The sequence below is a fragment of the Athene noctua genome, chromosome 31 (assembly GCF_965140245.1).
Source record: "Athene noctua chromosome 31, bAthNoc1.hap1.1, whole genome shotgun sequence".
Taxonomy (NCBI): domain Eukaryota; kingdom Metazoa; phylum Chordata; class Aves; order Strigiformes; family Strigidae; genus Athene; species Athene noctua.
Genome location: NC_134067.1, coordinates 12,753 through 147,030, shown reverse-complemented (window position 1 = coordinate 147,030; position 134,278 = coordinate 12,753). Strand labels below are relative to the sequence as shown.

The 134,278-nt window shown below is 58.5% G+C and overlaps 10 protein-coding genes and 1 long non-coding RNA gene across 18 annotated transcripts in view; 7 read left to right on the top strand and 4 right to left on the bottom strand.

The window, feature by feature from the left end:
- Positions 1-5,985, top strand: part of TRIM28 (tripartite motif containing 28) — an 8,151-nt gene extending 2,166 nt beyond the window's left edge. For both annotated transcript variants that reach the window (XM_074929986.1, XM_074929987.1), the window contains exons 5-18: positions 492-608; positions 721-835; positions 913-1,059; positions 1,746-1,860; positions 1,932-2,032; positions 2,132-2,396; positions 2,489-2,531; positions 2,904-2,960; positions 3,394-3,595; positions 3,662-3,903; positions 5,079-5,187; positions 5,271-5,345; positions 5,427-5,561; positions 5,637-5,985. In XM_074929986.1, coding sequence (XP_074786087.1) covers positions 492-608; positions 721-835; positions 913-1,059; positions 1,746-1,860; positions 1,932-2,032; positions 2,132-2,396; positions 2,489-2,531; positions 2,904-2,960; positions 3,394-3,595; positions 3,662-3,903; positions 5,079-5,187; positions 5,271-5,345; positions 5,427-5,561; positions 5,637-5,807 — 1,894 coding nt within the window. In that variant the 3' untranslated portion in view covers positions 5,808-5,985. The remainder of the gene's footprint in view (positions 1-491; positions 609-720; positions 836-912; positions 1,060-1,745; positions 1,861-1,931; positions 2,033-2,131; positions 2,397-2,488; positions 2,532-2,903; positions 2,961-3,393; positions 3,596-3,661; positions 3,904-5,078; positions 5,188-5,270; positions 5,346-5,426; positions 5,562-5,636) is intronic.
- Positions 1-24,092, bottom strand: part of MZF1 (myeloid zinc finger 1) — a 31,176-nt gene extending 7,084 nt beyond the window's left edge. The window contains exons 1-4 of the mRNA XM_074930001.1: positions 23,986-24,092; positions 22,603-23,155; positions 22,200-22,389; positions 20,634-21,305 (exon numbers count right to left, since the gene is read on the bottom strand). Coding sequence (XP_074786102.1) covers positions 20,634-21,305; positions 22,200-22,389; positions 22,603-23,100 — 1,360 coding nt within the window. The 5' untranslated portion in view covers positions 23,101-23,155; positions 23,986-24,092. The remainder of the gene's footprint in view (positions 1-20,633; positions 21,306-22,199; positions 22,390-22,602; positions 23,156-23,985) is intronic.
- Positions 6,436-10,555, top strand: UBE2M (ubiquitin conjugating enzyme E2 M). The gene is made up of 6 exons (XM_074930067.1): positions 6,436-7,048; positions 7,561-7,655; positions 8,057-8,095; positions 8,883-8,986; positions 9,184-9,247; positions 10,233-10,555. Exons 1-6 carry the CDS (start codon positions 6,940-6,942, stop codon positions 10,371-10,373), a joined length of 552 nt encoding a protein of 183 aa, XP_074786168.1. The 5' UTR covers positions 6,436-6,939; the 3' UTR covers positions 10,374-10,555.
- Positions 11,328-15,360, top strand: CHMP2A (charged multivesicular body protein 2A). The gene is made up of 6 exons (XM_074930052.1): positions 11,328-11,432; positions 12,438-12,619; positions 13,190-13,369; positions 13,930-14,060; positions 14,175-14,236; positions 14,632-15,360. Exons 1-6 carry the CDS (start codon positions 11,342-11,344, stop codon positions 14,751-14,753), a joined length of 768 nt encoding a protein of 255 aa, XP_074786153.1. The 5' UTR covers positions 11,328-11,341; the 3' UTR covers positions 14,754-15,360.
- Positions 15,449-20,436, top strand: LOC141972188 (natterin-3-like). 3 transcript variants are annotated; one of them, XM_074930030.1, is made up of 4 exons: positions 15,449-16,038; positions 16,245-16,701; positions 16,998-17,109; positions 17,472-20,436. In XM_074930030.1, the coding sequence occupies exons 2-4, from the start codon at positions 16,687-16,689 to the stop codon at positions 18,479-18,481; spliced, it is 1,137 nt and encodes a 378-aa protein (XP_074786131.1). In that variant the 5' UTR covers positions 15,449-16,038; positions 16,245-16,686; the 3' UTR covers positions 18,482-20,436. The 3 variants fall into 3 exon arrangements, with proteins under 3 accessions (XP_074786131.1, XP_074786132.1, XP_074786130.1); XM_074930031.1 differs by having other exon boundaries at positions 15,449-16,387; positions 16,666-16,701; XM_074930029.1 differs by having other exon boundaries at positions 15,449-16,701.
- Positions 24,093-36,247: 12,155 nt separating the features above from the next.
- LOC141972180 (scavenger receptor cysteine-rich domain-containing group B protein-like) lies at positions 36,248-42,734 on the bottom strand. The gene is made up of 7 exons (XM_074930018.1): positions 42,633-42,734; positions 41,090-41,116; positions 39,685-40,014; positions 38,944-39,273; positions 38,265-38,594; positions 37,388-37,717; positions 36,248-36,548 (listed from the first exon to the last, which is right to left on the bottom strand). Exons 1-7 carry the CDS (start codon positions 42,661-42,663, stop codon positions 36,514-36,516), a joined length of 1,413 nt encoding a protein of 470 aa, XP_074786119.1. The 5' UTR covers positions 42,664-42,734; the 3' UTR covers positions 36,248-36,513.
- Positions 42,735-49,008: 6,274 nt separating this feature from the next.
- LOC141972152 (uncharacterized) lies at positions 49,009-99,742 on the top strand. The gene is made up of 4 exons (XM_074929971.1): positions 49,009-49,166; positions 50,297-50,356; positions 51,419-53,098; positions 94,926-99,742. Exons 3-4 carry the CDS (start codon positions 51,427-51,429, stop codon positions 99,326-99,328), a joined length of 6,075 nt encoding a protein of 2,024 aa, XP_074786072.1. The 5' UTR covers positions 49,009-49,166; positions 50,297-50,356; positions 51,419-51,426; the 3' UTR covers positions 99,329-99,742.
- On the bottom strand, positions 56,295-82,272 carry LOC141972269 (scavenger receptor cysteine-rich type 1 protein M160-like). The gene is given in 22 exon segments (XM_074930162.1): positions 56,295-56,723; positions 56,826-56,942; positions 57,542-57,871; positions 58,108-58,484; positions 58,951-59,272; positions 59,836-60,165; positions 60,352-60,681; positions 61,709-62,038; positions 62,945-63,274; positions 63,900-64,238; positions 65,313-65,642; positions 65,882-66,211; positions 66,746-67,069; positions 67,415-67,744; positions 69,173-69,502; positions 69,610-69,942; positions 76,463-76,792; positions 77,397-77,711; positions 78,288-78,626; positions 79,361-79,666; positions 80,703-81,056; positions 82,140-82,272. Coding segments are annotated over 22 exon segments (6,696 nt in total). The 3' UTR covers positions 56,295-56,586.
- Positions 89,108-94,236, bottom strand: LOC141972217 (uncharacterized). Of its 4 annotated transcripts, none has more exons than XR_012635353.1 (7): positions 94,130-94,236; positions 93,310-93,395; positions 92,682-92,777; positions 91,272-92,533; positions 90,521-90,804; positions 90,231-90,336; positions 89,108-89,520 (listed from the first exon to the last, which is right to left on the bottom strand). It is a non-coding gene; the product is annotated as an uncharacterized LOC141972217 (long non-coding RNA). The 4 variants fall into 4 exon arrangements; XR_012635354.1 differs by lacking the exon at positions 94,130-94,236 and adding an exon at positions 94,079-94,118; XR_012635352.1 differs by lacking the exon at positions 94,130-94,236 and having other exon boundaries at positions 93,310-93,618.
- Positions 99,743-102,254: 2,512 nt separating the features above from the next.
- LOC141972052 (uncharacterized) lies at positions 102,255-111,198 on the top strand. Its single transcript, XM_074929816.1, has 12 exons — positions 102,255-102,326; positions 102,765-103,454; positions 103,486-104,077; positions 104,471-104,626; positions 104,899-106,710; positions 107,071-108,399; positions 108,628-108,842; positions 109,197-109,341; positions 109,803-109,832; positions 110,187-110,501; positions 110,585-110,910; positions 111,000-111,198. Exons 1-12 carry the CDS (start codon positions 102,255-102,257, stop codon positions 111,006-111,008), a joined length of 5,691 nt encoding a protein of 1,896 aa, XP_074785917.1. The 3' UTR covers positions 111,009-111,198.
- A 3,203-nt stretch (positions 111,199-114,401) lies between these two features.
- LOC141972268 (putative serine/threonine-protein kinase SBK3) lies at positions 114,402-122,403 on the top strand. Of its 2 annotated transcripts, XM_074930161.1 has the most exons (4): positions 114,402-114,454; positions 116,402-116,578; positions 116,786-116,988; positions 117,687-122,403. In XM_074930161.1, exons 1-4 carry the CDS (start codon positions 114,421-114,423, stop codon positions 118,371-118,373), a joined length of 1,101 nt encoding a protein of 366 aa, XP_074786262.1. In that variant the 5' UTR covers positions 114,402-114,420; the 3' UTR covers positions 118,374-122,403. The 2 variants fall into 2 exon arrangements, 1 of the variants encoding a protein (XP_074786262.1); XR_012635358.1 differs by lacking the exons at positions 114,402-114,454; positions 116,786-116,988 and adding an exon at positions 115,213-115,343 and having other exon boundaries at positions 119,773-122,403.
- The last annotated feature ends 11,875 nt before the right edge of the window (positions 122,404-134,278 follow it).

Here is a 134,278-nt window from a genome sequence, read left to right as displayed (position 1 = left end):
AGAATCAATTATGTTCACAGTTACTTCAGTTAGCTTCGTTTGTTTTTCTTATCTTTAACTGTTGGGTTTTTTTAAGTAGACTGGTTTTGCTCTCAGGCTGCATAGTTCCTGGTTAGATCAATAACTAATTTGATTTGTTATCGAAGTCAGGATCTAGTTAGATACTTGCCTGATTAGTTACATTAAAAGCATTTTTCATGCATAAGACCTAATTTATTTAGCTACTTTAACTCGAAGTTTTGTGGCGGATGAGTTTGTTAGCTGAGGCAGGTCTTTAACCCAAATTAGTTGGACTGTTAATGGCTAACGGGTTAATGAGTGTTGAACGAGTTAACTCGTTCGAGCTGGCTCCCCCTTCCAGTAGCTCCAGGAGTTGCGGGGTCTCTGTGGGGGCTGTTTTGGGGCCCCCCACGGGTCCCCGGTGTGGGGGCCTGCGCAGGTCGGGGCGTTCTGCGGCTCTCGCCCCACTGTGACCCCCCCTTCCCCCGCAGGTACCAGTTCCTGGAGGACGCGGTCAGGAACCAGCGCAAGATGCTGGCGACGCTGGTGAAGCGCCTGGGCGACAAACACGCCAGCCTGCAGCGCTCCACCAAGGAAGTGCGCAGCTTGTAGGTGCCCCGCTGGCCCCCTCTCGGGGGGGGGGGGGGGGGGGGGGAGTTATTTACCCCCGGGGGTCTATCCAGGAGTGATTTACCCCCGGCCCCTCCCGCTGTGCCGCAGCATCCGGCAGGTGACGGACGTGCAGAAGCGGGTGCAGGTGGATGTGAAGATGGCCATCCTGCAGATCATGAAGGAGCTCAACAAGCGCGGGAAGGTGCTGGTGAGCGACGCCCAGGTGAGTGGGGGGCCATGGCAGCGCCGGCGCCTCTCCCCGCGCTGTCCCCCGCCCTGAGGTGCTGCCGTGCCCCGCAGCGGGTGACCGAGGGGCAGCAGGAGAAGCTGGAGCGGCAGCACTGGGCCATGACCAAGCTGCAGCGGCACCAGGAGCACATCCTCCGCTTCGCCTCCTGGGCCCTGGAGAGCGACAACAGCACCGCTCTGCTGCTCTCCAAGAAGCTGGTGAGCTGCCGTGGGGACCGAAGCCCCTCGCGGACCCCCCTGAGCTCATCGCTTAGGGCGGGGACCCCCCCCCCGGGACGGGCAGTTGGGGGCCGTCGGTTCCCCAGTCACCGTGACTCCGCGCTCAGCCGGGCGGAGCGAAGCCGGGGCGGGGCGGTGTTGGCTCTTGGCGTGGGTTCTGCTCTCCCCGTTCTGGGGGGTGTGGGGTCGGGGGACGGTCTCCTGAGGGGCGGTTTGTTCTCAGGTGCCCCTCAGCCTCCCCAGGGTGCCCCATGTCCCCTGCTGCCTCCCCGCCCGTGTCCCCAGGGCGCTGCAGCGGGGTCCCTGGACAGCCTGAGTCCTCTGAGGGTCCCCTGAGGGCCCCTGTGACGCGGCGGGAGCCACCAGGGTGCTGTTGTGTGTCCCTTGGGGTCACTATGATGTGGTGGGTGTCGCTGGGGCACTGTCACCTGCCCCCTTGAGGTCCCTGCGTTGTGACAGCTGCCCCTGGGGCACTGCCACGTGTGTCCTCTGGGTCCCTGGAATGTGACCGGTGTCCCCAGGGGTTCCCTGCAATGTGATGGGTGTCCCTGGGATGCTGCCACGTGTCCCCTTGGGCTCCCCACATTGTGGCACCCCTGGGGTGCTGTCACACACGTCCCCCACATTGTGAGCCCCCCCCCGCCCTGCCATGCCCCCCCCCCAAGATCTACTTCCAGCTCCACCGCGCCCTCAAGATGATTGTGGACCCCGTGGAGCCACAGGGTGACATGAAGTTCCAGTGGGACCTCAATGCCTGGACCAAGAGCGCCGAGAGCTTTGGTGAGCCTCCGGGGAGGGGACACCCCTGGGGACACCAGAGTCCCCATCAACACCCTTCACCCCCCTCGCAGGCACTATCGTCTCAGAGCGGAGCCTCCCCCCACCATCCCTCAGCCCCCAGCCGCTGGCCACCAGCCCCCGTGGCCCCAGCCCCACTGTGGGTGTCTCACAGGTACCTCCGGGGGAGCACAGGGATTGTGTTTTTGGGGAGTCCTGCACCCATGGGTGGCCCCTGGTAATGCCCCCCGCCGCCCCAATCTTTCTTCTCCAGGGCCCCCTGCAAGCCATGGTGGTCAGCAAAGGGCAATACGCTCCCAGCCCTCTTCTGCAGTCCCCCCCGGGACCCCAGATGGGGGCTGAGGAGGGGCTGGGCACCCCCGGTGTCCCACAGAGCGGAGGGGGGGGGCTGGAGATGCCTGTCCTGCCTCAGTTTCCCCTGGGGGCCGAGGGGCTGGACTGCCCCGACCTGTCCCCCTCCCGCCTTTACCCACAGACGGCCGAGAGCCCCAGGGACGCGGCGGCAGGCGCCGAGCTGGGTGAGTGGGGGGGGCGATGTGGGAGGGGGGAGCTGGGGGGATGGAGGAGCATGAGCAGGGGGAGGAAGGTTCCTGATGTGCATTTTTCTCAGCAGCCAACGGCCCCCACGAAGCCGTTGTCACCGGAGTGAAGAGGTGAGTGTGGGGGAACCCCCTGGCCCTTGTCACCCTGTGCCTCAGGGGGTGGCTTTGGACCCCCCAACATGTAGCTGTCCCCAGGGGTGGCTTAGACAACACTGTCCCTTGTCACCCTGTGTCCAGGGGGTGGCAGGGACACCCTCTCACCCCGTACTTGGGGTTCCCCTCACCCTTGTCACCTCATACCCGGAGGTGGCCGCGTTCCCCCATGTCCCCAGGGACAGGGCACAGAGCCACCGTGTCCCTGTCATCCTCCCTAGGGAGTGGGGCTCCATCCCAGGAGCTCTCACAGCTGGGGGGAGCCTGATTTTGGGGCTTGGGGGGGCTGCCTGGGACCCCCCAGCATGCCCTGATGACCTCGTTATACAGGAGGAAAGATGTTAATCCTGCTGGGGAGAAGTTGGTTAAGAAGCTGCTCGTTAAGCGGTAATGAAGGCTCGGGGGGCGGGGGGTGTTAAGGCACCTCCATTCTGACAGTGAGTTGAGGGGGGAGAAGGTGGAGCCCCCGGGCTTGGGAACAATGGGGACCCCCCTGTCCCTCGTCACCCTGTACCCAGCGCTCCCCTGGCCCTTGTCACCTCTGTCCTGGGGCAACCCCATCCCCTCCTCTGTCCCCCGCTCCCTCAGTCTCCTGTGCCTGGGGTGTCCCTGTCCCCTCTCACTCTGTTTCTGGGGGGTGCTGGGGAGCACCCGGGGTCCCCCTTGTCCCCTTTGTGCTGCGGGGTGGGTGGGACTGTCCCCATTGGCACTCCCCTCCTGAGGGCACCGGGGCTGCCAGCACCCCAAAACCCGAGGAAATAGACCCAGGAGGGCTGAGGGGGGGTTCCCTAAACTCCTGACCCCACCGTGTGCCCCCCAGGAGCCACCCCCCCGGGGGTCCCGTGGGCCCCCTCCTCCGCAAGGTGCCGCGGGTCAGCCTGGAGCGGCTGGACCTGGACCTGTCTGGGGCGGCGCAGCCCCCCGTCTTCCGCGTCTTCCCTGGCTCCTCGGCCGCGGACTTCAGCCTCATCGTCATCGAGCGGGGGGTGCAGCCACGGCGCCCTGCCCCCCCCGCCGTCAAGGTGTGTGTCCCTCTGTCTGTCCCCGCTGCACTCCCCGCCCCTCCGTCTCACCCCCCTTGCCCGCAGGAGGAGCAGCAGGAGGCCGCCATTGGGGACGCCCAGGACACCAAGCCCGTGGGGCTCCTTCCCGAGCACCCCGGGGTGCTGAAACCCCCCGGGTCCTTCATGGGGCTGGGATCGGCCCCCCCTGGCCCCGGGGTCTCCTGTTGCCGCGTCTGCTGCCAGGCGGGTGCCGTGGTGATGTGCGACCGCTGCGAGCACTGCTATCACCTGGACTGTCACCTCCCTGCGCTCCAGGAGGTCCCCAGGTACACCCGGTCCCTGCAGCCCTTTCTCGCCTCCCCGGGCCCCCCCATATCCTCAGGATCTGCTGATCTCTGGTCCCCGAGGGTTGCTGCCCCCCACCCCGTTCCCTTGGGGCTCCGTGGGCGCTGCTTTGATCCCTGGGATCCCCTTGTGGGGGCTTACCGCCCCTCAGCGTCATGGGCATGGGGAAGATCCTTGGGATCTGCTGCTCCCTGGATCTTCAGGGACCTCCCGGAGCCACCAGATCTTCAGGGCCTGCTGATCTCCCGCAGGATCTGCTCATTTCCCACAGGACCTGCTGCTCCCTCGCCCCAGGACAGGGCTGGAGCTGCTGCCCCCCCGCCTGATTCCTTGGCGGGGATCCTCTGGTGATACCAGATTCCGCGGGTGATCACTGGCCTCTGAGATCTCCCCCCCCCCCCTCCACCCCGACCCAGTTCTTCCCCCACCCAGAGGTCCTTGGTGGAGCTGTGGGAGCGCATGTCTCTCCCTTGGGATCTGCTGGTGGGATCCACTGATCCCTCCTCTGATGAGTTCCAGCCACCCAGGGTTGCTGGTCGTGGATCCCCAGGACTGGCTGTTCGGGTGATTTTCCCCGGGATTTCCTTCCCCGTGGATCAGGCCAGCTCTGAGATCCACGCAGGGACGCGCTCCCTGGAGATCCAGTCTCGATCCTGTGGGGTCCTGCTGGTGGCTGCAGAGCCCTGGGGATCTGCTTTCTGCCACCTGTGGAGGGACCCAGCTCTCGGGCCCAGGTCCTCTGGGATCTGGCCTTTGTCTGCACTGGGATCTCCCAAATCCTGGGGGACCCGTGGTGTTGGTGCCCCGTGGGCTCTGCTGCTCCATCCCTCACCCTCCTGGATCCCTCGTCCGTCCTCAGGCCTCCGTGGGCACCTCCACAGCGACCCGATCACCGGGATCTGCCCCCCTGGGCCATGGGAGGAGCCACACGTTGGCCTCGGATCTCTGATTCCTCCATGGTGGACCCCTGGCCCTGATCCCTGCGGGAATCCCCCCGCCATCTAAAACCTCGCGGGATCCCCTGGCCCTGGGGCTGCCCCTCCCCTCGATCCCAGACACCCGGGGAGCTCCGGGCCTGATCCTGGGGGCTCTGCCATGGCGCGGGGACCAGGCTGGGAGGGGACCCTCAGCCCGGCCCCTCGCCCTGGTCCCACAGCCCCGAGTGGAGGTGTCTGCTGTGCCAGGACCTGCCCCCCCCCAGCGAGGACCCGGCCCCCGGCTTCGAGGAGCGGCCGCCCAACAAACTCTGCCCCTTGGACCAGCAGGTGCGTGTGGGGCAGGGGGAAGGGGGCGATGGGGGGTCCGGTGGGGCAAGGAAGGACGGAGGGATCCCTCTCGATCCCTGCAGAAATGTGAGTACGTGCTGCTGGAGCTGCTCTGCCACGAGCCCTGCCGGCCCCTCCACCGCCTCTCCAGCTCCCTGGTGAGTCCTGCGCCTCCGGGCAGGGGGGGCCGGGCCGGGGGTCCCCTCGCTCCACGGGGATCCCTCATCCCTGCTCCCCAGGAGGGCCACGACGCCATCGACCTGACCCTGATCCGCGCCAAGCTGCAGGAGAAGCTCACCCCCCACTACCGCTGCCCCGAGGAGTTTGCCCGCGACGTCTGGAGGATGATCCGGCAGTTCAACCGCCTCACCGAGGTGCGGCAGCCCCTGGGGGGTTCTGGGGAGCCCGGGGGCGCCCGGTGCCCCCCTCAACGCTGTGTTTTTCCCCAGGACAAGGCAGATGTTCAGTCCATCCTGGGCCTGCAGCGGTTCTTTGAGGCCCGGCTCAGCGCAGCCTTCGGCGACCGCAAGTTCTCCTCCGCTCTGTTCCTTGAGCCCGTCATCCCCCTGGACGAGACCGAAGGCTCCCCGGCCCCCCCTGCTGGCCCCCTGGCGCCCTGAAGCCCTCCCTGGCAGGGTGGGGGGTGGAGAGCGGGGCTGGATCCTGCCCCCGGCACCCCAAGGACCCCGAGGAGGGACGTGAGGGGTGTCCCTGTGTCCCTTCGCCCGCTGCGGCGCCTCTCCCCACCCCCCACGGGGGTATCCTCATCTCAGAGAAATAAATTCATCGTCTTGACCCTCCTCCCTTGTCTCGGGGCTGGATCCAGCCCCTGGGTCCCCCCATTCCACTATCCGCTGCCTCCCGCTTCCATCCTCGCCCCGTGAGCTGGGGAGGGGCTGAACTGGTCCTGGACTGGGAGCTACAGGGCTGGTGCTGGCCAGCACTGAGAGGGGGAGGACTGGGCCCAGTATGGCCTCTCTGGAGGTTCTGGGAGGGGCAACTGGGCCCAGTAAGGCCGCCCCGAGGCGTGAGAGTGGAGCAACGCCTCCAGCCAAGATGGCGGCGCCCTTGAGAAAGATGGCGGCGCCCGCTGGGGGGAGGGGCAGGGCCCTCGTAGCGCGCGGCTGCGCCGCTGCTGTAAGCTCCTCCCCCTGCGCCGGGTTGGCTGGAAAGAGCCGAGTGGGAGGGGTGTTGTGCGGGGACACTTCCGGGAAAGGCCGACGCGTTCCGGTGAGACGGAGGGAGTGGGGAGGGGAGTGCGCTCGCGGAAAGAGCCGAAGCTTTTCCGGAGGCCGCCGAGGCCCGCCCCCCGCCGTGCGGTCGCAGGGACCCGGCGCTGCCCGGACAGACCCGGGGCGGGCCGGCCCGCAGCGGTCCCGCCGCCTGTCCGGAAGAACCCGAAGGGTCTTCCGGAAAGAGCCGAAGCGGCGCGGGAAGACCCCGGAACGAGTCGTTTTTCTTCCGGAAAAAGCCGAAGCGCGTTCGGCGCCCGCCCGAGCCCGCTCCGGAAAGCCCCGAAGGGCTCCGAAGGCCCCCCCGCCTCTTCCCGGCAGCCCCGAAGCGTTTCCGGAAGCTGCCGAGCGGCGCCGGCCCCCGCCGCTCCCCGCCGCAGCTCCCCGCTCCGGCCCCCGCTGCCGCCTGCGCCGCCGCCCGCCCCCTCCTCCCCTTCGGGGGGGGCCCCGCCCGGCTCCCGCCGCCGCCGGGCCCGGCCCGGCCCCCGCCCCCCGGCCCCGCGCGGTGCGGCCCGGCAGGATGATCAAGCTCTTCTCGCTGAAGCAGCAGAAGAAGGAGGAGGAATCGGCGGGCGGGACCAAGGGCACCAGCAAAAAGGCCTCGGCCGCCCAACTCCGCATCCAGAAAGGTGACCGGTCCCCGGGGCCCGGCGCCTCCCGCCCCGCTCCGCCTTCCCCGGGACCCGCCGGGACCGGACCGGCCGTGGGGGGCGGCGGCTGCGCTTAGTGAGGCCCAACGGGGGGGAACGGGCCTGGGGGGGCCCGGCGGGGGGACGCGCTAGTCCCGGTAAGGCCACGGTGGGGGGGAACGCGCTGATCCCAGTATGCCCTGGTGGGGGTACAGGCTGGTCCCAGTAAGGCCCCGGGGGGGAGGTGCCGTGCTGGTCCTAGCAAGACCCCAGCGGGGGGGACTGGCTGGTCCCAGTAAGGCCCGGATGGGAACATACTGGTCCCAGTGCGACTGCGCTGGGGGGCGCGTGGGGTGAAGGTCAAGCGCCAGAGCGGCTCCGTGGGGTCAGGGGGTTACTGGTCCCAGCAGGGCCCCACTGGGCCCGGGATGTCCCAGCCTGGGGGGTGGCCACGTTGCCCGTGTCCCCGTGTGTCACCGCGACCCCCGCGTGTGTGTGTGTCCCCCCCGCAGACATCAACGAGCTGAACCTGCCCAAGACGTGCGAGATCGACTTCTCCGACCAGGACGATCTCCTGCACTTCCGCCTCCTCATCTGCCCCGACGAGGTGGGGCCCCCCCGGCACCCCCCATCCCCTTGTCACTCTCTTAGGTCTCCCCGTCCTGCCCCCAGGGCCCAATGTCCCACCCTGGAGTCCCCTTTGTCCCCTCCTGTCCCCGTGTGTCCCCATGGTTTTCCCCACCTGCCCCCTTCCCGCCACTTTTGGGGTCCTCATCCCGGCCGTGTCCTCGTGTCCCCCCCTGGGGACCTTCTGTCCCCTCTTTGTTCCCTCAGAAGACCGTCGTGTCCCTTGGGGCTCCCCTGTGCCCCCCCCCCCCTTTCCCTCTGGGTCTTGCCCATTTCCCTGGCCCCCTCCACCCCACCTTTGTCCGTGCGTGTCACCTGGGGTCCCCCTCCTGTGTGTGTCCCCCCCATCCCCACCTCCGGTGACGTCTGTCTTTCCCGCAGGGCTTTTACAAGGGAGGGAAATTCGTCTTCAGTTTTAAGGTCAGTCCTGCACCAGGGGGAAATCCCGGGGCCACCAACACCCATCCCAGGGCCACCAAGATGGGACCAATGGCCACAGGGCTGCTCCAGGGGCTGGGGGTGGCAGCAGTGGGGTGGTGGCCACTAAGGTGGGACCTGTGGCCACCAGGGTGGGACCCATAGTCATGAGCTTTCTTACGGGTGTGAGCAGGAGGTAGGTGGCCGCTAAAACCTGACCTTCGGCAACCAGAAGATGATCAACCATAGCTTGTGGCCACCATATGGGTTGGGACAGGGACCCGGGGTTCGTGGCCACCGAAGTGTGAGTAGTAGCCAAGCATCTACCCTGTGGGTTAAGGTAGGGGCTGGTGGCCACCAAGACATCGTCAATGGCCATGTGTGTGCTCTGTATATTGGAGGTGGGGCAGGGGGGATTTGGTGGCCACCAAGACGTGACCGGGCCGCGTGTCCATCTCTGCGGGTTAACGGTGGGACCTGGGGATTGGTGGCTGCTAAGACGTGATTGTTGGCTATGTCTGCTTTGTGTTTTGGGGTAGGGACAAGAAACTGGTGGCCACCAAGGTGTGACTAGTGGCCACCAAGAGATGACAAACAGTCCCATGTCCCTACTGCACGATAGGGGCAGGGTCCAGGGGGCTGGGGGCCACCCCTGTGAGACCAGTGGCCACTATGACTAGGAATCAGATGTCCACACTGTGGCGTGGGATAGGGGCTGGTGGCCACCAAGACGTGGCCAGTGGCCATGGAGGGGGCCGAGCCATGACACTACGCCCGTTCCCGCCCCCAGGTTGGCCAGGGCTACCCCCACGACCCACCGAAGGTGAAGTGTGAGACGATGGTTTATCACCCCAACATCGACCTGGAGGGCAACGTCTGCCTCAACATCCTCAGGTGGGCCACTGCCCCACCCCGGGTGGCCACAGCTGGATCTGGGTCCCCATCGGACCCAGCAGGGTGGGACAAAGAGGCAAACGGTTGCCCCGTGCACCTTGAGTGTGGGCACAGGGTGGCCACAGTCACCCCGAGGTGGCCACGGCCACCCCCATGGTGGGCCCCGTGTCCCTGCTGACACCCGGCTCTGTCCGCAGAGAGGACTGGAAGCCCGTCCTGACGATAAACTCCATCATCTACGGCCTGCAGTACCTCTTCCTGGTGAGTCCCGCTGGGGCGTGCACGCGCCTGGGGGTGGGGGCCCCATCGGGGCACTGGGGTGGCCCTTGGGTGGCACCTGGTGGCCCTGGGACACCTTCTGTGGTTACCTGGCGATGCCGAGTCACCCCAGAGGGGCTCCTGGTGACACCCCTAGGTGGCCGCTGGTGGCCCTGGGATGCCCCCTGAGGACATTCGGTCACTTCATGGGGACATCGGGGGGTTCTGGGCCATCCCCGGGTGTCCCCACCCCACACCCCTCCCCAGTGCCCCCCCTTGACACCCCAATGGGGGATAAGGGGGCAGTTCCCTGCCCTGGGTGGTTTGGGGGGTATCAAAGGGTATATGGGGGGGGGTCGGGGGGGGTGTCAGGGGTATTGGGGGGACACCGAGGGCAGTTACTGGGGGATTAGTTAGTGGCGGTGGGTATTGGGGTGCTCGGGGGGGCATTAAGAAGCACCAGGGGGTACCAGGGGGCTGTTGGGGAGACCCTGGGGCAGGTAAGGAGGAGCCCCGCCCCCCCCCCCCCCCCCAAACTGGGAGGGGCGTTGGGAGTCCCTGTGAGCGCTGGGGGGGTACTGGGGGGGCATCGAGGGGTATGGGGGGGAAATAGGGGGTTCTGGAGGGGGGGCATTGAGGGATATGGCGGCCCACTGAGGAGTCCCAAAGGTTTTGGGGGGCATTAAGGTATTGGGGGGGCATTAGGAGTCCGAGGGGCTAATGGGGGGGCATTGAGGAGTTGGGGGAGCACGAAGGATTCCCAGGAATTTTTTGGGGGGCCCCAAGTATTGGGGGAGGGGGGCATTAGGGACACAACGACACACACCCCCCCCCCTTCCCCATCCCATGGTGGTCCCCGCCACTTCCCAGTCTGCAGGGGGTGGGGGTAACAGATAACGGGGTGCTTGAAGGGTTAAGGGGGGGTCGAAGGCATCATGACACCCCCCCAGTAATAAATCGGGGCGTCGTCCCCCCCTTTCTTTCCCAGGAGCCGAACCCTGAGGACCCCCTGAACAAGGAGGCGGCCGAGGTGCTGCAGAGCAACCGGCGCCTCTTCGAGCAGAACGTGCAGCGCTCCCTGCGCGGGGGCTACGTGGGGGCCACCTACTTTGAGCGCTGCCTCAAGTAGCCCCCCCTGCTCCCCCCCCCCAGCCCCCCAACACCCGCCAACACCCCTGCCCCGCCCCCTCCCCGCCCCCCCCTATTTATTGCCCCCCCGGGGGCGGGGGGGGCTCCCCCCCTTCTCTTTTCTCTGCCCCCCCCCCCCCCCCCGCGCTGCTCTCGTGGGTGATTAAAGGGCGACGGTCCTGAGCGGTGGAGGGACCCCCCCCTCGTTGCTGCTTATTGGGGGGTCTTACCGGTTAAACTGGGATGGGGGAGGAGGGGTCAGTTGGGCCCAGTTATGACCAGTTCCCTGTCGCAGAACTCCTGGTATAGCCAGTTCCCAATCCCAGTGTGTCCAGTATGCCCAGTTCCCTGCTGCAGGGCTCCTAGTATACTTGTTTCCCTGTCCCACAGCTCCCAGTGTGCCCAGTATATGCACTTTCTGATCTGAGGGCTCCCAGTACGCACAGTTCCCTCTGTCCCAGTGCCCCCTGGTGCATCCCAGTTGGCCCAGTCTCCCCTGACCCAGTGTCTCCCAGTGCTCCCAGTCTGCTCCAGTTTTCCCCCAGCACATCCAGTGCTTCCCAGTAAAGCCCCGCCTTCTCATCCCAGTGCCTTCCAGTATGTTCTCTGGCTCCCTGACACTTCCTCGTCCCAGTGGCCCCAGTATGTTCCAGTTGGGGTGTTGTGCAGCAGTTCCTCCTCCCCATATGACCCAGTTTACCCCAGTTTTCCCCAGTGCCCTAGTTCCCCCCGCAGTATTTTCTGATGGCCTTCCCAGTTTATGCGAGTCACTCCCAGTATGCTCTTGTGTCCGGTCCGGCATGTCCCAGTATATCCCAGTCTGCCCCAGTACATCCAGGCCGCCAGGGGCCGCCCTCACTCCGGGGGGCGCCGGTCTGGCCGCGCCCCCTCGATGCCTCCGCCCCGCAACGGAAGTGGCCGCTCCGGCCATTTCTTCTCGCTGGTTTACGCCAAGGGGGCGGGGCTGTGATGTCAGTCGCTCGTCACGTGATTGGCTCCGGTGGCGTCACGAAGTTTGCGGAAGTGCGCGGGAGAGACCGGGAGGCGCGGAAGGATCGGGGTGAGGGGCCGGGACAGGCCGCCGGGGGTCACAGAGAGCGGGCGGGGGGATAGAGGGGCCCCGCACCGGCGGTCATAGAGTCGGGGGAGCCGGCTTAGAGGGGCCTGGAGCCGGGGGGTGGGGGCTGAGGGGCTCGGTACCGGGGATCATAGAGCTGAGGCGGGTGGGGTAGAGCGGCCCGGGACGGGACGGGGGAGGCGGCAGAGTGGCCCAATACCGGTATTACCGCAGAGAGGAGCGGGCTAGAGCTGCCGGTACCGGAGTGACATGGGGGAGTGAGCGAGGTCCGGGACCATAGAGAGGCCTCCGGACCTCCAGGGTAGCTAGAAGGGACTCTCGGGGAGGGGCCGCCGTCCACTGGGGGAGACCATAGGGTCATGGGTCCTCCGAGGTGGGAGGGGCCTCCGAGACCGTAGTCAGCGGGTTGGGCAGTGCGGAAGGCCCGGGAGGCCGCTCTAGGCCTGCACCATAGAGTCGGGAGGACTCAGAGGAGACAAACCCCGGCGAGGAAGGGGGCGGGGCTGGGCGCATCTTCCTCGCGTGGCGATTGGCTGAGCTTTCTGTTGCCATGGCGAGGGGGCGGGGCCTGGGGTAAATCAGCCCCCAGGGGTGTCGGTGGGTTGGGGGTGACGGGTGCGCGGGGACAGACCCCGCATGGTGCCGTGATGCGTCCCCCGCCCCCCCCATGCCTGTCCCCCTCTCCGTGTCCCCCCACGGCTCCATTTACCCCCCCGTGTCCCCCCATTTCCTCCTGTGCCCTCTGTCCCCTGTCCTCCGTGTCCCCCATCCGTGTCCCCCCGCGTCCCCACCCCCCCCATGTTCATGGTCCCTTTGTCCTTGTGTCTCCTTCGTGCCCACGTTTCCCATGACCATGCCCCCCCCGTGTCCCTCCGTGTCCCCAATGTCTGCGTACCCCAACATTCACATCCCCCCCACGTCTGGGCCTTCCCCCCTACGCCGCATCCGTGTCCCCGATGTCTGTGTCCCCCCCGTCCCTGCCCCCAGGTGCCGCTGCCACCATGGACTTGCTGTTTGGGCGCCGGAAGACGCCGGAGGAGCTGCTGCGGCAGAACCAGCGGGCGCTGGCCCGCGCCATGAGGGAACTCGACCGCGAGCGCCAGAAGCTCGAGGCGCAGGAGAAGAAGATCATCGTCGACATCAAGAAGATGGCAAAGCAGGGCCAGATGGTGAGGGGACACCAACGGGGACACCAGGAGAATACAGGGGGGACCAGAGTATGCGGAGGGGATCAGGGGATGCAGAGTGCTCCAGGGGACTGTGGTGGGGACTGAGGCGCTTGGGGGGGACCATGGTGGGGGCAGGAGAACGTAGAGGGGACGTGGTGGGGACAGTGGGACGTGAAGGGGACCAGGGGACACGGGGGGGATCCAGGTTTCTTGGAAGGAACCATGGTGGGGACGTGGAGGGGTTTGAGACACTTGGGGGACCGGGGGACATAGAGGGGTCCTGGGGGACAGTGGGGGGACAGGGGGAGCACAGTGGTGTTCAGGAGACTGCGGAGGGGACTTGAATGCTGGGGGCAGCCCGGGGTCCATGATGGGACTGGGGGACGTGGTAGGGACATCAGTGGTTGGAGAGGATCAGGGGACACAGTGAGGAGTGGAGGGGGACCGTGGCAGTCCCCAGGTGACCACAGGGATCATGGTGGGCCTTAGGGGACACAGAGGGGTCCCTGGAGATCCCCCAGACCTCTTGGGGGACCTCACGGCCACTCGATGTCCCTCCCCGGCCTTCAGGACGCGGTGAAGATCATGGCGAAGGACCTGGTGCGGACGCGGCGCTATGTGAAGAAGTTCATCACCATGAGGGCCAACGTCCAGGCCGTGTCCCTCAAGATCCAGACCCTCAAGTCCAACAACTCCATGGCCCAGGCCATGAAGGGCGTTACCAAGGCCATGGCCACCATGAACCGGCAGGTGGGTGCCCGTGGGGATGTCCCTAAGGCTGTGGCCGCTCTGAGATGCTCGTGGGGACGTTTCCAAGGTCGTGGTTGCTGTGAGGTGCCCTGGGGTGGCCATGAGGATGCCCTTGAGAATGTGGCCACTGTGACCTGCCTTGCAGCGAGGACACCCCAAGGACTGTGGCCACCACAAGCTGCCCCGGGGGTCACCCTCAAGGTTGTGGCCACCACAGGTTGCCCTGGGCTGCCCATGAAGATGTCCCCAAGACTGTGGCTACCACCAGCTGCTGCAGGGGGACATCCCTGTGCCCATGGCCACCACCAGCTGCTGGGGGTGGCCATGAGGATGGCCGTGAGACTGTGGTAACCTTGAGCTGCATCAGGGGATGTGCCCAAGGCCATGGCCACCAGAAGCCACTCAAGGTGGCCATGGGGACGTCCCCAAGACCGCAGCCACCACAAGCCACCTGAGATGGCCACGGGGATCCACCCAAGGCTGCAGCTGCCCAGTGTGGCCACGGGGACATCCCCACGTCCCTGTGTGCCACGTGCCGTGTCCCCGTGTCCCCTGTGCAGCTGAAGTTGCCCCAGATCCAGAAAATTATGATGGAGTTTGAGAAGCAGGCGGAGATCATGGACATGAAAGAGGAGCTGATGAATGATGCCATCGACGACGCCATGGGGGATGAGGACGATGAGGAGGAGAGGTGGGGGACACAGCGGGGGGGCATTGGGGAGCGGGGACATGGAGGGGACGTGGGGACGTTCCGGGTGGGCTGGGGGGGTCCCGGCGTCACCCCTGACCCCCTTGTCCCCTGCAGCGACGCGGTGGTGTCACAGGTGCTGGATGAGCTGGGGCTGAACCTCACCGACGAGCTGGCCAGTGAGTGGGGAGCTGGGGCTGGGGGGGAACCCTGGGGGTGACTGAACACTGGGGGGGTATTTTGGGGGGATCTGAGGGGCACTGGGGAGCCGGGGGGGGGCATTTTTGCGATAGGGGGTGTTTGAGGGGTCTGGGAGGGGGTGGCGGGGGGGAAATGGGTGACATACAAGTCTGGAGGGAACTTGGCGGGGGGGGTGGTTAAGGGGCTGGGAGGCGTTTTGGGGGGATTTAAGTGCCCCGGGGGGGCGTTAGGGAACTGGGGGGGCATCGTGTGGGGCACAGGGGCATTTGGGGGCTGGGGGTGTCTGGGAGGATACTTGGGGCGTTGCGGAGTGTTTCAGGGGCCTGGAGGGGTGAAGGGTGGCGACACCCTGACCTCTGCCCTTTGCCCCCAGCCCTGCCCCCGCCGGGGGGGTCGCTGGCAGCGGGGGAGGGGCGGGCGCCCGAGGCTGCGGCTGCACTGGCCGACGCCGACGCCGACCTGGAGGAGCGGCTCAAGAACCTGCGCCGGGACTGACCCCCTGCGACCTGCGGTGACCTCTGACCCCCTGCGACCTGCAGTGACCTCTGACCCCCTGCGACCTGCGGTCATCGCGCCGACTCCCGCAGTGACCTTGACTTTGGCCGGCAGTGACCGGCCGCCCCTTCCCTACGCGGTCTCTTGGTGACTCTGGCCCTTAGGGCTGACCCTTGACCTCTGGCCTTGACCTCTGGTGACCTAGGACCTCTCTGGGGCTGACCCCTGTGACCTTTCATGCTGCCCCACCCTCCCTGGGCCGGGGGGGCATCGCAGACACACTACAGGACCTGGGCTCCCCCTGGGGGTATTTCCCCCACCCCCGGCATTATTTGCCCCTTTTCTCTGGGTTCTTGACTCTTTCTTGGGGCATTTGCGCCCCCCCCCGGGAGGTCTTTGTCCCCCCCGGGAGGTCTTTGCCTCCATCTTCCCGTGATTTGCCCCCTCTTGGGGTATTTGCACTCCCCCCCCGGGGTATTTGCCCCTTTGGGGGGGTTTTCCCCCCCAGGGCGGTTGATCCGGGGCAATAAAGGCCGCATGTTGGTACCTGCTCCTCCCCCCGGCTGCTTCCTGGGGGGTGTCCAGTGCCATCCGGTAGGGGGCTGGGAGCACTGGGGAGGGGTTGGTGGACAGGGGGGTGTTGCTGTGGCTGCTGTGGGGTGGGGGAGGGGGGGCCTGGACGCCCGGGTCCTTTTGGGGTGAAGGGGGGGGTGGGGGTGTCAGTTTGAGACCCCGGACACCCAGGTCCTTCTGGGGTGGGGTCCCAGACACCTGGGCTCCTCCCCAGTTTGGGGACTGGTTTGGGGTTCTGGATACTGGGGGGGTTGGTTTAGGGCCCCAGACCCCCGGGTGCCTCCCAACTGCCTCTCCCCCCCCACCCCGAGCCTTTGTTTGACGCCAGACCACGGGACATCCCATTTCTGCGCTAAAAAATGGCATTTTGGGGCAGGTGAGAAAACGCTGCTTGCGCATGGCAGCCACCCCCCGTTTGGGGGAAACCTCCCCAAACCGCTGCGTCCTCACTGCAGAAATTTCCCTTTTTGGGGCAAAGTCCCCAAATGTAGCACCCGTGTGGATTTTGGGTCTGTTCGCTGTTTTTTTTTTTCGTGCCCTGGAGTTGTGTGGGTGATCTGAGTTGGCTCTAATTTGCTTTGATTTGCAGGTTTGAAGCAGAAAATGTAGATTTATTTTTTTTTTTTAGCACAGGGAAAAATAGGGATTTATGTGATTTTTCCAGAAATATGGATTTCTGAGCAGCGTTCTGGGGCGAGAGGAACCGCTATGGGTAGGTGAAACCTCCCGGCTGCCTGGCGATGGATGCTTTTTGAGTATCAGTAACGCGTTTTTTTTGGTGTTAAAAACCCAAACAACGCCACAACGCTAAATTTCTGCAAAAAGCAGAACCATTCAAAATTTCTAGTAGTCAGCATCTTTGGGGTTTTCTTCCTGTTTTTTTTCTCGCATTTATTCACACTTCTCTTTTCCGTTCAGACTTTGGCATTTCCCAGGGTTCGTGTGTCCCCGGGTGAGCTCAAGAAGCACTCAAAAACCCCGCTCTGGTCTAGCAGTGACCCAAAAAGGACCAGAAACACCCCAAAAAAAGGGATTTGCATCAGAGTGGGAGCAAAGGCGAGGTAGGGAGCGCGGTGTGAGCCAGCAGACTCCGGGTGAGCGCCGGCTGGGTTTGCACTGAGCCCACGGCTCGCAGGCAAGACATCCAGCGGGACCCAAAACGGTTGGTTTTAGCCCCAAAATGCGGAGCTGGGCATTCGGGAGCCGCCCAGGAGCGAGCACCTGTCCCCTGCGGCGAGGGGGCCATCGGGGCTGGTTTGCCGGATCAGGAGGAGGGTGTGGCTGTGGGGCTGCTGAAATGAATACGTTTCTGTATTAAAAATTGCTATTTAAATTTCAGCCTCCGGAGGTGGCCACTGGAATGCCAGCACGTGAGGTAAGGCGCTTTGCGGGGTTTTGGGTTATTTAGGGGATTTTTAACCTCTTCAGGGTAAAAAAGGGATGCTTCCTAACGCCTAGGAAATAATTAGTTAAAACAATAAATGAATAAAATGTTAAAAATTTCCCAGCCTCTCCCCTTTCCCAGCCTTCCCCCCTGCACTGGTTAAAAATCAAAGCCAGGCGGGATTTCACCCCAAAAATCAGACGGACAACGGGACGTGGGAATCGACCCGGCCCCTGGCCAGGACTCTCCATGGCGGGAGGGTGACACGTCCCTGGTCTTCCCCACAGCTCTTCCTCGCCGCCGCCCTCCTCTTCCTCGTCGGAGCAGGCAGCGGGGCTGATGGAGCAGCTGCAGGCCAGACGGTGGGAGCGAGGGGAGGGGCACGTCCGCCCCCCCTGGGTGAGTCCTTGACCTCGGCTGCTGGAACGGGGAGAAAATCAGACAAAAAAAGCTCCTGGGTTGAGGTAGAGTCAGGGAGATCATGTCCGGGCTCATCCCTCCCTCTGCCCTCCAGTCTGTGAAGGTCTCTGCTCGTCTGATTTTTAGCAGGATTTACCCCCATTTTGTGCCCCCAAATTTATTAAGGGTGGGTTGAGACTCCCTTGGCCATCCGTGCTGGGGTGAGCGTGGGCCGTCACGTGGAAGCCACCAGCGTCCCCAACGGGGGTGGGTCTCTGCCTGACATCCCTCCAGCCCTTTGAGCTGGTGGGGCAGGATAGAGCCATCTCATTTCACCAAAATCCCCCGTTCCCGCCCCGCAGCCGCCAGCTGGAGCCCTCCCCGGAGGAAGCGAGAGGAGGAGCCACCTTCGTACCTGAAGTGGGTGACTTTTGAAGGCGAGCTGCCCGCCGACGCCGTCTCCAGCTGGAACAACTACACCGAGAGGATGGAGTATGTCTGCTCAACGGAGAAGCTCGACTGCAACCCCGGTGCCTACATCCCCGAGCGCGGCCCCTTCTGCTTCTTCCCGTACGGAGAACGGGAGCGGAATAGCCACAGCTTCAAGGTGCTGGTCAACGTGGGAGGCTTTGAGGCATTGGACTGGGTGGATGACTCCTTCGGCAGCGTGCCTGAAAACGCCGTGGAGGGCTGCCCGTCACAGGACATCTACATTGGGAGGAACTACTACGGCCTGGGCAAGATCTCCAAAGTGCAGAGGACTGCCTTCATGATGGTGGATGGTCAGGAGGTTTGGTACAAGTGGTACCAAGTCCTGGTGGTCAAGAAGGGCCCGGCAGATGTCACCATCTCCGATGTCCACTACAACATGAGCGGGGCAGTGGAGCGCGGGGAGGACGTCGCCCTGACGAGGACCACGGTGAGGAACGAGGGCTGCCGAGCGCTGGGCAGAGCGGCCACCTTGGAGGAGGTCACTGAGGTGGAGAACGACTGGGAGGTGGACCAGAAGGTCTTCGCCGCCATCCACGGAGTGTTGCGAGCTGCCCTCCTGACCTTCACTGGGACGGGCTGGGAGGTCACTGACGTCACCAGCGTCCCCTGGGTGGGGTCGGCCAGCACCAGCAAGTACGTTGTCCAGACCCACGTGGCTGAGGAGGAGGTGCGGCCCCGGACGGCGTGCGTGGTGGCCCTGGAGGGCCACCGGTCGGCCATCCGCGTCCCCTTCTCCGCTCAGCTGACCCGTGACTTTGGCGGTGGCCACCGGCACCACGTGGCTGTGACGGGGTGGGCTCGCGGCCGGGCTGTGGGGGGTGTCCGGGCCAGCGTCAAGCAGTGCTGGCCCATTGTTGGGGCCCTGCCGTGCCAGGCGTAGGGGACGCCGAGGCCTTTCGGTGCCTCCGGCACCTTCCACGTGACACGGAGAACGCAATGCCACGTGGCTTTTCGCAGTCTGCTTTCTCCTGTTCTTCTTTTTTCCCCTCCCCAAATAACCACCGTCTCACCCCAAATTAGGATAGCAGAAACTTGGAATGCAGAAAAATGCCTTTTTTTTTTTTTTTTTTTTTTTTTTGGGGCCTTCCTTATTTTTCATATTTTTCGTTTTCATGGCATGACCTTCATCCCTCTCTGAAATGACATGGAATGCTGAAAAATACAGATTTTTCATCTTTATTTTTTATTTCCCCCAAAATAATCTCCATCTCCCCTCAAAAAGACACAGCAGGCGTGGAATACTGAAAAACGCTACTTTTACAGTCTGGATTTTCAGGTTTTTTTCCTCAGTAATCTTCATCTCTCCCAGAAACAGGATGGCACCAGCACAGAATGCAGAAAAATACATTTAGGGTCTCTGGTTTTCCTCTTTTTCTGCCGTAACTTCCATCAGGCGCCTCTCTCCGGCCCAGCAGAGCAGCTGCCCGTGCTGCATGGACACGCATTCCTGCCGCGCCGCCTGCGTGGCCTTTTCCTCGCGTTTCATGAAAAACGCTGCAGAGCAGACAGATCCAGGTGTGTGGTTCCTTAGAACACTCCCCCAAAAGTAATTTTAGATGCAGAAGTGTGAGGAAAAAGGAAAAATAAAAAGCCAAAATAAGGGATGCGAAGGCAAGGACGTGTCGCAGGGTGATGGGGGGGGGAAGCAGCTTCCTGGAGGGTTGGGGGGGGTCCAGGAGAACTTGGGGGGGGGGGGGGCTGGGAAGGGCAGAGATTTGGGGAGCCCCCAGATTGCGGGGGGTGTGTGTGCACCGCACCGCGCCCCCGTGCACTTGCTGCAAGCGCTGCAGCGCGCAGGATGCGTCGGGTTGCACAGCGCCCGCGCAAACCCTGCGCAGCATTTTGCGTGACACACTGCCAGCACGGGGCTGCGGGGAAGGGGGGGCGCAGAGTGCGGAGCGTTGCAGCGCAACGCAAACGCGGCACAGACGCTCCCCGCAACCGCAGCATGAACATCCCGGTGTGGGGTGCGGCCGCAGGTGCAACCCCCCCCCCCCCCCCCCCCGCGGCGCACAGCCGGCCCGCGTCCCAGCCGCAACCTCGCGTAAACGCTTTCACCGCCCGCAAGAAAAAACCCACAAAGCAGCGCAGAGATGGGGCTAAAACCATCGTTACGGCAAAGGGGGGGCAAAAATTCCGGGGTTGCACTGGCCGGGGGAGGGAAGCAGAGCCACGAAGTGCTGCCCGGGCTGCCCCGGCACCCGCGTCCGGCCCCGGGCACCCCAGCCAGCGGCCGGTGAGGTAGGTCGGTCTCTGGAGTTTAAGGCCCGGCACACAGGGCGGGAGGGGACGGCGCTCACTGCGATGAATAAATAACAAAAAGGGAAAAAAGGCGAGTTGCAACTGGAGGTGCCTGATGGGAGGGGAGGATGGGGCATCCCAGCGGCGGGGTTGGGGTGAGGGCAGGTGGATGTGCCCAGAGGAGACGGGTGAAGGACCAGGGAGCCCCCAGGCTCTTGGGGGACACCAGCCATCGGTTCATCTTCATCCCCGTCCATGTTGCTCCTCTGGGAGCAGGCGGCCACGTCCTGGCGCCACCAGGCTCGTGGGGACATCAACCATCAGCTCTTCTTCATCCCCAGCTGTGTTACACCTCTGGGACACAGCGTCCTGGAGCCCCCAGGCTCGTGGGGGCCATCAGTCATCAGCTCATCTTCATCCCCATCCACGTCGCCTCCCCGGCACCAGTGAGCCACGTCCTGGAGCCACTGGGCACGTGGGGGACATCAAGCACCAACTCATCGCCATGTTCCATCTCCTCTGGGCAAACCAGCCCACCCGCAGCAGCCGCGTGGCGCCGGCTGGCAAGGAAACCACCACCGGCCACCCAAGGGGTCCCCCACCTCCACCCCACCCGCCCAGCCTCAACCATCCCCCCGCGGTGGCCACCCTTCACTGCCTCCTCATCCTCCCCGTCACCAAACCCCATCACTTGTCCCTGGCGGCCGCCCGGGCGTGGATGCGCGTGTGCCGGGCCAGGGAGGACTTGTTGCTGAAACTCTTCCCGCAGTGGGGACAGGGAAAAGGTCTCTCGCCTGTGTGCGAGCGCTCGTGCACCGTCAGGTCCGCCAAGTACTTGAAGCTCTTGCCGCAGGCGCCGCAGGGGTAGGGCCGCTCCTCGGTGTGGCTCCGCTGGTGCATGGTGAGGTTGGATTGTTGGCTGAAGCGTTTGCCACAGGCAGCGCAGGGGTAGGGCCGCTCGCCCGTGTGCGACCGTTGGTGCTTGTTGAGGTCCGAGGGGTTGGTGAAGGTCTTGCCGCAGGAGCCGCAGGCGTAGGGACGCTCGCCTGTGTGGAGCCGCTGGTGGGTCGTGAGGGTGGAGAGGTGGCCGAAGCTCTTGCCGCAAGCCCCGCAGGCGTAGGGCTTCACGCCCGTGTGGGTTCGCTGGTGGGTCTTCAGGTGGGTCAACCGGCCAAAGCTCTTGCCGCACTCGCCACAGGGGTACGGACGGTCCTTCCCCTGCGCCGACAGCTCCCGCTTCACCCAGGGCTTCTCCGGGCTCCTGGCGTCCTCCGCCAGTCCGGGTGGGCTTTGGGTGAGGGGCTGTGGGAAGGTGGTGGGATCCTGTGGGGTCTGTTGCCGGTGGGTCCCTCTCCGGGCAGGGGTCCCGGCTGTTGGGACACCCTGGAGGGTGCTGGGTGGGTGTGGGGGGTCTTGCCGTTGTAAAACGGACACCTCTAGGTCTCTGCTCGCTGTGGTGGGACCTGCCGAGGGGAAGAAGATGCTTCATGGGTTGGTTCTCAACGGAGGACACGACCCTTCTCCTCTGACCCCACTGCCCTTGATCTCCAGCACTGGTGGAGATGGTCAAGCTCTCACCGTTGAGCAAAACCCCAAATCCGTCCCTGGGTGGCCATCGGGCCACGCCAGGAGAGGGAATAAGTTGAAGCCACCCCAGCGGAGGAGCCCAGCCAGCCCAAGGAGCAAGGATGGCTGCAGGAAGACTCAGAGAGGAGCCCCCCACCCTCCAACACCTTCAAGCAGCGCTTCCAGCAGCACTGGGAAGGAGAAGATGATGGTGGAGGAAGGGAACAAGATTTTGGGGCTCATGGTTTCCAGAGGACAAACAGGGAGAAGAAGAGCTCTCTACAGACACTCCTGATCTTCAAGATCTCCACCCTTCAACCTCTCTGCAACTCAGGACACGACCATCTTCCAGCTTCCACACTGGTGCGGACATCTCTGACAGGTCTCCCAGCCCTTCTCGCTTCCGTTTGGCCTTTGAGCCCACGGAGACCTTTCTTCTCCCACCGCAACAGGGCTCGAGATCACAGGTGGCGGCACCACTGCAGGAGTCTCCATCTGGATCCTTCGTGGGGTCACATCCTTCTCCTTCCTCAACACCCCAAGAGTTTTCCCAGCACCAGGACCTCATTTCAGACCCTTCTCCCCCTTCGCTCTCACACGTCCTCCACCAAGAGCAACACAACCACCCCAAAAAAGCACAATGACACCATGGGAACGTCTGCGGGGAGGCCCAGACCAGACCAAGCCCTTTGCAGGAGGCACGGCACCACCCCCGAGCCCCCCTGCCTCCCACAGCAGCTTCTTCGACCCTTTTTTTTGGTGGGGGGTCAAAGGGTCTGCTACCCATTTACCTGCTTCCTGCAGGTGCCGCTCCTCTTCCTCAGGGACAAACTTGACCTTGCCCTGAGCCGCCTCCTCCCGCCAGCTGTCCCCGGAGGGGAGCTGGGGTGACTCTGATGGGGGGCTTGGTGGGTCCCCACCCACTTCGGGGTCCTCCACGTCCCCTGGGGCCACCTCCTCTACCTTCACGCGCACCGTCACCTGCGGGACCCAAGGAGCACCCAGGGGCTGCGGAGGGGAGTTGGGTGCCCAGGACCCCCCCCTGCCTCTCCAGGGTCAGTTTTGGGGTGTCCCTTGGGAATGAGCTTGGAAGCGGTGCTGGGAGAGGGGGGCTGCACCCGGTTTTGGGGTGGCAGGAGGGCGGCAGCCCACTGTAAACCCCGGCCCGGGGCAGGATTCGGCCGCCGCTCTCACCTGCTGCTCCCAAACCCCGTCGGGATCCCCCTGTCCCAGCTGGAAGCTCTCGGCCAAGGCCACGGCTTGGGCGCAGGATTCGGGGTGTCGCACCCAGACCCAGCTCTGGATTTCCTCGGGGAGGATGCTGAGGAACTGCTCCAGTACCAGCAGCTCCATGATCTGCTCCTTGCTCCGCACCTCGGGCCGTAGCCAGCCCTGCGACAGCTCCCGCAGCCGCCGCCACACGTCCCGCGGCCCCGCCGCCTCCTGGTACCGGAACTGCCGGAACCGCAGGCGGCGCATCTCGGTGCCGGCGCCGCCGCCGTGCAGCGCCGGGACCCGCCGCCGCGCCCACTCTCCCCGCGGCCAGCGGCGCCTCTCGGACACCCGCTCCGAGGCGGCCGCGGCCCCCCCCGCGTCCTCCGGGCACGGCGAGGGGGAGCGAGGGGCCGCGGGGCGCCGGCGCCCTCCCTCCGGTTGCAGCCGCCAACGGGGTCGATTCGTCGGGGTCTCCATGTTGCTCCCTCGGTGCTGTCTGTGCCACCCCAAATCTCGGGGAGGTGGGTGGGCTCTGCGGGGGGGGGGGCAGGGCTTGGCAAAGACACCGCCGCCCCCCCCGAGGACGATATAAGGTGCCCTCCCCCCCCACCAGCTTGCAAGAGCTGTGCCCCAGCCCCCCCCCTTTGCAAATCCCCCCCCCAAATATCCAACATTCCTACACCCCCCCCCCGCTTTCAAAGCCCCCGGGTATTGCAACGTGTGTGTCGTCCCCCCCCCCCGAGGTGACTCCAAGTCTTGCAAAACTCCCACAATCTTGTAATGCCACGTCCCCCCCGCGCCCCTCCAGTTTATTCCCCTCCCTCCCGGACCATGAAATACCCACACACCCCCCCCCAGCTCCCCGCAATATGCCCCCCCCCGGCCCAGACCCCCCAGCTTTGCAAACTGCCCCCAGCACCACATAACACGGCCTCCCCCCCGGCCTTTGGAAAGGCCCCCAGGCCTTGCAATATGCCCCCTCCCCTTTGCAAAGCCCCGGGAAGCTCACAAAGACCCCCCCACCCTTGCACCCCCCCCCAATCCATGAAACACGCCCCCCCCCCATCACCCAGTTTACAAAGCACCCAGACTCTTGCAATCCGCGCCCCCCCCCCCGCCCCAAACCTCGCAAACCCCCTCCCTCCAGCCTTGCAAAAGCTCCGGGGACCCAGCACCCCCCCCTCCGCGGCCTTACCCCGCCCCCCCCGGCTCGTGCAAAGCCCCCCCGGGCCTTGCCACGTGCCCCCCCCCGCCACCCCTTCCCCTTTGCAGAAGCTCCGGGAGCTTTGCACTCCCCCACCCCCATGCAAAGCGCCCCCCGGTTTGCAACCCCCCCTCCCCGGCCCCGCAGCCCCCCCGGACCTGGGGTCCCGGCGCCGCAGCCGCGCCGCTCCCCGCTCGCCGACACAAAGGGCCGGAGCGGCCGGGCCCGGCCCCGCCGCCCCCCCCCGGCCCCCCCCTTCCCCGTCCCCCCGCCCCCCCCGCGGTGGCCGTCGCCGCCGTCACTCAGCGCCGGGACCGGCCTTAACCCTCCGCATCCCGGCGGCAGCGGGGAAGGGGTTAACGCGGGGGGAGCGGGCGGGGGGGCTGCGCAGCTCTGCGCACTCCGAGACCCCCAAACCCCCCCGTGCGCCCGCTGCACCCCCAAACCGCGCCCCCCCCTCACCGCCTCCCCCTCGCCAACGCCCCCCCGCCCTGCGCAGCCCATGGACACCCCCCCGGCACCCCCCACCCCCTGCAGCCCCCCGCACCCCCTCCCGCGGCTGCCGTACGGGGGGGGGGGGGGGGGGGGCAGCGAGGGAAACACCTGCTCGGCGCTCCATTGGGCGAACCTGCTGTCAATCACGGACAGACCCGCCCCTCCCCTGCGGCAGGGGGCGGGAGTGACAGCGCGGGGGACAAATGGGCGGGCGGAAAAGGGGAGAATGGGCGGGACCGGGGCGAAGAGGAGCCGCCTCTTGTGAGCGCTGGTGGGAGGGGTCCTGGGTGCGGCGGGGGGGTCCCGGGGGGATCACGGGGGGATCCCTCCCCTCCCCTCCCCTCCCCTGGGTGCTGCACTCGGGGGGGTTAAGCCGTGGGGGGTGCACGGCGCTGCACGGGGGGTCACGCCAAGGGCGCCCCAACGGGGGGAGCCCCGAGAGCTGCGTGGGGCCGGGGCTCCCCTCCCTCCCTTCCTCCCTCCCTTCCTCCCTCCCTCCTTTCCTTCCTCCCTTCCTTCCTCCCTTCCTTCCTCCCTTCCTTCCTCCCTTCCTTCCTCCCTTCCTCCCTCCCTTCCTCCCTCCCTCCTTTCCTTCCTCCCTTCCTTCCTCCCTTCCTTCCTCCCTTCCTTCCTCCCTTCCTTCCTCCCTTCCTTCCTCCCTTCCTCCCTCCCTTCCTCCCTTCCTCCTTCCCCCATCATTCCCCAGAGGCTGCACCATCTCCCTTGTAGACCCCAAGTGCCCTCCCCACCCTTTTCCTCCTCACCACTGCTCCCCTCCAGGACCTGCTGCTTCAGCCCCTCCAGCTCCAGGCCGCCCGGCCCCGAGATCCCACCGGGTGTGGTGGGAGTTCCCAATTCTCCATTTCTGGGGGCGCACGAGGGTCCTGGTGTACGCGGCGGACACCTTCACGCTGACTGTCCTCTCCAACCCTGTGAACTACAGCGTTTCCGACCTGAGGGTCGCTGTGGAGATCTCCCTGCACGAAGTCCACCTTGGCAACTTGGAGGACTTGTACCCCGGGGTGCGTAATAGTGACCCCGCCAGCGCTGACCAGGGCACCGTGTTCCACCGAATTACTCTGCTGGCGGCGTGTGAGGAAAGGCAGGAAAGGAGGAGGAGGGTGGGGGCCAATCTCGCCATCCGAGGCGCAGAGCAGGAGATGACACCTCCTGCCTTCATCTTGGAGGTGCATGCGGGAAGCGAGGGGACTCAGAGGAGCCAAACCTTGGCAACAGAAAAGCCACAGCCGGGACGTCTGCCCAGAGGTCACCTTAGCACCCTTCACCACAAATCCAAACCAGAAGTGGGAAGAGCAAGGGGAGACTCTAGACCGATCTGGAGCCCCAAGGAGCATCACTCCGAGCAGGCCCAGTGCATGCAAGGCCTCAGCAAACGCCCCGGGTGCTGGTGTGGGGCAGGGAGGTCTCCAGGCACGACAAATCCTGCCGAGATGTTCCTCACCAGCAGAGAAGCCCGAGGGGGGGGGCCGTGTGAGAGATACAGCCGCCGTCACCCGCCCTGCAGCCACGCAGGGTGTCCGCAGCGGCGTGGGGATGGAGGCGCACGGATGTGGGTGCTGGTACTGCAGAGCCTCACGGGCTGCGCTGAAAACGCCCTCCGAAGCGGGCTGGGGAGGTGCTGCCCGTCTTCATCGCCACCCACCCAGAACATGCCGGCGGGGCACGGCCACGCAAAGTGTTGCCCCAGTGTCCACCCCCAGCCCTTGGCTCGCCCCCACCTCCTTTTGGCCCCTGGCTTGGAGATTTGCAGCTGCTGCTGTGTTCAAGTCTGCTTCAAGAGCAGCTCTACCCAGCAGAGCGTCATGGGGACATGCGGCTCTCGGAAGAGGCGGGTGGGTTGATGTTGGGGAGCGGGAGGGAAATCTCATTTCTAAATATAAGAGCCGCTACTGCGCGCAGGAAGCAGAGGTCTGGGCAAGCAGGAGTGTGGTCAACTTCTGAGCATGCAGAGCGTGCAGGAGGTGACTACCTCGCTACTGAGAGCGGGCGTGGGGAAGGGAGGGATTTTTTTAGAGCAAGGTCACTCGAGGCCCAGCAGCTGCAGCAAGGAGCAGTGGCTGAGCTGAGCCGAGCTGCTGCTGAGCCCAGCTGAGCCCATCCTGTGCAGTGGGATCCACCGTCCTCTAGGGAAATCCCGAGAAGCTGGGCTCCTGAAGACCCCTTGGAAAGCCGTGAGCATCCCCCTGCACTCACGTTTCTGCCAGTCATTTCCTCTCCGGCCCCCCCTCATTTGGAAGAGGGCTCCCAAGCTCCCATCCCTCTCCTCCTAGGCAGACATGTCTGCCCATGTGCAATGCGCAGGTTAGAGCTGGTACGTCACGGGCACCTGTGGTGGGTTTACAGATTGTCTCCACTCCGCCAGCATTGCTGCTGCTCATCTCCAGAGCCCAGGAGCCCCATGCCAGCGGGCAGATCCTCTGTGCAGACAGACAGGCTGCCGCCAGAGTCCTGCACTGCCTCTTGACTTGGCCATCACTCTGGCTCTCCAACAACTCCACTTGCAAAAACCCTCTTGGAGATGCTGCTTCTCCACTGCTGCCCTAGTTCCCATGCTCTTAAGACAGAAAGTTGGGCCTTCCCAGAATGAGGAGCGCACCCAAAGTGCAGGGTCAGAGGTGTAGTGCTGGGCAGGAGAGGACCCGTGGGGAAGCTGGGTCGATGGGTGATCCCTGACGTGGCTCTGGCCAAGGAACAGAGGGCAGGAGAGGCTGCTTGCTGTGAGCCACACAGACCCCTGGCAAAAGCAGACATCGGGGCACAGAGCCACCCTGCAGCAGGGGAACCAGCCGGGGCAGGCCCCGAGAAAAGCCCGAGAGGATGAACAGGGTCATCCCAGGATCACCAACAGACTTTCAGGCTCCTCTTTGTGGGAAGGTGCCTCCAGCCACACGCGGGTCATTCCCAGGAGCAGCAAACCCCGGAGCAGAAGCCTCTCCTGCCGCTCCCCAGCTGCTCAGGGAGCAGAGCCCGACAGCCCCAGCTGGCCGGGGGGGAAGGTGCTGCAGGGTCTGGCAGCTTGGGTGACCATGCCGGGTCTACCCACCGCCCCAGTGCTGCTGGGTGAGTCGCAGAGGGACACGTCTGCGGCTGCCAGACCTCGGGGCACGGGGACTGGTTTTGGGGAGGGCTGGGGAACAATAAGTCAGACAGATTCCAGTCAGATGCGTTGCATCCCATTCCAGGAAGGTCTGGGCATGGGCTGCCTAACCTTCCTTTGCACGCCCAGAGTCTGAGTAGAAAACACCTTGCGAGGTCAATAACCAGCTTGTGCTCACCACCAGCTCCATGTTCTCTTTCAGCAGACCCAAACCCTGTGTCACATCCCTACATTACAATGGCAGAAGCGGGGTGTACAGCTGCTTTCTTTCGGTTTGATTTTTCCTGCGTTACTGCTCCTGCTCTCTACTGAGCACCCAGAGAAATGTCTGGTGGGACACGTGTGGGGAGAGATTTGTTGGAGCTGAGTGGTTCCCCATGAGTCCAGTGAAGCGAGACATGAGCTGGGGGGGGGTGTGGGGGGGGGTGTGTCTGCTCGGTGTCTGGGGTGGTCCCAGCACAGGACAGTGACCCCGACAAGGTCTGCATTTCTTTCTCACACAAGACAGTGCTCCCAACTTGGGAGAGTGATTGCTCGTGAGCCCTTCCCAGCATCTCCTTCCTCCGGCAACTGACATGTCCACGCTGTGACCCTCCTCTCTTCTAGGGCCAGCCTTGCCCCTCTGGGTCTGGATCCTGTGCTCTGCCCTGGCCCTGCTCCTCCTGGCATCCAACCTCCTCATCACCCTCATCCTGGAGAGATGGAGCCGCTGTGCCGGCGGGGCTGGACAGCCTGGAGACATCCCTGTCCCCTTCGCCCTCTGATGTGCTTGGTGCCCTGGGCCCCCCACTACCCCACTGCAGCCTCAGACAGCCATGCTCAGGCTTGGAAAGGGCTGAGCTGAGGGTGGCTGAGCCCATTGGCCCCTGGCCAGGTCCAAGGGGGAGCTGTGCCTGGCCCCTGCACCCCCACACCCCCGTCTGTGGGGCAGGGACTCGGCCGAAAACCTCACCCAGCAGACGCGGGGGGGGTGCCCGGCTGTGGGAGAGCTGGGGATGGTGTCTGGGCATCAGCACCCCCAACATGCACCCCAGGCTCAACCTTCCCCCCGCGGAGCCTCAAACCTCCCACACTGACGCCTCCCATCACTGTCCTGGGACCCGAAGCCTTCTGGGAGAGGTTGACGTTGTTTGCTGCCCCATGGGGAGCTGGGGATGCCCAGCTGCCAGGCTCAGCCCAGGGCACGAGCGGCCGCGACAGCTCCGGCCCCGACGGTGCAAGGCCGGGTGGGGGACAGGGGCAGGAGGGCCCTGCAGGGAGGATGCTCCCCCGAGGGACAGGCAGACACGGTGCGTGCTCCGGTGTCTGAGCGTACGGAAATAGAAGTGGGGGCTCTGCAGCTGCAGCGTCCACTGCGGGGGCTGAGGCAGGGCCCCCCTCGTCACAGCCTCTCGTTGTGGGAAAGGCTCTGCTGGCCACAGAAACGCAGCAGGACCCGTCCCAGGCGTTGCAAGCCACAGGCCAGGCAGCTCCTGAAGCGCCGTCCCCAGCTCAGAGCAAAGCACTGCTTCAAGGACGGGGTGTTCCCGCAGCCCCCAGAAATGCTGGGGCAGGTGGGCTGTGCCAGGTCGCATCCTTCTGGCCCTGCCTTCCTCCTGCTGCTGCTGCTCGGTGAGTTGGGGATTTCTGTGCCTTGGGGCTCAGGACTGGAGGGCTGCGGAGCGGGGCAGGACAGGGCCCGTCGTGGGCACAGGTGAGAATGGAGTCAGGGCGTGTGGAGCAGCTGGGCAGCAGTGAGGGGCAGAGCTGTTTCCATGAGGGTGGGAAGGTGATTGCCTCCTCCAGCTACGGCACAGCTCTGAGCAAAGGGCACGTTTTTTCAGCACCTCTAAGGGAGGTCAGGTCAATGAGACTTGGTAGATGCTGGAGTGCTTTAGGGAGCCACGGGCATCCACCTGGAACCACAAACCCACCCAAAATGGGCTTGGGGTGGTGCCAAGCCAGGAGACGAAGGAGATGCAGGATGGAGCCACACGGGCAGGAAGGTGTTTGCCCAGCAAAGGACTAGGCAGCGGGGATCTGGGCAGGGGCACGTCGGTGTGCGGGTCTCTGCCCCTCTAAACAATCCTCTCTGCCCCACGGTGCAGGTGCCACCATGACCACCCAGGACCCCTGCAGCTCCCCAGGTGATGTGAGCACAGTGAAGGGGCAGGCAAGGGAGGTGTGCGGGGGTTGATGTGGGATGAGAGAGAGGGGCTTTGTTCCCCACGTGTGGATGCTGGAGAGGGGACTCTTCCCTCCCACATCCAGGGGCATTTTGCAGCCCCAGCAACATTAACGCTGCTCGGGGCATCCCTGTGCCACGTCCCCAGGTGACCTCCCGGCTCCTGAGCTCACCCTGAGCACCTTTGATGCTCAGGAGGGAGAACGGGTTTTCTTTCACTGCTCCACTGGCCTGCCGTCTCCTGCTACCCGAATCATTTTCTGCAAGGATGGGGTGGAGCAGCACAGCCTGAAAGCCACTCAGGGGCAGACGAGCTACATCCTGATACTGAAGGTCACCCTGGGGAGCGCAGGGACATACACGTGTGGGTACCAGCAGAGGAACGAGAGCAGCTGGGTGAGGAGGTCTGCCCTCAGCGCTCCCCAGCACCTGGCTGTCAGAGGTGAGGTGTGGGCTGGGGCGCCAGCGGGCACCACTCCGGGGCTCCACAGAACCCAGAGGAGTTTGGGGACTCTGCCGTGCCCCGTGGCGTGTCCCCAGGCAGTTGGGATGCTGGAGGCCAGCGTGCAGTTGAGCCCGGCCTTTGCCACCGGGGCAACTCCTGCCAGGCACGGGAGGGCTTCCTGCTCCTCTGCTGCCCCAGCACCACGGGGAGGGGAGCGTGGTGCTGCCAGACCTAATCCAGAGCCGGAGCAGTGCAACGCCTGGATTTATTCACCACAACGCTTCACAGATGGTGGCCTGGGGGGTCCCAGCAGTTGCTCGGTTGTGCAGCACCTGGGAGACATGGAGCCTCACCCTGTCCCTTTCTCCTCCCAGGCAGCGGGTCCAGCTCCCAGGCAGGGCCATCGACCACGGGTGAGTGATGAGCGATTCCCTCCCTGCACACCCAGTGACCCCAGTGTCGGGCTGAGGGACGCTGGGCTGCTGGTATTCATCACACAGGATCTATCTTATCTCTAAGGGCATGTCCTTCTCTCTGCTTGTGCTTCCCTGACATCTCTCCCAACACCTTCTGTCCCCCCCAACTCCCCATCCTGAACTCCTTCACACCTTCACCCCAGGCATCATGTGGGGAGTGGCTGTCGTCTCCCTCCTCCTCCTGGCTGCAGTCAGCTACTGTGTCGTGAAAAAAGGTGAGGGATTTGGGGAAATCGGGGGTTAAACTCAAGGCCAAAATTGCACCCTGATGCAGGGCTGCTGCTCTCTGACCCTTGCTTGTTTTGGATGGTCTGCCCGTACCCCCTGTTTCACTGGAAGCCGTGGCTCTCCGGCCTTCCCTTTATCACCTGGGGGGTGAAAAGATGCTGAGATTGACAGGGCCTTTCCTCAGTGGTGATTGTGCTTGGATGCCAGAGTGGGGAGGCAGAGCCCAAATACTTCCCTGCCCCAGGCAGACATTTGCTCCCAGCCCTCTGGGATGAGGGGGGAGCCTCCGAGCTGGCCTGAGCAGAGCAAGCACGGCTCCTCGATGCTTGGGCTGCCCACAGCTGCTGAGAGCTTGGGAGAAGCCACTCGGGGAAGCAAGATGCACAGATGCGTAGGCTGGGCTGGGAAAGTCCCTCCCTGAGTGAGGTGTGGAGGTCCAGTCCATCATCTTCATCGTCCAGCCCAGCGCCTGCAATGCCGGGGCTGTGCAGTAACTGCCCCCCCACCTCTCCCTTTCTTTCCCTTGCAGCGGCCTGCAGAGAGAGATGCCAGAGGTGAGCAGCAATCCCGGACAGCTCTGGGGGCATCCCAGGCACCCTGGGGTGGCCTCAGCCAGGGGCAGCACGGTCTGTGTCTGTGGGTGTCTTCCCCCAGCTGGAGGGAGGGGGGAGCAGGGCTTGCCCTGAGCTTGATTCCAACCAAGGACCTGATGCATCCTCCATGGGGTGACCCAGCTGGCCCCATCACAGCCTGGGCACGGACCCCAAAACCCTTTCCCCCTCCTCTCCAGGCAGCAGCAACTTCCCAACCAAGAGCAGGAAGCGACCAACGACACGGAGATACAGTGTGAGTAGCACCTCTCCCCTCCGCGTGAGCCACGGGCTCCTCTGTCCGCAGGGACCCCCTGCGCCCCCGCCGGCTGCCCTCCCGCAACCCTGCGCCCATCCACCGGCCCTGCCGCCCTCTCCGCAGCTGCAGAGTCCCAGGGAAACGCCCCAAACCCCCCTTCCCACTCTCCGTCCCCTTCCCTCATTGCAGGAGCTTTCCCAAATCCATGTGCAGTCCCAGTAACTAATGTCCCACCGGGATATGCAAAACAACTGCCCGTTGATCAAGGGCAGATTTCTCCTGGCTGTGCTGTGCCCTGCTTCTTCCTTGCATGCACAGACCAGCTTCTCCTGCAGAAGGAAGGTGACAGCAGCCCAAACCCACCTCCTGGGAAGGTCCTTCCCTGCACTCCGACCCCGGGCTGCAGTACAGCCCCCCCGGGATTGGTGCTTTTCCTTCTCTACGTTTTCACTTTGCCATGATTTCCGCCTCAAAGCAGGGTCAGCAGCTGAGGATGTGGGTCCGTTTGTGGGCGACGGCAGAACATCCCCTTGCTAACTCTGCACACCCAGGCTGCAGGACACGGGCGTGCTGTGGGTGGGGAAGGGGGATTGCTCCCCACCATCCGTCTCCGTCGGTCTATTTGTGGGGTGACTTTGGTTTTCCACGCAGGCACCAAGCAGCAGATAAGGGTCTGCTGGTTGGGCAAAGAGGGAAAATGCCACGGGCTGGGGGAAATACAGCCAAACCCCAGTGTTCCTGCATCCACAGCTGGAAGGGCAGCTTGCTCTGCTGCCAAGAGTGGGGTGAAATTAGGGGGAAACAGGACAGAGGATTCAGTCCTGACCCCAAGGGTTCTGCTCTTCAAAGGCAGGGTGGGTCTCATCCCTCCCCAGAACGGGAAGCAAGGGCTAACAGTGTGGTTTTGCCCCCCACCAGACTCCACCATCGCCCACGCTGGATGTAAGAGGGTGAGTCGTGGCACAGCTCTGGTGCCAAACCAGGGAGTGGGGCCCCCAGGGATGGGGTGGACAGGGCGGAGTCCGCACCGGTGGCTTGGGCGGGGTAGTCCCACGGGCTGTTCCCACCAAGAACTCAAGGGATGCACTCAGAGAAAAACTCTTTTATATCTGTGTCCACCTGCCCATGTCTCGCCTCACCTGATGGCCCTTTCCGCTTAAAGAGAGCGACACTCCTCCAACAAGAAGATACTTTTCCCATCAAGTACATTTTTATTTTCTCTCAATATCTTCTGCAAACATTTTCCCTGGAAGAATGATTCATGGCTAAATGCCTGGTGTAAAATTTGGGGGCTTGTCAAGTGGGGAAAAAAACCAAAACCCTAATCTGTGGGAAAGCAACACCGAAGAAGAAACAAGGGACCACTGAGAAACACGGTACTCCCCCAAATCTGCTGTTAGTTTTGTTACCCTGTTAACCCAGCCTGGCGAGCCACAGCACACAGCTCCCTTCAGCACTCCTGCAGCCCAGGGCCAGAGGCTAGCGCAGGGCCTGTAGCCAGCAAATGAAATAACATGGTTTAATTTTCCCTCAAAAGCCTCGTGTGCAACAGCCGAGCGTCACCACAACGTACGCCACAGTGAACCACGCACGCAGACAGCCCAGGTAGGGCTCCAGCGCAGCAGGTGCACAGTGACAATTGTCCGCGCTGGCCTTTTCTCTCTGGCAGAGAGCTCCTGCGCTGGTAAAGTGGAGCTGCTGTGTCCTCGCTGGGCTTGCTCGGGGTTTGCTGTGCCGGGGGCCCTGGGGATGCTCCCCCAGCTCCTCAGCAGACCACATTCGCCGCCTTTCCCCTCCCGATCCCGTTTGCACCCACCAGGCAGATCGCGTTGTCCAGGCACCCTCACAGGCTTCCGTCACCAGGACCCTGCCATGTGCCACCCCCCTCGCTCGTCTTCACCAGTTCTTGCTGGGGAACTCCCAGTGCTTGGCTTGGGAGGGCAACACCCACCCACAAGCCCTGTCCGTGCCAACAGGGCCCTGCCCTGCCCTTCCACCATGCCCAGCCCTTTCCACACACAGCAGACCTGTATCCTGGATGATTTGAACCAAAAGTGTGTTTATGACTTTGTCCTGGTTCAGCTAGGATAAGGTTAAGTTTTCCCCAGCAGAGAGGGGGGAGGGATCTCCAGTCGGGTTATTCATACCATGCTGAGGTCAGGTCCGGGCGTGGGAGCGCGGGAACTTTTCCACTGTGGCTTTGGTCGCGGGGAGCACGCAAGTGAGCTGTCTATAACCATTGCGGTATTTCTCTGTATATCTTTTGTCTTGTTCACTTTTATTGCTGTTTACTGTTGTTATCATTGCTACCGTTGTATTAAATTTCTTCTATTTTAACCCGGGGTTTGTGCCTCACTTCCAGCCTGACCGGCTGAGGGTGGGGAGGGACAACGGGAACGTGGTCTCCGGTCCTGTCAGGGCCTAAGTCACCACAGCCTTACACATGTGTTTACAATTTATGGTCTACAAAGACATACAAAACATATTAAGTTTTGTAAATGTATATGTGAACACCCAGTGAAGACGTCTCCATCCCACTGTGTAAAACAAACTGCGTGGCACAAGCAGGGGTGTGCTCTGACATGAGGCTCATATGGACACACGGGTACACCCCTACAGAGGCGCTGATGTGCTCGCACCTCTCTGTTAATAGCTACATCTGATGATGATCTGCTTTCACTCAAATGAAGACTAAACCCCTATGGATTTCTATCACCGACTGCACCTCTGTCTTAGTCCCTTCAGGAATGGGACTGACCTGCCCAGAGACAGCCCTAGCGATGGAGAGGGTTGGCTGGAGAGGATTGAAGGGACTGTAGAGGGACACGGGGGTAGGAAGAGGAGCTGCCTCTTCTCTGAGCTCAGCTGAGACATCTACCAGACCCTAAAACCTTCATATTCCCACTCTGCTGCTGCCTCTCTTTTCTCATCTTGGCTCTGCTTTCCTTCCCAAACCTAAATCCCAGCCAAAAGTCATTTGTTGCCCTTGCTGTACCAAAACCGATTGTGCCATTGGAATGTTAAAATGCCATGCAAGGGCCACCTGTGTTCTTGCATCGAAATCATCATCAGTTGGTAGATACAGGTTTGCATTAATGTTGAAGGTTTAGCTAAGAAGAGCTTTGCAGCTTTCCCAGTCAGCTGGGTTTTGATGTCCCCGTGTGATCCCTGTTGCACCAGGTTTCAGTGACAACCGCTGGAAACAGACAGCGGCTCTTGGGGGCATTTCACTCAACCCCTCTCCTCACACAAGGAAACAGCAGCTCACCTGGCATGTATCTTCATGCTTTTCTTTACAGCTGTCAGATCTTCCATGCTTTCCCCATTTTTCTCTGCATCTCTTGGTGTGGACACATTCCCTGCCTGCATAAGATCTTCACGAAGCTGGGAACAGGGTGTTTTAGTGGAGAAGGGTCTGGGGGTCTTCTGAGGTCTCTCCAAGCAAATATTTCACCCAGAAGAGTTAAAGCCCCAACTGGGCGGAGAATGTGAGAACTGCGATTCATGAAGGAACTATCCAGAGCTCCTTCAGGAATGTCCAGCAAACTCCCACAGATCCTTGCAGAGGAGAGGGAGAGCAGGGAAGGATCCACGTGAACGCACTGTCTTCTCTTGGGTAACTCAGAAGCCGGTGGCATCACCTCTTGCTTCCTCATTTGTACAGTGAAGCTCAGAGCACTTTGGTATGCAGACCTGCTAAACAGAAAAGGCAGCAGCCTCACCCTCCAGGGGCCCCTCATGGCCACAGACCCTTGGGCTGGGCTGGCACCGTGCAAGGAGGGCAATGGCAGCCACAGCAGAGCCGTGGGGAAATCCCTGCACCATGGGGTTTTGGCCTTTTCCTCCCCTAAATGCTCTGGCCCAACGATGCAGATACGTACCTGAACTTTCTGCTCTTGCGAGTCTGTGCGATGCTCTGTGTTGTGGTCAGATCACCACCAGCTTCACCTCATTTTTGCCCTCTCCAAAACTGAATTAGGGCATCTACCAAAAGCAGATGCCATGTGCTGCTTCAGACCTACTTTGGAATGGGGTGAACTGGTCTGGGTGGAGGCGGGGGAGAGGACCCAGTCAGCTCTCCTTCCCATAAATCTAGCTTGAGTTGGCCACCTAACCTGGAGGTGCACGTTGTCAATATTGGGCTAAGCACCTTTCCTCTTCGCTTCATTGGGATTAGAGCACTGGTGTTGTGCTGACAGGCACAAAGCGTGTTTTGGAAAGTAACAAATCACAAAAAAAATTCTGTGTTGGAGGCTAAGTCCTTATTGGACATCCCTGAAATGGGAAAATATCCACTTGTAAAGGGCCTGCTTTGGTCTGTGGGAGAAGTGAAGGAGGAAAGGGGGTGAATTGTTCCTTACAGGGGGGCAGTTCTCCCCTAAGGAGGGACAGACAAACCTTCAGAGACAAGCCTGTGTTGTGCCATGCTTAATACCCTTCTCAAGGGTATTATGGCTGCCCTTGTTACTGGCCTGAATGTCAGTGGAGGCATATGTCTCTCTGCAGATCTGAGATGCTGATTGGTATAAATATCGCTCATATTCATTCCTCACATAAATATTCATCATGTTGGACCTACAGCTCCCTGCCAGGTGTGTACCCAGGCAGCAGAGGCCCATGAGCAATTTATGAGACAGCCAGATGCTCAGTTTTAGGGGAACTTTATTGATACTTTGTGATATTTGCTTTTCGGTGGGAATAATGTGTTGAGGTGAGTTTTCCATCACTGGAGTTATAACTGAGTTTGTAGATCTTTCAAGGGATGAGAGAGAATGGTTTGCCAAACCCTGGAGCCCATTATGGCAGACTGGTGGTTCTGCAATATCTCTGCCCTTTGTCTCCTCAGCTGAATCTTGCTGGCACGTCTTTCTGCAGCAAGATGAGCATGGGCCAGTGGGGCCAGTCGGGCACTCACGGTGCTTCTGGATTCTCCAGTTGCTTGTTAACTGCAGAGAAAGGGAGCAAGGTAAAGCACTGTCTGCTCCCAGGAACTGCCTGACATCAGAACTGCCTGCTCCTGAAGAAGGTCTGCAGGTTATTTGGAGCTGTCAGGAACCCAGCACCTGAGCTTTGGACGGGGCTGTGGGAGCCAGGACAGGGCTGTGTGAAGTGCAGACTCCAACCCTGTGGCACAATGCACGACTTGAGCCAGGGGACTGCGGCACGTGGTCCTGACAGCATGACCCTGTGCAGCGCCCAGGTGAAAGCCAAGACCCTACAGCCCTGCTCCTCCGTAATGAAACCAGCCAAAGGCCCCCAGGGTTCCTCCCTTCATCCATGCAGGGCCTGTCCAGCAGGGCACGAGAAGTGAGGAACTCAGCTCCCAAGAGCTTCAGAGAGTCCAACTCAGACATTTACTGAGTATTGACGATGAACCGATACAGATGCATCTCGCCCCAGCTACTGATGCTCGTCATTACCTCCTGTTCCGCCCTACCTTCCCTCTTTCTGCCCTTTAGGAGCTTCGCCCTACACAAAGACCCCTTGTCAGCATCTCCACAGAGGAATCCATCCCATAGTCAAACTGTCAGCGGTGTGTTTGCCTCTGCTCTGCTGCTGCCCCTCTCCCACCAGCTGGTCCCATCACATCCATCCTAACCAGATGCTCTATATTCCGTACAGCTCCCTCCTGTATCCATTTCCCTGCCTCCACCAGAATTATCCTGAGCTGGGGGGACCCTTTGTCCTGTGATTCCTGCTGTGCCCTGCAGTCCAGCCTGCTGGCTCTGCTAGAAGCGTTTGACCCTGTCCCCACACCACGTCAGACGCCACAGTGATGCGTTACCTGTACAAGTAACACTGGCGTCCTCCCCGTGATAGCAGTTGTGTTCACCCCACGGCCTGGCCTGGCAGTCGAAGATGCTCTCTTCCGTCCCGTTGCATTCGACATCATCCAGCCAGATGATGTCTGACCCTCGACGATAGCGGGCGCTTCCTGGCGCTGACAGCGGTGATCCGCAGCCCACCTGCTTGCACACCACCTCGGCGTCCTTCATGTCCCAGTGGTCATCACAGATGCTGCCCCACCGGTTCTCGTGGAGCACCTCGACTCTCCCAGCACATTTGTTTGGGCCATCCACAAGCCGGACTGGCCCCCCCTCAGGCAGGTCCACCTCTGCACCAGTACCCAAAAAATAAATGTTACGTCCTGCACATCCCACGGCCTGTGGAAGGCTTGCCCCCTCAGCAGAGGCTCAGGTGTCTCTGAGCACACCAGGGATATGGCAAGGGCTTCTCTGGGGTGGGAAGGAAGACAGAAAAGCCTGGGAGAGGGGCTGTGGGAAAAGGGCAGGAGGAAGCTTTCCTGGTCTTCATGGATGACTGCAGGCTGTACTGTCCGTCTGCTTCAAGGAGCCTGCTGATGGCAACCACCCTGCAGCCCACAGGCGGGACAAGGGACCGCAGCAGTCTCAGGTAGGAGAGGATTTAATGCTGCCCCTGGGTCAGCTACATCCATGTGTCCTCCCAGGTCACGGGACAAGCACTGCACCCAGGGATGGGGTGAGTTAACAGCCGTGTCCCTCTCCTGTTCCCACCAGCAGACACCACAGAGCTGCACTGGGGCTCAGGGCCAGTCCTGGCTCGGGCAGGGGGCATGTGTGTGGTGGCATCTGCCCCTCCTAGTGCCCAGCATGTGCAGGATGGGGGATGGAGGGGGTTACCTGAGCACTCCACGCTCGCATCTTCCACGTGGTTGCAGATGTTGTCTCCCCAGGCCTTCGTCTCACATTCGGTGAGGGACACTTCTGTCCCTGTGCAGTTCACATCACTCAGCCAGATCTGGCCCTTCCCTTCCCCGTATTTTGACTCCCGAGGGGCTGATAGTGCTGTCCCACAGCCCAGCTGCCTGCACACAACCTTTGCCTCCCGTAGATCCCAGTGGTCATCACAGACAGTCCCCCAGATGTCCTCGTGAAGCACCTCGACTCTCCCAGAGCAGCGGCTGGGGCCACCCACCAGGCGGACTGAAGAGGAGACGGTGATCCCGGAGTCTGCAGACACATCCAGAGGGGGATGCTCAGGTCCGTGTGCATTCGTGTGCATCCCCCCTCTTCCCCAGACATCCCCACCTGCCCTGCACACAGCAGCTTCTCCTCCCTAGCTTTCTCCACATATAATGTGCCAGAAGCACAATGGCGGGCTTAACATCAAGCCTGAGCTGAAGAAAAATGGCCACAGAGCACCCCAGTGAGCAAAGACAGAACCTCCCAGACTGAAGCCTTCTTCTGTGGCATAAGGTCCGCAGGCCACCAGCAGGACTCTGCAGGAAGCCCTTGCCCCTGTCCAAGGTTGTGCCACCCTAATGCATGGCTGGCAAAAGTGGGACAATGGCAGGATTACCTGAACAAATTGCACTGGCATCTTCCTTGTGGTAACAATTGTGGTCCCCCCATGGCCTCGCTGGGCACTCAGAGAGAGCGGCTTCCGCCCCTGTGCAGTTCACATCATCCAGCCAGATGGTGTCACGTCCTTGTCCAAACTTGGCTCCAATGGGGGCCAGCACCGCATCCCCACAGCCCAGTTGCTTGCACACAACTTGAGCATCATTTAGATCCCAGTCGTCATGGCACACGCTGCCCCAAAGCTCTTTATGAAGCACCTCAACCCTCCCAGCACATCGGTTTGGGCCTCCCACCAGCCGGACTGGCCCTGGCTCAGGTATTTCTGTTCCTGCCAAAAACAAATGAGGGAGAAGTTCTGGAACAAGTCTCTGTGCCACCGACCACCTAGAGAAAGCAGAATCTCACATGATGCACTCTGTCTCTGCTCACCCCAAACACCTGTCAAAGGCTCCCTTCCTAAATACTGGCTTAAGAAGAAAGGTTGAAGGGAAAATATTATCAGCACGGAGGCTGTCAGGGGAGGGAGGGGACTATTTGTGTCCTCTCCCAGCTCTGCAGGTTATTCCAGGTCCAGGAGCTGTGATGCAACTTCTCTGGGTCCAGTGGGGTGGGAAGGTGGAGCTGAACAAATTCATCCAGCACGCCTGAACTCCTAACTGAACGGGTCAGAAATTGCACCCTGGCTTATTTGAGGCAGAAGGGCCAATGTGGCATGAAGTAGGAAACACTTGGAGGTTACCTGAGCACTCCACGCTGGCATCTTCCACGTGGTTGCAGATGTTCTCTCCCCACGGCTTCGCCTCACATTCGGTGAGGTTTGCTTCTGTCCCTTTGCAGTTCATGTCACTGAGCCAAATTTTGCCATCCCCTTCCCCGTATTTTGACTCCCGAGGGGCTGATAGCGCTGTCCCACAGCCCAGCTGCCTGCACACAACCTTTGCCTCCCGTAGATCCCAGTGGTCATCACAGACAGTCCCCCAGATGTCCTCGTGAAGCACCTCGACTCTCCCAGAGCAGCGGTTGGGGCCACCCACCAGGCGGATCTCCACTTTGGCTGTGTTTACATCTTCTGGAGAGAGAAGACACCCCATGGTGAAGGCAGGGAATGAGAAAGAGGGCTTCTCCTGCCCAGTGTGTCTGTTTGTATTGACAAACCAGGGGGAAGAAAAGCCCAGGGTGTTCTAGCATCCCAAATCTTCGGTGGTTCGGTCTTGAGCTGGGAATAGCCAAAAGCTGCAGGTGTTTGTGGGACCGTAAGTCTGTTCTGAGATACAAATCACAGGGTCCATTTTCGGCTGTAAAGGGAGAGGTATAGCCTCCCCCCAAATCTACTCCAGCATTTAGGTTCTGGGTAAATTTCCCCACAGTTAAGGCCAATGTCTCCCAGAAAATGCTGCTACAAGGACTAGAAGGAGGGTGGAGAGAATTGAGATATTTCTACCCCTTCCCCAAGTTGGGTTTGCTCAGCTATTGGCAGCAGTTGCTGGGTGTTGTGACCTACAGACAAACAGCACTCGAGAGTGGAAAGGACCCACTCAGTCCTGTTCTTGTTGTTGAACCCACCAGGACACACAATTCTTCTCAAAACCTGGCTCCAGCTGCCAAACCTCTGATCACAACACTGTTTACCACCCTAATATCAAGAATGAAATCTCTCGAGATACGTTGGCCCCTTTGCACGGATATGGGGTGTAGAGGGAGAAATTCAGGGATGGAAAAGTGCCAGGGTATGAAACCCTGGAGCACCTCCACACTGGCTCTTGGAGCCAAGCAGACACCAGGCATTCCTCCCTCTCATGGAGATCAGACCCCAGCATCGAGGATATCCCGACTTATGGTTTAATTTTGCTAAAATGAGCAGCTGTTTTGGATCATACCACTCCTTTCACCCAGAGATCTCCAGCATGTACCAGCTGCACTTCACAGAGCGTACAGGAGGTAAGGAGTCAGGTCTTCTCCATCAGCTAATCAAGAGAATGTGGTTTACAGAGAGATCACTGGCCACAGAAACAGGTTTCAGATCAAAGTCTCTTGGCCCCAAGCAGCACATTTAAATATCCAGCTCAGACCCAGCATCATTCTGGATGACATTTTGTGACAGCTGTGTGTGCTGACTCATGCACCACTCTACTACAAATACTGACCTGCCAGCAGGACTCCTGCAAGGGAAGCTGAAATAGAAGAAATACAGGATGTTAGTCTGAGTCTTGTGAGATTCAGGACAGGAAAACACCAGGCACGAGACAAGGCTCTGTGAGCTCTGTCAGGGCCCAGCATTGTTCTGTCTCCCAAAGCCAGCTGTCAATGGGCTGTGCCTATCCTAGTGCGTGTCTGTGGGACTTTCTTGGTAAAGCGATCAGATAAGGAGACAAAAGCTTAAAAAGCCCAAGTCTACTGGGAAAAAAAAAAAATTGTTTGGGCAGACAATGTGAAAATACTGTAACAGAGAAGTTGGGATTCCTCTTGTCCAGATTCAGTCACCTGAAAGTCAGTGTCCAGACAGATTCTATTCTATTCTATTCTATTCTATTCTATTCTATTCTATTCTATTCTATTCTATTCTATTCTATTCCATTCCATTCCATTCCATTCCATTCCATTCCATTCCATTCTAATATTAGACGAGAGGGTGAGGTAAATGCTGAGAGGGAAAGCCTGAGGAAAACTTGCCAGGATCTGTTTTTCCTGGAAACTCAGGAGAAGGGGACTTTGTACCCACTGTAGAAGGTCAACAGCAAAGAAGACCTAAACACAAACAACAATTTCTGCTCCTAAATATGGCAGTCGGGCAAGATCCCAAGCACTAACCAACAGCTTCAGGCAAGGGCAGAACATTGACACCAGGACAAGCATTAGCGTTATTGCCCAGATAAGTCTTTTTTCCATCTGCCTTTTGTTTGGTTTTGTTTTGGTTTTTTTTTAGCTACTTTTAAAGTTTATGGACTGAGATCCTAATGGTTATCCCCTTTCTCTGTAAATTCCAGTTGCATTCAGGTAACATATCATCTTGGGAGCCTGAGGTGCCTGTCCACGTGCCATAGCCACCGAGGATACTCAGTGCCTCTGCCCATTGCCGCCAGGTCTGGCCTTATCCCTGAAGCAGGGAAAAAGGAAGATTTAGGGAATAATTTTTTTATAATGAGGATGGTGACTCACAGGAACAGGCTGCCCAGAGGGGTGGTAGATACCCCACCCCTGGAAACATTCAAGGTCAGGTTGGATGGGCTCTGAGAAACCTGACCCGGATGAAGATGCTCATTGCAGGGGATTTGGACTAGATGACCTCAAAGGTCCCTTCCAACCCAAAACACTCTGTGATTCTACGAAGCCACAGAGACTAGGAACCCACAGGAGAGAAACAGGGGCAGGGAACTCCACCTTGTGTGCTGCTGTCTTTGCTCATGAGGGCTGGGATTCAGTGCCTGAATGACACACTTCTCAAGGTATTGGTGGGGCAGCACCCAGCTCTCCTCCTGTGGCTGTCTAGTGATGTCTGAGGGGACCCGAGTATCCACACTCAGCTATCAGATACGGATCAAATACCACCGATTGCATCTCAGTTCCTTGCAATGTCCCATTTGCTTTGTGCCGTGGGTTGTAGAAGAAGCAATAGTGGAAGGGGAGAACCATCGGCAGAGAGATGACGAGCCAAAAGCAAAGCAAAAAAAAAATTCCCACCTCACTTACCCCAGAGACATGCCAGGAGGATAAGCCTCATGTTGGTGGCAAAGATACTGTGCACTCGTCGTCTCCACAGGAGAGGAGGACAGGGAGGAGGCAGGACCTGCACCTAAGGGACTGGCTATTTGAGAAGTCTCCCTTGTCACGGCTCCTCCCCTCCACCCCAAAAACCTCTCTCCATGCCCCGTGTCAGGTGCCCAGCAAGTATGAGAAGCCAAGCCTCTGCCAGGAAGCGACTCTTGTGCCACGCGCATCACGTAATCTGCGGGATTGTGAAACTGAGCTGTTTCGGCAACCTGATGAGCAAATAAGTCCTCCCAGGACAGCCAGTTCTGGAGCATCAGTTGCAGGGATGGGGGGAGACAGGGTTTTGCAAGTTGTCTTCCAGGACTGGCCTCAGGCAGCCACAGAAATCGGTCAGTGCCCAGGCTTAGGTGGGACGATGGGCATGACCCCAAGCTGCTAACACAGCCCAAGAAGATGTACGAAACCTTTTCCCCTGATGAAAGCGGCGTCTTCCAAAATGGACAGTTTTTTTCCCGATATTCCCCCATGTTTGTCCCAAGAGATGGGAAGTCTTCATGAAATTTGGTTGCAAGGTTTGTGTGTGTTCACAATCCAGTTAAATTTGAGTTGGTGTGAGACCTCCTCCTGGTTTTGACAAAGCCAGATGTGCAAGCCGCAAGGTGCTGCGCCTGGACGGGACAGCCACACGGCTGGGCAGGGATGCAATGCTGCTGCTGACGGGGTTGGGATCTACCTTGTGCCAACTGCTCTATCTGGAAAATGCATTCAGACACCTTGAATGCTCAGCAGAGACCACCAAGCACGCCTTAGAAGGCAGCTGCAGACACCTGTCTGACTCCCATACTGGAGATGGCTAAGGGGGAGGAGGCCCACGGCGGGCTGATGAGGTGGATATCCTGAAGAGAAGGAGATGTGATGCTAGGAGAATTGCACCGTGCCCTCCACTACTCAGCAAAACCCCCGAACCCCTCTTTGCATTTGCACCAGCTTTCTGGGCAAGGCAGGCCTGCAGGACCATAGCGGCGTGTCGTCTCTAGGGAGCTCAGGGCAGGAAGCTGCAAAGCAGCTCAGCTGAACACAGAAAATATACTTCACTGCTGAACAACCAAAATATTAACAGACAGGAATATCTTTCATCCAAGGGAGCGTGTGTTGGATAGAAAAGTGTTTGTGCAGCTCTGAGGTACTCCTTAGACTGTACAACCCAGGGACTACTTGCAACACCTCCTTTGTCTTCCCCACGCTAAGGAAGAGTGTGGAGGCACCCTCTGGAGATGACAGACAAGAGCCCTGGCAGAAATGGAGAGTAGGAGTGGGTGACAACTCACAGGGAAGACGGAGGGCAGGTGTAGCAAGTCTTTCCTTTGCAACAGCTGGTCCAGCAGATGAAAGATGAAGGTGATGGGCCAGAAAAGCAGGCCTGAATAAATACAAATCTCAGCCTGTGGAGGACCATGGCCCTCTCAAAGACACGCATCACTCCAAGTTAAAGTCAGGTCCATATTAAATTCAGTATCAAAGCTGTGTATGGTGGAAGAGAACATTGCATTCAACTGAGAGCAGATGAATCACAGAACAGTTTGAGTTGGAAGGGACCTTTAAAGGTCGTCTAGTCCAACTCCCTGCCATAAGCAGGGACATCTTCAACCAGGTCAGGTTGCTCAGAGCCCCGTCCAGCTGGGCCTCGAATGTTGCGGGTTGACCCAGCGCTGAGGGATCTGGTGGAGTTGAGAACAGTCAGTGTGAGGTCAATGGTTGGACTGGATGATCTTCAAGGTCTTTTCCAACCCAGATGACTCTGTGATTCTGTTTCCAGGGACGGCACATCTACCACCTGTAGCAACCACTCTCACCGTAAAAACGTTCTTCCTTATATCCAGTCTGAATCTCTCCTCTTTTAGCTTAAAACTCTTACCCCTTGTCCTATCGCAACAGGCCCTACTAAAAGGTTTGTCCCCATCTTTCTTCCAAGCTCCCTTTAAGTATTGAAAGTCCGCAATAAGGTGTCCCCAGACCCTTCCCTTCTCCAGGCTGAACAACCCCTACTCTCTCAGCCTGTCTTCACAGGAGAGAATACAGATGAGCTCTGTACCTCAGCATTTGAAGACTGTTCTCATCTGTTTGCTTAGTTTTCAGTTTTGCCCACTGAGGACATTTTCAATCTCTCCATCTCTGTCCTGTTTTCCATGCTTAGATAACTGTTACTGCTGCCCTTTTGGCCAGTCTCCAGGAGGCCAACAGTTGGCCAACATCCTTCCTGAAAGCTGCTGCACACTCCCAGCCACTGCTGTGCAGAAGAGACCTCAGGACTCCTGGGAAAAGATGACAGGCACACAGGTATCTCATATGCAAGAGGACCCCCTGTTCCAGAAGTCTCAGGTGAGGTTTGCTTTTTTCGCAATACCCAAGGGTTGTTGAGCTACAGCCATTTGTGCTTTGATACTGATCCTCGGGTTCTTCCCGCTTGTGGTGAGTCCAGCCAGTAATTCCTGGTTTGTATTTGTACAGTTGATTACTCACTTGATAGCTGATCCCAACAAACCTGTTGATAACACTTGGCATCCTATCTTATAGGCAGCTACAAATAGAAGTATTGGCTTTGTGCTCAATGTTTTTCCAGGAACTGAATGTAGGCCAAATCCTCTAAAACTCAGGCAGGGGAGATGAGAGGGCAAGTTGCCCTCTGTGTCAGTGCCCGGCTGTGGTGTATGGAGTGATATGCCTGCGGGTGGATGAGGAGCCAGCTGAGAGCTTACGGGTCCGGAGTGAAGGGAAGACAGGGGACATCATAGTGAGGGTCTGCTCCAGGCCACCTGACCAGGAGTTGATGAGGCCCTCTATAGACAGAGAGGAGCTGCCTCATGTTCACAAGCCCTGGTCCTCATAGGGAACTTCAGTCACCCCGATATCTGTTGGAAGGACAACACTGCAGAGCATAAGCAATCCAGGAGGTTCCCGGAATGTGCTGATGAAACTTCGTTTCCAAAGTGATAGAGGAGTCGAGAGGAGAGGTGCTGTGCTGGACCTTGTTCTCACCAACACAGAGGGGCTGGGGTGGGGGGTGAAGCTTAAGGTCAGCCTTGGCTGCAGGGACCATGAAATGGGGGGAGTTCAAGATCCTGAGGGCAGCGAGGAGGGATCACAGTCAGTTCGCTACCCTGGACTTCAGGAGAGCAGACGTCAGCCTCTTCAGGGATCTGCTTGGCAGAGTAATGCAGAATAAAGCCCTGGAGGCAAGAGGGGCCCAAGAAAACTGGTTCATATTCAAGGATCATCTCCTCCAATCTCAGGAGGGATGCATCCCGACAAAAAGGCAGTTCAGTAAGAACTTGGTTGGTGTTCGCAGAGTGTTTGAGAAGTAAATATTGGCTTTGGGTGCATAGGACAGTTGTTTTTTAAGACAGCCAACTAAAGCAGCAATTTCCCTTTCATCCTGCTTTGTTTTTCAAGCAAACAGAAGAGAAAATAGGATTAAGAAATGTTTAAACACTTCAAAGAGGAATGTGAACCCACCCCTGGGTAGGAGGTTAACAGTGGGAACAGGGAAATTGAATTAACCCTTGGGACTACCCACCACCTTCCTTGCTTCGAGTTAAGAAACAAGTTAAGCAAAACTAAAAACTACAAGGAAAATCTCGAAAGTATTACCATTTTTTTTTTCCTTTGCAATCAGCGCGGGTATCTACATTCTTCAGAACAGACCTAAAAGAAATCTATCTGGTTTTTCATAATCAACTGTATGCTTGTCTACCTCTAAAAAGTAAATATACTAGCCTAAGTAATTATTAAATTAATTATTAAAAGGAATTAATTATTAAAAATAATCAAAATAAGTAATTAGATAACAAATATGTTTGCAAACACCTTGGCGTGGATGAACTGTTAGTTAAAAAATGGCATCATCTGTATTTTAGAAATACATATTTCAGCATATTAAAAGGTATTAAAACATTCTAAGCAGTGTTTGGTTAGTTAAGATATAGAGAAAACCAGAAATAAATATATTCAGTTTTAGATATTTTTAAGTTTTCTCATTTAAAAAAACCCATCCATGCTACTGGGGGAAAAAAGAAAAGGTAAAAAAAAAAAAGGCAAAGAAAGGATTTTAAACTGCAGCCAGGGCATTTAAGTTAAGATGCAAGGAAAAGCTTGTAATTATAAAGATTGTCAAGTGTTAAAAATATTAACATAAAACAATTCCAAATCAAACTTTTCATGTTGAAATTAATAGCAATGAGATAATATTTAAAAACTAAGAATGAATGAATGCATGCTAGCCTTTTAATAGTGATGCGGTGTGAATAGAATAAATTAATTTCTTCAGCACTAAGGTTTTAGAAAGAAACCTGAAACTTACTCAAACCAGAATCCACAGCAATTTAGAATGAGTTAATTAATTAAAGTTATCGCTTCAGAATTAATTAAAGTAATAATAGAGGAGTGAAGCCTCATTGAAGTAACCCCATTTGTGCTGAAGCGGGACAGACATCAAACACATCACGCTTCCCAAGAGCCTGGGCAACTCCTCCGCTGCTGCAGATCCAACAGGACATCGTCCCCAGTTGGGTGGAAAATTAGAAATAAATAAATAAAGCAGAAAAAAAATCAATATCCATTTTGGACCAGTGTTTTTGAGATCTTGCCTGGAAGGGATGCACTGGTTAAACAACTGGGCAGTCACTGAATGGTTAATCAAAGGTCGAGATGGCAAACATGGTTTGTCTTGGCATCAGTCAAGCTTTGGGTCTCCTCTGGAGGCGTCCAGTGGTGCCGAGGGTGGTGGGAGCAGCAGCGTGTCCGGAGAGGATTGTGAGGAGCATCAGGGCCCACGGGGATGTGATTCCTGTCCTTCCCCGCTGAACGTCACGGGAATGTGGCGACTTTTCAGTGCCTAAAAGGTGCCACCCTGCCGGCTGGTTGGCATGATGGTCCTCTGTTGGGATGGACCTCAGTGAGGCCCGTGTCACCAGGTCATCATGCCTCAGCCTCCCCGTTTCCCCACACCAAACCCCTCTGGGGATCCCGAGGAGGCAGCACGTTGTGTTGCAGCATGAGAACGTCCAAGCAACGTGGGGAGACACGGAGACGTTGCTCATCTGGGATGGGTGCGCTTCCGAGCACCTCCCTCACCTCCTCTGACTGTGGTTATCTGCCACCTAGGTTTGGGTCTTTTTCTATTTTTATTTTTTGAAATACGGTGTGTCTTTTCAGCCAGCTCCTGCACTTCTCTCCTTTCCCTGCCCAGTGCAGTTCGTGCTTCCTTGTTTGCTTTGCCTCCAGGCAGAACCAGGTCCAAGAGCTCTGCCATCCCTGGTCCTTCGAGGCGGTCATGGCCCTCTCGGGCCAAGGGCAAGTCTTTGGGCTCTCAAAATATTTGCAGAAGGGCTGACGGGGACTGTCTGCGCCGCGGGCTCGTCCCGCGTCCTCCAGCGCCGACGCGGGGCTGGGCGGCGGGAACGGCTCTGAGGTCCCCTCAGGGAAGCCAAAGGGCCGTTCTGGTCAGTGGGGCAGTGACCCAAAACCACAAACCCTGGGGGGCTGGATGCACCGGGCCCACACGCACACGCGTGTCCCTGCATCCACACAGATGCTCCGGGCATGTTCCTGCACTGTCCACGTGTGTTCCCACACACGCTCTGCCTGTTCCCTTCACTCCCATTTCTATTCTCACACACACGTGTCCCTGTGCCCCCCACACGTGTCCCTGTGCCCCCCACACGTGTCCCTGTGCCCCCCACACATACACACATGTGTATGTCCCTGTGCCCACACACGTGTGTGTCCCTGTACCCACACACACGTGTGAATGTCCCTGTGCCCACACACACACGTGTGTATGTCCCTGTGCCCACACACGTGTGAATGTCCCTGTTACCACACCCCCCCCACACGTCTGTGTGTCCCTGTGCCCACACACAGTGTCCCCGTGCCCACACACTCACACACGTGTCCCCGTGCCCACATGCTCACACACATGTGAATGTCCCTGTGCCCACACACACACACTCACACACACACACTCTCACACACACTCACTCACTTACTCACTCTCACACACACACACTCTCACACTCACTCACTCACTCTCACACACACACACACACTGTCACACACACACACACACACACACACACACACACACACACACACACACACACACACACACACACACACACACACACACACACACACACACACACACACACACACACACACCACACACACCCCCACCCCACCTCGCGTGTCCCTGTGCCCGCACGCGCTCCGCCCCTCCCCATTTCTGCCCCCGACCCCGCGCACGCGCCGCCCCGCCCCCGGAAGTGACGTCGCTGCGCAGCGCGCGAGCGCGGCCGGAAGCGGCTCCGGGGAGGCGCTGGGCTCCGGCACCGGCCGGGGCTGAGGGGCGGCGGCGGCGGGGGGAGGCGCCGCCGCCTGGTGAGCGCCGGGTCCGGCGGCGGCAGAACCGGCGGAGGGGGGGAACGGGCCGCGGCAGCCCCTCCCTCGCGGGGAGGGGTGAGCTGGGAGGATCCGCCGGGATGCTGGGCCGGGGTCAGCTCGCGGTGGTGCCGGGAGGGGGGGTGTTAGGGAACGGCTTGGGATCGGCCGCGACGGCGGGGAGGGGCTGGTGAGCGCTGGGAGAGGGACTGGTTGCAATGGGGAGGGGGCGAGATGAGATGGGAGCGCCCGTGTGCATACTGGGAGGGGACTGGGGCATACTGGGATGGTGTGGGTGTAATGGGGGGATGGAAGGGATGAGGTTGGGGGACTGGGACATGCTGGGGCGGTCTCGTTGGAATGGGGTGGGGAAGGGCAGTGAGATGAGGGGGTGTGGTTGACCCCGGCGGGGACTGGGGCATACTGGAGTATTCTGGTTGGAATGGGGGAAGGGGAGGTCAGTGAGGCGAGAGGGTCTGATACTGGGAGGGACTGGGAAGTGCTTGTGCTTGTAATGGTGGGCAGAAGACCAAAGAGATGAGACAGTCTGGTCGATACGTGGGGCAACTGGGGCATACTGGTGGTGTCTGGTTGTAGTGGGGGTGAGGGAAGGGATGAATTGAGGGGTCTGGTTAATACTGGGAGGGGTTGGGGTGTACTGGGAGGGTCTGGCTATAATAGAGGGGAAGGAACAGGTGAGAGGTCTGTTTGATACTGGGGGGACTGGGGCATACTGGAAGGTCCTGGTTGTAATGGGTTTTGGGAGGGGGATGTGATGGGAGTGTCTGGGTGATACCAGAGGAGACTGGGACATGCTGGGAAGGCTTGTGGTGTTCTTGGGGTGGGAGGGGATACCAGGCTGTGCAGGGAGGACCCTTGATGCTGGGGTAGGACTGGGCCGCGCTGGGAGTATCTGGGGTGTTCTGGGCTGGAAAAGGGGTGATGACCTGGGCTGCGTGGGGCTTCTGGCCGTCCCACAGGCGCTGGGGATGTGGGTGGGCTGGGGGCGTCACTGATGCTGTGGCAGGGGGTGAAAAAAATCGTGTATTTTTGGCCCAGCAGCTCCTACACAGTTGCGGTTGGAGCCTTTTGTGCTGCTGCAAATTCCTCTGTTGCTGCCCGCTGCCACTTCACTTCCACACCAACCCCGTCCTTCCACTGAAATTATTCTTTTTCCCTTCCTGACATATTTTCTTGCTTTTATTTAGAGCCTGCGGGCAGCAGTTCCTTCACAGCTACGCGTGATACCCCCAGCTCTTGCTCCGCGGGTAGGACCGGTCGTCCCAAGCAGTTCCGTGACTGAAATGGCAACTTGCCATCGCCCCATCTTCGCCAAAGCTGTTTTCACAGGGGTTTGGCTTAGCTGCAGCGCTGCCCGCTCAGGGAATACCTCGTCTGCTCTGTTTTAGGAGCACTTAAGGTTTTTTGGGACCCTCGTGGTTGCCTGTCTCGGGCTGAACCCCCCAGATCTTCTCTGCTTTGGCATGTAGAAGCTCCGCTTCGGCAGACATTTGCTGTTTTTCCCCCAAATATGTTGCCTTGTTGCCCTTGTGCTTTTCTTGCTTTGCCTCTTTCCGTTCCTCTGGCTCACAAGGTCTGCGAGTGCTGCCTGTACACTTTAATCCCTTCCCCGAGAGGAGACCCCTCCAAAAGCCCTGGTTTAAACCAACCAGCGGTGAATGGAGCTTGGAAAAACACCGGCCTAAGAGAGGAGCATTTGCTGAGAAAGTGATCTGAAAAACCACCCCAATATGCTCCACAGCCGAGTCGTGCTGTGGAATCCCCAGGAGCTGGGGGCTGAATCCCTGTTTACCTGAGACAGGGCTGGCACCTCCTTGTTGCAGACAAGGGGTCATGTAACCACCTGGGGAGACCAAGCACCCTCCGAGGAGCTTTTCAAACTGGAAGCTGCTGGCCAGCCGGTGTGGCCCTTGATGGTTGGGGCTGGTCCCTCGGCTGTTGCTCTGACCAGGTAACTATGAGCTGGCCCTGCAAGGAAGTGAATCCCTTCCTGCTATGAATAGCAGCTGCTTGTGGGTCCTAGTAACAGGCTTACGGGTAAAACGGCGTTTAAGTGCCAGTCTGGGCTGTTTCTCTCGCGCTAGGGCTGCCTGTCACCCTGGTCCCTGGAAGCAGAAAGGGATTGGTGATGCCAGGTTTTGCAAACTCTCTGTAGTGTCTGTGTCTGCCTCCTCCCCCTCCCTTCCTATATATCAGTGTCTCTGACCTCCCTCTGCGCTGCTGCCACCACATCCTCATCTCCACGCCTCCCCCCCTCACCATCTTGCTCCAGCCTGTTGCTCCTCTCACACTCTTTCTCATTTTTGCAGGGGCTGCCATGGAGGGGCAGCCAGGTCCTCTGGCCTGCGAGTGCCCCTTTTCCCAGAGGCTCTCCCTGCTTTCCGAAAGAGATGGGCCTGAAGGTGAAGAAGAGCAAGAGGAGGCTCAGGAGGAAGATGCAGCCAGGATGCAGCCGAGGGAAGAGCTGGGGGAAGGCTCCCCGTTGCAGCTCGGACAAGCTTCTCCACGCCGCTCAGGACGGTGCTGCCGTGGGCAGGGCTCCCTCACCCCTCGGGGCGCAGGCCGGCCCTGCCAGAAGACTGATGAGGACGAGGGGGCTTCCCCATGCCACCAGGCACCGGGGGAGCTGCGGCCGTGCCGGCGGAAGCACCGGCTGTGCCTAAAGCCTGAGACAAGGCACAGCTCCACATCCCCAGGACGGGGGGAGAGCACTGAAGAGCCAGGACCTTCCCGGGGGAAGAGGCTGCGGTTGATCTGGGGCCGTACAGGCAACTTCAGACAGAGGGTGATGGAGAATGGGCTGGAGGAGGTGCCACGGAGCAGTGAGGAAGAGGAGGAGGAGAGAGGGTCTCGGCCCTGTTCCCCCGAGCTGCCCCTTCCTGGCGATGGCCGTCCCAAGCCGGACTTCGTGCAGCTGATCGACGAGCGTGGCATCTACTCCACTGCCAAGCTGGTGCTGGGGAGCGCGGTGGGTGAGCTGGAGGAGGCGGCGGCGGTGGGGCTGCCGGCCCACTCGAAGCGGGGAGCGAGCAGCGTCAGCGAGCTGGAGATCCGCGAGGTGATCGTGGACGAGAAGCCCTTCCAGTGCGGTGTCTGCGAGAAGGCCTTCAAGCGGGCCTGGGAGCTCTTCAGCCACGAGGTGGTACACAACGAGGAGCGTCCCTTCCGCTGCGACCTCTGCCAGGCCTCCTTCAAGCGCCACTCGGACTTCAAAAGCCACCGGCTGGTCCACACGGAGGAGCGGCCCTTCCGCTGCGAGCTCTGCGGCAAGCGCTTCAAGCGCTCCTCCAACCTCCAGGAGCACCGGCGCATCCACAGCGGCGAGCGGCCCTTCCGCTGCCCCCGCTGCGCCAAGAGCTTCAAGACCCCCTATGAGCTGCAGCGCCACGCGCTCACCCACTGCGCCGAGAAGCCCTTCAAGTGCGCCGACTGCGGGAAGGACTTCCCCACCTCCAACGCCCTGCTGCTCCACCAGCGCCAGCACTGCGACGACAAGCCCCACGTCTGTGGTGTCTGTGGGAAGAAGTTCACCTATGGGCACAGCCTCAAGGTGCACGAGCGGGTGCACACAGGCGACCGCCCCTTCGTCTGCCCGCTCTGCGGCAAGGGCTTCAAGCAGTCCAACGCCCTCTCCTCCCACGAGCGGGTGCACACTGGTGAGCGCCCCTTCGTCTGCAAAACCTGCGGGAAGGCCTTCAAGCAGTCATCCTACCTGGTGATCCACGAGCGGGCGCACACGGGGGAGCGCCCTTACAAGTGCGAGGTGTGCGGGAAGGCCTTCGCCCGGCCCTCCTTGCTCCTGCAGCACCACCGCGTGCACAGCCAGGAGCGGCCCTACAAGTGCAGCTTCTGCCACAAGTTCTTCAAGGACCTGGCCTACCTGGCCGTGCACGAGAAGGTGCACACGGGCGAGACCCCCTACAAGTGCAGCGTCTGCGACAAGGGCTTCGCTCACCCCTCCAACCTGCTGCAGCACCAGCGCGTGCACCGCGACGGCTGAGCCCCGGCGCGGTGAGCGCAGCCACGGCATTGCCAGCCCATGGCGGCCATAAGGACGCCGCCACCAACAGCAGATGGGCCCCAGGCCAGGGGACCCTGTACACATGTCCAAAGACTGGCGCGGGCCCCTGAAAAGCTGCGGCGCTTCTCCTGAGCTGCAGCCCTTTGCTGAACCTGCACCCACGCCGTGCTCTCCTCCTTCCTCCATGGGGGTGGTCCCAGCGGGGTGCTCCCCCAGCCCGTGAGCTGGGGTGGCTGCAAGCTCCTGGCAGGCGCGCCGTGGCTCATGGCGTGCCGTGGCTTGTGGCACAGCGCCAGCGGGCAGGCAGGAGCCCTCCTCTTTGCTCTGTGCGAGGAGGAGGGCTGAGACCCCCCCAGGTCGTCCCAAGGTCTCCCTCCCCAGTCATCCTAGTGAGCGTGGCTCGGCCAGGGCTGGGGGCTCCCAGGGAGTTGGGGCACACTGCTGCCTGCAGTGAGGAACAGACTTGCTTGGGTTTGGGCTGGGGGGGGGGGGATACAATGATGGTACGGGTAGCGAGAAGGATCACGGAAGAGTGAGGAGCAGGCACCTCCTTTCCTCCAAAACCTTTTTGGGTTCACATGTCCCGTCCATATCTCATGCTGCTGCTAATGACGTGGTTAATCACCCCCTTTTTTTCTGCCCCAGGGTGCTGGCAGGACTGGTAGGGAGCAGAAGAAAGTGGGGGGAAATGCTGCTGCCGTCCACTTTGGGAGTCTCAGCAAGTGATGCCCAGTGCTGTAAGTTCTCCAACCACTCCTGGGACTTTCCAGGCAGGAACCTGGATGGGGTACGGCCAAGCAAGTCATGACCGGCCCCCTGCATCCTCCTCCTCCTCTTGCTTCCCGGAGCTGCCCCCGTGCTGCTGCTGGAGCCTGGATTTGTCCCCCCATGGCTGGTGGCTGTGGGTGGGGGGTGGCATGCGGACTTTTGTTCTTAGGGGTGAGACAAAACACTGTCCTCACCCGCGCCGTTGCCCTTGTGTTGTCCCTTGGACTCCCGGAGATTCTGGGTCCGCCCCGTCCCCCCTTTTCGTACGGTCCCTGTAGCGCTGGGAACGGGGGGGTGGGATGTGTGCGCTCCTTGGCGCTCTGCACAGTAATTACAGGATGGTTATTTAATGATGACTCTGTCTCATTGCCTCCTCCAGCTCACAGCCACGTCTGGTTGGGTCTTGACATGGGCTTTCGGTGTTGGTACATTTCTTGGTGATCTTGCCTTCTTCCCACGCGGTTCCTTCCCCCAGCATCCTTCAGGTGGGTGGGAGGTCACCTGGCACATGTTGCCCGCAGACATAGTAAAGAGAGACCCTCCAGATCCAGGCTGTGGGGCGGATCCCACTTGGCACGGCCGAGCCCACGCCCCACAGATGGGTGCAGGGTGGGCCAGTAGGCCGTCTTGGCATCTGGGCTGGTGGATCCCTCTGCAAGGATGCTTATAGGCCGCCTGGTCCTGTTGGTCTTCTCCCTTGCCCCACAGCTTCCCAGTTTCCTCCCATTTCAGCCCTTGAGACAGGACTGGAGCAGCTCTGGCCTCTTCATAAATCTGTTCCTGGCCGTGGGTCATGAGGTTTTGATTTGATTTTGGGGTTGAGCCTGTTCCTGAACGTTCTCTGTAGCTCAGCCAGTGGTGGACATGTGTCAACAGGTTTCCATTCTGAGATCTGCTTTGTCCGCGTGTCTCTGCGGTGGCAGGGAGGGGGTGTCCAAGCAGTTGTCAGAATCTGGAGCTGCATCCAACTGCTGAGGCTGTCAGAGATGATCTAGGGTACCCAGCAGGCCCTCAGCTCCTTTTCCAGGAGAGCTCGTGTCTCTTGTGGTCCCTATGTCCTACATGCCAGCCCCCCAGAGTGTCTGGGGTGCTTGAGGGCATCTCTGCTGGCTCTAGGGAGGTGGTGCTCTTGTGGTTGGACAAGCCCCAACCTTTGATGGGCATCCTGCCTTGTGGGATCTCCAGCCTTGGGCATCCTGGAGGCCAGAGTGAGCGAACCTCCCTGATCTGCATTTCGGGTGGGGGGAGAGGAGCATCTCTGATGGGTCAAGCCCCAGGCCGTCTGCTCCCAGAGATTACGGCTTTTCTCATCTGCTGGGATCATGTGTTGCATGATCAAGCGGTGGTGGTCACCAGGCAATGGATAAGGTCACCAAACAATGACCTTATGGCCAGCACCAGCTTGGTAGTTGGCAAGGAAGGGGATGGCCTTGCTGCTGGAGGAAATGATTACAGGTTTTGTGCTGCTTGGATGTCCTGCAGACCCCCTGGTCCCCTGTCGGCCATGGCCTGGGGGGTAATCTCGTGCTGGCACTGCCCAGCTTTCCCAGTCCCTCTGGAGGTGTTTGCTCCAGCACCTGGTGAACCTCTGGAGTTTCTCAGGTGGGATCTAGGGGCCAACTTCACAGGGGCTCTTGTGGAGGGTTTTCAGTTTATTTCTGAATGTGGTGGACCCCAAGCAGCCCCGATTTTGCTCTTAATTTGGGAACAGTGCTCTCCAACCCCTCTGAAGCGTCACAGGAAAAAGAAATGGAAAAACCTTTGGTTCTGTGCCTTTACCAGTTTTGGGATGTCATTGATCCCAAGGGAAGCTGGAGAGAGGACCGGGCATGGTGTACCCACACTTCAATCTCTGGCAAGGAAGGTGTCGGTTGTCTGGGCCGGCACCATCTCCTGCTTGCTGGGCCTCCTGGCCTCGCCCCCCTCATCCCAGGTGCTTTGGGGGTGCAGCCCTCAGTTTGTGAGCCTGATGGACCCCGAGGTGAGGCTGGGAGTGGCGTCCCTCTGCACTGGGATGCTTTTAGGCATGCGGTGCCAGCAGAGAACCACGAGCTACCAGGCAAGGGCACGTTTTGTGCCCTGGTGAACCTCAGCAGGGAGGTTCCCCATGATTGGGTCCTAAAGGGTGGGTCAAATGTTGGGGGTGTGGGGCAAGGGAAATGGGTGCCCCAGAATGGATCCAGGGAGGAGGACTGAGTATCTGGGGCTGTGGGATAAAGTGCATTGCAGCTCAGGCACCTGGGGAGGGTCAAGAAATGGGGGACTTCCCTCCAGACAAGGTCAGGGGGAAGCTGTGGCAGAGGACCACAAAAGCAGCTCATGGCCCACACCCCAGCACTCACACCCGTCACACCTAGAGGGTTGGGGGCCCCCTTTTAATTCATTTGTACCCCTCCTTCTGCTCCTCTGCTCCTTTAGCGCAGCCTTGCACCGGCTGCCAGGCTTGTCGGGCTCCTCCTGAGCCACGGGGGCTGCTCTGAGGTTGTGAAGGTGGTTAATTAAATTCACCAGACTGGAAGACACCCCCTTGGCCGGCTATTTTGGGGCTCCTGGTAGAAGTCATTGGCACCAGCTACTTTTGAAATGTCCTGCCCATCAGCTGCTGCTTTGTGGTCTTCAGGATTGCAGACTGGGGAAAGTGGGGAGCCTGGTGCAACCCCCGGGGCATGAACCTGGGGGAGGGCCGCATCATGGGGCAGCATCTTCCTTCATGAGCTGCATCGTCTCGGTGTCGGTGTCCTGAGGGGCTCCTGCCTTGGTGGGGAGGTAGATGGCGGGCTGGAAGGATGTCGCTGAAGCTCTCTGATGCCGGGGGGCTGTGAGATGGAGGGGACACTGGGCTGTCACCAGGCTCTGACAGCCACTGAGCATCCCCCTGGGTGTTTTGGGGTGGCTGGAGTGGGGACACAGAGGGGTGGGACTGTCACCTCCAGCGTGGGCTGCTGCCAGGCACCTCCTCTTCAGGTTGAGCCACAGCAGGGCTCCACTCAGCAGCATCACCAGCGCCAGCAGCGCTATCAGCCCCGCGCAGGATGATGAAGCACCTGGGGTTGGGGGGAGAGCGGACTCGGGATCCCATTTCCAGCCAAGACCAGTAACAGCCAAGCGCTGAACGTAGCCTGACCTCCCCCAGCAGCTCGGCTGGTGGCTGAGATGGGCTTTGCTTAATTAGGCTTCACGTTAAGACCCATTTCCCTGGGTGGATGATGGGATGGGGGGGTCGAAGCAACCTTCCATGTTCCTGCTGCTCCTACAACCCCCGTCAGCTGTACAGTGCATTATCCCGCCTTGGACGTGGGGTGCTACAGCTCGCGCAGGCCTGTTTCTGACCCTCCATCCTTCAAGGTTGACCCAGCTCTACCACAACCTCTCTCAGAAAATAGGGGCTGGTCCTGGAGGGAGCCCAGAGGGTTTGGGGGGGAAATAAGGAAATTTGGGCTCCAAGAAGAAATGGGAGGGGTGAGTTTTTGGGTCAGGAAAGCCTCTCCGATGCTCCCGAGGGTGGTGGAAAATGAGGTGCATCGCTCAGGAAAGGGCCGTGGGGGCTTGCCAGGATGAAGGTACCACCTTTTTACTTTCTTCTCCCCTTGGGACCTTTTCCCCCCACCCTTCTGCAGCCACCACAGAGGATCCCAGTGCTCACCTTTTGGCTTTGCACACACCACGGCGGCCGCTGAGCCCTGCCTGCACGGCCCCGGACTCATCCCTCTCTGCTGGCACTCCAGGAGCAGCGTCTCGGTGCCCTGGCAGCTCAGCCCCTCCAGCAAGGCATGGCCGTCCCCACGGCTGAACTGGTCTCCAACAGGCGCCGACTGGGCTGGCCCACAGCCCAGCTGCCTGCAGACCACCCCAGCTTCCAGCAGGCTCCAGCCGCTGCCGCACACCCCGTGCCAGGTCCCGTTGTAGAGCACCTCCACCCGCCCCGCACAGGAACTGGGACCATCTTTCACCTGCAGCTGCAAGGGGTTTGTGCCTGCAGGAGGGAGCAAAGGGGGTGAGACATCCCCTCCAACCCCGTGGGCAGACAGAGAGGGGTGTGTAGGGCGCACACATGTGTGTGGCATGTGCCACTTGCACCTGCTGCACCATCCCCCCCTCGGCTCCCTTGCAAGGTCGTTCCCATCAGTGATGTCCCACCAGTGCTGCCAGCCTCCCAGTCCCAGACAAAACCCTTTTTTAGGGCATCTGAACATCCGCCCTGGGCACCACCTGAGCACACAACTCCCGCATCTTCCTCGTGGTTGCAGTTATGGAGTCCCCAGCTCCTAAGGCCACACTGGGAGAAGGTGGTCTCCGTGCCAGTGCACTCCACGTCATCCAGCCAGATGGGGTCCGACCCTGGCCCAAAGTGAGCTTGGTGTGGGACCGACACGGCTGTCCCGCAGCCCAGCTGCTGGCAGACCACCTTGGCATCCTTCAGATCCCAGCTGTCGTCGCAGACAGTCCCCCACTGCTGTTGGTGAAGCACCTCCACTCTCCCGGCACAGCGGTTCGGGCCATTGACCAAGCGGACCTGCACCTCCTCTGTGACGTTGCCATCTTCCAGGAGAAATACAGTCAGGAAAGGTGAACAGGACACCCATCACCTCGCCAAAACCCCAAAATCCTCAAACCAGAAGCCAAAGTGCAAATACAGAGTCATTATGGTCTCCCCCAGCAAGGGATGCAACCCCCCCACCCCTTCCAGAAGAGCATGGCTGTAGGGGTGTGCTTCGGGTGCACCTTCATACCCTAAACTGGTGGTGTCTCTTCCATACACTTGTGTGGACCAGGCTGGGGATTTGGGGTCAGGTGGCTGCCTGGGGACAGGGCTTGACTCCCTTAGTAGGACAGAGAGGGGGGTGTGAAGGTTTTGATGAGATGTTGGTTATGAATGCGGTGGGAACCTGTTGCTGGGTTGGGGATGTGACTGGCCAAAAGGGGGCTATGATGCTTTGCCAGTCCCCCTTCCCTTAAATCCTGCCTTTCCAGGTCTAGCATCACCCCAAAGCAGCCAGATGAAGGACAGGCCCCCAGACTCCCTGTGTGGCAGGATGGGATGTACCTAAGCACACCACGCTGGCATCTTCTCCATGGTGGCAGTTATTCTGTCCCCAGGGAGGGGCTTGGCACTGGGCGATGTTTTCCTCGCTCCCGGTGCAGTTCACGTCATCCATCCAGATGTGGTTCGTCCCCTGCCCGAAGTGAGCCCTGCCAGGGGCTGCCACGGCCGCCCCGCAGCCCAGCTGCCTGCACACCACTGCCGCGTTGTTCAGGCTCCAGTTGTCGTCGCAGACCGTCCCCCACTGCCCGGCATGGAGCACCTCCACCCTCCCACCACAGCGGTTTGGTCCCTGGACCAGGCGGACCTCAGCCACCGTTGCCTTGGTCAGGTCTGCGGACAGAGAAATGGGAGATGCAGCGTTGAGGACAAGCAGGTCACATGTCCAGGGGAGGCCTTTTGGTGGCAGCAGCCGGGGTACAAACCTAGGCCAGATGCCCAGCCTTGGTGGGATAGGAAGACAGATCCTGGCCTGACCCTGCCTGCAGAGATGTGTGGGCCCTTGGGGCTTCCTAAGCATCACCAGGCACCTACGTTTGGCCTCCAGACTCAGTCCCTGATGGGGAAGGGGAGAAAAAAATCCCCTTTCTCAGAGCCTCGCTGGGATCCAGCAGAGTCTCAGTGCAGCCTGCATCCCAAACTGAGTATTGATGTCCTCTTTTCCCCTTCCCTGCTCAGCTGTGTCAAGGGTGGTTGGATTGGTGCAGCTTCCTGGGCTACTGGGGTGTGGGGATGGGAGCCAACACTGTCTGCCAAGGGGATGAGCCCCTGTGCCCTTGAAATCTCCTTCCTGCAGCCAGTGCTCGTGAGGTCAGGTTGGAGAGGAAAAGGCTTTTGGTTTCTGGGAGAGGCAGCTCAAAGCTGTGCTTTTAGGGCCCCACAGGAATGAGCATCACCTGCACAGACCACGCCGGCATCCTCTTCATGGGTGCAGCCACTGTTTCCCCAGGGCCTGGCTCGACACTCCACGAGGGCGTGCTCTGTCCCGACGCAGGTGACACCGTTCAGCCAGATGGGATCCTGCCCCCTCCCAAAGAAAGCTCTTGTGGGGGCTGAGACAGCTGCCCCGCAGCCCAGCTGCCGACAGACCACCATCGCATTGCTCAGGTCCCAGCCGTGGTCACAGACTGTCCCCCATTGCTCGTTGTGGAAGACCTCCACCCTCCCAGCGCAGCGATGTGGGCCGCCCACGAGCCGGACCGTCGACATTTTGGTTGTGCCGGTGCCTGGAAGCAAAAACATCACAGTGGGTTGGTGCTGGTGGCAATGCCCAGGGCTGGGGCAAAAGGACCCACTCCCACTCCCTGAAGGGCTGGACCGTTCTGCTGCAGCACCACCCCGGAGGCAGCGGGATGCAGGACGGACACCCCTGACCCCCCTGGGACACCCCATGCTGCGGGAGATGGATGTACCTAAGCACACCACGCTGGCGTCTTCTCTGTGGTTGCAGTTATTCTGCCCCCAGGGATGGGCTCGGCACTGGGCCAGGGCATCCTCGCTCCCAGCACAGGCCACATCATCCAGCCAGATGCGCCCTGTGCCCTGCCCAAAGCGAGCCTGGGTGGGGGCTCCCTCAGCTCTGCCACAGCCCAGCTGCCTGCACACCACCGCCGCGTCTTTCAGGTCCCAGCCGTCGTCGCAGACCGTCCCCCACTGCCCAGCGTGGAGCACCTCCACTCTCCCGGCGCAGCGGTGTGGCCCGTCCACCAGCTGCAGGTCGACAGAGGTGGAGTTGCCTGCTTCTGCGGAGAGAAATAGGTGGACACATGGCTGGAGGGCACCACTCTATCCCTGGACCCCCCCTGCCTGCATCCTGGGGCCACCTTCAGTACCCCACACATCTCCAGGGAGGAGCAGGACAGGGCCAGCATTCGGCCACCAAAAGGGTTTGATGTGGCTGGGTGCTGCCGTTTGACCGTGGGGAGGCTGCCCCAGTGTCACTGACTCACCACGGTTTGTGCTGGGAGGGACCTTCAAAGATCCTCCCTGCCATGGGCAGGGACATCTTCCACTAGATCAGGGCCTTGAAGCTACATTCAACCCGACCTTGAACACTTCCAGTGATGGGCAATCTGTTCCAGTGTCTCACCACCCTCATCATAAAGTTATGTCCAGTCTAAATTTCCACTCTTTTAGTTTAAAACCACTGTCCCTTGCCCTGTCACTATAGGCCTTGGTAAAAAGTCTCTAGCTCTCTTTCTTATAAGCCCTTTTTAAGTATTTAAATGCTGCAGTAAGGTCTCCCAGAAGCCTTCTCTTCTCCAGGCTGAACAACCCCAACTCTCAGCCTTTCTCCATAGGGGAGGTGCTCCAGCCCTCTGACCATTTTTGTGGCTTCCTCTGGACCTCCTCTAACACATCTGTGTCCTTCTTGTGCTGGGGGCCCCAGGGCTGCAGGAGGGCGGGTGTCCCTTGACCTGCTGGGCACACTTCTCTTGATGCAGCGCAGGGTACAATTGACTTTCTGGGTTGCAAGCGCACGTTGCTGGCTCATGTCCCATTTGTCACCCACCAGTATCCCCAGCCTTCTCTGTAGAGCTGCTCTCAATCCCTTCATGCTCCAGTCTGTACTGATACTGGGGGTTTTGCCAACTCATGTGCAGGACCTTGCACTTGGCCTTGAGGTGAAGGTCCAGGAGATACACATGGGTGAGAGCTGCAAGGAGCCCCTGCACCCGCCCTGCACGCAGCATCTCCTCCGAAGGGGCCCAGCTGCCCCTGGGGACCAGCAGGAGCTCTGCCTCCAGCCAGCCCCATCCCGGCTCTCACCTGAGCACACCACACCGGCGTCCTCCCCATGGTGACAGTTGTGGCTGCCCCACATCTTGGCTGGGCACTCGAAGAAGTCGGTTTCCTTCCCTGTGCAGCTGACGTCATCTAGCCAGATGGGGCCAGTTCCCCACCCAAACTGAGCCGAGCTGGGGGCTGAGAGGGCCACCCCACAGCCCAGCTGCCGGCACACCACCGCTGCATCACTCAGGTCCCAGCTGTCGTCGCAGACTGTCCCCCAGTTGTTGTTATGAAACACCTCAACTCTCCCAGCGCACTTGCCCAAACCACCCACCAGGCGAAGCTTGGGGATGCTGGCAATCCCTGAGCCTGAAAAATAGCCAAAAATGGGCATTATTAGAGATGTGCTCGTGCATCTTAACACCTGATGTGTTGGAGAGGGCAGGACATTTCCCACAGCGGGTCTGGGTGGTGTTGCTACAGCGAGCTTGCACATCCCTTGCCCTTTTTCAGGGACTTGCAGCAAAGTGAGCACGGGCATTTTTGCAGGGTGGAAGGAACTGCAGAAGATCCACCAGTTGCACCCTCAGGGTGGTTGCACCCTGGTTCAGAGTTCGGGACAGGAGAAAGTGTGTGTGTCTCCACCTGAGGAACACCATGCTGGGATGAAAAGGTGCCCAAGAGTCTTCCCCAGTGTTTCTCCGTGCTTTCCTTTCCCCTCCTCACTTGGAAGCTTCATCACCTGGTGCTACCCACTTCTTGCCCTAGAGGCAATGGCAAAGGATCTTTTTCTGGTTGTCCCTGTTGTGACAGCTGATGGCTACATTGACCTTCTGAGGCCAAAGCTAGACCTGTAGCAGCTAGCTCAGAAGTGTGTATCACATGAGAGCAGCTGGTTCCGGTGCATCTTTCTGCTTTTATCTGCACATCCTGGCATTTTACAGTGCTGGCAGCACAAGTCGCTCCGCCTGGCTCTTGAGCTGGGGCAGGGCGCAGTTGCATCTGCTGCCACTCAAGCAGCACCCATGCACCCTCCCTGCAGGTGCCTCACCCCATGAAAACACCTCCAATGGTGCCAGACACTGAGGCATTTCTTAAGCCATGCTGCTTTCTTCCCAATGTATCGTGTTTTCCTACGTCTCTGAACCCTGTTATTTTAACGCACTTTCTACCAATCTGGGCAATTTGTTGGCCAGCTTGTTCCAAAGCTGTTCCCAGCCTGCAGAAGGATAGGGCTCGGTCCATCTTACAGAGACAGCATGTGGCGAGGGTTACCTGAGCATACAACGCTGGCATCTTCCACGTGGTTGCATGCATGGTGTCCCCAAGGCTTGAACGAGCATTCAGTGAGGGTGGCTTCTGTTCCAAGGCAACTCACCCCATCTAGCCAGATGGGGCCAGATCCTTCCCCAAAACCAGACAAGCCTAGGGCTGACATGGCTGTTCCACAGCCCAGCTGCCGGCACACCACGGCTGCATCGTTCAGGTCCCAGCCATCGTCGCAGACGGTCCCCCACTGGTGGCTGTGGAAGACCTCCACCCTCCCAGCACAGCGGTGCGGGCCGTTCACCAGCCGCAGGGCTTCTGAGCTCCCCAGGTCCAAGTCTGAAAACAGAATCAGAGGACAATAAATTCTGGCCAGAAATGCTTGCCTGTCAAGCAGCCGGCAACGTGATGGACCTCCCCTTGCTAGACCTCCACCAGCATGTAGCATTTCTGCTACCGCTGCACCCTGGGCGTGCGTGCGTGAGCACCCTTTGGGAGAAGCCTGCTAGGACCATGCCCAGGAGATCGTCAGCTTGGCCAAATTACTGAGGAGCTCCCATGATATGAGTATCCCTGTGGAGACAAGCAGGCAAGGAGGCACCAAGTGCATTGTGCACCTGAGCAAGGAATAGCTTGGTGAGGAGAAGGGACTCCCTGAGGACTAGATGCTGTGTGGTAGCATGGATCAAAAAACCCCACAGGGGTAGCTGCAGCCCTGGTGTGCCAGGGCTCTTTGTGTGTGATGGAAAACCTACATTTTACAGGCTTGGGATTTCCAAGCACTTTGCTGGAAGGAAGCAAGGGATGGGTAGACCTCAAAACACAAAAGACCTTGTTCCTTCTGGTGGGACCACAGGAACAAGGGCTGGTTGAGCCAGGACAAGGGGGAGCTGGATGAGCAAATTTGGTCAGACTGCACAGCCTCCCCCAGGGGAGGACTGATCCCCGACTCACCGCCACTGACCTGCAGCCGCAGAGCACATGATGCCTGCGTGTGCCCTTGACTTGCAGCTCTCAGCGCCCCAGAACTTGACCTTGCATTCGAAGAGGGCCCTCTCTGTTCCTGTGCACTCCACGGCATCCACCCAGATCAGGCCATCTCCTGTCCCAAACCGGGCAGACCCCGCAGCAGAGTGCGCCGCCCCGCAGCCCAGCTGCCGACACACCACGTGGGCTTCGGCCAGGTCCCAGCCATCGGTGCAGATGCCCCCCCAGCGCTCGTCATGAAACACTTCAACTCTCCCGGAGCACGAGTCTGAGCCGTTCACCAGACGGAGGTTTCTGAGGTCAGAAATGCCCGATCCTGCAACATCAGAGAGCGAACACGTTAAGGCAATCCTTCTGCCCCATGAAACCTCTGGCTGCCAGCAATGGTTTACACCAGAGGCTGAGTAGCCTTGGGGGTCAAGGATGTTCTTGCGACAACAGAGAGGGCAGATCTTTGGGGTGTGATGTGAACTAGCCCAAGTGGTGCCCAAGGCTTGATTAGCATGGGCTTAACCAAATATAGTTAATGGACATTATATGGTTAGCCCTCCTAAAGCAGACACATAGGGAAGGGTCCTGTCACCAAGATGTAGTTGTCCTTGTGCTGTTTGGGACTCCTGGGATACCTCGCCTGCCCTCCAGCTTCTGCTCCTGAAGGGCACAGGTTTTCCTGTAGGATCCCTTAGCCTAACTAGGATGAGATGCTACCTTCCCATGCTGGGGTGACTGAATTCAACTCTGTCTTGGTCAGTGACATCCAGATATTAGCAAAGTCCGTCTGATGTTAAGCAACCTGGTTGCAACCCAGTGGCCCCAGCTTCTTAACAGTCACTCAAATGGGCTGCGGGGTTCCTCTGGCAGAAAGCCAGAGTTGGAGAGGAGCGAGAGGGATGGGAGATGGGCTCTCATGGGCTCATGCAGCTCTGAGCATCACAGGGTACATCCACCGTGGATCAGCAAAGGTGTTGGAGAGTTCTCCCTGACTGTAATGGTTTAAGACCCATTCGTACTGCAGTCTGCCCTGTTGGGGAGAAGTAGGCAGCCATGTTGCAATCTGCCTGATGGAAATGGTCTCTGGCCTGTGCTAACTGATGGGATTTGTGATAGACAGCATCAGCCAAAAACATGCTGGAGACCATATGTTTAGCGATAGCTGTGCAGATGGGCAAGGCATTTGTTTTTCTTCAACTTTAATGTCTGCATACAGCTGCCCTCTTCCACCAGGATGGACCATGAGGGGGCTGACTTCAAAGCAAAGGGTCTCCAGGTTGGCTGCAAACTGTCCCTGCATCACAAACCCTTGCACCCCTAGGGGAAAGCAGAGTCAGTACAGGAGGACCGTGGTGGAGTTTCCTGCAGTGCTCCCAGTGCCACAACAAGCGGTGGTTACCTGAGCACACCACACCGGCATCTTCTCCATGCTCGCATCCATGGACACCCCAGCCCTTGGTTCTGCATTCGGAGAGGGCTGCCTCGGTCCCCAAGCAGTGCACGTCGTTCAGCCAAATGGGTCCCTGTCCCTCCCCGAAGCGAGCCCGCCGTGGAGCTGATACTACCATCCCGCAGTCCAGCTGCTGGCACACCACTTTGGCATCCATAAAGTCCCAGTTGTCGTCACACACCGTCCCCCATTTATCATTGTGAAACACCTCGACCCTCCCAGCGCAGCGACCTGGGCCGTCCACCAGCCGGACCGGGGCGAAACTGGAAACAGCCGAGCCTGCAACAGGCAGGGAGATGCTCAGAGCATCCAACCCCTTCATGGGAGGAAGAAGGACCCTGCATTTTGGCACATAGCTGGTGCTGCTTGGTCACATCACCTCTGAACCCACAGCATCTCATCCCCACCTCGTGGAAGAACTTCCCTCAGCAGCAAGTGGGGTGAAGACAGTTCCCAGCTGGGATGGGGGATGTTACCGGTGCATCCTGACCCATTACTGGTGCCAGGGTGAAACCCACCTGAGCATAGCACGCTGGCGTGCTTCCCGTGGCCACAGCTGCTCTCTCCCCATGGGCTCGCCTGGCATTTTATAAGGGCTGGCTCTGTCCCCTGGCAATTCACATTGTCCAGCCAGATGCGTGGGGGCCCGGAACCAAAGTCCAGCCCCTCCATTGCTGGCAGCACCCTCCCACAGCCCAGCTGCCGGCACACGACCTCGGCATCCTGCTTATCCCAGCCATGGTCACAGACGGCTCCCCACTCCTCCTGGTGAAGCACCTCGACTCTGCCAGTGCAGCGGTGCGAGCCATTTGCCAGTCGGAGATGAGCTGGCTCAGGGATGATCGAGTCTGCGAACACCCGAGAGAGTTATTCTTTCAGACAGCCACCAGTTTCCTTCCATGCTTATCCTATTGCAGTTAAGCTCCCAGCCCCTCTTTAAGCTGCCAAAAGATACAGAGGGTGGGAGAACAGGAGGGGTGAAACCCAAAATTCTCCCCAGGAGCACCCTGTACCACAGCATCTCCCTGCAGACGGCGGTCCATGCTGGTCCTGCACCCTCCTGGACCCCAGTCCCACTCCCTACAAGAATTGCTCACTGGGCGGGTTGCTTTTGACAAGCTTCCCTGCAAAGAATTGGTCTTGATGTTGGAGCAGGGACGTTCGCAGAAGGGCAGGAAATAGGGATCCCTGTAGGAATGCCTCCCACCGCCTTACATAAACACACTGGGATGGGAGGAGCTGCCCTCTAAATGGACCACCAGGTGCAGGGGGGTCTGCAAAAACCCCACTGGCTGCTGATGCTGACCCTCAGTCTTACCTGGGGGTGCAGACATGACACAGACCCCCTCCCCACCGCCTCGTGTGGAGTGAGCACTTGTCACCTGAGCAAACCACTCCAGCATCTTCCCCGTGGTAGCAATTATTGATGCCCCACGGCCGGCCCAAGCAGTCAGACAGCGTGTTCTCCGTCCCCGTGCAGTTCGTCTCATCCATCCAGATGATGCCGTCGCCGCGCCCAAACTGAGCCCCCCCAGGGGCCGACAGTGCGTGCCCACAGTCCAGCTGCCGGCAGACAACCTCGGCATCCAGCAGGTCCCAGCTGTCATCGCACACAGTCCCCCACTTCTTGTTATGGAAGATCTCGACCCTGCCAGCACAGCGGCTGCCGTAGTTTACCAGCCGGACCTGGTCGCCCTCCGAGTTACCTAAAAGAGGGAAATATGGGGAAGGTCCAGCACGCTGTGTCCCCTGGGTAAGGAAAACTGCTCTGGCACCTTCTCAAGTAGCTGAGTGTTGCACCAAGTGCTGCAGGCATGTCTAATCATCACAAAAAGGAGTTGGCTGATCCCCAAGCCTGATGCAGCAGCATCCCACCCACTTGCATCAGACTGGACCCCTCCAGGAGGATGTCCAAAGTTTCTCTAGCCCCCCAGACACCCCATGACACTCTGTGATGGAAACGCCCACAAAGAGGTCATGCTATCCAGGGCTGCTTACAAAGGCAAAAAATAAAGGTCATGGACCAAGATCCACCACCCCCAGGTGGTTACCTGCACACACCACACCAGCTTCTCTCCCATGGTGACAAGTGCCGTTGCCCTGGGGCTTCGTCTTGCATGCAGAGAGGGCGGTCTCCGTGCCCACGCAGCTCACGCTGTTGGGCCACGTTTGCCCAGGTCCTTGTCCAAAATGTGACCTGTCAGGCACCAACAGTGCTCTCCCGCAGCCCAGCTGCCTGCACACCACACGAGCCTCAGCCAGGCCCCAGCCCTCGTCACAAAGGGCTGCCCAGGTGCCGTTGTGGATGACCTCCACCCTGCCTTCGCAGGGCGTCGAACCGTTGGCCAGGTGGAGCTCAGTGGCCGTGGATACCCCTGAAGCTGCCAACAACATACAAGGGTAAATGAGAGCCATAGCTGCTTCTGCTCCAGCCTGAGCATCCTCCGTGCACGGTGAGTGCCCAGACTGGAGACTGAGTCCTGCAATGCTCAGAATCAAAAGTGAATTTTGAGGGGTGGCTTCGCAAAGGGGCTTTTATTGCACAGTCACCTTATTGTAAAGTTACTGTATCATAGAATCATAGAATAGTTTGGGTTGGAAGGGACCTTTAAAGCTCATCTAGTCCAACCCCCCTGGACTGAGCAGAGACATCTTCAACTAGACCAGGTTGCTCAGAGCCCCATTACACCTGATCTTGAATGTTTGCAGGGATGAGGCATCTACCACCACTCTGGGCAACCTGTGCCAGTGTTTCATTGCCCTCATCATAAAAATGTTCTTCCTTATATCTAGTCTGAATCTCCCCTCTTTTAGTCTAAAACCACGACCCCTTGTCCTATCGCAACAGGCCCTATAAAAAAGTCTATCCCCATCTTTCTTATAAGCTCCCTTTAAGTATTGAAAGGCCACACTAAGGTCTCCCCGGAGCCTTCTCTTTTCCAGGCTGAACACCCCAACTCTCTCAGCCTGTCCTCACAGGGGAGGTGCTCCGGCCCCCTGGTCATCCTCGTGGTCTCTGGACACACTTGAGCAGGTCCATGTCCTTCTGATGTTGGTATCCCGAGAGCTGGGCCCAGCACTGCAGGGGGGGGTCTTACAAGAGTGGAGCAGAGGGGGAAAATCCCCTACCTCAACCTGCTGGCCACACTTCTTGATGCATCCCAGAATATGGTTGGCTTTCTGTGCTGCGAGTGCACATTGCTGGGTCACGTCCAGCTTTTCATCCACCAGTACCCCAAAGTCCTTCTCTGCAGGGCTGCTCCTGATCCTTTCATCCCCCAGCCTGCATTGGTACTGGGGGTTGCCCTGGCCCTGTGCTGAACCTTATTGCAAAGGCACTTTATTGCAAAGGTGCTTTCCTGCTCCCTGCTCTTCAGCCCAAATTAAAGAGCGCACCAAATACTCCATCAAAAGCCCTTCATTGCAGGCGATGGCCGAGACAGACCTGGCTGGATGGGCAGGAACTGGGGAGGGAAAATTACACCTGCAGAAAGTTTTGCATGGTACAGCCTAACTGCCCCCAAGTCAAACCAGGCTTTGGGGCAGGTCCTCGATAATTCATGCACGCAACTGCAGACGAAAGGCCCTTTTGTTGTTTCTGCAGCTTAGCACTGGATCCACAGCAGCAGGAGGTGGGCAAAGGCTTCGCAGGGCAACTTGCCCACCTGGGTGCTGCAGGTGCTCCCCAGAGTGGCAACGGGGATGCGGGGGGCAAGCACCCTTGGGGGGTAAGCAGGAGCCATCCCATGATCCCTTAGGAAACCCTAAAAGTTTGACATGGACCCCTCGTGCAGCTTGAGGTGAGTTACCTGAACATATCACTCCAGCATCCTCCCCGTGGAAGCAGTTGTTGTCCCCCCATGCGCTGGCCCGGCAGTCGAAGAGGGTGTCCTCGGTGCCAGCGCAGTTTACCTCGTCCAACCAGATGGGATCGTGACCCCTCCCGAAGTGAGCCCCGCTGGTGGCTGACAGCGCCGTGCCGCAGCCCAGCTGCCGGCACACCACTGCCGCATCCAGCAGGTCCCAGCCATCGTCGCAGACTGTCCCCCACATGTGGTTGTGGAGCACCTCCACCCTCCCGGCGCAGCGGTTGGGGCCGTTGAGCAGCTGGAGGGTGCCCAGGGCGGTGATGCTGGAGTCTGTGGGTACCCCAAGGGGACAGTCGTAGGAGGGTTGTGTGTCACGGCTGGTGTAGCAGGGAGGGGTGGAGGTGGTGCACAGCCAGATGGCTGCTGTCCTGGGCTACCTGAGCACTCAACACTGGCGTCCTCCACATGGTAACAGTTGTGTTCCCCCCACGGCCTGGCTCGGCATTCAGAGAGGTTCCTTTCCTCCCCGGTGCAGTTGACCTCATCCAACCAGATCTGTCCCGTTCCTTCTCCATACCGAACTCCTGGTGCCACTGAGAGCACTGTCCCGCAGCCCAGCTGTCGGCACACGACCTGGCCCTCGGGGGGACCCCAGCCATCGTCGCACACTGTCCCCCACGTCCCGTTGTGGAGCACCTCCACCCGCCCAGCACAGCGGCTGGGGCTGCCCACCAGGCGAAGGAACCCCCCTGGGCTCTCAGCGGCCACGCCTGCAAACCCGTGAGGGGAAAGAGGAGGGGAGGTGAAATCCTGGGGTTGGATGGGGCTTGGCTGCTCACATATTTGAGATAGTTCCTGCCCCCCAGAAAGGGTTTCAGAGGTGGTGTTGATCATCCCACACTGGCCCTGGGCATCTCAGGTGGCCCTGGGCATCTGTAGTCAACTGAGACCCTTCTCTGCATCTAAACCCTAGATTTATCCATCTTAACCTCAGTGTGGATCCCACACCCCAGAAACGCTTTTCTTGCTCACATAACAGGCACAGAAAATGGGTATTTAGCTCATGCATGCTTTTGTACAAGTGGCCAGCAGCAAAGATGTAGCTTCCCCATCAAAAGTGGGTAATGTCTTGGGGTCCAGCTGAGTGGCAAGCTTGTGGGAAAGAGTGGAAAAGTGCTTGCGCTCAGGGTCTTGGCAATTTCAGGTTGACATAGCGCTTAGGGATATGGTGTAGTTGGGCACTGTCAGTGTTAGGTTAATGATTGGACTAGATGATCTTCAAGGTCTTTTCCAACCTATATGATTCTGTGATTCTGTAATGTGCAAGACATGAGATTGCTGCTGGTCCCATAGGCATGCTTTTGCAAGAGCACTAACCGAAGGGAAATGTTGCAGAAAGGAGCCATAACTGGGCATTAGTCATGTGGAAAGCTCAACTGGGTCAGCATAAAAAAAAAAAAAGTTCAAGAGGGATATGATTGCATTGTGTAAATAAGTTTGTTGACCATGGATAATGATTTCTGAATTGCTCAGGCGCTGATCTGCGCATGGGTCTGGCCGTCAGCAAGTGAGGGGCCAGATGTAGCACTTGGGAAGTCACAGGGGCCAGAAAGAGGATGAAACAGGTTAAAAATCGAATCCCTGAGTCATTCAAATACAAACAGCATCTGAGCAGCTGTGGCATGCTGCGTGCAGGCGTGCCCAGCTCAACTCTTTCATTCAGGCCGTGCAGCGGGGAGCAGGAAAGCATCTTTGCAGTGAAGTGTATTTGCAGTAAAGTTCCTTTGCAAAGCCGCCTCTCAAAATTCACTTCTATGAGGAGGCTGAACCAGATGCACAGGGGGCACTCTGTCTACAGTTTGCAAGCTCTCCTGTCTCCAGGGTAAGAGCACAGTCCTGATGATGGCTGGCTCTTCTGCTTCACCCTTGCCCTGTGAGCCTTTTCCTCTCCTTCCTTATTTTCACTAGGAGCGATGAGGCTACCCTGTGATAAACAATAAATCAACCCTGCAGCTGACTGATAGATTTCTCGGCATGTTTCTTGCAAGCACTGCCTGGTCGCTTGTGCATTGACTGTGCTTGGGTGGACAAATCCCATCCCAGATGTCTCCAGCCAGCCAGGAAATACTGACTGTTGAAGGGGCAAATGCCGTACTGGATTTTCCAGGAGCAGAATTTAAAAAAAGAAGAATTTAAAAAAAAAAGAATTGTACTGTTCGTGAATCAACAAAGAAGGAGGAAACCTAAGCAAGTTAAAGCAACATTTTAGTTCCAAGAGGCAGTGGTACAAACTGGCTTTAGCAACTAATCAGCCTGGAAATTAAAAAATCACTACCAGCAGGAAAAGCAAGTTCCTAATTTTGCTTACTGCAGACCTGATCAGATGAGTGTTTCTGCTCATGCCCTTTGTAAATGTGAACCAGCACTAAGAGGGTTGCCCAAATCAAAGCTTCTGCTCTGAGCTGGGGCAGCTTGGGCAAAGCCCTGAGCCCTTTCTTAACCATTTCCAAAGCGAAGCTGCCATTGAACCATCAGCACGCTACTGCTCTTGCAGCAGAGCTCTTCCCCATCCTTGCACCAATGTCTGAGAGCAAACCATGGCTGTGGATAAGGGACCTGCAGGGTCTGCAGCTTCCTTACGGCTCTGAGCACAAGAAGGGATGTGTCTCTTGCCAGCATCTTGTCTGTCTGCCCTGTTAGCCCAAAAACTATTCAGTTCCTTGTGCTGCGCATCCCTCAGCCAGCCAGCCCTGTCCTGGCAATGTGGGGCCCTACTTTCTCATCTCTCTGTCATATGGGGAGTCAGCTCTGTCAACGCACACTGCTGATGGGTTTGACCAGGCCTCCTCAGTGCTGTAAAACCATGAGTTTGCCATGTACGGTCCAGGATAAGCCAAGATTATAGCAGGACAGGAGGCTGTGGCCAGCTGTGAGACAGCTTCAGGATCAGGCATGCTTCCCTCCACTCTTGTAATGCTCACAAGCCTTTAATTACGTGGCACAAGCCTTTGATTATGGGGCAAAACCACGTGTGCAGAAGTAGACCTCCAATGCATGATTCTTGGAATGCAGCAGAGATAGCTGAGCTTATGTAAAAAACCTTTCACCCACCTCCAAAGCCATCATAAACCATCCCCCCTGACCCCCGAGTGAAACCCAGGACTGCCGACCAGCCTTTGCTGTGCTCCACAAAGTGCTGAGTAGGCTGGAGGAGCTGATGTGGCCAATGGGCTCCCCGCAGTCAGCAGCAAAGGTGAACACCACTCACCCCAAAGACACGCCATCAAGAGGACAGTCCCTGTGCTCTTGGTCCTACCACAGGTGGGTTGGTTTCTGCCCCTGGGGTGACTGGATGAAGGATGGAGATCAGCTGGCACCCCCATGTTCGCAGCCTGGCTATGGGCTGGAGGTTGCAGTGAACTGTCTTTGTGAGAGATGCCAGCTGAGCCCGGTGTCCCACTGGCCAACTAGGAGGGCAGACTGGGATTTCTGCAGTGAGCCCTCCTTTTCCGCTGTCCTGCTCCCCATTGGGAGTTTCACCTCCTGTGAAGCTCTGCCAGGAGTTGACCCGCTGCCCCACGCAGCGGCCAGTCTTGTCATCAGCTTGCGAAATGGCGAGCTGTTCCAGGAAAACATGGAGCAAACAAAACACTCTCAACACTCTGGTCCTGTCTCGTACGTGCCATCCCCTGTGGGCACCTCAATTGCTCTGACGCATACTGGTACAAGATATCTACTTTCAACAGGCTAAATCTGGCCTTTATGCACAGAACTGGGGAAATATAGCTACGTTAGCTTCATTAGAAAGTGTCTGGTTGGGTTTTTGGGGGTGAGGGACCATCTGCTGCAAGAAAATAGCTTACTGTAGGCTGGAGATAACTTTACCGTGGAGGGTGGAACCAGCGCCTGCATTGTAGTCGTTTGCCATCAGGTGAACCTGGACACCATCCATGATGAGAAAGGGTCTCACACCTGAACAGCTCAGTTGGATTTGGAAAACAACGGGAACTGCCATTTTCTTATCCTACTGTGGCTGCACTTGCAAGACCCCAAGGGTCCATTTTGGATAAGCAGTTTACTTCCCGATTGCTGTTATGCATATGATGCTCCAGGCGTGTCCCTTGCAAATTGCTCCCCAAGCATGTCGCGAGGTGCTGAGAGGATGGAAGCGTTTGCTGTCCTCCCATCCCTTCATGGCAGCATGCTCAAGTTGCGCAAGGAAAGGACTTGAAGGCAGAGCAGCATGCCACTGGAAAGAATGAGTTTTTCGAAAGGGTCATCAAGTTAACATCACTTGTTGCTCCAAATAGGAGGGTTCAGACAGAGGTGGGTGCTGTGCTGGTGGTACAGATACTGGAGATGGGGATTGCATTGGGCGAGGATGTGACCCCTGACAGAAACAGGGTGGATGGTTCTGCCCATGTCTGTACAAAAATAAGAAGCAAAATTGGAGCATGTAATGAGAAGAGGACAGCATGGTGAGGAAGGTCTTACGCTGAGTTTAATCTGTTCAGCAAAACCTGAGAGGGGTAGTAGAGTGGAGAGTAGATTGCTGCCTGTAGGAAGATCAAACAGGAGAAACCCAAACCCCAGAGAGGCATGCAGAGCTAGGGCTGAAGACCAGAAGGAAACAAGAGGTGCACTAAGCAAAGGCAGAAGAATGAGCAGGTGAAAATTAGCCTGGAAATATATCAAAACTCATATCATAAAAAGCTGAGCAGTTGAAAAAGGTGACTGTATGTGTTTGTACCGAGGCTCAGTGGCCTCAAGGACTTTGTTCCCCTCCTTTGCAAACAGCCACGCTGCACCGACTGGCATGGAAATGCTGTGAACTGTCATAGCCTGATGCAGCCCTGGGCAAGGACCTTTCTGCTGGGGCTGTTTTCACAGTTTGGATAAACAGCCACTGTAGAAGTGAGTCATGGGCCTATGTTCCTTCTGCTCCTTTTGAATTTGGGTGTTGTGTCCCCCCAGGTAGTCTGAAACCCCTTCTTGGGACACTGCAGTCCCTGCAGAGCATCTCTGCGGAGTAACCCATGGCCCCAGCTGGGACCTAGCAGATGCTGGTCATGCATTTGGAGCCCTGAAGAGCATCAACTCATCCCAGCTTTATTTCAAAGACCTTCTCCAAACGGTGAACATATTTTATTGCACAAAACTGGGTCCAAAATCCTGTTTTTCCCTATTCAGAGCTAGAATGAGCCCTGGGCCTTTGATGTAAACCTTGGGACAGGCAAGGCTGGAGGACCAGGTCTGGGCAGGAAGATGAGAAGGCTCAGGTGTCAGCAGAAGCAGAAACCCTGAAGTCCCATGGATGTCCGTGGAGGAGCAAAAGATGGCCCTGCAGCTACGCGTTGACACCTGGCCAGGGGTGCTCCTACAGCCGAGGCTTAGGACGAGTAGCAAGATGCAACCTGGTCACAGCTGCAAGCTGCTGGCAGGGAGGGAAGGAGAGGCTGGACCTGAAATACATGCTGTGACTCTTCCATTACGTGTGTCTTCTCCCTGATGCCTCTTGCACCAGCTCTTCCCTTCCATGCCCCTGTGTGGAGCTCGGCTCACAGGACACACCTTTTTCACAACCTGGTCAAGCCTGTGGTCCCCTCATTCCCTCCCCATGGCACTGGGACGTTCCTCTGACCCTGGCTCCTCCCGGCTTCACCAAGTGCTGGATTGTTTGAGGCTCAGACCTGACTCCATGGGTTGCTCCATTAGGAAGGTGACCCTTCCTTGCTGGTGGCCAGGACAATATCTCACCCAGCATTAGCAATTTTGAGTCTTCTGTATCTGAACCCATCGTCTATAGTCCCTCTATACCCAAGGAGCCTATTTTTCCACCACGTCACCTCACCAAGTTACTCCATATCCCTGAATCTGTTATCACACTGCATTCTCGTTCTTTTGTGTTCCAGGGTTTTACTGGTATTCAAAACTGGATTGAATAAATATGAGTGAGAGACTTCTCGCCCTGTTCTGGATAGGCTTTTAAGCAGCCTCCTCATTTTGCAAAGATGGTTGTGTACAGTGCAGGAGAGCACCCGCGCTTGCTTGTGTCTGGATCAGGAAGTAATCCTCAATTCCATGGGCGATTAGGGGGAAAGGTACGATCCCGCAGGGATTGTGGAGAGGGTGATGGCACCAGGTGCCACTGCAGCTGACTCTGCAGGGTGTTGTAGGGATTATAAGGGGCTATAGGGCTGGGAATAAGAGGACTCTGTGCAGATGGGTTTAGGATGCTGGACCCTACCCAGGGGACCAGATAGGAGTTATTTTGAGAAGACTCTGCTTGGGGTCTGAGGGACTTTGTAGTGCTGCATGGAGAAACCGGGACACACAGAGGCTCGGTGCAGTGAGCTGGGGGCTATGGGGCACACAGGGCAGGGGTCTCCGCTCTGCCAGAGCGGGGTCCTCTCTGCTTGACCATCGCAGCGACTGCTCTGCTATTCTTGTTCCACAGAATGGGGTCTTCTGGGGTTCTGAGGCAACTTTGCCTTCGACACCAGGAGCATGGCTGCCTAAGCCTCGGATGATGGCTCGGTGTCCTCTGTCTTCTTTATAAGTGGCTTGTCTGCAAAATGAAGGTGCAGGGTGATGTATGGAAGGTGCAATCTCCAGCCCCAGGTTGCGGTGCATCCAGGCCAGCCAGGAGCGCAGCCAGCTCCACAAGCAGCCCAGGCACACCACGAGTTGTGGTCCTGCTCTTACCTGGGGAGCGTCCAGCCCGTCTTCCACACCTCATCCACAGGTACAGGACCAACAGGGTCCCACAGAGTATTGCCCCTGTGCCAAGCAGGCCTGCCAGCACCGAGCAGGACTGTGTAAGGTCTGCAGGAAGAGTGAAGCTCAGAGGGAGTTGGTTGGATGGCCTGACCCTCTCTGCCCCTCTCACCCTTCCTTTCTGCTGCATGTTTCTGGGGAGTTGCAACATCCTCCCTCACTGCCCTTTTGATTGTTGGGCCTGACTCTCATCAGCAGGAGTGACAGCTCACCCTCTGCTTCAGGAGGGTGGTTGGGCTGATGCAAACAGAGCGTGTCCACCAAGGATGCTCAGCTCTCCATGCCCACCGAGATGCCTTCACCCAGTTGGTCCCACTCCACTGCCTTACAGCCACTGTCTTCAGGCACCTCTACCTTGCCACCTAACATCTCCCAGCAAAAGGCTTATGGCAACACTTCTGCCTGCCCGGGAGGAGGCCAGGACTGGGATGGAGACAGGAGCCTCCACCATGTGTCTGCACTGGGTTGGCCGCAATGCAGACAGAGCAGCTGACAGGAGATCCTGGTGCTCACCTTTCTGCTCTGCACACACCACGGCGGCCGCTGAGCCCTGCCTGCACGGCCCCGGACTCATCCCTCTCTGCTGGCACTCCAGGAGCAGCATCTCGGTGCCCTGGCAGCTCAGCCCCTCCAGCAAGGCATGGCCGTCCCCACGGCTGAACTGGTCTCCAACAGGCGCCGACTGGGCTGGCCCACAGCCCAGCTGCCTGCAGACCACCCCAGCTTCCAGCAGGCTCCAGCCGCTGCCGCACACTCCGTGCCAGGTCCCGTTGTAGAGCACCTCCACCCGCCCCGCACAGGAACTGGGACCATCTTTCACCCGCAGCTGCAAGGGGTTTGTGCCTGCAAAGAAGAGCGCAAGGGGTGAGGTGGCCCCTCCAACCTCATATGGTGATGTGAGCTTCTGGCTTGTTCCCAAGCATTTTTTTCTGGTGCCCTGATGAAGGCAAGCCACCAGTGCCTCTGACCAAGCTACAGGGCGTGGATTGCCTTACTTCATCCCCTTGTACAAGAGGCCTTAATAAGCAAGGTCACCGCAGGGCTGGTATCTGTGAGATGGGGTACATGGGACACCCATGCCCACTTCCCTGGTAGCACTGGACTTCTGTGTCTAGGAAAGATGAGCCTGGATTCTTTTTTTTTGTAAGCAAGGCTTTTCCCATCCCAGGATGCTGTCATTGATGAACTAGAGGGACATAGTCTAGATTAAAACAATATGAGTTAGGTGCACAACTCCTGCCTAAGGCAGGGAGGCATTTTTGCTCAATGCTAAGCCAAGTGGCTGGGTGAAAGCCGACTTCTGCTGTGATGATGGGAATGGGGAAGAGTGAGCAGAGAGAAGAAAGCCTGGCACAGTCTTGGTGTAGAACAGCAGCTCCAGCAACAGTCAAGACCCTCCTTGGATCAACACCAATCACCCGCCCTGGTCTCTGCAGCCTGGTGTTACCTGAGCACACCACGCCTGCGTCCTCGCTGTGGGCACAGTTGTGCTCTCCCCAGCTGCTCAGCTCACACTCGGTGAGGGCGGACTCAGTCCCTTTGCAGTGAACACCGTCCTGCCAGATGGGATCCTCCCCTGGCCCAAAATGAGCCGAGCCCGGTGCTGACAGCGCCATCCCGCAGCCCAGCTGCCTGCACACGACAGCAGCATCATGGAGGTCCCAGGTGTCGTCACACACGGTCCCCCACTTGTGATCATGAAAGACCTCGACTCTCCCCAGGCAGTTACTCGAGCCATTCACCAGGCGCAGTGTGTGCTGCCCTGAAGTGTCCACGTCTGTGAAGGGAACAAGTGGCATGTTCATGCCTGACCATCATCCAACGGCTCTAGTTGGCCTGTGCAACATGCTAAGCTGTGGGAAAATCCGAGCATCTTTTCACGAGTGCAACCTCCAGCTGCCTGGAAAAGGTGCTACACAGACAGCGCTGACTTGGGATTTGCTTCTCACTGGGGTGGGACCTAGAGCGTGGGGCCTGGAGCCTGGCAAAGGTTTCTGAGGTCAGTAGTGACTATGGGAGGGTCCGGGGGTCAACAGTGCCTATGGGAGGTGGTAGGAGGCATCGCCTGATGAATTTGTGTAGTTAGAGCTATCAGAAAGGGGAGAGGTAGGAGATGGGCTTGCTCTTCCTGCACAAAATCATCTTAACAGCATGCTGGGATCTCACAACCTGCGCTACCACAGGGAAAAGTATTACCTACTGTGGCATTCATACCCTTCTCTCAATTTAATTTAATTTTTTAAAATCAGACTGCTGTAAAGGCACCCATCCCTGGCTACCTGGGATGCAACTGAGCTGCTCCTGCACCCCAGCCCCCACAGTACTTATTCCGACTAACGTGGATCTCCTGAGCACACCACAGCAGCATCTTTCTGGTGGTCACAGCTGTTGGATCCCCACGGCCTGGCTTGGCATTCAGAGAGGGAGGCTTCTGTCCCCGTGCAGTTCACGTTATCCAGCCAGATGCGGCCAGACCCTTGCCCAAAGTGAGCCGAGCCCAGGGCCGAGACAGCTGTCCCGCAGCCCAGCTGCTGGCAGACCACTGCCGCCTCGGACAGGCTCCAGCTGTTGTCACACACTGTCCCCCACTGATGGTGGTGGAGCACCTCCACGCGACCCGCACAGCGGCCGGGGCCGTTCTCCAGGCGGAGATGAGCTGGTGCGTCGGTGGCTGTACCTGCTTCTGATACAAGACACAAGAGGAGCATCAGACCCACTCTGCCCCCAGGGTACTTCTTGCCACCATGGTGAGACCCATGCCAGAGGCTGCTCCCCTGTGTTTTGCACAGGGGGGGCTCCCCTGTCCACAAAGAGCCATTGAGTATCTAAAATTTGGGGCTGAACATCTCAGGTGTGGGCAAAACTAGCCATGCAATCTCAGAGCCTGTGCCCATTCAACACGAGCGTAAGCAAACCATGAACGTCTGCAATCCATTTTTCAGAACTCCGGGTGGCCCCTTCACATGGCCGTGGCACCGCCACAAAGGGAGAGACTTTCTGCAGACCCCCTTTGCCACTGCGCCTTCTTCAAAAAGACTTCAGGGCTCCCCCATCCCACCTTTGCACAGCCTGTGGGCTCCTGGTCCCCGTAGCATAGTGGGTTGGGACCTTGCTAGGACCATCTAGTGCCCAGTCCGGTGCTTCCCCTCGCTCCTTGGTGGCCATGCAAGTGCACTTTCTGCATGTTGCCCAAAGGGCACTGTTCCCTTCCTATTATTCCTGCTGCTCCTTACTTTCACAGACCTGTGTGCTAAGGAGTGCCAGCGCGGCATGTTGTTGGAGCTGGGACAAGGGGGACAAGGTCACCCACCCAGGTGTCTGCTGCTCAGCCCTTGGCTGCAGCTGTGAAACCAGTCCAAATCCCCGGAGCAGAGCATCCTCCACTGAACTCCTCCACAAGCATGATGTTACCTGTGCACACGACGCTGGCATCTTCTCCATGGTCGCAGTTGTGGACACCCCAAGGTCTGGCCAGGCAGTCAGACAGGGCAGCTTCGGTCCCACTGCACAGAACGTTGTCCAGCCAAATGGGGCCCGAGCCTCTGCCAAAGTGAGCTCTGCCATAGGTGGAGACCACCATCCCGCAGCCCAGCTGCCGGCACACCACGCTGGCATCAGGGAAGCTCCAGTCGTCATCACACACGGTTCCCCACTGGTGGTCATGCATCACTTCCACTCTTCCAGAGCAGCGGTGGGGGCCGTCTACCAGGCGGAGCTCTGCAGGATGGGCGTGGATGGCCGTAGGGCGGCTGGATGAGTCTACAGAGGGCACAAGAGGTGCAGCATGAAAACCCCCTAGCCATCATTTCTGCAGGACTGTTCTGCACTCCACTACTATTGTTGATGGCACTCAGTGGTCACCAGTGTGTAGCCAACTTGGGCTGGAACAGGGGCGATGCCACGTGGTCCCAGCAACCTGTGGTCTTTCCAGATGTGGCTGGAGATCCTGATGATGCTGGGATGGCAGAAGGAGGAAATCTTTTTTTCCTGGGGTTCATGGGGCACCACATCCTCTTTGCAGGTGGAGGTGACAACCAAGGGGGCTCAGCACACTTGTGTGCCAACGTCTGTTGGGACAATTGTGGCATTGGGTTAATGGTTGGAGTAGATGATCTTTAAGGTCTTTTCCAACCTTGATGATTCTGTGATTCTGTGATTCATTGGTGGTTAACCCAGCATCTACCAGCTGCCATGAGCGCCTTGATCAGCCACCAAAGCTCCAAGCTTTTGGAGTCTCACAGTTTGTGGGCATGAAAGAATTCTCTCTAGCTGATTGCAGCTCGCCAGAGGCAAGAGCATGGAAACCATCTTGTCTCTCATGTTGGTGACTGGGAGGAGGAATCTGGGCGTGTCCTCCTGGCCGTTCTCTTCCCTGCCTGAGGTTGCACCTCGCAGTGCCTCCTGCAAACCACAATGCGTCTCTAGCCTCACCGGTGCCCCCAGAACACACAGCCGAAGCAAGGCACGCCTGGTCCTGCTCACCACAGAGGTGTGCATGATGTGCAAGGGGTCCCTACGCCTCTCCCAGAGGTGGTTCAGCATCTTGGGAAAGTGGAATTAACACAGATAACGTCTTCAAACCTGCTTCCCAAATTGTTCCCCAGCCTGCAGTTCCTTGTACAAGACAAACCACAGAACCATCCCTTGCTGAGGCCATGGATGTTCTGTGCCACAGGAAGCTTTTGGAAAACTGGAGGGCAACACTCCTTGCAAGGGAACTGCTTTGCAGACCATGTGTCGTTGTTAGCCCCACCCCATAATTTCCGCAGGGCATTACCTGAGCACACCACGCCAGCATCTTCACCGTGGTGGCAGTTGTTCTTTCCCCAGCCCTTCGTCCTGCAGTAAGACAGGGCGACCTCCATCCCCGTGCAGTTGACATCGTCGAGCCAGATGGGACCGGTCCCTGCCCTGAAATGCCCGGCCCCAGGGATGGACAAGGCTGTGCCACAGCCCAGCTGCCGGCACACTACACCGGCATCCTCCATGTCCCAGTGGTCATCACACACTGTTCCCCACTGGTTCTCGTAGAAGACCTCGACCCTGCCGGCACAGCGGTGTGGGCCATCTGATAGGCGGAGGGGAGCCCGCTGGGAAGCAACTGGGTCTGCAAGAGGGATATGGAGAGGGTCTGGTGCACAAAAGCAGCACCAGGAAAGGCTGTGTCGCCTGCATGAGCTCCCTGGAGCCTCTGCAAACAGTGCCTTATGTGAACCATGGATATGCTTCTCCTTTGGCTCAAAGACAAACAAACAAACAAACAAAAAAATCCAAGCCCATGAAAGAAAATGCTCTGCAAACCCCTTTTTGAAAGACAGTTATCTTTAAAGGGGCTTCAGATACTTTTTTGCTTAGTATTCCAATCAATAAAGAGGAAAACACTGCCAGCTGGACTGAAAACTCCAGGAGATTGTATGCAGTGAGTAGCTGCCAGCTGTCTGAAGGAAAGGTGGGTCTGTCTGTGTGCAGCCTGGTACTTTAATTAGTGATTCGCATGATGCGATAGGGAGCCTGTGCAGCAGATTTGCCCATGGTCCCTCGCCAAATGGAGCTGCATCTTAGAGGAGGGCATTACATGGACTGAAACTAGAGCAAGAAAGGTAAATATGAGCATTTAATTGCTGTGGCAATAAGCGCTGGAGTGGCCAAGCCACTGTGGGATGCCCAGGTTGGGGTCTGGGTAGAGGCTGCAGCATCCCCTGGGGAAGGGGATACAAAACGAGGCAGGTAGAAGCAGAAAAAAAAATTTAAAAAGCACCTTGGCATCCCACTTGCAGCACAATTGGTCACCTCCTGGAAACGCTTTGTGACTTCAGGGTGCAGAGCAGAATAAATGCTCCTGTTTGTGCTGCAGGGATAAGGACTTTGTGCCCTTTGTAAACAAACTGGCCGGCCCTGAAGAGGCGGCCAACACAAATAAGCAATTTCTGGTCTTGACTGTCACTGGTTGGTGAGGCTCCAAGCATTTCCCAACCGCTCTGTGCAAGGGCAGCAGTGCAGAGGCCAGGCTAATTACCTGGCTAACGAGGTCTCCTTCCCCATCCACTGCTTTCTCTTCCTTTTTAAAGGCTGGTGGATCAAAGGAAGCTTTTCCCTATCCATCTGCAAGCCCAGTCCCCCCAAATTCCTGCAGATCACCAACCCCCTCTTTCTCCTAGGATGCTCCTTCCCCCACGCAAGAGCCACTCACCACAGAGGCACGCCAGGTAGAGGAGGAGCCCTGCTCCCGTGAAGCCAACCAGGTTGCTGTGCAGGGACAGGAGACAGCGTCCCCAGAACCCCATTCCCATCACAAATGCCTTCGGATGGGTGACCATCCCCATGCGAGCTGCAAGCTGAGCTAGGTGCCGTGGGTGGCGAGAGCAGGTTTGAACTCGCCTCTGCAGCGACGTGCCCTGAGTTTTCTCGGCACTCAACCCTCCTCCGGCACTGACCCCTCCTCCCTGCTGTCCCCAGGATTTTGCCCTCTGGTTTTAAGTGGTTTAAGTGCCCACCCCCCAGCACCCGAGCCATGTCTGCTAGAAGGTTCCCCCCGTTCCCAGCTGTGTCTGCCCCATTTCATCCCAACCTCCCCCAGCCAGCTCTGGGCTCTGGATCCAGCAGCAGGAGGGTTTGCAATGCTCCTTATGGAGGTTTACACCTTCTGGAAAAGCCGAGTCTCATCTCGCAGGTATCCAAATGTGAATCCCCACTATACAGAGACACCCCCAGAGTGCTTGCAGAGGGCATGAAGCCTCCTTTCCCCTGACAAAATAAGGAGTTTTGAGAGATTGTGCACACTGAATAGCATGCTCTGGCTGGACTCTGTACCAAAGTCATGTCCCTGAAGCCATCACGCATATGAACGCACAGCCTGTACTCTGGGAGTATCACCTAACATAAAGAATAAGAGGATGGTGGTCCAGAAACCGCTGTAGCCCCTGAGATTAAGCTGCAAATACACTCAGGTTTCGGGCACCCCCCCCTGCTGTGTTGATTCTCATCCTTAGTTTAAGGGAATTTGGGGAATTTACAGACCAATCTGATGTGGGTGATGGTTTAGCACAAACTCCCAGGTTTGTGCTAAACCTTCTGTTGCGGTTTAAACCCAGTCAGCAGCCAAACACACAACTGGAGCAGTAAAGGTTAGGGAGACTCACAGATTGAGATAAAAACAATTTGATTGAAATGAAATAAAATAATAATGATACTAATAATAGTAACAATAGAATATACAAATGTGTGATGCATGATGCGACTGCGCACCACCCGCTGACCAATACCCAGCCCGGTCCCAGCTAGCAATCCCAGAGAAGGGAAAATCCCAAAACTGCAATCCAGTTTCCTGGCCAACCCTCCTCTATGCACTGAGCATGATGTTATATGATATGGAATATTTCATTGGTTAATTTGGGTCTGGTACTCTAGCTCTGCTCCCTCCCAGCTTCTTGTACACCTATGCACAGGCAGGCCATAAGAAGTTGGAAATTCCTTGATTTCTTAGCAACAGCTGAAAACATAATTGTTTTATCAACATTCTTCTGATACCAAATCCCATACTGAATCCAAACCACAGACTATTCTAGCTCTTAAGAAGGAAAATTAGCTCTATCTCAGCCAAAACCAGGACATGTCCCCATGCTCCAACTATAGTTCAGGTTTTCAGTGAATATTGTCACCTGCAAGCAGTGGGATGGGGTGCAACGGGGCCCTCGGGATGACCTGTGGGTTTTTGCATCCCAAGGCTGGGGTTGGAGGCAAGGAGCCTGTCCAGACTCTGGGGCTGGTGCAAGGAGAGCAGAGCATCACTGAGCCCTGGGGCCAGGACACATCAGAGATGATGGAGCTGGGCATGGTCATGCCTGGCAGAGGGAGCAAAGAGGGGAGCTCCGCGCCTCCCAATGCCTCAGCCAAGGACTGTGCAGCCCCTTTCCCTTCTCAGCTCCTGGCCAGGGAGGAAGGTCACCCATCCTCCACAGGCGAGTCCTTGCCTCAAACTCCCTCCCTGGGCAGTTCCTGGTCCCACACAGTCCACATTGCTCCACTGGATACAGCCCGGCCCCTATATAAAATCCTTACTGCCTTGCGGTGGAAGATGACAATTAATTTTCAACCAAGTTTAAGCCTTTCCTAACGAGAGCTCCCCCATCTTCTCAGTTCTCTGCTCTCACTGTGGGATGCTCATGCCAAGAAGAGGAGACCCAATAGCTTCCCTGCCCACCTCCAGCTCCCTGTAGTCTGAATGTCATCTTAGGGGCTGCAGGAAGGTTTGTCACCCCCCCCCCCCCCCCCCCCGGTAGTTAAGGTGCAGCTCTTGGGATGACACAGCATGGAGGCACAACATCTTGCCACCATGATTTCCTTGCATAGCTACTAGTACCCTTCAGCCTAGAAACATGAGCCTGGATGGTCCAACATCTCCTTGTGAAGCCATGTAAGCACCATGCAAGAACTGTGAAGCGAGAAAAACAGAGTGAGGTTGTATCCCTGCAGGCTTGCATAGAATGGGCTGGGTTGTGAAGTCTTGCAAGGTGTGGAATGCATGATGGAAAAGTGGAAATCACTGATGCCCAGGGTAAACAAGTAATTTTCGGCCAGTAAGACAGTATGCAGAGGGCAAAAAAACCCACCCTCAAACCATGCTCCACTTCCAGCATTTCTATCCCAGCAGCTGCATTTTGAAACCCAACCCTCACTGCATTTGTTGAGAGCAAGTGGAAAGGGCGGGGATTGTGTGTTCATAGTCTCAGTGGTGGAAGGGTGCAAGAGCTTTGCAGGCATCACAGCTTGGACAGTCTTGGACTGCAAGCCATGCTGACATCCCTCATGGACCCATTTTTAAGGGTTCTGTGAGCAGAGACATGCAAGCAAGTTTGGGGTTGAGGGATGCCCATTTTGACCAAGAGATCATTGTATAACTTACTTATCTTTAACTCCTAAGAATTAAAGATAAGTTATACAGCATTTCCTGCTGAGTCTGAGATGTGTTTGATCCAACCCAGCCAGGAGGTGAGGTCAACATGCAAACCAGGCCACTTCTGATGGTCTGCAGCCTCCAAGCATCTAGACTTCTTGTCTTAAGCATGTTCCCTTTAGCATCTGCTTTTAGATGCATTATTCATGTTTTTGCCTAATTTCTCTTTGCTCATCAGCTGACAGATCAGCCCCCACAACCCTCCCTGGGGCAGCAGCTTCCAGAAGCTCCCAGCTTTTTGTGCATTCTCTGGACCCACTCTAGTTGTAGTACACCCTTCCTGAGATGTGGTGACCAGCACTACACACACTACAAAAGGCATGGAAGAATCATGACTGTATAGTGCAGTAAAATTATACCCCCTGGTTTGTCTTGTCCTCAGTGGTCTTCCTAGGGTATGCAAGGTTTTGTTGAGTTTATTTTGGCTGCTGCAGCACACAGAGATATTGATTTTGAAGAACTCATTTGCAGCTGCCTACTGGAGAAGGTCAACAAAGCCAGACATGGTTGCACCGTGAATTTCCTCTCATTGCATTTCACAGATGTGCAGCTAGATGGCAGAAAATTACCTCATTATTCGAAGGCAAGCAGCTGGAAACAGACTGCCTTGCAGTCTCCAAACTTGCTTGCACCTTCCAGGGAGAACAAAGAGATCATGTATGAGCTGAGCATCGTGAACTGTTCTCTGCAAGGTGGGGGATGCAAGATGGGAGGAGCAATCAGAATCTTCTTGTGTGGCTTGTTCTTCTCTGCTGCCTGCTGCCAGTGACTGTCATGGCAGCCCAGCACAGATACCTGCACTTCAGCACTTGGAGTTTTTGCAAATGACTGCCAGCATCTCCGTGGTTCAGCCCACCACGGCTGATGCAAAGCAGACTCATCTTGTGTTACCCCTTGGCCTTCTCATCTCAGCATCTTCTGCTGATATGAAGCATCCAAAATCTCTCATCCTCCCCTTCGACAATGAATTAATTGGCTGCAAACTCTGTCTAGATAAATGTAAAGAAGGGATCCCAGGGAATAACCTGAGCTGGGGAGAATCCATCAGTCATAACAGGGATGGAGGCAGCTCACAGCTTGACATGTTTTTGTATAAATGGATCCACCCCAGAGCCCCTGAGGATCCTTGGGGTTCTGGATCTGGCCCAGGCAGCCAAGCAGCCCCAGCTGCTCTTGCAGACCCTCCAGGGGCAGAGTCCAGCCCCACCAGGACTGGGAGTGGGGGGAGATGTAAGCTGCACTCAGTGTCATGGCCGCGACTGGGAGTAGGGGAGGAGGATACAGAGCAAACTGCTGCCTGCCCAGACACGGACCCCCCCACCCTTCATCTACCCATCCTTTGGTGTCCTCCATACGGAACCTCCACCAAGGGCCTCCCTCAGGAGACCCCTCCCAGGGGATCATCACTGCCACAATACTCAGGAGGCACAAAATTGGAGAGCCCATGGAGAAGTATCTCTGTTAGCAATGGCCATTGCCTTATTTATCACCTCCCAGAGAAGTCAGCATGGCTGATGGGTCAGAAGCATCAGTGTCCTGGGACAGCAGGGCATGGACTGGAGTCGCCCCCAGGGCCCATTTGCAGAGGGCTCTGAAAGGAACTGCAGGTACAGGCTGGAAAATGTGTGTAGGATCAGCTCACTCCAACCTTGGATGTTTTGGAGACCTGTGTGTGGGTGGCAATTCCTTTTTGCAAAGGTGCCATAATGTTCCTCAGTGCCATTAGACACATGCACTCAGTCACCCAGATCCCATTTCTACCCTTAAAAAGAGCTTTACCCCACTTCTAACCTTTTCTTGCCACCTCCATGGGCTTTAAACACAACCTGAAGGATGGGCAGGTTGTAGTCAGTGCCCAAGGAGATGTTGGGTGGTGGGTGGACTGCCTGTCCCACCACAACGGTGGCTGGATCTCCTGTCTCACCACCCAGCCCTCTGCAAAGAGCCAACCAAGCACCCCTGGTCGAATATCCAGGTTACATCAAACTGAAGCAACCCAGGGATATGTCCAGAATGGCTCATCTGCGGGGCAGATGAAGGAGTGGGAGGCTCTGCAGCAGCCAGAGATGGCCACCCAGCCATGCAAGGGAGGACCCTGGAGATGAACTTCTCTAAACCATTCCAGGAAAGGGCTGAAAAGGAAACTGTTTCCTAGGCAGGGCATAACTCTGGGCCACAGCTTCAGAAATGAGAAGAAAGAAAAGCTAACTTTGCAAAGCCTGCTGCGTGTATCTCTGTTACACTCATTAGGGACATTAAGGGAATGACTTACCCTGCTCATTAGCAGGACCAAGGCAGTTAGGGGTCACCACAGGATGTCCTTGTGGCCTAAGGCAGAACTGCTCATTCTGATGTGTTTTCATCTCTAAGTGCCTGAAATAAGATGTGCTGCAGCTGACAAAGGGGTGTTCCTGCAGCACAAAGGGGACCATGCATTGTATAACCCAGGTCATGGTGCCAGGACTTGGGTGCCTGGTGGGACAAGACTTGCTGAGATAGCTTTGGGAGACTGCATAAGGGGTGAAGGATCCAGCCCTGCTGTAGTCCTTACCCCCCTCCAGAAGCATCTAGGAGTGCATCTAGGGGTGTCGTGAGGCTCTCAAACCCAGGGAGAAACATAAAGCTGGTGTTACTGCCAGTAACACACTTCTGTGAGAAGTGGAAACACAGAAGTCGGTGTAGAGGACAGGCATGGAGTGGTAAGAGATGGGGCACAACAGAAAGCCCAAGGCTATCAGCAGCTCAGTGACTGTCAGCTTGCAGGCCTGGCTCTGGACAAAAATAATTTTAGGGGTAACAAAGAAAATGTATGCAATGCGGAGCAAAGTGCCATATCTAGTTGGTTTGGGTGCAATATTGCTTTGCCAGCAGATAAGGGAAGAGCAAAGTGTGATGGTATGTCAGAAAACATGTGAATCTGAAAATGGAAGGTGATTAGGAAGAAGAAATCCCATCAACATCACCCTCTTCCCAGGAAAAAGCTTGGACCTCCAATGACCCACTGCTAAGACCCCTTGCATGAGGAAGACTGGTGCCATTGACCTTCAGGTTGAGAGAACAGCAGAAAAGTGAGCATAGGACCTAGAAAAGTGGCAAAAACTAGGGACTGTGTGCCCTGGGCAACTCCTTTTTAGTGCAATAGAGCCCAGGACCAACCCTCATCCATGGAGGTATTAACAGAAAATTCCCAACATCAACAACTAGACAATGAAATGTTCATGCAAGGCTTACTACGGGTTTAACACAAAAAGTCACTACTCAGAGAAGTGCTTCCACAAGCCTTAAACACTCCTGTGTACATACCACAGCCATAGACTTGGGCAGAGTCTTGTCTGGCCCTAGTTTGCAAGTGTCCTGCACACTGTAGGATCAACTTTTACTTGGTAGTTCTCCAAGCTTTGTGCCTGTTCGGGCTCCTCATGTACTCATTTCCCTTGGCAGATGTTGGCCACACATGGTGCAAGCCATCTTCTGTTTTCCATCGTGGCTCATCCTTTCAGAGCACACCAAGCCTTCATCTAGGTCCCTGTGATGCAGTGTGCACCCCGTTTCCTCCCTCCCCTGCCTTGCAGATGTTCATGCTTTTACCCCACTGCAGCCACCGTATCTATCACATCACTCAGCCTATTTCCTCCTGGCCCTTCGTAAGCAGGACTGTCCTGGACACGTGGCAGGGTGCTCGCACAGGGTCCTTCTTGGCTGCTCATACCACTTGGGTTGGCGTGAGGCACGGTGGTACCCAGTGCTTATTTCTATGACCAGAGCTTGTTAAACCTGCTGCCAGCATCCCTCTGCATGGCTGACTCACCCCTCCATGCCCTCCAAACCCTTCACAAGAAGACCCTGTTCTCTGAGAGGCCCCAGGAGACCAACGTCAAGGACACAAGGCACAGGAGCATGTTTGGGAATACAGCAGATAGACGAGATCAGCGAGATCCAGTTGCCCCCATATGGCTGCATCTAGTGAGCTGCAGGTCCTTTGTCACATTTGCCAGTCCCATATCCATGTCCTAGAACTAGGGCTTCTTGTATGGCTCTAAAAATCTGTGTGAGGCCTAAACTGAGCTCTCAGGGGAAGTTTGCAAAACTTTCAACTTAACCACTGTGGGGAAACAAGCCTCTGGCATACACTTTGGGGTAACCTTTTCAGCCTCTACTGACTAGCTATAAAAAAAAGAAAAAACCCTCCAAGAGTAAAACATCGCCCAAGTCTTAGAGAATGTTTTTATTTTCACAGATACACAAAAAAATAATTGGAAGAAAAATTTGAAAAAAAATTTTAAATTTTTGCATCTCTAATATCTTGTGTGTGCAGATCGCTGGTGCCACAGGCTGCGTGTCACGCCTTGTATCGCTCCGGGTATCTGACTGGGGTGGGAATGGAGATGGGTCCAGTGACCGAGTTCTGCAGAGACGAGGGGGTCCAGGCCCTTGGTGAAAGACCTGTGTGCTGGGATTGGAGCAGCATCACTGGAGTTTTAGGTCGGGGCTGGTCACAGACTGCTGAGCTCCTTTGTGGTTGGCATCCCCAGCAGGAGGCACCTTGGCTGCTGCTTGCTCTTCTCCAATGTCAAGATGGATGTGTCAGAGACAACCAGCTCCTCCATGCGCACAAAACCTGCAAAGGGTGGTGATTCAGTCCATGGTTTTCTCCACACACGGCTCAAATCTCTTTGGCCTCGCCAGCAATGGTGGCAGCACAGGGCATACCAGCACTGCCCCTGCCAGCACTCAGAGACGAAGCCTGCTTTGGAGAAGCCACCCTTGATCCAGCACATGGACCACACACAGCACCCTACATCAGCGTGACAGATGTTCAACAAGACAACATGGGGATGCTTAACACAGGTAACCCCGCTTTGCAAGAGTCTCTACCACAGCCCTAAAACTTCAGGAACAGACACCATTTCTGGTCTTTTTTCCCCCCTCAGGCTAAAAGTGGAACATCCCATGCCAACAGGGAGCTAGGAACCCATAGAGCCATACTCTGCTCAGCGCTCCTGTCTGAGGTACAGGCAGCGCAGGCAGCAGAGGGAAATGCAGGCAGTGTTTGAGGAGGCTTCAAGGGCTGTCCCACCTCCCGGTGTGTCTGTAATCAGCAGGGAAGATGGTGTCAAAGCAAAAGCGGAAGAGTGGAAAGAAAGAGAAAGGACAAAGGGATGGGGAGAGAAGAGTTCAAACCAGAAAAGGAAGTTGCTTTCAACATAAGCCACAGTGAAGAAGAACCTTCTGCCCCAACTCTGCTGACATAAATGCTTTGAAAAAAACTGATTTCCAACCATGCACTTCTGCAAACTCCGTCCCCCCTTCACTCACAGCAGAGCTCACCTCCGGTACAGAAGAGCCCTGCAGACCAGCATCAAGACTGGAGGGATGATCGAGACCAGTAATAGGAGCAGCAGCAGAAGCTGTGGAGCTCTGAGGGTAACGGAGCCTGTGGGAAGAAAGCAAACATCTCTTCATCCAGAGCTAATTCAGGAGATTTCACTCCTCAAAGAAGTCTGGGTGACCAGTTAAGAAGAGGTGCCTGCAGGATGTACCACCCATGTGGTACTCTCCCCAGGGAGACCGCATTTGAGTGGCTCCCAAGCAAGCGCATCCAGTCCTGGGTAACTCACCGGATGCAGACATCCTTCTTAGAAGGACATGGAGATACTCCCTGTTCCCAATGGCCTTGAGGGGACCACAGACGCCTTGAGGTTTGTCCAAAGTTAGGTGGGAAGAGAAGGGCAATCCAGCTGAGCAAAGCGCTTATTTTCTGTAAGCGCACATCCTGCTTCCTCAGACCAGGCTGACCCATGCACATCAACACCATGATATTTCCTTCCCAACGCAAGGCAAGTAAATACCATTCCTCCTCGGTTTTTGGCCATTCAAGCTCCACAGCCCATCGTCAGTGCTACTGAAATGAGAGCGACACACTCGGTGCACTTGGTTTCTACACCTTTCCCGCTTTTCACTGCTTATTCCTAATGTGCTGTGCAACTCTATCGCCATAAAAATTTCCTTCCCTCTTCGTGGTGTGAACCTCCTAGAAGATACTGACACTTTTGGGGGAGTCTCAAACCTTCTGCAGCCATCAGCTGCAGGAGAGCTGCTTGTTGCAGCTGTGCTTGGCAGGTCTGCATCTACCCTACTTGCAGAAGCACTCATAAAACCATGGGGCATTGCTCTACACACATACAGACCTTAAACCATGAAACCATGGGTGTTGGTCCACACGTGCACCTTACAAATTTGCATCAACCACAATCAAACCGCCCAGAAAGGAAGAGGAGTGGCAGCACTCTGGCATGCCACATCCCAAAACACAACGTGCAACCAGCACCGGGGAGCAGGGAACGCGAGGGGAAACACAAGAGCACTCACCACACAGCCCTGCTAGGACAAGGAGGATCTCTGCAGCCCTAAACCCAACACAGGTGGATAGTATGTCATCCACAGTGTGCCCAGCTGACAGCAAAGGGCTTTTGGAGAAGCTGTTCCCAGCCTGGCAGGGGAGTGTGAAGAGGTAGTCTTGGCAGAGGCTGAGGTCAGGTCCACCACCACCACCAGCTGGAGAAGAAATACGACGAAGACCTGATGAAGGCAGCTGGGCGAGGACACTTTGCACGCTGCTCCGTCCCCCAGCTCCTCAGTGGCTCTTGCATCACATGGAGTCCAGTGGGTGAAGAAGAACTGAATCCTCTGCTTTCAGCTTGATCCTTGGTGACCAGCAAGGATCTGGCCACAGCTGCTGTGGGTGACACTCCATGGGTCCATGGTGCAAGATGACATCAGAAGGGGGAAGGAGAAGGCCAGGGGAATTGCAGGACTTGGTTGTAGGGTCTTAGCTTTGCCCCAGCGAGTGTGTCTGCTCACACATGATGCGGACTCCATAGTCGACAGACAAGAAAATGGATGAAATCAAGTGGCCCATCGCCTTGATGAGGAAAAGACTCAGGTCTGGCCCCACCGAGGTGGGGGAGACCAGCGGATCAGGCATGGGCACCAGCATGACAGCCCTTCAGGAGCAGCTCAGAGGCTTGGGACAGGCAGCAGGTGCTCTTGGTGGGTAAGGAGAGCAGCCTCTTCCACTTTCAGCTACTATTTCATTGAAATCTGAAGCAGGAATTCAACTCAAACCTGCTGAGGCCATCTGCAAGAGGACCTTTTCTCCATCCCCATGGGCCAACGTGCACGGTGAGGCTGCAGACTGGCCATGGGACCCCGACTTCCAGCAGGCCAGCCAAGGATCTCCCAGTTATTAACTGCCGAGCAGAGGATGCCAGACACCATGTCTTCCTGCATAGCTTGTTCTCCTTTCTTGCTTGGCTTAAATTGCATCTTCCTTTCTCTTTGTCTCACCCAGGTCTGGGATGGGGTCTCCATGGTTGACCCAAGGACTACAACTGAGTCTCATCAGTCAAAAATGGCTGGGGCAAGCATCAGCTTGGGGTTGCTTTTAGGATTTAACCTCAGGAACAAACCTTGGGTTCACCACAACGAAGCTCTGACTGAGGTATGAATTCAGTTTTGGGCTTTGCTGAAGGTGAGCTGGAGGTCACAGCCAACCAATGGAGACTGGTGCTGGCTGCTTGGTATCAACCACTCCCAGAAGTGCTTGCTTCACGACAAATGTCTGGAGAGACCTGAAAATGGAGAGTGGAAGGCAAAGCAAGCTCCTTTTGCCAATTATTTCTATTCCCCTGGTTGTTAAAATAAAATAAGGTTGAATAAGGTAGAAAGGGCCAACAACGTATGAAGAAGTGAAACTGTAACTTGCTGTACCCACTTTACCTGGGTTTCAAACCTCTTCCGCACTGCCCCTCTGCATGGGGCACTGATCTCGGGTGAACCTCCTCTTGCAAACCGTTGCACCAAGAACAGCAGCCACTGTTAGAAACAGGGAACACCTTGTGTGGAAGGGAAAGGGCTTGTCTGATGCCTCTGTTACTCGGAGAAGCCTCCTGCTCCAGGGAAGGTGGCACTGGGAGTCACAGAGGAGCGTTTCAGCTGGCCCACTGAATCGGCTGGTGCAGCCAATGCACCTGCACACAGGCTGGGAAACTTGCGTTGGAGCATTGCCAGCAGCACTGCAGGCAGGGTGGGTGTTCTGCATCCCACGCAAGGTCCCCAAGGGTGCAGAGGGTGTGGACAGAGGTAGCTGGAGGGCAGGGACACCTGGCATGCTCCCCATGCACAGGGAAGGTGGGCGGAAGCATGGTCTGACCCTAGCAAGCAAGAGAACGGCGGGAAAAAGGGGAGGATGGGGGGGCCATAAGCAGGAGGTGATAGGGGGGGATATAAGGGGGAGGCAACGAGGGGACCCCCACCCTCTTTCTTATGACAAGCCCCTCCCAAGGAACATGGCAGAGGTAGTCCTCAAGCTGGAGGGAACCAGCAGGGACCCCGCAGGCACCCTCACCAGGGTGGCTGCTGTTCCCCTCCGGGGGCTCCTGTCCTGCGCCCCATCATTGTGTCCTCAGTGTCATGGCCTGGGGAGTAGGTGGCCTGCAGGAGAGGGAACATCACTGGGGGGGCTTGGGGACAGGTAGATGGGGGACAAGGGAGACAGGGATCCCACCTGTTCCTGTCACCACCCCACATCTCAGTGGCACCAGGTCCTCTGGGAGGTCACGGGGGACCCCCCCAGTCACTCCTAGTCCCCCATTTTCCAGCAGCCCACCTGTCTCCCCGAAGTGCATCAGCTGCCCCAACACCTTCTGAGTCCCCCTCTTTCTCCCAGCTCCCCCAACCCTCCCTGAGCCACAAATCCCCCAGCTCCGCCTGAGACTCTGCCCCGCAGTTCCCCCAACCCTCTTGAGCCTCCCCAACCCCCCAGACCCCAAATCCCCAGACCCCCAAATCCCCATCAGATCCCCCAAACTCCTGTCCTCCCCCTCCAGCTCCCTCAACCGCTCTGAGCGCCCCCGAGCCCTCTGAGGCCCCCAACTCCCCGAATCCCCATCAGCCCCCCAACCTCCTGCCTCCCAGTTCCCCCAACCCCTCTGAAACGCCCAACTCTCCATCAACCTCCCGCAACCTCCTGTCCCCCACGGAGCCCACGCCCTCCCAATCCCCTGAGGTCCCCGACACCCCGAGCCCCCCAAAGCCCCTGAGTGGGGGCGGGGACACGAACGACACGGGGCTCACCGGCCCCCGGCCCCCGGCCCCCGGCCCCCCGTCGCGCTGACCCGCCGAGTGCTCGGACGCGTTATGGCGGGGACGCGCGGTGCGGCCCTCACCATCCGCCCCGCTCCAAGATGGCGGCTCCGCGGACTCCATTTCCCAGGAGCCCCCGCGCGGGTCCGGCCCGGGCACGGGGTGCGCGCGGCGCGGGGAGGGGCGTGGCTCCGCGCGCGCGGCGCGGCCCAGTCGTTGCGCGGCGGCGGGGGCGGGCGGGCGTGCGGCGGCGGGCGGCCGGAGCGGGCCCTGCCCTGCCCTGCCCAGCCCCGCCGCGGCGGCACCTCCCCGCGCCGTTCCCGGCAGGTGAGCGGGCACCGAGGAGCGGCGGCGGCGGGGCCGGGGCGGTGGCGGCGGCGGCGGCGCCTGCGCGGGCCGGGCGGCGAGGGCGGGGCCTGAAGGGGCTTGCGGGGAGGCGGAGGCGGGGCCTGGAGGCGCGGCGCGGGCGGGGCGTGAGGGCAAGCACAGGCCGACGGGGGCGTGTCCTGAGGAGGGCGGAGGGGGCGTGGTCTGGAGAGGTTTGAGGACCGAAGTGGGCGGGCCCTGGCGAGGATCAGGGCTCGGTGGGGGCGGGGCCTGGAGGGGAACACTGGTGGGGGCGGGGCCCTTCGCGGCGTGGCCCCGCCCCTGAAGCCCGGGCCCCGCCCCCCACCCTGCCAACGTGCCGAGGCCGACTCCTTCCTAGCTGCGGAGGCCACGCCCCCTCCCCAGCCGGTCGCTGGGGGATCCCTCTGCTGGGGGCGCCGCGTGTCGCGCCCTGCCCAGGCCCCTGTGTCATCCATCCCCCCACCAGGGCCGTCAGCATGGCGGGAGCGACACCACCAGCGGGGCCAGCCGGGTCCCGGGCCGGTGGTCCAGGCACAGCCGACCAGCCCTACGCTTGCCGGGAGTGCGGGAAGGCCTTCAGGTGGTCGTCCCGCCTGGCCCACCACCAGCGCAGCCACACGGGTGAGCGGCCCTACAAGTGCCCTGAGTGCCCCAAGGCCTTCAAGGGCTCCTCCGCCCTCCTCTACCACCAGCGGGGCCACACGGGTGAGCGGCCCTACGCCTGTCCCCAGTGCGGCAAGGCCTTCAAGCGCTCCTCCCTGCTGCAGACTCACCAGCGGGTTCACACGGGGCTGCGGGCTTTTGAGTGCGCCCAGTGTGGCCTCACCTTCAAGTGGGCATCCCACTACCAGTACCACCTCCGGCAGCACACCGGCGAGCGGCCCTACCGCTGCCCCGCTTGTCCCAAGGCCTTCAAGAACTCTTCCAGCCTCCGCCGTCACCGTCACACCCACACCGGCGAGCGGCCCCACGCCTGCCCCGTCTGCGGCAAAGCCTTCGCCCAAGCCACCAACCTCCGGCAACACCAGCGGGTCCACACTGGCGAGCGGCCCTACGCCTGCCCCCAGTGTGGCAAAACCTTCACCCACTCCTCTAACCTCCTCCTCCACCGGCGCACCCATGCCGGCACCCGGCCCCACGAGTGTCCAACCTGCGCCAAGGCCTTCATCTCTGATGCCTGCCTGCAGAAACACCTCCAGAGCCACGCTGGCCACGCTGCTGTGCCACCACTCCTCTCAGCGCCCGCCACGGCACCAGAGACGCTCTGGAAGTGCTCTGCCTGCCCGCTGAGCTTCACCAGTGAGGAGGAGCTGCTGGGCCATCAAGGCAGCCATTCGGTGACAGCAATGTCCCCCCCGGCCACCCCTCACCGCTGCCCTACCTGCGGCAAGACCTTCAAGAACAGCTCGGGGCTGGCCCGCCACCGTCACGGCCACGCTGCTGAGCGGCCCTTCAAGTGCACCGTCTGCCCCAAGACCTTCACCCAGCTGGCCGGGCTGTTGGGCCACCAACGCAGCCACCCCGCCGCTGTCCCACCACATCCCCCCACTGAGGCTCCCGACCCCCCGGTGGCACCTCAGCCTGCCCCTGAGCGCCCTTACCAATGCACTGAGTGCGGCAAAGCCTTCAAGGGCTCCTCAGGGCTGCGCTACCACATGCGGGACCACACGGGTGAGCGGCCCTACGCCTGCCGCGAGTGCGGCAAGGCCTTCAAGCGCTCCTCCCTCCTTCAGATCCACCAGCGGGTTCACACAGGGCTGCGGGCTTTTGAGTGCGCCCAGTGTGGCCTCACCTTCAAGTGGGCATCCCACTACCAGTACCACCTCCGGCAGCACACTGGTGAGCGGCCCTACCGCTGCCCCGACTGCCCCAAAGCCTTCAAGAACACCTCCTGCCTCCGCCGCCATCGCCAGCTCCACACCGGCGAGCGGCCCCACGCCTGCCCCATCTGCGGCAAAGCCTTTGCCCAAACCTCCAACCTCCGGCAACACCAGCGGGTCCACACCGGCGAGCGGCCCTACGCCTGCCCCCAGTGTGGCAAAACCTTCACCCACTCCTCCAACCTCCAGCTCCACCGCCGCACCCACTCCGCCACCCGCCCCTACCGCTGCCCGCTCTGCCCCAAGGCCTTCGTGATGGCCTCCTACCTCCAGCGTCACCTCCGCACCCACACCCCCGGGCCCCGCGGGACCCCCCGCCGCCCCCCGCCCCCCTCCCCTGAAGCCCAGACCTTCCTGCTGGTGCAGACTCCCCAGGGCCTGCAGCTCATCCCCAGCCCCCCGGCACCACCGCGGAAGCTCCTCCTGCTGCCCAGCCCCCCGGCTGAGCCCCCTGCTTTCACCCTCCTGCCCGCTGAGGGTCCCCAGCCCCGGGCGGGGAAGGGTCCCCAGGCGTCGGGACTCTCCGCTGCTGGGCAGAGCATCCTGTTGGTACCTGGCACGGGGCAGGCGCTGCCCCGTGTCCAGCTCCAGGCGGTGGCGGGGACCCCAGCGGGGGCCAGTGTCATCGTTCTGAGGGGGGGCGTCATTCCCCCGCGGGGGCCACAGCCCCCCGAGGTCACCGGCGTCCAGCTGCAGGCAGCCGAGGTGACCAATGTCCAGCTGCAGGCCCTGCCACAACCCTTGGAGGTCACCAATATCCAGCTCCAAGCTGCAGAGGTGACTAATGTCCAGCTCCAAGCCACAGAGGTGACAAGTGTCCAGCTCCAAGCCCTGCCGCAACCCTTGGATGTCACCAACATCCACCTCCAAGCTGCCGAGATGACAAATGTTCAGCTCCAAGCCTTGCCGCAACCCTCCAAGATGACCAGCGTCCATCTCCAAGCCCTGCCACAGCCCTTGGATGTCACCAACATCCATCTCCAAGCCGCCGAGGTGACAAATGTCCAGCTGCAGGCCCTGCCACAGCCCTTGGATGTCACCAACATCCAGCTCCAAACCAGTGAGGTGACCAATGTCCAGCTCCAAGCCCTACCACAGCCCTCCAAGGTGGCCAACATCCAGCTCCATGCTCTGCCACAACCCTCGGATGTCACCAACATCCAACTGCAGGCCGCAGAGGTGACCAATGTCCAGCTCCAAACCCTGCCGCAACCCTTGGATGTCACCAACATCCAGCTCCATGCTCTGCCACAACCCTCTGAGCTCACCAACATCCAGCTGCAGGCCACTGAGATGACAAATGTCCAGCTCCAAGCCCTGCCACAGTCCTCCAAGGTGACCAACATCCAGCTCCAAGCCCTGCCACAACCTTTGGATGTCACCAACATCCAGCTGCAGGCCACTGAGGTGACAAATGTCCAGCTCCAAGCCCTGCCACAGCCCTCTGAGATCACCAACATCCAGCTCCAAGCCCTGCCGCAGCCCTCAGAGGTGACAGATGTCCATCTCCAGGACACAGAGGTGCCCAGTGTCGAGCTGCAGACCACAGAGGTGACAAATGTCCATCTCCAAACCACCAAGGTACCTGACATCCATCTCAGAGCCACAGAGGTGTCCAATGTCCATCTCCAAACCACAGAGGTCCCCAGTGTCCATCTTGAGGCCACAGAGGTGCCCGACATCCAGCTCCAGGCCATGGAGGTGGCCAACATCCAGCTGCAGACCGCAGAGGTGCCCAGTGTCCATCTTGAAACCACAGAGGTGCCCGATGTGCATCTCGAAACCACTGAGGTACCCGACATCCATCTCGAAGCCACAGAAGTGCCTGGCGTCCATCTCCAGACCACAAAGGTGACCAATGTCCACTTGCAGGCCAGTGAGGTGACCGATGTCCATCACCAAACCATGGAGGTGCCCAGTGTCCAGCTCCAGGCCGCAGACATGCCCAACATCCATCTCCAGGATGCAGAGGTGACCACTGTCCAGCTGCAAGCCACTGAGATGCCCAGTGTCCATCCCCAAACCACGGAGGTGACAAATGTCCATCTCCAGGCCGCAGAGGTGCCCAGTGTCCATCTCCAGACCACTGAGGTGCCCAGTGTGTGTCATCAAACCACTGAGGTGCCTGGTGTCCATCTCCAAGTCACAGAGGTGCCCAGTGTCCATCTCCAGACCACAGAGATGGCCAATGTCCATCTACAAGACACCAAGGTGTCCAGTGTCCATCACCATATGATGGAGCTGCCCAATATCCATCTCAAGATCACGGAGATGCCCAATATCCAACTGAAGACAATGGAGGTGACAAATGTCCATCTCCAGGCTACTGAGGTGCCCAGCACCTGTCACCAAATGATGGAGGTGCCCAGTGTCCAGCTCAAGACCATGGAGGTGCCTAACGTCCAACTCAAGACCACAGAGGTGCCTAACGTCCAACTCAAGACCACAGAGGAGGTGCCCAACATCCAACTCAAGACGGTAGAGGTGCCCAACATCCAACTCAAGACTGTGGAGGTACCCAACGTGCAACTGAAGACCATGGAGGTATCCAACATCCAGCTGAAGGCCGTGGAGGTGCCCAACGTTCAACTCAAGACCATGGAGGTGCCCAACATTCAACTCAAGACTGTAGAGGTGCCCAACGTCCAACTCAAGCCCATGGAGGTGACAAATGTCCATCTCCAGGCCGCAGAGGTGCCCAACATCCAGCCACAGCCCCCTGAGGTGCTGGTGGCAGGGGGGGGCCCATCCCCCTCCCCATCCCCACAGTTGGCGGTGGTGGGGGCAGCTGGGGGGCTGCCCTCCGTGCTGCTGCTGCGGGGGGCTGGGGGGGGACCTGCCCGCCTCTGCCTGCAGGCGCTGGCCCAGCTGCCCCCCCCAGGCTCCCCTCGGATCCTCCTGGTCCAGAGTGAGCCGGTGCCGGGGGGCAGTGGCGGAGGGCAGCCCCCCACCCCAGCCCGGGGGGTGGCTGGGGGTGGCAGTGGTGGTGGGGGGACAGGAACGGGACCCCCCGCCCCGGAACTGCCCAATGTGCCGCTGGTTCACACCTTCTGAGGGGGGCACAGACCCCCCCTGGGACCCCCCCAGATCCCCCTGTGGAGCCAGAGCTGGGGGGGAGGCTCAGCCCCGAGGTCCCACTGATGCACATCTTCGGGGGTGGGGGGTGGGGCCGGACCCCCATGACCCCCAGGAGCCCCAGGATGCCCCAGGGCCCCCAGGGTCACCCAGGACTCCCCCAGTATGACCCACAGCCCCCCCTTTCCCCCCCTCCGGCCTCCCGCAGCTACCCCTGCATGGCCTGAGCTGGGGGGGATCTTAGCCCTGGAGTCCCCGGGGTGTTGGGGTGGGGGGTGTCCAGACCCCGGACGCCTGGGTCCACCGTGGGCGTGGTCAATAAACTGTGCCCCCCCCCCCCCCCCTCTTCCTTCCCGGCGAATGGGGAGGGGCACCGCGGGGAGGCTGGGCCGTCGCTAGGGGCGGGGACAGTTTCTAGGGGCGGGGCTGCTGCCCAGGGGGCGTGGCCACGGACTGTGGCTGCTCGGTGCAGCGTGGCCTGGGCGGGTCCATGGGGGGGGGGCGGCGAGGGAGGGACCATGGGGAGCACTGCGGGGGGGGCAGGGGGTAGAGGGGTTACTGGGAAGGGGGTTTTGCTGGGAGCACTGGGGAGGTGCGGTGGGGGTGGGAAAAGGAGGCACTGGGAGGCGGGGGCGTGAGCACAGGGCTCTGGGGGGGGTGGCACTGGGATCTTGGGGGACTCTGGGGGGCAATGGGGGACATATGGATCAGGGGGAGGCACAGGGGTACCCCCAACCGTGCAGCCAGGGGAGTCCCCAAACCCTGCCCCACTGCCCCCCACCCTGCTCCCAGCCGCTTCAGCCCTCGCGGGCCTGTGACCCCCCCACAGTACAGCCCCTCGGATGCCAGTATGGCCCCAGTATCCCCCCAGTGTGGCCCCACAGACTCCTTGTGTGTCTGCCCATCTGCATGTGTGTCTGCACACGTGTGTGCACTCATACATGTGTGTGCGCATGTGTGTGCTTGCACATGTCTGTGCATGTGTGTGCGTGTGCACGTGTGCGTGCATATGTGCATGTTCCTGTGTGCACAAGTGTGTACGTGTCCATGTGTGTGTGCATGTGTGTCCATGTGTGTCTGCACGTGTGTGTGCACGTGTGTGCAAGTGTGCCTGTGTGTGCATGAGTGTGTGCGTGCATGCACATGTCTGTGCATGTATGCATGAACACACGTGGGCAAGTGTGCACATGCGTGTGCTTGTCTCCGTGCATATGTCAGCATGCAACAGCTGTGTGTCCCCTGTGCCCATGTGCTGCTGCAGAAGGCCCCATGCCCACATGTGTTGGGGCAACGGGAGGCCACATGTGCATGCACGTTGGGGTGGTGGGAGGCACACGCACACGTGTGTTGGGGTGGTGGGAGGCCACATGCGCACACGTGTCGGGGCAGCGGGAGGCCACGTGCACACGCATATTGGGGTGGCGGGAGGCCACGTGCACACGCGTGGGCGCTGCAGATGCGTCCCTTGGGTGCCGGCGTGGCTCCGGCATTAACCCCCCCCGCCCTGGCCCAAGCCCCACCGGCTCGGGCAGGACACACACACTACGGGGGGACACCCTGCCGCCCGCTCTGTCCGCCAGCCTGGGGGGCCCAGGGCCCCCCCTGCCCCTGGCCCAGCCCCCCCAGCCCCTGGACGGACTGACGGATGCACTGAGTCATCCTTGGCCCGGCAGCCCCGTCCCGTCCTCCCCGCCCGCCGGCCGTCCCCACCGCACCACTGCCCGCCATGGCCCTCACCCTCCTGCTCCTGGGTGAGCCCGGCGGCACCACCTGCGCTGCACTGCACGGGGCTGCACTGCACTGCACGGGGCTGTGCTTCACTGCGCGGGCCTGCGCTGCACTGCACAGGGCTGCACAGGGCTGCACTGCATGGGGCTGTGCTACACTGCACGGGCCTGCACTTTGCTGCACTGCACTGGGCTGCGCTGCACAGGGCTGCACTGCGTGGGGCTGCATTGCACTGCGCTGCACTGCACGGGGCTCTGTGTGTATGGCGTGGTTGTGGGTGGGTACTGGGAGGGGGGTTGAATACAGCACTGGGCACTGCTGGGGGCACTGGGCACTGCACTGCATGGAATGCTGCGCCCAGCTGAGGCTGTGGGACACTGTGGTGGGGTGGTGTGGGGCAGGCACTGGGCACCATGGGTGGTGCTGGGCACTGGGAAGGGCAGTGGGCAGTGGGAACTGGGCACTGGGTGCTGTGGGCTGTGCTGGGCACTGGGCAGGGCAGTGGGCAGTGGGAACTGGGCACTGGGCGCTGTGGGCTGTGCTGGGCACTGGGCAGGGCAGTGGGCAGTGGGAACTGGGCACTGGGAGCTGTGGGCTGTGCTGGGCACTGGGCAGGGCAGTGGGCAGTGGGAACTGGGCACTGAGCGCTGTGGGCTGTGCTGGGCACGGGGCAGGGCAGTGGGCAGTGGGAACTGGGCACTGGGCGCCGTGGGCTGTGCTGGGCACTGGGCAGGGCAGTGGGAACTGGGCACTGGGAAGGGCACTGGGCGCTGTGGGCTGTGCTGGGCACTGGGCAGGGCAGTGGGCACTGGGCACTGGGCACTGGGAAGGGCACTGGGCGCTGTGGGCTGTGCTGGGCACTGGGCAGGGCAGTGGGCACTGGGAACTGGGCACTGGGAAGGGCACTGGGTGCTGTGGGCTGTGGCACTGAGTGTGGGGCACTGTGGGGTGCTGGCAACTGGGCATTGGGCTGTGCAGGATACTGGTAAGGCTGTGAGACACTGGGCAACGCACTGGATGTTCTGGGCACGGGGAGGGGAGTAGGGTAGGGTGGGCTGTGATGGGCAGTGGGCATGGGAGGCACTGGGGACCAGGCAGGGCACTGGGCACTGGGCAAGGGGTGCTGGTTGCTGAACATGGGGCACTGGGAACTGGGAAAGGCACTGGTCACTGGTTGATGATAGTCGTGGGGCTCTGGGAAGCTCATTGGTCACTGGCCATGTGGCAGCAGGCACTGGGAAAGGCACTGGTAACCGGTCACAGGGAACTGGGCAAGGCACTCATCACTGGGCACTGAGCACTGGGGAGCACACTGGTTATGGAGCACTGGGAATGGGGCACTGGGCACTGGGAAGGGCAGTGGGCACGGGGAAGGGTGCTGGGCAGGGCAGTGGGCACTGGGCAGGGTGCTGGGTCCCACTGCTGGGTGCCCCAGGGACTCCCAGCCCCTGGGGATCCTGGGACAGGGTTGGGGTGCCTGGACGCCTGAGTGCCCCTGCTCATCCTCTCCACTCGGTCTCCAGTGGGGCTGCTGGGACCCCACAGCACAGGTACTGGGGGGCAGCGGAGGGGGGGGCAGTGGTGGGGGAGGGGTCTGGCCCAGTGGCTCCCAGTGAGTCCCAGTGAGGGGGAGCTCCTAGTGGGTCCCAGTGTGTTCAGGAGTCCCAGTGACTGCAGATGATCCCAGGGGGTACCAGCGTGTGCAGAGCTCCCAGTAGCTCCCAAGAGGTCCCAGCGGGTGCAGGCCTCCCGGAAGGTCCCAGTGGGTCCCAGCAGGTCCCAGCAGTTCCCAGTGGGCGCAGGGCTCTCAGCAGGTCCTAGGGGTCCTGGTGGGTGCCAGCAGGTGCTGGTGGCCTTGGTGCCTGAGCACGGGCTGTCCCCAGAGCCGTTCCCAGTGCGTCTGGCTGGGGGTCCCGGGCGCTGCGCCGGGCGGGTAGAGGTGCAGCACAGCGGGCACTGGGGCACCGTCTGCGACGATGACTGGGGGCTGCCAGACGCGGCGGTGGTCTGCCGGCAACTGGGCTGCGGGGTCGCCCTGGCCGCCCCATCGGGAGCCTGGTTCGGAGAGGGCACGGGGCCCATCTGGCTCAACGGCTTGCGGTGCCGAGGCACCGAGGAGCGCCTGGCCCTGTGCCGGCACCGGGGTTGGCGTCCCCACGTCTGCGCCCATGAAGAAGATGCCAGCGCTGTCTGCTCAGGTGGGCTGTGTGTGGCAAGCGGGTGGGGGCCAAGCCGGGACCCCCCCTTGCCTGACCGCCGCTCCCCACAGCTCACCGCTTCCAGCCTCTCGGGACCACTGAGCCCCCCTGGACCCCCACGCCATCGCCCACCATCACCCAGGCACTCGTTACAGCATGCGGGGATGCAGCGTGCACAGGTACGACGTGCACGGGTGGAACGTGGACGGCAATAACGTGTTCAAGTACAGAATGTGCAGGTCGCAGCGTGCCCGGGTAGGGTGTGTGCAGGGACAGCGCATGCAAGTACAGCATGCAAAGCTATGTTTGGGTACAGTGTGCACAGGTATGGTGTGCACGGCCACGGTGTGCAGAGGTGTGGGGTGCATGGGCACGGTGTGCACGGGCACAGCATGCACAGGTAGGGTGTGCACGTGCTCAGTGTGCACCGGTATCCCCCCATGGGCGCCGTGGCCCGCAGTGGCGCTCACCCCAGCCTCTCGCCCAGGAGCCCCCATCGTGCGGCTGGTGGGGGCGGCGGGGCGCTGCGCCGGCCGGCTGGAGATCTTCCATGCTGGGCACTGGGGCACCGTTTGTGACGACCTGTGGGGGCTGCCGGATGCGGCGGTGGTATGCCGGCAGCTGGGCTGTGGGGCCGCCCTCGACGCACCCCGGGCAGCTTTTTTTGGTGAGGGAACCGGGCCCATCTGGCTGGACGATGTGCGGTGCCAAGGGAACGAGTCGTCCCTGCTGGGGTGCCCAGCTTCCCCCTGGGGTGTTACCAACTGCCAGCACCGGGAGGATGCCGCCGTTGTCTGCGCAGGTACCTGTGATGTGGGGGGCTGGGACCGTGCCCCCACTGGGTGATGCAGTGAGTGTGTGGTCCCCTTACCTGGGTGGGTGTCTTGGGGCAGTGGGTGGCCACGGGGACATGGTGGCTGAAGTGGAAACCCTGTGGGTGCACGGTCCATAGGGTGCAGCATGGCCGTGCTGCAAACAGCAGCAGTGGGTGTGCAGTGTGTGTGTGCAGTGCATGGGGACACCAAGTTTGTGCACTGTGTGCATGGGCAGTGTACAGTGTGTGTAGTGTGTGCGTGCAGTGTGTGTGTGCAGTGTGCAGGGACACAGAATCTGTGGGCAGCGTGCAGTGTGGGTGTGTGCAGTGCACATGCAGTGCGCACACTGCGGGGCTCACGCCACTCTCCTCTGCCCACAGACGAGCTGGGCACCCTGGATGTCCACCCTGCAGAGCCCACTCCCCACCCGCCACGGGTGAAGGCAGCCTGGGTGCCCACTTCTGCACGGCCCCGCAGCCCCAGCTCCCCCTGGAGCACAGCAGCCAGCCAGCCGGCCGCAAGGACACCCCGCGAGGGTAGGGGGAGCGGGTGTGGGGGTCCCTGTCCCCCCATGCAAGGTCTCGGGGAGCTGGGAGGTGGTCAGCTGCAACGTGGAACCCCATATTTTGCTGCCCTGGTCCAGCTGCAGGGCTGGAGCAGATCCGGGGGCATTGACCCCCCTCATGCACCTCCCCTCCCTGCTGGGGTCCCTCCCCATGTCCCAGAGCCCCTATCCCCAAGGATGCCTCCCCCTCTGTCTCTGGGTTTCCCTCCAGAGCTGGGCTGAGCGATCCTCTCATTGCTGCAGGGCAAGGGCACCTCCTGGCACCAACAGGGACCTCTCCACAGGCCAGCAGCACCCAGCACCCTGGAGGACAGGGTCAGGCCAGCACCACACCCAGCACCCCAAGCCCCATACGATGGGATGCAACTGGTGCAACCCGCAGCATCCAGCACCCCACAGGACAGGGACAAATCAGTGCCACCCAAGGGAAAGCAGGGCGAGATCCCATTCGTATCCTCAGGATCACCCGACTCAAAGCAGAACAGGATCCGGCTGGCATCATTCAGAGCACCAAGCCCAAGGCAGGACGGGATCCAGCTGGTGCCAACAGGTCCAAGGCAGGATGGCATCCAATGGGAACCAACAGGACCAAGGCAGGACGTGATCCAATGGGAACCAGCAGGTCCAAGGCAGGATGGCATCCAATGGGAACCAACAGGACCAAGGCAGGACGTGATCCAATGGGAACCAACAGGTCCAAGGCAGGATGGCATCCAATGGGAACCAACAGGACCAAGGCAGGATGGCATCCAATGGGAACCAACAGGTCCAAGGCAGGATGGGCTCCAGCCAGCACCAACAGGTCCAAGACTGGACAGGATCCAGTCAGTACCACCCGGCCCAAAGCAGGGAAGGATCCAACCCGTACCGCACGGATCACCCAGCCCAAAGCTGGACAGATTCTGGCAGGTGCCAACCAGACCACCAGGAAACCACCAGGACCGGGTTTGGTTGGGACCATACAAGGTACCAAGCCCAAGGCAGGGCGGGATCCAGTTGGTGTCACCCAACCGCGAACAGGGCAGGGTGAGGCAGTTGCCATCCAGGTCACACAATGGCAAACAGGATGGGACCCTGTTGATAACACACAAGCCAAAGTAGGGCAGGATCCAGTTGGCACCACGCAAGGCACCAGGCTGAAAGCAAGGCAGGACTTGGCCCCCACCATGGTGGTCCCAGCAGGTGATACCATGTGGAGTGACAAGAATCTGGAAGAACCGGGTCCTGAAGATACCATGAAGAGCGCATGTCCTCCAGCAGAACTGGATGCAAATGGTAACAGATGGACAACACGTTCTTCAGCAGATTTTGCTCTAGATGATAGCCTGAGGGGCACACGTCCTGCAGCAGAACCAGGCCCTGAAGCTACTATGAGTAGTGCACGTCCTGCAGCAGCAGAATCAGATCCTGAAGGTACCGTGAGTAGTGCACATCCTGCAGAAGCAGAATCAGATCCTAAAGGTACTGTGGGTAGTGCACATCCTGCAGAAGCAGAATCAGATCCTAAAGGTGCTGTGAGTAGTGCACGTCCTGCAGCAGCAGAATCAGATCCTGAAGCTACCATGAGTAGTGCACATCCTGCAGCAGAAGCAGGTCCAGGTGGTACCATGAGGAGCACACGTCCCGCATCAGAACCAGGCCCTGAAGCTACTATGAGTAGTGCACATCCTGCAGCAGCAGAATCAGATCCTGAAGGTACCGTGAGTAGTGCACATCCTGCAGCAGAACTGGATCTAGATGGTACCACATGGAACACACGTTCTACAGCAGAACTGGCTCCAGAAGATACCACATGGAGCACACATCCTCCAGAGAAACTGGATCCAGGTGGTACGATGCAGAGCACACTTTCTTCAGCAGAAATGGGTCTGGAGGATACTATGTGGAGTGCACATCCCACAGGAGAACCTGGTCCCAGTGGGGCCACACTGTATGCACAGCCTGCAGCAGAACTGGATGCAGATGGTGCCGCATGGAGCACAGGTTCTTTAACAGATTTCAGTCTAGAAGATACCACGAGGAGCACACGTCCTGCAGCACATCTAGATCCAGATGGTACTAAGCAGGGAATTTCCTGGAAGAAATTTTCAGGAAAAGGCTAAAATGTTGGAGGGTTGGGTGGGTGGAAGGACAGTAGGGAGTAGGCGTGGATACTGAGGGGTGCAGGGGCAACTGAATGGACAGAAAGGTGGAGGGGGGAAAGGACAGAAAGGAGAAAGGGATTGATGGCTGGATGTGAAGGGGGGGATCTGTGGGAGAAGGGATGGCAAGGAAAGGGAAATGCATGTATGGGTGAGTGGATGGGTGGGTGGGTGGGTGGGTGGGTGGAGTGTTCTTCACCCAGCACTCAGGGCGGGTGGCCTGGAGACCATGATGCAGGGGCCTCACAGACCTCTGTGTCCCTTCCCTCCCCAGATGTGGACCCAGACCCAGGCCCTGCTGGGGTCTCTGCTTCCCCCACAGAGACCCCACCACCTCCTCCATCACAGAACCCCACCCTGATCCCAGCAGCACCCCCTGCCCTTGAAGTCCAACTGGGTCCAGTCTCCAGCATACCCCCCCAGTGCTCCCCAGAGCCCACCAGCATCCAGAGTCCCCCACTAGTCACCCAGTCCCTGAAGGAGACCCCCAGCACCCAGAGCCACCTAGCCCCCACCCAGCATCCCAAGGAGATCCCCAGCACTCAGACACTTCCAGCATCCACCCAGCGCCCCAAGGAGAGCCCCAGTACACAGAGCCCCTCAGCACCCACTCAGCACCCCATGGAGCCCACAAGCACCCATAGCCTCCCAGCCTCCACTCAGCCCACCCTGGAGCCTCATGGCACCCAGACCCCCCCAGCAGCCTCCCTGCACCCCATGGAGGTCCCCAGCCCACATCTACCATCAACACCCCTTCAGCCCCCCACAGAGACCCTTAGCACCTCAACTCCCCCAGAATCCCCCCAGGACCCCATGGAGTCTCTCAGCACCCATATACCCCCCACACACCCTCAGCCCCTGCTGGAGCCCCTTGGCATCCAGACCCCCCCAGCACCTCCCCAGCACCCCACGGAGCCCCTCAGCACTCAGACCCTCCCAGCACCTCCCCAGCACCCCACGGAGCCCCTCAGCACCCAGACCCTCCCAGCACCTCCCCAGCACCCCACGGAGCCCCTCAGCACCCAGACCCTCCCAGCACCTCCCCAGCACCCCACGGAGCCACTCAGCACCCAGACCCTCCCAGCACCTCCCCAGCACCCCACGGAGCTCCTCAGCACCCAGACCCCCCCGGCACCTCCCCAGCACCCCACGGAGCCCCTCAGCACCCAGACCCCCCCAGCACCTCCCCAGCACCCTATGGAGCTCCTCAGCACCCAGACCCTCCCAGCACCTCCCCAGCACCCCACGGAGCCCTTCAGCACCCAGACCCTCCCAGCACGTCCCCCGCACCCTATGGAGCCCCTCAGCACCCAGACCCCCCCGGCACCTCCCCAGCACCCCACGGAGCCCCTCAGCACCCAGACCCCCCCAGCACCTCCCCAGCACCCCATGGAGCTCCTCAGCACCCAGACCCCCCCAGCACCTCCCCCGCACCCTATGGAGCCCCTCAACACCCAGACCCCCCCAGTACCTCCCCAGCACCCCATGGAGCCCCTCAGCACCCAGACCCCCCCGGCACCTCCCCAGCACCCCACGGAGCCCCTCAGCACCCATCCTGCCCGCACCCCAACAGAGCCTGTGCTCCCTGGGCCCCCATGCGCAGGTAAGCCTGGGGTGGGGGGGCACAATAGCAGGGTGGGTCCTGAGGTGACAATCCCTCATATTTCAGAGTTCTGGGGCAGCATGGGGGTGGGTGCTGACTTGGTGAGTGGGGGAATGTGGGGGCCCCCTCTGCACCCCAAATTCTGGGTTTTTTTTGAGGGACACAGGTTTGGGGAGGGCATTTCTCATGGCTGTGCTTTAGGGGGTGTCTTTATATCTCGCCCCACAGATCTGGCTCCACCAGCAGCACTGCCAGCCAAGCCCAGAACTGGGGAGCAGTGGGGAGGGGAGTCTGGCAGCTGCCACCCCTGCCCGGCTCCCCAGCTGGAGGCCCTTCTACAGGAGGTGCGGGGGCTGCGGGGGGACCTGCGAGCACTGGCCTTGACCCTTCAGCACCTCCTGGGCGGCTCAGCGAGGACCCCTCCTGCCACTGGCTCTCTGTCATGATGGGGTCATGATCCTCCCAACTGGGTGACTCCGGGGGGGGGGGGGGGGGGGGGGGGGGGGAGCTGCTGTGACCCCCCAGATGAGATAAAGTGGGGCTGGACCCCCAACCCCCCCAATCCTGGAGCATCTTGAGGTTGTGGTAGTAGTAGGATGTACAACATCATCGAGGGGGGGAGATAAGTGGATCGGCCCCACCTCAGGCCCATCCTTGAGCGGGGGGGGGGGAGATCTGGGGGATGCAGACAGCAGAACCTCTTTGGGAGGGGGGGGCCTGATCCTGCTCCCAATCCTTTGCCCCCATCTCTGCCAGCCTCATGGCGCCGAGCTGGCTCCATCAGTGCTTCCCCATAGCACTTTCGCTTCCTCCACCCTGCCTCCACACCGTTGCTCCCCCCAAGGCCCTCCCTGGAGGAAACTTTAAAAGGGGGGGCCCTGGGAAGGGAGGTCCCAGGCAGCTGCAGCATGGGGTGGCTGGTTGGCCTTGGGCTGTGCCTCGGTGAGGGACTGGGGGTCTTGCTGGGGGGGGGGGGGGGAGTGGTGGGGGTGGAGTGGGGCAGGGGCTTGGGTGGCCATGGGGCTGAGGGTGCACTTGGGGGGCACAGATCTGGGTGTGCACTTGGGGTGTGTGTTGGGGATTTTACTGGGGTATGCAGGGTGTGGGATGTCCGTGGGCTGTGTATTGAGGATCAGTGGGGTGGGGGGGGTGTTGGGGTGCACGTGGAGTGAGTTTTGGGCGTCAGTGGGGTGTTGGGGTGTCTGTGAAATGTGTGTTGGGGGTTCCGTGGGGCATGAGGGGTGTGGGAGTGTCCATGGGATGTGTGTTGGGGGGGTCAGTGGGGCATGTAGGGTGTGGGGGTGTCAATGGGGTGTGTGTTGGGGGTCAGTGGGGTGGGTGGGGGGTGTCTGTGGGGTGAGGGCTGGATCCCCACTCCCAGCTGTTGCCTCTCTCCCCCCCAGCTCTGTGCTGCAGCATCGTGGCTGGATCTGGTATGTTGGGGGTCCCCTGGGTGTCCCTTGGTGTCTCCCTGGAGTCCCCTGGGGTCATCCTGGGGCCCCCTGGTGACCCCTGTGTCCCCCTGGTGACACTTGGGGGCTGTGGGGTTAGCAACCACGGGATGTGGCTGGCACTGGGGCATGGACCACATAGGAGAGCTTGTACTGGGCAGACTGGATTTGTATTGGGCAGACCGGGCTTGTGCCGGGCAGACTGTGGTTTTGCAGGGTACACCAGGGCTGTACTGGATGTAGTGAGGCCGTGCTGGGCAGATTAGGGATGGGCTGGGCAGACTGGAGCTGTACTGGTCCTACTGGTGCCGTACACCTTCCCCCCCCCTGCTGCAGGGGCACCAGCCCGGCTGTCGGGCAGCCACTCACGCTGCGCCGGGCGCCTGGAGCTCCTCTTCGAGGGCACATGGGGCTCTGTCTGTGCCGAGGGCTGGGGCCCGGCGGCCGCCCGGGTGCTGTGCCACCAGCTGAGCTGCGGTCGCCCGCACCTCGTCCCGGCACCCTGCAGCCCCGCGGCAGCCGGTGCTCCCCCCATCGTGCTGCAGCAGGTGCAGTGCACCGGGCAGGAGCCAACCTTGGAGCACTGCGACCTCCAACCGGGGCAGCCATCATCCTGCCCCATGGATCGGGTGGCTGCTGTCAAGTGTGAGGGTGAGCGTGCGATGGGGTGGGGTGATGCGACCCTCGGTGTGGGGGTGTCCTGTGGGGCTGGCATCACCCCGGTGTCCCTGCAGAGCCCTTCCAGCTGCGGCTGGTGGGTGGCCCTGGGCGCTGCGCTGGGCGGTTGGAGGTGAACCGCGCCGGGCAGTGGGGCACGGTCTGCGATGACGGCTGGAGCAGGACCAACGCGGCAGTGGTTTGCCGGGAGCTGGGCTGCGGGGCCGCAGGGAAAGTCGGTGACCTCCCACGGGGACGACCCCGCTTCGGCCCCGGTGCTGGGCGCATCTGGCTGGATGATGTCCGCTGCCGGGGTCAGGAGGGGACCCTGCAGGATTGTGCCCACCGCACCTGGGGACACCACGACTGCACCCACCAGGAGGACGTTGGCGTGGTCTGCCAGGTCTGGGACAACCCCACCTGCCACCATGAGACACCAGTGGAAGCCTGGCAGGGCAGGATCAAGCCATAGTCACCCTTTTGTCCTCGCAGGACGCCTGAGCACTGCGGCTCTGTCCCCAGATGGCCCCTGATCTTGACAGCCACCGTGTCCCCCCTGTGGAGCGTCCCTCCTGCATCCCTCCCCAGGCAGCCCCTGGCCTCATGGGGACCTCCCCCCATCACACCCCACAGGAGGCCGTGGGTGGCAGCCAGGGATCCTGCCCCAGCTCCTCGTCCCCCTTCCCGGTCATTAAATACGGAGAACTGAGCATCTGCCCGCACCATGTCCATGCCCGGGGATGTGGGGGGCACCATGGGGCCACAGCCGTGGCCATGAGAGTGAGCAGTGGGGTGAGCGCCGGGGCCTGGCTGTCCCAGGTGTGGGGCTGAGCTGAGCATGGCTTGCTGCCCACAGTCCTGTTCCCCCCCGCGCCCCCGTTGTGGCCTCTTGACCCTGTTATGAAACAGCTTGTTAACGCTAATCCCACAGCCACCTGTCCCACTCCAGCACCCTGCCCCCCCAGGGGAGGGACCTGCCTGTTAGTCTGCTCCATGGTGTGGGGCAGGGGCCAGGGCAGGGGGGCTGGGGCAGGGGCAGGTGGGGCAGCAGAGCAAGAAGTGGGGCAATAGATTTTGGGAGGAAGAGTGGTCAGGGTGTGGGGCAGTGGGACTTAGGGGGAAGAAGGATTTGGTGGGGGGCAGAGGGTCAGTGCATGTGGCAACGGGGGCCAGGGCTTGCAGAGGGGCAGGGTGTGGGTCAATAGGGGCCAAGGGGGCAGAGGGGAAGGATGTGGGGCACCGGGGACTAGGAGGCAGAGTGTGTCCGTGCAGTGGGGTCACAGGCTGCAGAGGGGCAGGGCGTGTAGCAGTGGGACCTATGGGTGCAGAGGGGCAGGTCGTAGGGAAATGGGACACCAAGGGGGCACATCCCCCCCTGCAATGACAGAAGGGGGACACGGTCGGGGACAGCAAGGACGGGGGCAGTGGGGCAGTGGCTTGTGGGGCTCAGCACCGGGCTGTGCACCCCCCCCAGACCTGGGGATGAGGACAGGGACAAGCCGGTGCCATCTGGTCCGGCGGCCTGCCGGCTATTTCGGTGCCCCCGCAGCTGTCCGTCCCTCCGCCCCCACAGCCCTGCCACCGCGCTCCCTCCCACGCTCCCGGGACACTGGCCAACCAAGGCCCCCCCCCCCCCCTCGGGGCAGGGGACGGACAGGGACACGCGCCTGCATCCTCCGCATGCCACTGAGGCCGGAGACGTGCCGCTGGGGCTGGATGGCCTGACCCTGGGGATGGTCCCCAGTGGGACATGGGGGGGTCACAGCGCCTTGATTTGCGCCCCATGGTGAGGGCTGGGGGGTCAAGCCCCTAGAAGCAGCCCCCGCTCCCTGGGTGGGTAATGGCTGGGTCACGACCTCCTCCCCCTTGGCCACCCGCCAAGCTGGTCCCACTAATGTGCTGTCAAGTATTAATTTCCTTCCTGGTGAGCAGATGGGATGGGGGGAAAGAGCAGGTGGGGAGGTAGAGGGTGGAATACACCCTGGGAGCTGGGGCGTGGGAAATGGGGGAAGGGATGGATGTTATTGTGGGAAATAGGAAGAGAGACATGGTCATGGGAAATAGGGAAAGGGTGGGGTATGGTTGTAGGAGATGGGGAGAGGGAGGCGTGATGGTCCTGGGAACAGGGGAGAGGGAGGGAGATGGTCGTGGAAATGGGGGAGAGGAAGATGGCCATGGGAAATGGGGAGAGGGATGGGTGTTATTGTGGGAAATGTGGGGAGAGAGATGGTCATGGGAAATGGGGAGAGGGAGATGTATGGTTGTAGGAACTGGGGAGAGAGAGGGGTATTATTGTGGGATGTGGGGAGAGAGAGTAGTGGTGGTCATGGGAAATGGGGAGAGGTGTGGGTATTATTGTGGAAAGTAGGGAGGAGGGATATGGCTATGGGGAATGGGGAGAAAGGCAGATGGTCATAGAAAGTGGGGAGAGGGAGATGGTCCTGGGAGCTGGGGATGGAGAGGGAGATGGTCATGGGAAGTGGGGAGAGGGAAGGGTGTGGCCCTGAAAACTGGGAGAGAGGGAGGGACCCAGCCCGGGAACTGGGGGAGAGGGAGGATGCTGAGGCAGGCACAGCCCTCGGGTGCAGGCAGAGGGCTGAGCAGAGTGCCCCAACCCTCCCGTGCGGCACTCCCCCGACTCCAACCTGGGGAGACACCCCCTCCCCCCCTTCCCCAACATGCCTAGCTCCATGCACCCCCTCACCGGCCGCACCCCCGTGGCCAACAGCCCTCGTTTCGGCACGGCTGGTGCTTCTTTGGCAGGACACCGGACTCTTGTGCGGCCAGCCGGGCTCTGCCAGCTCCATCCCAAAATAGACCCCCGAGGAACGTGCCCCTCCGAGGGGGCCCAGATGTGAGTCAGAGCTGGGGGGGCGGACCGTGGGGACACGCGGGGGCGGCATGGCTGGGAACATTGAGGACGGTGGCGGAGAGGGCTCGGCATGGGGATGGTGTCTCCTGGGGTTGGTGCCAGCCTCACGGGATGATGCCTCGGTCCTGGGGATCACTGCAGGCCAACAACTGGGGCCGGTGTGTTGTGCTCCCCCCTGTCCCCAAACCATCCCGGCCTACATCTGGGGGTCTGGTGCCCACAGCCTGCTCCCAGTCCTTGCCCCACACCCCAGTGGGAGCCAGATGGCACATAGGTGGGTGAAACTGGAGCTGTGAGATGCTGAGTGGGTGGGGTGGGGGGGATGACACGACAAAACAGATCTGCCCTGTCCTCTCAGGGAAGTGGCACTGGAGAGGGGAAACCGAGGCAGGTGGAGGGATGCCTGTGACTTGCTGCATCCTCCTGGGATGCCACCACGGTGGGATGAGGGGTCACAGACGGGCTGGGACTGTGCTGGGGGTGGGGGAGCAGGTGGCATGTGCCTGTGGTATAGCTAGGCTCTGTTACTGGTGGGAGGTGTCCCTGTCTGTGCTGGGGGGGTGGAACTGGGTGACCTTTAAGGTCCCTTCCAACCCAAACCAGTCCGTGGTTCTGTGATTGCTGGGCTGTGTCATGGCATGACCAGGCTGTGTCATGTTACTGGGCTGCGTTGTGACATGGTCAGGCTCTGTTGTGGCATGATAGAGCTGTGTCATGGCATTGCTAGGCTGTGTCATGACATGGCTAGAGCTGTGTTGTGGGATGACGTGATGGCATCGCATTGGGGACAGGGACGGGGGGACAGACAGGACATTGCATATGGGGACAGAGAGACATCAAGGAGCAGAGCTTGGTGAAGCAGAGAAGCTCGGTTTGATGGAGCAGCAGCATTGTGAGGAAGGACAGACAGACAGGATGGAGTGGCAGCACCGTGGGGAAGGACAGACGGACAGGGTGGAGCATTGCGCAAAGGGGACAAGCAGAGGTGGTGTGGGGCAGCTGTCATGGACTCCGGGCATGGACAGACAGACAGCATGATGCATGGCATGGGGGGATGGACAGACAGCCCAAGAAGGTACAACCAAGATAAGAAGCTAGGCATGTGGGGACAGATGGACTGAGAACTCTGTGGCATGGAGGGATGGATGGACAGACAGTGTGGAGGACAGCTTGCAAAGACTGATGGACACAGCATGGTGCTGGGTGAACAAGCAGCATAGGGACAGACAGTGCAGAGCAGCATGCTGTGGGACAGCCAAGAGGTCTGCACATTGCTTCCCCACTCTGCATTGGGTGCACCGAGCCTGCTGGACTCAGCACAGCTCAGCCCCCACCCCCAGCTCCATCCTGTCCATCTCTCTCCCCAAGCAATGCCTTGTCTGTCCCACTATCTCCAGCTCTATCCTGTCCATCTGTCCCCCCATCCTCAACTCTACCCTATCTGTCTGTCCTCCCACACAATGTCCTGTCTGTCCCTCTATCCCTAGCTCTATCCTGCCCTGTCTCTCCCCCCATTCCCAGCTCTACACTGTCTGTCTGTCCTCCATCCCCAGCTCTGCCCTGTCCATCTGTCCTCCACCCCCGGTTCCATTCTGTCTGTCCATTCCCCCCCGCAATGCTCTGTCTGTCCCCCCACCCCCAACTCCATCCTGCCCTCTCTCTCCCTGCATTCCCAGCTCTGTCTACCCTGTCTGTCTGTCCCCCATCCTCAGCTCCATCCTGTCCGTCTGGCCCCCCATGCAATGCCCTGCCTGTCCTGCCTATCTTTGGCCCTCGGCACGCGTTGGGGCTGACACATGTTCTCTGGGCGCGAGCGGCGGAGATTAACACGGGCTGGCGGTATGGGAGCGGGCAGGAAAGTCTGAGTCACAGCTCCCGGTGCCAGGGGTGGCCGTGGGTCTGGGGGCACCCAGCCGTGCCCCGGGAGCACCCGGCCCTGCTGGGACACACAGTGGGGGACACAGGTGAGGCACTCTCTGCTCCTGGGCTGCTTGGCTGTCCCTGTGCAACCCCGGGGGACACTAGACCCTAATTTCTGCTTCTGGCTTGCTTGCATGGCTCTCTTGGCTCAGCCCCCACGGCAGTGTGTGTGTGGGGGGGTGTGGCGGAGGGACAGGCTGGTTGTCACGGCTCTGCACACCTGGAGGTGCCGGTGACCTCGCTGCAGCTGTGCTGGCACAGGCAGATGCAGGTGGTGGGATGGGAGAAGGGTCCAGGGTCCTGCTTTAGGGCTGGGGATGGAGGAGCACGGGGGCATCTCTGATCCATTGCAAAGGGGAGGATGTGGGGTGGGGGAGAGCCAGCCCTGACCCCTTGCAACGGGGTGGTTGTAGGGGGAGAGATGGAGCCATGACTGCTGCTGTGGGGTGCGATGTGCAGCTGCCTGTCCCTCCTCTGGGAGGTTACAGGGCTTTCTGCCTCTCCTTTGGGGTGCGATGTGGGTCTGGCCCTCCCTCCTACATGAGGACATGGGATCTCAATGGAGTGAGCATCCCAGCTCCCTGTTGCCCCTGTCAGGGGTTCACAGCACCACTGGACAGGGGCATTTTGGGGTCCCCATGGGGCTGCACCTTCCCACCAGCCAGGACCCCCATGCCTGCACAGTGCCTGGGGGAAAGGGGCAGAGCTTGATCCCAGCCAGGAAGATTGTGGAGAGAGCTCCTGGGGTGGGACTGGGCTGTACTTGAATTGGGCTGGGCTAAACTGGGCTGGACCGGGTTTGACTAGAGAAGACCAGACCAGGCTTGTCTGGGCTTCACTAGACTGGGCAGGGGTGGACTGGGTTGGGCTTGGATGGCCTGAACTGGACTGAATTGAACTGGACTAGACTGGGATGCCTCAGACCAGGTTGGTCTGGGCTCCACCAGGCTGAGCTGGGCTAAACTGGACTGGACTAGACTAGGCTGCACTGGGCTGTCCCGACAGGATGCCCTGGGGCGATGAGTGCTGATATTGTCCCCCCATGCAAGGGGCTGGGGATGGTGGAACTTTGCAGCAGCACGGGGGGCTTGTCTGTCCCCAGGGCCCATGGAGGAGTCAGACGAGGATGGGGAGGACAACGAGGAGTTCCTGGAGAGGCTGATGGCACAGACGGGCCGGGAGATGCCGCAGCGGGAGCTGGAGGAGCACTACACCGTGCTGGAGGAGCTGGGCAGCGGGACCTACGGCCGTGTGGTGCTGACAGAGCCCCTGGATGGTGGTGAGGGGTGCTGGGGGAGGCGGGGTGGGAACGGCGACCCTGTTGCTCTTTGGGGAACCTCCTCCCCAGGTGTGCGCAGATGTGCACAGCCCCACCGCTGCCTCCGACCCAAACCCCAGCTCTGCCCAAACCGCCCCTGTCTCTGCTCCCCCTCGGTGCCCCAGCTGCCGGTGACCTCTCTTCGGCCCCCACGCTCCCATTTCCCAGGCCCACCGGTCGTCCTCAAGCTGATGCTGAAGGAGCGGACGGAGTGGCGGGCATTCCTGCGGGAGTATTGCATCGCCCTGTGTCTCTCCAGCCATGCCGCCTGCCTGCGTGCCCTGCCCATCGCCTTCGAGAGCACCACGCACTTTGCTTTTGGGCAGGAGCTCGCTCCCGCCGGGGACCTGTGTGGCCTCCTCAACCCGGGGGTGCGTGCTGCCCCGGTGCTCTGCTGGAGCAGGGTGGGGGCTAGGAGGGGCGGGAGGATGGTGGAGAGGGTGCCGGGACAGCTTTGCAGTGGGTGCAGTGATGCTGTGTGTGGGGAGACCCTTTGCAGTGGGGTGCACGTTGGGGACGCCTTTTGCAGCGGATGCAGTGACGCTGTCTGCAGGGAGACGCTTTGCAGGGAGCACCCACTCACACCGAGTGGGCAGACCCTTTGCTGTGGAGTGCATGCCCACACTGTGCATGGAGAGAGACCTTTTGCAGTGGGTGCAGTGACACCGTGTGCAGGAACACCCTTCGCAATGGGGTGCGTGGTCACGTTTTTTGTGTGGAGACCCTTTGCAGTGGGGTGCAGTGACACTGTATGCATGGGAAGGCCCCTTGTGGTGAGCACCCGCTCCCAGCGTGCAGGCACAGCCTTTGCAGCGGGGTGCATGCCCACAACGCACACAGGGAGAGACCCTTTGCAGCGGGTGCAGCGACACTGTGGATGGGAGGATACCCTTGTAGTGGGGTGCATGCTCGTGCAATGCGTGGGGAGCCCCTTTGCAGTGTGGGCATGGCGCTACGGGCTGCTGTGGGGCAAAGCACAGGTCAGCGGTGCCAGGCGGGGTCTGGGTGCTGCAGCAGTCCCTTCGGGGAGGCGGCAGTGGGGCAGGAGATGGTGCCACCCTGCCTGCAGGAGGGCCTGGCAGAGGAACTGGTGAAGCGCTGCGCATCCCAGCTGGCCGAGGCGCTGGACTTCATGCACAGCCGTGCCCTGGTGCACCGGGACGTCAAGCTGGACAATGTGCTGCTCTTTGACCATGAGTGCCGGCGGGTGAAGCTGGGTGACTTCGGGCTCACACGCGTGCAGGGCTCGGCAGTGGGTGCCATGTCTGGTACCCTGCCCTACTCCCCGCCAGAGCTCTGCCTGCTCCAAGGCTCCGACACACTGGAGCTAGACTCCAGCCTGGATGCCTGGGCCTTCGCCATCCTGCTCTTCTGCCTCTGCACCGGTTGCTTCCCCTGGGCCATGGCCGCCAGCTCAGACCCCCAGTTTGAGGACTTCAGTGCCTGGCAGGGTGGCACGACAGGACGGGGGGTACCGGCATCCTGGCGAGGCTTCAGCTCTGGGGCTCTGGAGATGCTCCGGCGCCTGCTGACGCTAGACCCCGACCGCAGGAGCCCGGCCATCGAGGTGCAGAAATACCTCTCCCTGCCCTGGGTGATGCCTCCAAGTGCTGGGGAGCTGGTGCTGAGCAGCTCCCAGCCCCCCCTTACCAGCAGCACAGGGGAGAGCCCGGGGGGCACCGGGGGACGGGATGTTGCCAGTGGGGGAGATGGGGTTCCTGCGCCCCCCGCTAACACTCTGGCCCCACGCCGGTAGCCAGCACCTCCCCTCCATCCCGGGGCTGGTATCGTGGCGGGCCCTCCCCGGGGGTCTGGGCTCCCTCTCTGATGCCCAAGGCTTTTGGTGACTGCAGCAGTGGGAAGGAGAATTGAAGCCTTGGGCAGCACGTGGAGGCCCTGCCACTGGACACCCGGCACCTTGCAAATTGATGTCACTTGGTGGTGGCGTCAACAGCCCACCCAAGTGACTGTTGCACAGCTCTGAGGTACACAAGAGAAACTGAGGGCAGAAGCAGCTCACGGGATAACAGAGAGGAACGGCAGGAGAGCAGCTAACTAGAAATTAAACCTGTTAAGGCTGATGCGAGATCTTGTCAGGGACAAACAGTGAAACTCCTCAGCAGAGAAACACAGGAACACGTCTGACCTTGACCTTCTTCCTGCACAGTAGTGAGGGGGAGGTTGTCACAGGCTGCTATTAATTAGGGAAGGTGTTAATCAGCCTCCTGGGGGTAACTGCTGTAATTAGGGAGAGATGTTAACCAGCCTCCTGGGGGGTTAAGGAGCCGGGGAAACTTCAGCCCTCGAGGCATGAAGCTGAACTGGAGTGTGATGGGGCGGGGAGGAGCTGCCAGGTGGATCTCTAGGACTTGAGTTAAAACAGGACAAACCTGAGATCAGGCTCCGCCTGAGCAACACAATGGGCAGGGTGATTTGCACCCTTAAGGCTGGATGTAGGTCAGCTGATAGCGCAAAAGGGTAAAGAGGCATCGTGAGAGAGTGCATTGGGATGGCTCTGGATGTTGTAGGAGGGGATGCATGTGGAAGTGTTGCAGTGGCTGCAAATATTCTCCATCTTCAGCGCGAGAGGGACTGGACAGACTCCGGAGGACAGTCTGTGGGGTGAGCTCATGGTTTGGAGACTGGACAAACACCTGCCCAGGCTCAACCAGCCATCTGGTCCCTGCTGGCTTTCCCACCGGGGCTGCTTGGCAGCTGGGAGGAGAGCAGCAGGGGCCTGCAAACTTTGGCACGTAACCTTGGTGCCACACCATGTGCAGGCAGGGCTTTGCCTGCCTGCCCACCCCGGGGTTCTCCTGCACCCCTGTGAGCACTCCACATCTCTGTGCTGCCACGTGGGGCTTCTGGAGCCTCGACCTGGGACCCCTCCACACTCTGCCTGGGGAGCCCGTGCCCACCCCTCCCTGGAGATCCCCAACAGAGGCTGGGGGACACTGTGCTCTGCCATCCACAGAGGATCCATCTCCTGCATCACCAACCCCGGTGCAAAGTGAAGGGGAGGGGGAAAACTAGCTGAGATGCTGAAGCTTAATAAAATTCTGTGTTGCTTTGCCCTTTTTTTTTTTTAAACTGTGTTTTCCCATGAACCTGCTGCTTGAGCCTTAAATCCTGCTTTTTCTCCTCCTTGGGGACAGGCAGGCTCTGAGCAAAGGGGGTCCAGCCCTCCTGTAAGAGTCGGTCAGAACATCAGCATTGTCTCACCATTGTCATCAGGGACATGGACAGTAAGGTACCCGACAAAGGCCCATTTGGAGTACAGTTGCTGATCTCAAGAGTGGAACGCGGTGCAAAGGCTCCTGAATACAGAACCACGTGGCACAGCGAGTGCTGTGCTGTTCTCCCGAGTACTGAACCGTGTTGTGCGCGGTGCCGTTCTTCAGTACCTGAGCCGTGTGGTACAGAGAGTGCTGTGCTATTGTTCGGTATCTGAGCCTAACCGGAGTCATTAGAGATGACCGCATAGCTCCCATCAGTAAAGATGGATTGGAACTGTTGCCATAACATCGATGAAGAAATCGTGAACTTTAGATGAACTTTTCTTCGTTATAATACCAAAATTCACCTCCTGGCTGAAGCCTGCCTGCCTCTAAGACCGACCACACCTCAGACAGTCCCCTTTGAGCATGTGTGGGAGCCCCGCTCCAGAAGGATGGGGATCCCCCAGGCAGAGGAGGAGCAAGGTGTGTAACTAAGCGTAAAAGATGACTTCTGGGCAACGAAAATTTGAAGCTTCCCCACCAATGATCACGATGACCGACAATGGAGCATTATCTGGACTCGGAACTGTTAGGGAGTCTTGAGATCAGCGGTGGTAGCTATAACCTCTCTTCTTTCTAAATTTTACTTTCCCCCTTTCTTTCACCCATCTCTAACTATTATGTGCCGCTTCATAGGCAACACAATGAAGTTTCACCGTTCGATTGATGCAATCCCCTTTGGTGTCGCTTGCCTTAATTTTGCACTTTTGAGATCCTAGTAAATGAACCATCACGAGTCTGCATTGTGCAAAGGGTGCATCGTGCAAGGGACAACCAAGCCCCCTGGATGATTTGAAGGAGTGTCTGGGGGAGCTTACGGATGCAACCTTGCAGCATCTGCCTGTTATCAGCCATGAAGCAGCTGGAACTGCAGTGGAAATAGCATTGGCTGCATCTATGGGGACAGGATGGAGAAACCTCCTGGTCTGAGTCCTCCAGTCTCATCTCTAGGGGACCGGGAAGTAGAAATCCCTTGTTGTCTCGAGATCTGCAGGATTTGGCTACTTCTTAAGAGGTAAACCCTCCCATTTCCAGCCCCCAGGATCATGGTGAGGGGGACTGTGGGGGGGACACACTGCAAGAACCTTGGGCTAGTGGCCGGCACAACGGTTTACTGAGATATCCAGAAATGATGCGCATGGGCACATACCCCGTCAAATACGTAGCATCTCAGTGTATCCAGCGGACGCATCAAAAGCAGACCCTAAGAGCACTGTTCAGGGGCAGCCTCCAAACCAAGCTGAAGCATCTTTGCATCACCTCTACTCTCCTCCTTCCCTGATTGGAGCTAATTTGGATACAAGACATTAGAGCACATTGGCCATTTAACTCATGGGCTCTGCCGAAGAACAGGATCGCTCCTAACTTCTCATTTGGGATGGACTTTAATAGGAAAGACAGGAAGACCACAATGGGGGGATAGTGGCACCAGTGGACAACTGCAGCTATCAGGCTCTTGGCATTGCTGGAACATGGGGCAACATGAGAACAAAGCATCTCAACTGCTTCTGCAGTCAGCAGAGCTCCCGCGGGGCTCTTGCAGGGCAGGTCTCAGGGGCCATTTGTGGCTTGTATTGACCTACGAGTCTTGTGCAGGCCAACCTTGCAACACCTGCCTTGGGCTGAAGCCAGTGGGGCAGTTTGCAGCTGAAAGACCAGATGCAGAGGCGATGCTTAGGACAGACTGCTTGTTTCCAGGGTTTGGGAGATTAAAACCCCTCATCTCTGTTTGCATTCTTAAAACCTACCGAAAATGAGGGGTTTGCACTCAGAAGAGGTCGCAGAAATTCCAGCTCCTCAAACACACATTTGATGGTCCTGATCTGTCGGCATCGATACTGGGGACTTCCTAGGAACTGCTCAACTCCCAGTGAGAAACAGTCAAAGCCTGGTTTTGGCTTCATTTTTTTTGGTGTGCGTAGGTTATTTTTGCGTGTGTGGTTTTTTGTTGTTTGATGGTTTTTTTTAACTGCTTTTCTGAGAAATGGAAATTACTTACACGGTTTGCCATTGTAGGCAGATCCAGGGTTGCAGAGTTGTGTTTTTAAACCCCAGAATTTATTCACTGAGATAAAATATAGGTTACTGTCAGGGCCAGTGATTTAATCTCATTTCTCTTGATTGTTTTTGAATAATTGGTATTTCTCCTCAGTTGACTCCCTCCTCAGATGATGATGTAAATGACAGAGAAAAAAATAACGTAATGTTTCCTGTAAACCGAAGATTTATCTTGAGATTTGTAAGATGTAACTGCAGAATCCTAAAGTTATGTAAAGGATCTGGCAGTTTGGGACTTCAGAACTGCTTTACAGGAAATGACTGCTTGTTGCATTGAAACCGACCCTTCTTTAACAGTCGTGCTATTGGTTTTCAGGTTCTGAAAAACTCCTTTTGACTCAGCTGTGAGCCCATCCTGAATGTAAAGCAAAGTACCTGCCTATCCTCAGTGACCATCAGGAATGGATTTCTTTTTAAAATTAAGTATTTATTAAAATATTGATTGCAATATTTAATAGTATTTTTTAATCACTCTAGGGGGAGTTGGTTGAAGGTAGCATCCTTTCACTCTGTTTCCCTCCAACGAAGACTCCTCTAAGAAACAATATCCCAAGGGGTGCTCAGAAAAGGACCCGCTTCAGTGCTAAGCACCCCCATCCTTCACGCTAATATTGTTTAGTGAAGTTGCCAATTGCAAAGGCCCGTGCATTATGCTTATAGCTGCACTCTGCACCATGTACAGGCATCGTCTTTCCAGATGTGCCTGGCTGCAGTGCCCACGGATGAAGGATTTATCCTGCCAAGTAAAGGAGCTCTTCCTCCGATCCCCTCTCGTGGTGTCCACCTCTTCCCGCAGTGACTGCATTTGTTTCTGCAGCCCTTCTCTGGTCAAGCCAGGATCTGCTTGGCACAAATTCAGTAGTGGCACCTCGTTTTGGAAGCTGTGGGCTTTGACGCTGAATATTTTACTGACACTGCTGTTCATGTAAGCCACAAATGACATATTCTACCCTTTCTTCAAACCACAGTCTTCTTCCTTTGTTTCTTCCCAGGCTCTGGGCTCTGAGTGCACATGAAAAAAGAGCTGACAAATTTCCCCCTGAAAACTGGGGCATCTTCTGCCTCCGATGAAGAGAAGACGCTGCAAGCGTGGACTGAAGTAACCAGAAAGTTCACAAAACTGCTGATTTTGGTCCCTTTCCCTCTTTTTTCATTGGTGGAAGATGCTTGGAGCCCAGGCTGCAGTGAGATGCCTGGTACAGGCTGCACTTTTTTGTGCAAATCTCAACGGACTAATTTTTAAAAGGTCACCTATCGTCCGACTGTATCTCCGATGGCTTTAGGTGCGTAGCAATTTAACCCTGTTACAGTTGCCCATACAGATGCGGTGTGTGGAGGGTAAACATTATCCAATCACTACTTCAGCTGCAGTCACAATAGACGTCCACCCCCTCGGGGTCTGGCACAGTCCACTTGCCAGGCATTCCAGTGGGCTTACCCTTCCCTCCCTATGGTTGATTTCTGACAAGACAAACCTTTGTTTCACTGCAAAGCCCACAGGTGCTCATGAGATGGTCTGCTTGCTGCTTACTCACATTAGTCCTACGAGCCAGCGTGTCCCAACCATTCCTGCAACCATCTACCCAATCGCTCAGGGCCCAAGGCAGAAGAAAGTGCTCCCACGCTTATCCCGCTCAGTTGCGGGCCCTATTGCCGCATGAGTGGTACTTTTCTGGCATGCTGCTACACCTCCTATAGGAAGAAGACCGAAGTTAGCAGTATCATACATTTGTTCCCAATATTCCCTTCTCCATTCCCTGTCTGCCTGTTGCAATTTGCCCAGTTTCCTGGCCGTGGTCTGGTACTAGCCCATACGGCATCGGAATCGGTGCGTGCAATCCACGTGCCATTTCCGGGAGCGTCTGCCGCTTACCCCGTATTTTGAGAGTATTCGAGTCTGCGTGTACGCAGTAAGAGGAGCCATGCAGGGTCCTGGCAGTTGCTGTACGTTCACTTTAAAAACTCCAGGGCATCTTTGTGTTGTGAAGCGCAGCCCCAGCTTGCGTTTCTCTCAAATTATAGAATGGTTGGGTTATGATATTAAATCTCGGAATATGTGTCTCCAAAACCCTAAAGTCCCTAGCACAGGACGTAACTGCTTTTTTGATACTTGGGAACGGGTAACTGCTAGATTTCCTGTGTCATAGGTCCTGGAGCCTCTAGAAAGACATCATCCACGGGCTGCACAACAGTGACCTCCTCTGGTAATTTTAATGTTTCTTGCCAAAACAGCATGAGGCCATGCAGGTGGGACGAGAGTGGAGAGTGTTGATAGATTTGGGTATCTTCCCCTTATCACATGCCTAACACCGTCTGGCTCTCAAGTCATTGCTTTCTTAAATCAAGCAGCCTCACCCTCGTGACCTGATACACATCCCACAGGACTATCACGAGGAGTTAGCGAAGGAAATCCAGCCAACTGTTGTAAAACCGGAGCTGGCAGTCCATCTGAGTAACTAGGAGAGAGCCATTTATGTAACCACATTTTTCCATCATCTCTCAGGCTCAGCAGAGTCTAAGGGTGCTCCCTGCTTTCCCCATTTTGCATAGAGCCAGGCTGAATCTTTCCCATTGTGTTTCCTTTAGCTGAGGTTCTCAGTCTGTTTTCATCTTTTGTGATGCACAGTGGCAAATCTGCCAGCTGACGTTGAAGCACCTCGTGGTAAGTAATGATGGCTCATTACTCATGGTAAGTAATAAGGCTCAGGGCCGTCCCAAAAGGCAGCAGCCATCCTGCAGAGCCAGCCCCGAGACACCTTGACGTGTCTGACCGGGAGGTACTCGATGAGTCAGGGAGCTCAGAGCAGAGCTTTGGCAGAAGATGGGAACCGAAGCCCAAAGCTATCGTTCCCCACCACATTCCTCTCCCACCCGGCGGGGTTGCGCGGTTGGGTTTAACCGTTCCCCGGGCACACGGTGATGCTCACAAAGCTGCGGGTATGCCCGCGGGGCCGGGGCAGTCAGTCGTTACGATGAAGTGGTTGTATTGCGGGACTGTTGAAACATTAACTAGGCTTAATTAGACTCCGCAGAGAAGGATGTGGTGTTCTGGTTGCCAGTACCGAAATCTTTGGTCTGAGTGCGCAGCATGCAACACTAAAGGATTAAAAAGAGGTAGAAATACGGCAGCCCGGTTTCAGTGCATGGATTACTGGAGCCGCCGGTGAACTTCAGCGGCTTTTGTGGTACTCTACGGACCTCTTGTGTCCAAAACCGGGAACTTCCGCGCTTTTCATTTACAGGTTTTCATTTATAAGATAGTTCAGTTGGAAGGCGTCTGCAACGATCACCTAGTCCAACTGCCTGACCTGTCCAACTGTTAACCTCAGTGAGAAAATTAACTGTGAGCTGTGCTGCATCTACAGAACTAAGGTGGGGAACCCAGCAAAACTATCTTAGTTAACCAGGGCTGCACACGTGAACCTGAATACACCCAGGGAACAGATTTTTGAGTGAGGCACTGCCATTTTTACATAGCGATGACAACACTCTAACAATGTTTTATAGGCTTTAATTGTGAGAGATAGAATTAGTTTGGAAACCTTTTGAAGACCGCAGCAACAACTGAAAAGGTGAAAAACAGTCTCCCCGGGTCATTTCTATGGATGTGTCTGAGAGTAGCTTGGCTGGTGCTCACTTTTCTACATGGCAGCAGAATTACTGCCTTGCTGGAAACGGCCAAGATAGCATATAACTCAATATAACAATAACCAAGTTATGACAAATCGCTGTTAATTCTAACGCTAGCTATATGCGGGAGAGCTGAGCACGCACACGACCAACGTGATCAAGCAATGCCCGTTTATTACAACTAAGAAAGCCCTTTTATAACGTTCTCCCGCACACGTGAGTAACACGCAGTACAAGTCCTCAAGATTGGACAGTTAACTTAGCCCGCGCTTTAAACCTTCTTCTGATTGGATTAAAAAGTGCCACATCAGCCTTGCCAGGCTTCCCGCCTTGTGGAACTTCCTCTTCCGTCCCAACCACTTCTGGGGGTCATTTGTCTCGTCGAGTTTCTCCCTCCTCATTCAGGGTCACATCCTTATCGCATTCTTGCTTGGCTGAGGCTCTTATCAGTCTTGTTCTCACGCAGGATCGCTCACGTGTCCATTCTCTCGCAGAAAGCCCTCTAGAATCTCAACATATTTTTTGAGATATATAGAATCTCAACATAGTTTTCGGTTTTGAGCAATCTGAATTTCTTGCAGGCCCTTTTGTACCGAATGTCTCATACAAGAAACTAAACACAGCAAAATCATGACATCTGCCAGGAAAAAGGGGATGCTGGAAGGTGGTGCACGTTCTGATGGGCATTAGTGTTTGAAAAAGGTTGGGAAGCCAAAAAGGGATGAGAGGCTGTAGTGGAATTAGAGATGGTGAAATCAGTAGAAAAGGAAGGGGGAGACCTGCAGGCGCATGTTGGAAGCAAAAGAGGGTCAGGGAGCAAGACAGAGGAAGAGAGATAATGATGAGTGGAGACTACAAAGAAAGACAGAGAGAAATGAGCTGTGGGAAGAGGGAGTGAGGCAGGCATGGCTGCAAGAGGGTGGCATTCAGGAAGTCATCTAGAAAACACTTGAGCAACGGGGAGCCAGAGAGCATGACACAACTGTGGAAGAAAGAGAGACAGGCAGTAGGATGCTGGCCTGGAACCAGCAAGAGCAACAGACAGAAGTACAGACAGTTGGAGCCTGAGAAACGACAGGAAGAGTGAAGAAAAGAGAGAGAGATTAAGCCATCAGTAGATTCAAATTCTTCCATCGGTTCAATTCTTCAAAGAGAACATCAAGGCACCACTAAAAAGAGTGCAGAAAAGCTGCAAAGAACCTAAAAGAGAGGCTGGAAGGGAAAGAAAGGCCAGAAAACTGTGGTATCCACAAAGGGGTGGGAGGCCGAAAAGAGGTGGGAGGCTGGAGGGCAGTAGAGGCCAGAAAAAAAAAGGAGGCCGAAAAAAGGCGGGAGGCTGACAGTGTGTGGGAGGCCGGGGAGGTAGAGGCTGCAAGAGGTACGGAGGTAGGAAGGCAGACTTGGATGCAAGAGGGAGCGAGCGAGGCAGGGATGCATGGCTGCAAGAAGGAGGGAGCGAGGCAGGCAGGCTGCAAGAGGGATGGAGGCAGGCAGGGAAACAGGCTGCAAGTGGGATGCAGGCTGACAGGGAGGCTGCATGATTGGGGAAGGGATGCAGGATGCAAGAGGGATGGAGGGAGGGAGGCAGAGTTGGCTGCAAGACGGATGGCGTGAGTAAGGCAGGATGCAAGAGGGAGGGATATAGGTAGGCAGGCTGCAACAGGGAGGGATGGAGTTAGGCAGGTGTGGCTGCAAGAGGGAGGGAGCCCGGCGGGGAGGTGTGGCTGCAAGAGGGAGGGAGCCCAGCGGGGAGGTGTGGCTGCAAGAGGGAGGGAGCCCGGCGGGGAGGTGTGGCTGCAAGAGGGAGGGAGCCCGGCGGGGAGGTGTGGCTGCAAGAGGGAGGGAGCCCGGCGGGGAGGTGTGGCTGCAAGAGGGAGGGAGCCCGGCGGGGAGGTGTGGCTGCAAGAGGGAGGGAGCCCGGCGGGGAGGTGTGGCTGCAAGAGGGAGGGAGCCCGGCGGGGAGGTGTGGCTGCAAGAGGGAGGGAGCCCGGCGGGGAGGTGTGGCTGCAAGAGGGAGGGAGCCCGGCGGGGAGGTGTGGCTGCAAGAGGGAGGGAGCCCGGCGGGGAGGTGTGGCTGCAAGAGGGAGGGAGCCCGGCGGGGAGGTGTGGCTGCAAGAGGGAGGGAGCCCGGCGGGGAGGTGTGGCTGCAAGAGGGAGGGAGCCCGGCGGGGAGGTGTGGCTGCAAGAGGGAGGGAGCCCAGCAGGCAGGCTGCAAGAGGGAGGGAGGCAGGCAGGCGTGGCTTCAAGAGGGAGGGATCAAGACAGCAGGCGTGGCTGCAAGAAAGAGGGAGTGAGGCACGCAGGCTGGAAGAGGCAGGGAGTGAGGCACGCAGGCTGGAAGAGGCAGGGAGTGAGGCACGCAGGCTGGAAGAGGCAGGGAGTGAGGCACGCAGGCTGGAAGAGGCAGGGAGTGAGGCACGCAGGCTGGAAGAGGCAGGGAGTGAGGCACGCAGGCTGGAAGAGGCAGGGAGTGAGGCACGCAGCCTGGAAGAGGCAGGGAGTGAGGCACGCAGCCTGGAAGAGGCAGGGAGTGAGGCACGCAGCCTGGAAGAGGCAGGGAGTGAGGCACGCAGCCTGGAAGAGGCAGGGAGTGAGGCACGCAGCCTGGAAGAGGCAGGGAGTGAGGCAGGCAGCCTGGAAGAGGCAGGGAGTGAGGCAGCAGGAGGCAGGCAGGCTGCAAGAGGGAGGCAGGCTGACAGGGAGACTGCACAAGGGAGGCAGGCTGCAAGAGGGACCTAGGCTGACAGGCAGGCTGCAAGAGGGACCTAGGCTGACAGGCAGGCTGCAAGAGGGACCTAGGCTGACAGGCAGGCTGCAAGAGGGACCTAGGCTGACAGGCAGGCTGCAAGAGGGACCTAGGCTGACAGGCAGGCTGCAAGAGGGACCTAGGCTGACAGGCAGGCTGCAAGAGGGACCTAGGCAGACAGGCAGGCTGCAAGAGGGACCTAGGCAGACAGGCAGGCTGCAAGAGGGAGGCAGGCAGACAGGAAGGCTGCAAGAGGGAGGCAGGCAGACAGGAAGGCTGCAAGAGGGAGGCAGGCAGACAGGAAGGCTGCAAGAGGGAGGCAGGCAGGAAAGCTGTGAGAGGGTGGCAGGCAGGAAGGCATCAATAGGGAGGGATGCAGGCAGGCTGCAAAAGGGAGGCAGGCACCTAGGCTGCAAGAGGGATGGAGGGAGTCAGGCAGGCATGGCTGCACGAGGGTGGGATTCAGGCAGGCCGCAAGACAGAGGCAGGCAGGCTGCATTAGGGAAGAAGGCAGGCAGGCAGGGTGCAAGAGGAAGGTAGGCAGTAAGGCAGACGTGGCTGCAAGAGGGAGGGCGTAAATCAGGCAGGATGCAAGAGGGAGGGATTGAGATAAGTAGGTTGCAAGAGGTAGGGAGTGAGGCAGGCATGGCTGCAAGAGAGACGGAGTGAGGCAGGTAGGCAGACTTGACTGCAAGAGGGAGGGTGTGAGTCAGGCAGAATGGCTGCAAGAAGGAGGGATTGATGCAGGCAGGCTCAATGAGGTCGGGTGTGAGGCATGCAGGCTGCAACAGGGAGGCAGGCAGGCAGGCTGCAAGAGGGAGGGAGCCCAGAAGGCAGGCTGCAAGAGGGAGGCTTGCTTGGGGTACGTGAAAGGCAGGAAACAGTGGAGGCCCAAATGGAGTGGAAAGAGGAAAATGACTGGCAGGCTGCAGGAAAGTGGAGGCCTAGATGCCACAGGGCAACTATCCGCCAGGAGAAAGGGGATGCTGGAAGGTGGTGCACGTTCTGGTGGGCATTAGTGTTTGAAAAAGGCTGGGAAGCCAAAAAGGGATGAGAGGCTGTAGTGGAATTCGAGATGATTAAATCACTAGAAAAGGAACGGGGAGACCTGCAGGCACATGTTGGAACAAAAAGAGGGTCAGGGAGCAAGACAGAGGAAGACAGATAATGGTAGTCACAAGGCCAGCGTGACCTCCCTCCCTCTCCCCAGCATCCGGTAGCGCTCGATCTCCTTTTGTATTTCTAGCGTTCTCTTAGATCCTCCCTTCTTTCTTTGCTACACGGCACTCCTTTGTCATTCGCCCTGCTGTCGGGCAGGTCTCCGTTTGGTCATTCACTCAGTCATCTGTAGTTTGCCTAGATGCCCTTGCGGTGTCTCTGAATCCTCTTTTCTTATCCCGCCCCTTCCTAATTACTCTATCTCTTTTGTGTCCTTTCATATACTCCATGACAGTATTGTAGTACTTTTGCTCTCTTTCAATTTTATTTTTTTGTGCTCTTCAGAACTCCATTCTCTTACTTTTAACTGCTTAGCATGCCTTCATTCAGCCCCCGCCCCCCCGATGACATCTGTACTTTGTTGAAATCCTTTTTGTAGTTCCTCATTGTTATCTCCGAGGCTTCTTTGGTCTCCGAGGCTCACCCAGGACTACTCCACTCACATTGTGGAGCTCTCACAAGGGCTCTTTCAGCTCCTTTTTTTCCCCTTGGGAACCCTCTCTTTGTGTGCATCTATTACCCCGCTCGCTCTTTCTGTCCTCCGACCCATTTGATGCACGTCCATTCTGATCCCGGTCCCCTGAAGACATCTGTACTTTGTTCAATTCCCTTTCAAATTCATTGTATCCCTGATGCTTCTTTGGTCTTTCTAATCCCTGCGATGCTGCCTCTCATTTTGACAGAACCTTTTCCAAAGCCATCTTTGTGCCTCCGAGCCATCTAGTTGTCATACATCTTATCATATGTCTTTATTTGGTATCTGGTATACAAGAGATGGGTGTTGTCAACTTAGATATTTTCTTGAGTTTTTCAGAGAAGAGGATCACCTCTATCTATTATCTAGGCATCTCCTACGGTGTTTTCTGTCAAGCTTTGCTCCAGTGGACGGAGGAAGCAAGCTGTCGATTCAATAGGAATGATAGACCAAGCTTCAGCTTTATTGAAAGAAACCATACATACTACTCACAAATCTATTGGATACATCTAAAAGGCTACATTATAATATCTCAGCCCCTCGTGGCATTTCAGGTATGTCACAACATCTTCCTTCTTCTGGCTTGCTTTCTTTCCAAGGTTGTTTTCCATTATAATCAAGGCCACTCTGTACCTCAGTTTCTCTTTTTGTTAACCTAACAGTCCTTCGTTACCATAACTGAGCCCTGAATCGCCTTCCTCGTTAGCATAATTGTACCCTGGGTTTTTTCCATTGTTTACCTCAGATGGCTGTAATCAGCTCCTGCACAGACCCATGACCTTGCTCTGCAAGCCATTCTCCAGCACTTTGCTTTTTTTTTTTTGTATAGCAAGTTAGGTGTTACTTAGTCTGCCTCATACACTTTCTGATATATGTCATGGTGGGTTTTTTTCCTGTCCTTTGGGACTCTCTAGAGAGTTAGGCAGAGAGACCATCAAGGTCACTCTAAATTGTTGACATGTACAATAAATTAGTTATATTGGAACCAGTGATATTTTTGAGAAGGAATTCCGATAACATCTAATTCTGTTTTGTTTTTTAATCCTATCCAGAACAAGGTTCTATTAGAAGTTAGATAGCATGTGAGGCCTTGCTAGAAAATAAAAATAACCCTGTAGAATTTTGGGTTTTGCACAGGAAATTAAAGAACATTGGTTCAAATATCAAAATTATCATTGCATTTAGCCAACTATTTCCCCATGTTGCTTCTGTCTTTTTCTATCTGTACCCCAGAAAAAAATAGGTTTCATTCCTTACCAGATACATCACCGGTGCAACAGATGCAGCAAAAAGCAGATATTGTTTCCAGCAAGGATTGCTTTCTTCATTCAGCATTTTGCAGGCTGTAAAGTTAAGGCAGAGAAGAAGTTGCTGCTGCTCCCCTGGGTGCTTTTATGCCTTGTGGTGGTGAGCCCCTCCCCTCTCCCAGGTGATTGTGGTCTGGGTGGTGGGTGGGGCCTGGGGTATATAAGCCACAGCCTCTCCTCAGGGAGATCATTCTGCTCTCAGGCCTCTCTGAGGTTAGTGCTCCTTGAGTCAATAGCAGCTTTTGAGCTGTTGAAGCGCTTCGTGCAGATGCATCTCGTTAATCACAGCAGCTGCAGTACCTGAGGTAAGAGTTTCAGCATCAGTCGAGGTTTGGCAGTGTATATAATAAGAAGTACACCGATAGGTAGCAGGCTTTTTCAGGTGAGTAAATCTGTATCAGCTGGATGGAGCAGGTAAAAGGGTTCAATTGCATGCACTTACATTTTTTTCCTCTTCATTTGAGATGCATTACACTTTCCTCTTTTTTTCTGACTTTAATGAAGATGGTACCTTGTTTTTTACCTAGCATGGCCATCTACATTGCAAATTGTAGGTATCATCTGGGTAAATAGGACCAACAGTGAGCTGACAGAGCAACGGTTAGAGCGAACATCTCTTATGCATCCAACCGTGGAGCTTCAGCATTTTCCAAGAAAGTAGCAGGCACGTGAGGCACAGCATCTTTCAGGATACAGGACAGCCGATCCCATTACCTAATTGCACACAGAGCACCGTGTCGTTTTGTCGGTGCCACGTAGGCAGCCTTTGGAATAGGATGAACATCTGAGGTGAACCGGGGTAGTAGAGAAGAGGAGCACGGGGCTGGTGCTTTCACATAAGCACAGGTATAACCTTCTGCCTCTCTATCATAGGTGCCACGAGTGACGCCGGCACGGAGCAGGCGAGCAGAAAGCACGACGCTTTTGAGGAGGAGACCGTCGCAGAACAGGGCCACGTCAGCCGACACAGTGCCGACCGCCAGTGCCATTTTTGTGCAGATGATGAAGAGGAACCCGGCATCTGTAGGAATATCCCAGTTAGCTGATGGAGCGGCCGTCAAAGATGGCTTCAGACCCCCAGGCCCCAGATAAGTCGAGGGACCGGTGTTTCGGAGAGGGCTCCGGGGCGAGCCCGAGGTCGGGAATCGCAGGGAGGGGTTTTCAAGCTGGCGTAGGGGAGAGGACCATCCAGGCACAGCGCCCTTTCGTTAGGGAAAGGGAGCACATTACTTTTCTGCACGAGACCGCCACGTGCCAGGCAGGGCAGTTCCAGCCCACGGCTGCATCGTCACGTAGTTTGTGTTTTCTGCATCCTCGAGCTTCCTTAGGTCACAACATCCTCATCACTCTTTTCCCCGAAGCAGCACAGCGTGCGCTTCAGCAACCATCACTAGGGTATCAAAAGTCTCTAGTCATCGGCACAGTGCCGGTCGGGCGCTTCTTTTATCTCATGACAAAGACTGAGGTGTGGATAGGTCTTGGAAGTTTCAGGTCGCTCTGCTTTAGCAGCACTTTTCCAGGCTGCATTAACATCTCCAATCTTGCGCGGTCCACCTTTTCCAAGACCTTTTATGAGAGTTTTTCCCTGCATCCTTACACGCTTTGATCTTGAAGTAAGGTGTCTCCTATGTGACTCATCTCTGTTTTTGTTTCCAGCCCCAGCATTCAATTCTTCTCTACCTGCCACGGATTATTCTTCTCAGCCCTCTCGGTCTTCTCATCCGGTAGCATCTCTGGTCGAGGAGTCATTCTTAGAGAGCTCGTTTTAATGTTTCCATCTCGGCGTTTGTCTTTGTGTGCAGTGTCGGTCTGTGTGTGTTTGCGTCTGGGTTGGAGCTGCTCTGCCTGGAGACACAGAGCAATAGTCCACAAAAGAATAGCAATAGCGATCAAAGGCTAATGGGGTCATCAGTAGAGACTTGGTAGGGAGAGGACATACAGTCCATTTCAGGGCAAGCAGGTATATACGCAGGAGGCGCACGAGTTTTCTCCGTAGCATTTTTCGGAGATGCCGGGGCCGTGTTTAACGGCAGGTCGCAGTCAGGTTCTTGATGGCGTACTTAAAGGAGGCTTCTGGAATCGTTAAGCCATCAGTTAACGTACAGGTGACTCGTTCAATGCTGTTTTTTGCCGACAGGGGCGATCCACGCACCAAAGGGCGACGGAGGCGGCGAGCGGAGCACCGTAAGAAGGTATTTCCACGTGCCGCATCAGAGGGAAGACGTGACGGACGGTTATACGAGTAGCCTATAAGAGCGTTTTATTACACAGGCGCGAAGCAAGATAGCGGCACCGCAGGCAAGTCAAGCGAGGTGAGATACTACCGGCGTGCTCGAGTAGCAGTTATCGTTCAGGAGTCGTAATGTCGGTGAAGGTAGACGTGTCCCTTGTCGTTTGCGTTTCAGGTGGTATCCGAGCCTCCGCAGGAGAATTCCCGAACAGCAGAGGTAGGGCGGGCAATCGCACCAGGTAAAGGAGCGGGAGAGGGTTATAGCCGCCGGCAGGGTGTAGTTTCGGGTAGCATCTCACCCAGCGTTACTTTGGTTTTTGCAGGTGACGGACATAGCGTCGGAAGGGTGAAGTGACACACGGGAGGAGCAGCCCGAGGCGAGGCAGCATCGGCCAGGTCCCCGTCGACGTGTCGAGTATCCCACGGCATCTAAGCGAAGCGTTTCTCTTAAGTTTTTCAAGCCCCGTCCAGGCAGCCTTTTGAATCGGATGAGCATTTGAGGCGAGCCGGGTCAGTAGCGAGGAGGAGTAGGGGCGGGTGAATTGTCAGAAGCACAACAGCGATTTTCGTACGTCTCGGTTTCTTAGGTACCGCGAGCGACGACGGCAGCGCCGTCGTCTCCGGAGCGAAGAGGAGAGAGGCGCTTTCGAGGGCGGCGTCGCGGAAGCTGTCGGCATCGGCAGGCGCGACACGGACCGGTCGCACGGTTCGAGGGCGTC

What these genes read in the sequence shown, in the direction of transcription:
- UBE2M (XM_074930067.1), top strand. Translation starts at nt 6,940, where the DNA reads ATGATCAAGCTCTTCTCGCTGAAGCAGCAGAAGAAGGAGGAGGAATCG. An exon ending in TCCTCATCTGCCCCGACGAG is followed by an intron (nt 7,656 to 8,056) that starts GTGGGGCCCCCC and finishes TCTTTCCCGCAG; the next exon opens with GGCTTTTACAAGGGAGGGAA. An exon ending in GCCTGCAGTACCTCTTCCTG is followed by an intron (nt 9,248 to 10,232) that starts GTGAGTCCCGCT and finishes TTTCTTTCCCAG; the next exon opens with GAGCCGAACCCTGAGGACCC.
- LOC141972188 (XM_074930030.1), top strand. An exon ending in GGCACGTCCGCCCCCCCTGG is followed by an intron (nt 17,110 to 17,471) that starts GTGAGTCCTTGA and finishes CCCGCCCCGCAG; the next exon opens with CCGCCAGCTGGAGCCCTCCC.
- LOC141972180 (XM_074930018.1), bottom strand. Translation starts at nt 42,663, where the DNA reads ATGAGGCTTATCCTCCTGGCATGTCTCTGGG. An exon ending in TGCCAGTGCAATTTGTTCAG is followed by an intron (nt 38,595 to 38,943) that starts GTAATCCTGCCA and finishes ATGTGTCTGCAG; the next exon opens with ACTCCGGGATCACCGTCTCC. An exon ending in TGCGAGCGTGGAGTGCTCAG is followed by an intron (nt 37,718 to 38,264) that starts GTAACCCCCTCC and finishes GTACTGGTGCAG; the next exon opens with AGGTGGACCTGCCTGAGGGG.
- LOC141972268 (XM_074930161.1), top strand. Translation starts at nt 114,421, where the DNA reads ATGGCATGGGGGGATGGACAGACAGCCCAAGAAG. An exon ending in TGGACAGACAGCCCAAGAAG is followed by an intron (nt 114,455 to 116,401) that starts GTACAACCAAGA and finishes GTCTGTCCCCAG; the next exon opens with GGCCCATGGAGGAGTCAGAC. An exon ending in GTGGCCTCCTCAACCCGGGG is followed by an intron (nt 116,989 to 117,686) that starts GTGCGTGCTGCC and finishes CCCTGCCTGCAG; the next exon opens with GAGGGCCTGGCAGAGGAACT.
- LOC141972052 (XM_074929816.1), top strand. Translation starts at nt 102,255, where the DNA reads ATGATAGTCGTGGGGCTCTGGGAAGCTCATTGGTCACTGGCCATGTGG. An exon ending in CGGGGATGCAGCGTGCACAG is followed by an intron (nt 103,455 to 103,485) that starts GTACGACGTGCA and finishes AACGTGGACGGC; the next exon opens with AATAACGTGTTCAAGTACAG. An exon ending in GGCTGCTGTCAAGTGTGAGG is followed by an intron (nt 110,502 to 110,584) that starts GTGAGCGTGCGA and finishes GTGTCCCTGCAG; the next exon opens with AGCCCTTCCAGCTGCGGCTG.
- CHMP2A (XM_074930052.1), top strand. Translation starts at nt 11,342, where the DNA reads ATGTCAGTCGCTCGTCACGTGATTGGCTCCGGTGGCGTCACGAAGTTT. An exon ending in GAGGACGATGAGGAGGAGAG is followed by an intron (nt 14,061 to 14,174) that starts GTGGGGGACACA and finishes TGTCCCCTGCAG; the next exon opens with CGACGCGGTGGTGTCACAGG. An exon ending in CCTCACCGACGAGCTGGCCA is followed by an intron (nt 14,237 to 14,631) that starts GTGAGTGGGGAG and finishes CTTTGCCCCCAG; the next exon opens with CCCTGCCCCCGCCGGGGGGG.
- LOC141972152 (XM_074929971.1), top strand. Translation starts at nt 51,427, where the DNA reads ATGGAGGGGCAGCCAGGTCCTCTGGCCTGCGAGTGCCCCTTTTCCCAG. An exon ending in GCAGCACCAGCGCGTGCACC is followed by an intron (nt 53,099 to 94,925) that starts GCGACGGCTGAG and finishes CCGGTGGTCCAG; the next exon opens with GCACAGCCGACCAGCCCTAC.